Below are 110,873 nucleotides of genomic sequence, written 5' to 3'. Positions count from 1 at the left end.
AGGTCGGGGTAAGACTTGGGATTGGATCCTGGATCTGTTGTTAGAAACTGGCCTAAGTGGCTAATCTTGAGTCAAAAAAAAAAAAAGTTACTAAGTTTGTGATAAATCATAAATAAAAGACCCTTCCCCCAGTGACTGACTGAGCCTTTATTTGATAATGTTTTAATTCATTTTTTAATGTTTTAAGTTGATCTAATACGGCTATTTCATGAATGCTGTCTTAGCTGTGAATTGGTTATCGCTAGCAGGCCTGCTCATCCCCAGTTCTCTACGGGCCAGTTCCCAAGTATGGCTCCAGCATGTTCACAACTATGGCTGCACGGTAATTTGGTCTCCCATGGGTTCCCTGGGCCGACCCAGCTTAAGAATGAGGTCTCTGGAAATGGCCTTCTTGGGAGAGAGGACCAAATAATTAGTGATTTGGAAGCACTTAAGTATGTTTCAATGCTTAGAAAATGAGCAATCACTATTCTTGCTAGTCATGCACCAGCTGCCCTTTGCCCAAGTGACACTAGACTCACATTGAAGTAATTCTCATAGTTCTAGGAAAGTAAGTTTAGCCAACAGGCTGTTTGTGACAATGAGCTCCAGACAATGATTCATGGACACACTTTGGCAACATTACCTAGAGGGCTTAAAAGTATTCAAGGTTTTGTCTTGGTACGTTTTCAAGTCCAGTTGCAAAAGTTGAATATGTGTAATCTGTTCTGTTTTTCAAACTGGTTGGAGGCGGCTGAGGTCCCTGCCGCTTTGTTCATCTTGAAAGTACAATTTGGCTCTTGAGCTTCCTTGACTTCTTGGCTTTTCCTTTGTGAGACCGCTGCACTATTTGTCTAATATGCACAGAATCACATTGGGTAGGTGTTTCATTGATGTCCCTTAGACTAAGGAGTAAGGTAACACCCTTCACTCCTTTGAAATATTCTTAGTGCTGAAAATACCATAATGGATTAAGTATTGGAAAATCTAACCACTAATGTGAAACAGTGAATTTGAAATTCATGGTATACATTTTAAGTTTAATGCTCTGAAGTGCACTGTAGGAAATCCAGTGTTTTAGCTTCTTACATTCTTTAAGTCCAGCTGAAGGGCGCACTGAGAGCGTGGTGTGTACACCTTTGAATGAGGTAGAAATAAGTAATGTGGAAAAAAAATTGAGTTTAGCAAACTACTTATTTGATATGTAAGCACCACTTAAAAAAAAAGGTTGGGGCCAATGATACTAGCTAGGGTAGGTAATACTAATCTCTTTTCCCACAAATGTTTTTTCTAAAGAGTTTATCCAAGAAAGGTAACTTTCTGAAAGAAACTCTTTTATCTGCTAGCAATAACTTGATTAAAGACCAGTTACATTTTGTCTTTAAAAAAACCCTCACACTTGGCTTTTTTACTCTTCATACCTTTTGCTCTCTATGGACATGATTTCATGTTTTGAATAGAGAGATACTCCCTAGGTCAATTCACATGCAGCTGAAAATAAAAAGGGTATGCTAGACTATACTTTGCTTCCAGGTCAGCTCTGTTGAATAATTCAGTTCAACAATAGGTAATAATAGTATTTGCACCAGAAGCTCTCCTTTAGGAATACCTGCCCTGTACTAAGTGTTGGCCTGCTGTTTGACAAAAGATAAAGCTCTAGGAGTTTTTCAGAATCACTGTAGATTAGCGACCTCAATGTGAGTCATGACTTGATCGTACCTCTTTCAGCGCCTTTCCAGTGCCTACCCAGCATAACCTAAATACCTAACATACGTTGGGTAGAATTGATGCCCTTGAAGGTGTGAATTTCTAGGGGGTACTCTCTCTACTCCTAGGATGAAGCAAAAGGTAAGTCTCCCCACCCCCCACCAGCCGCCAATAAGCACGGGAAACTGAATCTGGCTGGGAGTGGTAGCTGACGACGAGACAGCTGCTCTGCCCATGGAGGAGCAACCTTTTGGTCCGTCTGTGAGAACTGCCGCACTCTATAGAGTTCTGCCGCCTTCTTCTGCGTTTAAGGTTATGATGGACTCTGTGTCTGTCTTTCCAGCGGTGCCTACCGCCCGTTAAACGTGAACCAAATGGATAATCACTGTACCTGCATGTGCCCCTGGATTTTCACCTCCCTGTTTATCCTTACGTGTCCCCTGTGCCGGATTACCCTTTCTCCATCTGTCGAAACTGTTCGTGGTCTTTGAGGTACTGCTTAGTGCTCAGACAGCCCTTAGGCCTTGAAGTGTCCAGGACATTTCTGACCGCTTCATGGCAGCCTCCTGTCTCTGACGTATCTCCTGCATTCCTCATCGGTCATTTTGGTATTTCTTCCCGAGGTCGTGTTTTATTTTATTGCCCTGCTGTTAAAACACACTGTCTTGTCACAATTATTTTAATAAATAGTAGGTGCGTGGCTGCCAGGCCAGTGTAGGGAGGTTAAAAACAAAGCTGACAGACTGGGAAGAGTATATATATTCTAGTCTTGGCTGTGATGCTAACTATTGAGACCACCTTTCTGAGCTTCTCCTGACTCGAACCCTGAGGGGCTGAGCTGCTTTCTGCGCTGAGACATTTTTGAAAAATCAGATAAAGGCAATTACGCAGCAGTTACCTGGAGACCCACTGGCCCTGATTTCAGGTTGCTCAACAGTCCCTTCACAGTGCCATTTATGGCACCAGCATCCAGAGCCGTGAGGGTGGGTCTGGCCCTCGGAGCAGCGGCTGAGACACACTGGCGTCACTGCTGTTGCTTGTGGTCCGGTCGTGCCCAAGGCCAAGCTGCTGGGTGCGGGCGAAGAGACACAGAAGAGGCCAAAGGGGAACTGCCGCCCGCAGAGGCCTGGTCGCAAGAACTGGTCTGGTTGGTTTGTGCACGTCAGGTTACCTAGGGGCTTGTTCTGTCAGGAATGACGGGCCTGGGAGACAAGCAGCAAGTTCTACTTTATGCTGCTTTTTTCTTTGGTGGAGGACCTTATGTCCATGCATTTCCCTGTAACTCCATTTTCCCACTTCACCTCCAGAGCTCAGGTGGGGGTCAAGAGTCATTCGAAGGCCCTCCTTTCCTGGAACTTGGGTTGTGCCGCCAATTGTAACAGCCCCATTTCAATGGTGTCTCCTGAAGAGGTGTCTTCTCTTTACCTGAACCAACCTGCTTGGGGGAAGTAGTTACTTGTATTTAATCCTTTGAAAGATGAACAAGACCACAATTACATAAACCCAGATAGTGAACTGCTGTGGAAAATCACCCTTTAAAGTCTGAGCTTAACTACCCCATCCTCCAGGAGACCTTGGGTTGTCCCTGTGAGACACAGCTTCTTGCCTATGAATTCTGTCTGTCGCCTCTGTTTCCATGTCTTCCCTGGAATTAGGGCATTTATAGCTGTAGGTTCCATAGTTAGGGACAGTGCTTATCTTTGGTTTCTGCGCCTTGCATCGTTTGTAGTGGGTTCTTCGTCTTAGTTGAGTGGATGTTTTCAAGGTATTTCAGACTTAGGAAAGACTTCCAGAAAAGGTCTAATCCTTACCCTTGATTCTGCCAAATCCAAGCCATCCCAGGCACACCTTAGGCAGGCCTATGAACAGCGGGTGTGTTCTGGGTCGCTCTCCTGCCCTGCCCTGCTGCTTCCTCCCTTCCCCCTTCCACAATTCTGCAGCTAGAACACCACCCCACATCAATGCCAAGTCCTTCAGGTACCAAAAACTGGATTAGTGGGCTCTCAACATTATAAGGTGGGCAGATAGATTTGTATTGTTTTGACCAAGTTCTGAAGACCAAGGACTGTTTTGTTTGGTTCTTGATCAAGAAGATGTGTTTGATTTCCAGTCTAGTAAGAGAAAGTATTTCTTGGCATTTAACAGGTTACATGAGTTAAATTTTTGTATACCAGAATGTATCTAGGCAAAAGGCTCCATATTTTTTATTAACAGTTATAGGATTCATTTATGTTAAAAGGACCAATATCTCATATATACTGCCTAATAACGATGACCTGCATCAATTACTTGTTTTTATATTCAACAATTTGGGAGATAAGCATTTCACAGGTGGGTGACTAAGGTCACAGGGTGAAATAATTTGTTGAAGGTCAAAATCAGGTAAGGGGAAGAGGTAAACACACCATTCCTCTTTCAGAATCTTAGCTTCCCACTGCTTATAGAATCATGTCCAAACTTTGGCCATGGCTTTGACTTGGGGTGGGAAAAGAAACTTTCAGAGCCTAAGTGTCCTCAACTGTAAAATGAGAAATAAGATCAGGGCCACTGTGGGCGTTAAATTGCTTAATTTTAAGAGACTGACATAGAGTAGGTGTTCAGTAGCAGTATTATGATATTCAAGATTTATTCACAATCCACTCCTGGTTCAATGTGAGTAACAACTATTTGCAGAGCTTAGTATGGTTCTATACAGCTGGCGCTCACATATCTGGGCAAAAGGGACGAAGGTGCTTGATCGATGTAATCAGGACTAGAATTCAGTTCAGTGCATGTGCAAGCTCGGAGGTGAGCGTGGAGTAATTCACCAGTGAGAGAATCCTTGAGCTCGTCACAAAATGTCTCTGTCAGCTGCTCTGGAGGGCAGGTGGACGTGCCCTTTTGGGAGCCTGCCTCAGTTCCGAAAGGAAGCTCTTTGGTGACCTCTTCTGGCAAACACGGAGAAGTGATAAGAATTTCAGAGACTGAGATCACGGGAAAGCTTCGGTTTACAGCCAGAGGGTGGAGTTAGCATTCATGATGTCATTTTTATCTAGATATTGGACTGGTGATGTGGATATAATTGTCCCCCAATACATAAGGAAACAGGGTCAGAGAGGTAATGGTCCCGCTCAGGATAACGTGCTATTCTTTGGTAGCTGCTCCTCCAAGCCAGTGCCCTCTGCGCTGTGCCAGGACCACCGCGGACGGACTGGACGGAAGCTGAGAGGAGGAGACGGAGAGTGCGCCACCGTGCGGCCTGTGGGAGGCTCTCCTGCCGCCTCCAATTAAAAGACGACAGAGAAGTGGCTTAAAAAAAAAAAAAAAAGATCTAGGAAAACCCTTCAAGCTCCACTAATTCAATACTCCTGTTTTACAGATAGAAAAATTGAGGCTCAGAGGAAACCAAGGGGAAAATGTGGAAGAATTTTGCAGTGACCATTAACCACCTAGAATATACAGTTACCATTTCACTCTATTTGCTTTATTGAACAATTGTCCATCCTAGTGGTCTTTTTTTTTTTTTTTTTTTTTTAATATCCCTGATTTTGGTCTTGTTCAGGGGCAAAGAAGGAGAGGCCAGTTATATGGTGATGGTAGAAAACGTTGGTTTACAACATGGTTTCCATATCATTATGAGAAATACAAAACCTTTTACAGTATTCATCCAAGTCTTGATTTTTAACGTTGGGAACAAGAGCAAAGCTTCAGTCTGCAATATTCTCATTAATTCCAGGGCCAGATGAAGGGAGAGTGAAGAACATTTGCCATGTCACCCTAGAAACATTTTGAAGAGACTCCATTGGTATAAAGCATAAATACACCCCTGTTGGGAAAGACAGGAGCAGTGTTTTCTGATTATAAAGGGAGTTTGTTGGAGCTACAGGACTGTGGAAGCAATTTCAGAAGCAGCATTGCCAGGGTGAGGTTTTGTTTGGGGGTTGGCGGGGGCGGCGGGGGGAAGCTGGCCCGAGTCCAGCCACACCTGCTCTAATATTTTGTCTTTTTATCAGAGTAGCCTAGTGAACGGGATGAATTTAGATGAACCTCCCCAATGCTCTGGAGCAGTTCTATGTTTTCTGCCTGTAACCACAAATAAATGAACAGAGACAAACAGGAAAAGATCCTTACATCTTGCTGGCAGTTAGTTTCTTGTTATATTTAAATTTTGTCGGGGGTGGGGTGGGGCGGTGGGCTCAGGCTGGGGTTGGGGGGGTTTGGGGGCAGCGCACTTCCTTCCCTGCAGGTTCTGCCTTGTCCCTGACGCATTTCTCTTTGATTCTTCCAGAGGCTCTGGCAGAGAATTCAGCTGCCCTGGAAAATGGGTTCCGGCCGTCACAGGACTTAGATGCTAAAACACCAGAGTGGACTGTTCTGGTGTTGGATGGGGTGCTCAGGTGAGCGGCTAGACTGAGAGGCCAGTCCGTCCGCGCTGGGAAATGCCTTGACCTTGGCAGCAGAAAAGTTTGGATTGTAATCTCCTTGCGGGCCAAGACTCCTCTTTCTTAACCTCTCCCCACCCGCCCACTGGCGGGCCTGGGTCGGGTTCTAAGCCTGACCCTGGAACAGGGAGGCTGAGAGGCATTTTACGGCGCATGCCCTTTCTTCCCCTTCAACCCATGCAACATCCTACCCGGAGTCTGGCTTTGCAAATTCTCCGTCAGCACCCTCTTTTTACAGGGGAGTAAGCAGGCCAAGAAAGGTAGGGTAGCATACCTATGCTGCCATGGTGAGCCTGAGCTAGCACCAGAACAAGGACCCGCTTCCCATAGGCCTCTCTGTCCACTTCCGAAGGCAGGTGTGTTTACATAGGACATGGGTTTCTGAGGTTGCATAAGGAAATGGTTGAATCTGGAGAAAGGAGGCCAGAAACAAGGCAATGCAAGTGACTGGGAAGCCGGGCCTGGTGGGAATGGGAGACACCTTCTGCCCGGAATCCGTGTGCAGCCAGCGAGTGTCTTTCATCCCCCGGTTAGTCAGCTGCTGCTGCTCCGTAGCCTTATGGATGATACAATTGTCATGGCTGGGCTCTCTGAGGGGTATATTTTTGGCTTGCCGTTCTCTATATTCTGACTCTTCGACCCCCAAGTTCCAGTAGAAGTTTTCCAGAGCCATGAAATTTCACAACGCACGGCAGGAGGGGGAATAGAATTCACAGCCTTGAGTGAGACAGGAGCTCCCAGGTCTGTTTTCCTTCCGCCTCATCTCCCACCCCTGCAGAAGTAAAGCAGCGTCTTCTGGCAGAGTTGAGTCTCAGAAATGAGACATACAAACTGATGAAACAGGAAACGTGGACCGAGGGAGGCCGTGGGAGGAGGGGGAGCGGAGGGGGGAGAAGTAATGGTCTGGGTGCCAGCTGAAGAAGCCTTAATGATCCTAAAAATTATTGGGCAATAATTCCTACTTTGGAATTCATTTTGCTGTTCCGAAGAATGATAAAGCACCTTAATTATTGCTTTAAATAACCACACAGCTCCATCAAAACAGCATGAAATAGCACCCACGTACAAGCAAACCCATCTCCTGCCACTGCTGTCTTTACCGCTTGAGAAATCCATAAGGAAACGACAGGATGGAGAACCAACAGAAGCGGCACCTAGCCCGGGCCCTCGAGATTTGAGGCCGCTGGGGCCGGGACGGGTGTTTGCAGGGCGCCCCTTGCTATCCTCAGATCAGTCGAGATAGGCAGAAGAAAGTCATTGCTTTCATTCTCTTAATCCTGGGCTGGGGTGGGGAGGGCGGCATTTCAGGATTTTTAGTTCTTTATATCTACAGGGATTTCAACCTGTCCAAGAGTGTTCTTTCTATCCATTGGCATTTCAGGGAACTGAGAGATCAAAGCCTTTCCAGCATCTGCTCTTCCTTAGACTGATTGATACCCGGCGTTAAACTCAAGCCAGTTCAATCAAAACAAGGCCTGTTGCCTGCAAGCCTCACTTTGGCCAGGATGAGCTCTGTCTCTGGCTTGTAGAGCTGCAGGAAAATGGAGGCGGGTGGCAGGGGGCGGGGGTGGGCTCCTGATTTTAAATTCCTGAAGTGGGTTTCTGAGAGAAGGGGTTTCATGGAGGGGGAAAAAAAGTGCTGAATTGTGTTTAAGAACATGTTTCCTGCTTGCCTGTTTAGGGAATTTTTGGCCTGGTTGGTGCAGGAATTACAGACGCTTTGTATCAGGGGTAGAGACGCGTTCACCCTTTCTGGGAAGCCCTGATCAGCACCCCCCCCTCCCCTCCCCTGCCTAGTGCAAGCTTTCTGCTTAACCTGAGACCATGGCTGCGGAGGAAACCCACCCTGCTCCTGCCTGCCTCCACCTCCTCAGCCCTGGGGCAGGGGCCGGGTGGACTCTGCGGCAGGCTGCCGCGCCCTGAGCAGACTGGGTGGTTCCCATTCATTGTGCCGGCTCTGGGCTCCCAGCCGGGCTGGGGCCCAGCTGCGAATCCTGGGTTCCGACCCCAGTCCAAAAGCCGGTACAGACGGGACGGCTGCCAAGCCCTCCGCTTGCCAGCGTTTTCTACGAAGGAGGCAGTTACTGCAGACACATGACAACTCAATTCCCTTCCATTTCAGCGTGTTGCAATTAGCTAAGGAATCTAATTTCCACAAAAGACTGACTTAGGGATGGTACCAGCTTAGCTGGGGCGCCAATCTACTCTGCAGTCTAACATCATAGAGCCTCACAAAACAGTCCCTTTTTAATTAACGATGCTCATAAAAGTGGGTGCTTGGAAGGAAAGGAACCATCTTCTGTCATTTATTTTCTCCTCAGCATGAAAAAAAAAAGCCTATGAAGAGTACTGGTGAGCTTCTTAGAGGGATGCATTTCTTATTTATTGACAGCTTAGAAGAAGAAATACTTTGGATCAAATGACCTTTTGTTTTTGTAGACTTGAACTAGAGTTCCTGTCGGGAGGCTGCTCAGGTGTGCGTGCGGGCTCAATTTCCTTTCTGTTCCCGGCCGTCCGGGGTCACTCCCTCTAGCCTTGGCTAAGAATGGACTTCAGAATGTTTGAAAGGACCAGAGGGTGGCAGAGCTGAGCCATTTATTTTGGCTGCTCTTGAAACAAATGAGATACATTAGAACCTAATAGGAGGGAAGTTACTGGTATTATCTGTCTGCTTAATTGCTGTCTCCTAAATTTGGCTCCTAGGAATAGCTGCAGTTTGGGAGGTGGGGAAATCGCCAACTCCTCTATGCCAGCGTAAATTTCCCCTTCCGCCATCAACACTGGTCTCTGCCTGCAAACAGGTTGAAAACCACTAAACCACTCATTACACCCAAACCATTGCCCCCACACATCCCCCCAGTAGCGCTGGGCACGCGTATTCCTAAGGCATGGTGTTCTCTGTGCTCACACTAAGCAGGAAATTAAGAAAGTATTGTCCTATTTGTTGGAGCCACCTCCCAATTATTCGGCCTAAATTATCTAGTTTGATTTTCTGTAATGATGAAGTCCATGTGATTTATTGCTAAGTCCTGGACATTATACATTAGTGATGGTGTCGGCTTGAGTGTGCTCCGTTCCTAATTCACGATGGTAGCTTTGACTTTATGATGATTGATGCTTTTCCCCACTGCTGTTCCTTATCGATAAAACAGAGCAAGAGGAAAAACGAATCTGCAAATTTTGCAAAGAAGAAAGGCAACAAGAATTGTGTGTGTCCATATATGTGCGCATATATATGTGCATGTCTGCCTGGGAGGTTGAGAAATCAAAGTGACATAGAATGTTTTGTTGTGTGACTCCCCACAGACCAGTTCACGCACATGGAACCGTTAGAGCCAGCAGGGGGTTAGAGGCCCCCGCTACCACTCTCCCTACTGTGCATCTAGAGAAGCTAAAGCTTAGTCGTTTACCCAAGTCCTCCCAGCATGTTAGAGGCAGGACTAAAATTCAGATTTGTTTCACTGCTGGAATGCATCCAATCACATTTTTTCCCCTTGAGGGACCCAGTTTGGAATCATCTGAGAGAAGATTTCTGGGACATTCCCTCTCCATGTCTTAAAGAGATGATTCTATTGTCTGTCAGCTGCACCTGGCAGCTCCCAGTGGGCCCACAGGTTGAATATGGTGACCGAAGCTCAGGGACCCAGCAGAGGGTGGGCAAGCGGCCCAGTGACTTCTCCAGATGCCTCATTCAAGGAGCCCAGTTTGGAATCTGCAGGTCTGGCTGTTTGAGTGGAGGCAGAGTGTCCCTGGTGGAGCCCTGGTGCCTTTGTCACCTGATTTTCCTTGACTTCGGGCTTCCTGAATGCAGACCAGCAATGGGTAAAGTCGCGAGAAGGGCTTCTTTAAATTTTTTCATTAAAAATGATTTTCCTTTAAAGTGAATAAAGTGCTAGCGAAAGGGGCTCATAACATCTCCAAGGATTCATGCACCACTTTAGAATTGTGGTGTTCCTCCTCCCTGCCATAAAGTGAATACAGTGCTAATAGCAGCTCAGAGACAGGTATTCTGGCCTTGAACTGGTAGTAGTTGAAGTCCCTCTCTGTAACTTTTCCTCCTTCAGACACGTGTTTGTGGTGGGGAAAAGGATGGTTTTAGATGAGAGACCCCTACCCGTGTGGCTCCCATCCGTAAATGCTTCTTAAGAAAAAAGGATTCCAGCTTCTATCCTACATCGTCCAAGGCCAGGATACCATTCAGCTTTCTGGTCTGCACAGGCCAAGAGAACAGAATGCAGTGACTCGTGGACCTTGCAAGCCGAATGCAAACAGCTCCATCCTCAAGCCCCAAAGCCAAATCCTTTTTTGCCGCATAGTGCGTTTTCTTAACCTAAGTCACTCTAGATCCTTGTCTTGGCCTGCTCTCTTGGCCCCTGGAGACATCAGCTATTGTGCATCAGGGAGTAGGAGAAAATTCCCCATGGGAAGGTGCTTTGAGGAGGAGCTAACCCCCCCATCTCTGTCCTGCCCCACGTTGGGGACACTCTAAAAGACGCAAACAAAACCGAGCCGCAGTGCAAATTGATTGTCAGCTCTCTCTCAGCCTCTACCTACTTTGATCCAAAGCCACAACACCGAAGTGCAAAGAAAGAAGTGTGATCCCAGTCCCTGACCAGAGCAGAGAGAGTGCCAAAGACAACGGTGCCAGTGTTTGGGGTGGAGTGGGGTTGGCAGCGAGCAGGCCCAGGCTGCTGGAGACAGCCCCCCTCGCAGCAGGGCTCCTCTGCCCCCCCCTGCTCCCGCCCCCCGCTGTCCTTCAGCACACGCCCCGCCCCTTACAATCCATTTCCTAGCCTCCTTCCTTTCCGGGCACCCTGGCTACCCTGCAATAGAGCCGGCACTCCCGGGTTAGAAGGATAGAGAAATAGTTGTCACATGTTAAAGCTAAACAAAGCACCAAAAAGGGGGAAAAAAAAAGACATATAAAAATATAATGGGCTCATTCCCCCCGCCCCCCCGACAGCTCCCCACATTATTTGCGGTATATGAAATGTCAAAATATAATGAACAGACTCTCTACACATTACCATTTCTTTCCACCCATATATATCTAAGCTGAGCAGCTTCAGCACTACCCTTTTACCTCTTAAGATTTCACTCTGCAGAACTGCTCTCTATAAATTCGTTTCATCCCACTGACCTCACCTTCCCAAATACACAGCCACTTGCAATTCCAAAGAGACTTTCCAAAAAAATAGACATTTGAAAAAAGTGCATCTGTTTACACTCAGTCTATGCATATTATTTCTTGAGATTATTACTTTTTTTTCTTTTTAACCGTAAAAAAGATTGCATATTGGCAATATAATGAGAAAACCAGGGTGGCCATTTCCGGGGGGAGGGTGAGAGGGTGGGTGTGGAAGCGCAGAAGCGAGAGAGGGGCAGACGCGCGATCCGCAGCCTCGAGGCAGGAGGACCAAGCGTGGCTTATCTTGATTCCCAGTCCAGGGCCTCTGAGATGTCCCGCAGAGGCCTCTGCGGTCGCTCCCTCCTCTCCTCTCCTCTCCACCTCTCCCCATTACACTCCCCGGGCTCTGGCCGCACAGCCCTCTTGGAGCAGAGGCAGAATGGGAATAGCTTTTTGGCAGGTGTCCCCCCGCCCCGGGGCCTGCTGGAAGACAGGCATGGCGTTTGGAGGGGTGTGACGTGGGACACACACCAGAGCAAGCTTATTTGTGACTGTTTCCACTTGGGGAAAAATTGTCCATCACTTCTGTGAGTTTAAAAATGTAAGCAGTTACTAGGCTGATAGGTTAAGAAGAATCTCTTGTTCTCGTGGTTTCGCGTTGATAGTAAGCATGAATAGATATCCTATGTTACATTGCCTGCCTTCTGCGCTGGGGCAGGCTGCACTCTCCTTCCCAATAGGAGGACCCGCAGCCTGGACTCTGATGTTGAGAGGCTGTTCTCCCCCAACCCGCTCCCACCCTTCCCTTCCTCCTGGCCCCTCAGTTCCTATGTTAGAAAAGCCCCTGCCCACCCCCACAACCGCCAGCTCACCCGTGCTTAGGTAGATAGTGCCACATTCTAAGACTCATGCATCACTGCCTTTCTCTGTTGCACAGGTTGCAGAGAGAGAGAGAGAGAGAGAGAGAGAGAGAGAGAGAGAGGCGGCCTGCACGCCTCTTCCCCCCTCCCCTTCTCTTTCTCCGGCTCTAGATCCCCATGCCTGTCCCGCTCTGCCCTCTCCCAGCCTCCCCCCAGTCCCAGACCCGTCACTGGTTGTGGACGTCCTCCCTGCGGACAATCTTGTAGATGATCCAGTAGAACATGTTGAAGATGAGGAAGGCCATGGGGAAGCCGATGCGGGATATTTTGTCGATCTTCTTGGCCCTCTGGATGAAGAGTTTCCGCATCTCCTCGGGGGACTTGGAGGGCGCAGGAGGGGGGTTGGTGGTGTTGTTGTTGTTGGCGCCCTTGACCGAGATGCCATCCTTGGCCTGCAGACAGGCCGGGCCCATCCCGTAGGCAGAGAAGTTGAAGCGGCCTTCTCCAGCCTCATCCTCCTGGAACAGGTTCAACATGGGGCTCTACTTAAAATAAGACAGAGGCTGGGCACCCTCCCTGCAAGGCACTCCCCTGGGGGCCACGCCAGGCCCCGCTGGCTCTCCCTGCTGCCCTGCACCTCCATTCCAGGCTCCCGAAGGCTGTTGGCTGGCTGGGGAGTCATGCCTTATAGAGGGCGCCGCTCGCTTGCCCAAACAGACGCAAACCAGGGGATGGGAAGGTGGTGCCGGTCTGGAGACCTGTGCTCCAGGGTCGGCTCTTGTTACCTTCTGGCTGTGCAGCCTTAGGCAAGTCTTCTGGGAGTCTCGGGTTTATTTTATTTCATTTTTAGCTGTAGGTGAGGGTAAGAGTCATCCCACTATCTCAGAAGGTTCCTTGCCCATCAGAGGTTATCAGTGAGCACATACTCTGACTGCTGCTCTGTTAGAAATCCAGGGTGTAGTTTGGAGAGATCCCCTGCTTTGCTTCTGTTGCCTCCTTGCCCTCCTCCCCCACCAACTGCCCCAGTTAATGCCTTCCTGTGTGTGGGTTCAGGGGAGGGGGCGGATGCTCAAGGAGGGAGCAAGAGTTGTGGGCTTCATGTCCATTTCTCAAGCCAGGGAGGCCACAGCTTCTTCCTCCCTCCATGTCATGTTCCCATGTCCCTGGTGGCTGTGACCGCAGACCTGCTTCTGGACTTGCATCAAGGCATCGTTCTAGGCCCTTCATTGTTTGGCTCCAACTTACCTGGACAGGCTTCTCTCCCGCCCACCTTACACTTTGCTCCCCTGCCAGTTAGGGGGCCCTTTCCGAGTCATCCCTCCACACCTGCTCCCTGCCTGGTGCTCCCTACTGAGGTGCCCATTGCCCTGCCCCCTTCCCCGCCCCCTCCCAGCCCGAGCCACCCTTGCCCGGAGCAGAATCCTGGAGGCCCTATTATTGTCTGCTTTCTTGTGCAGCTTTGTGTTCCTTCCCCGTGAGCTCTCAGGGGCCCTGAGGGCCTCTGCTGAGGTCTGAATTCTGTGGGTGTGGCTCTGGGGAAGTTTTATCAGCTCAAGTTGCCCTTCTAGACAGTGGGAGCTTTCAGAGGAGCAGGCCTGTCTCCTGCTTGTCCCCGTGCAGACTGGGCCAACTGAGACACTGGGGCCTCTCCAGTTAGACTCTTGCCACCCTACTTGGGCCTCCATCTGGGCTTGCAGTGACTTTCGGCCTCGCCCTCTTCCTGCTTCCAGGCTGCTCCGACCCCAGCCCTCCTGGGCTGTTATAACATTGATCTTATTGGGCACCTTTTGCCTAGAACTTTTAAATAAGCTAACACTGACTTTGGGATAATTAAAAGGCTTACATGGTAGACAAGGCCTTAGATAACCTGGACCCTGTGTGCCTCTCTGGTCTCATCTGGTGCCATTGTCCACCTGCCATTCTGTGCTCTGGTCCCCTGACACAGTTCCATGTATTCAAAAGTGCCATGTGCCCTCTCTTCGACTCTGGGCCCCTGTTCAAGCTGCTGTCTGCTGGGAGCATACTCTTAACTCCAGCTCTGCTTCTAGCTCCTTCCCTTTCACTGAACTAATTCTTACTCAGAAGCCTTCCCTGAGCCCAGTGGTGGGCTAGGTATCCCTGCTATGTACTCCATGAGGCCCCTGTACAGCCACCCCCAACCCCCACCAAAGCTCTTAACACGTTGTATTCCTTGACTAATGTCTGCCTCTCTGATTAGACCATAAGCCCCATGAATACAGAGGTAAAGTCTAGCATATTCATTGACCCCCCAACAGTAAGTGAACATATGACCAGGGCAAGATCACCATAAGCCCAGAAAGGGAGAAATGAGAAGGATAAGGTCAGCAAGCTGAGTCAGACTGCTGTTTGCCATTAATAGTCTGCCCTTGCTGTAGGGTGCGGTGTTTGACAATGGTTTTTTCGCTGGGCTCTAGTTAGATAGGAGGAAGCACCAAATTAATTTCCTGTATATTGGCTTGGCCAAAAAGTCTGTTATATTTTTTCCATAAAATAAAAGACACATTTTTCATTTTCACCAGCAACTTTGTTGATTTGGTTATTTTGAGTCTGTCGGCTCTCTCCCGCTACGGGCCTCTAGTGGGCGGAGGCCAGGGCTGCTGCTGAACACCCGCCAATGCACGAGACAGCCCCACAGCAGAGACTCATTTGGCCACAATGTCCATAGTGCCAAGAAGCTTCACAAACCATTTTTGAGATGTTCTATCAGTCACAGCACCTTCTCCATCCACTGCACTAATCTTTTTATTTTTTGCATTTTTACCTTTCTTGAAATAATATAGCATAATATGCTGAAAATGTTGCGTATATTCTTCCTTCTTCAGTATTAAAATGGCTGCACAAAAATTCACCAGTTTTGACAAATTTTTAAAGAAATGCACACAGATATGACAGCTGTCACAATACAATCTAACAAAGTTGTTTTGAATGAAGTGAAAGACAAATACGCACTACTAGAGCCATCGTATAGAAAAACATAACATTTCTTTGGCCAACCCAATAATTTTGGGCAAATTATTCTCTGCCCCATCTGCTGAACATGGGAGTGGAAGGAGTGGGTGGAGGTGTGTGAACTGGAGGCCCTGTCTGGTTAGAGGTTTATCCATTTTACTTTGTTGCCAGGAGAAGGAAGGGAGAGTCTCTAGTCACGACACAACAAAGTCTTACTATTCCTATGCCAACCAGCAGGTGGCAGGAAATGAGTGCCCAGCAGCTTCTGGAGCTGCTTGGGTAAGAGGCTGGGGAAATCCCACCATACTCTCTCAAACCCAGGGAGGCTAGGATTGTGCCTGCCCCGTCCAGCTCACAGAGGTTTCCTAATACTCTGACTAATGAGGCCCGCCAGGAATTCGAGAACCAGATGCTTTCCGCCCAACAAATGAGGTAGCTTGGGAGGATGATGGGAGTTGAGGAGCCTGGCTGGGATCTCAGGCTCTGAGAAGTTCAGGCACATAGTTGATTCCTCTCCACTCACCACCTGGGGCTTAAAATCCCCTCTACACACTTCCTGCTCCAGGGAGGTTTCTGCAGCGTGAGCTTGCGCACCGCCCATGTACAAGCCACACCAGGGGGGCTAACTCCAGTGGAAGCTCTTTACGGAGGGTCCAGTTCTGCACCCTTGTAGTTCCTAACTTTTGCACCAAGTTCAGAGCTCTTAGGCACAAGGTCAGACTAATTCGAACACCCACAAGGGACCAGGCAGGAGAAATGTGGGTGAAGCAGTGAGCTGGGCTGAAAAACCTCTCCAGTTAGAGGGGGCTGGGGTAAGCTGGAGGCCGCATCCCCCACCGAAGGCATTTCCAGTGCACCAGTACCACCTAGGGTGTGCGTCTGCTGGGACGGGAGTCTGCGGTTTTTGGAGTGACGTTAGAAGTATGATTTTTAAATGCTGGCACCTTATCCCAGACTTTTAAGACACTGCTGGTGAAATTAATGATATTTCTATGTTGAATTTGACCTTCAGGCTACTAGTTGTTTGACCTCCACCTTATTATAGTTCTTATTTAAGATCCAGTGAGTGCAGGAGTATTTTTATCTGCTTCGGTATGGAAACACTGATGGGCAGATAGCACCTGATGCCGCATGGCCCGTGTTGGGAGAAGAGCCGTGGGTCCTTGAGCACCCGTGCCCTGTCCCCCCGCCCCCCCACCCCTGCCTTTGCCTTCAGGGCCTCTGTGGTCCTCGTGGCTGGCTCCTCCTCCTGCCAGTCCTTTGCCCGGGAGGAGTGGCCGGGATGCTCTCCCAGGGCCCTTCCAGCACTCGCAAGCTGCGAGAGAGAGCGAGCAGGGAACTGCGCAGCGGATCTGATCAAAGCTGGCTAGTAGCCTTAGCCACACTTTACCTGGCCAGAGTGAGAAAGTCTGTTTTCCTTTAGTGTGTAACACTGGTAGGGATTTGGCAAGGGAGGAGGCAGCCTTTGGAAGTACCGCAGGTCCACCACCTCACACATCTGCAAGGGGCTCCATTCACATTTTAGCCTGTGCAAGTAGCGCCCCCTGGAGTTGTACAACACACAATCTAGTGGTCTGCTATTAATACTCTTTTAGCAGAAAGCCACTAGCCCATGGGAAAAAGGAAAAATAAAAGTAAGTCCCAGAGATAATTGCGTTTGGATTTACTTCCTTACTTGGATTTTTTTGGGAGTCAGAGGCTAGAGGTCCAATGGAGAATAATGGAAGGACTAAAACTAGGGGTCATTTAAGCAGCGCTTGCTGGCTTGCTACACTCAAGAGAGTGTCCTCTTCCAATGCAGGTTATATCTTAACTCCCTTGGGCATCTTCTGTCTTGGAATGTCAGCCTTCTGCCTGTGGTAAACTGTTAGAAGTTAATTAAATCAGATTGCTAATGTTTTAGAAACACCAATGGGGATATATGCCTATGTAGCCATTTTGCTCCCTGGCACTTGTGGCAGGAACAAAACTTAAAGCTACTTTGGCACCCGTTTTAACCCTCACCGCAGCCCCCCTTATGCCTGTGTTAGTCCATGTTATGGAAGGAAGAGGCTAGTTTGAAGTCCCATGCCACACAGAGCTAAAGAGGCAGGGTCCTTTGTCATAGCGCAGAGCCTTTTGGTGTAGCAGCACGAAATAGGTCAATTGGAAGCATGTGGGGCCTTGGTGTGTGGCAGGTGTGCGGTGTGGCCTGACAGGTCACAGCATAAGGGTTCTTGGTTGTTCTAATCTGTTGTTGGAAAAACTTTCGGGCAGGCTCTCGGCCTGAATCTCGGTTCCTTAATTTGTCTGTCCCTTTGTCTATGTGTTCTACAAATGCCTATTACATGTTCACTACGCATCAGGCATTGTGTTAGACATTAGGACTGTACCACTGAACAAGAGTAGACAGGGTCTCTGTCCTTATGGAAGTTATAACTCAGTGAAAGAGATGGACATTAAACAATCACATCACTGACCGTGTCGTTATAAATCAAGATACATGTTCAGAAGGAAAGCCACCGGTTTTAATGAGAACACGGCCTTTGCCAGCACACAGCGTCTTTGTGCACAGTAGAGAAAGGCGTGCCCGGCTGAGGCCTGTGCATCGGAAGCCTTTCCTCTGGCTGGCACAGTCCATGCCGGGGCATGGCTTAGAGAGGACCGCCTCGTTGACTGGGGGCCCTGGTGGTACACAACCTGCGCAGCCATACTCGATGGCCTCGAAAAGGGACCTCAGTACGGGCCCTGGGCCTTGCCTGAGGTGTCAGGGAGAGATGGCCCAGCCGAGGACTGGGAAATGAGCAGGCTGAGCCCTAGCAGAGCGCCCTGGAGGAGCAGTCCAGGAGCAGAGAGCAAGCTACCTAAACACCCGTGTGTGTATTTGGAGAACTGGGCAAAAAGCTAGTGTGGCTGGTGCTCAGAGAGCATGAGAGACAGTGAGGCTGGAGAGATGAGCAGGTTCTCTGATCCCCTGGGGAAGTGGTTACGGATTCGGGTGTGGAGTCAGTTCGCTCGCACAGGCTGCATGCTCCCCAGTGGCATTTGCTGGCTGGACCACTACCCCTGAGGTAGTTAAAAGAGGTTAGTGATTTTTCAGAGAAAATATTCCTCTAGCCGATCTCTCAGTGAGAGAATGCACTCTGGGTGGGGGGATATTACTTGATGCTCCTGTCTTGGTGGTAGGAAGCAAAGGCCTGGAAAGTGGACATTTTACTCTAACACCTCACCTTTGTGATGCAATTCCCCTCTGGAACCAAGCCTTCTGAAATAACGCAGCCTTCCAGAAAACACCAATAAACATCCCTCGGCCTGCCAGGCCTTGGGTTTTTACCTGGTTACTATCTCGGCCCCATCAGCATTTGCTCCACCAGCTCTGTCTTCTAGTGTAACCTGACGATTCCTGCAGTGTTAGCACGGCTGAAAGAGTGGCTGCCTGTAGACCCAGTCAGGGCATTATTTATGGGAGAGGAAGCTGGGACTTCTACGACCTTAATTCCTATTTCATGCCTGCCTTACCCACGGAGAAGGATGGTCCAGTGAAACAACTATTACAAGACAAGGCTGCCTGCTGAGAGCACTTCTGTTTACCACCAGCTGTCCCTCCTTGGGCAGGGACCCAAAGGCCTACCTTGTGGTGTCTTCGCTTCCTCCGGAACCGGAGCAGCTCTTTGTGCTGCCGAGACACAAAGTTGACAGCGGCGTACTCGAGCAAGGCGGAGAACACGAAGAGCAGGCACACCGCCATCCAAATGTCAATGGCTTTCACGTAGGACACCTGGGGTGGGGTGGGGGGAAGAGCACAGGGCAGTGAGGGCGGAAGAGAGAGAAACACTGGCTATGGTGGAACGGAACTCCCCTCCTCCCCCACAGCTGCCCCTCCTCAGCGGGGGTGTTGGGGGGAGGGTACGGAGAAAGTGGAAGAAAACTGCAGCAAGGAGACTGGAGAGAATATTGAGGGAAGGAGAGTGCGGTGCCTAGAAAAGCACTGAAGAGGGGAGGATGGGGTGTCCAGCATTATTATTTGGGGGAACAGAAGGGCGTGTTGAATCTGAGGAACAGGATGCCGCATCTAATTACAAAGTGGAGAATGTCAGTGAGAACTGGGGAGTAAGAACTTCAGAAGCCGTCTCCTCCATTACAGCGACAAGGGAACCAGCAGAAATGGTCAGGACAAACTTTTTTCAGAACGCTGGTAACTAGCCAAAAACCAACAACAATCCTGTGAGCATTTATCTAAGACAGACAGCCAACTCTCAGTAAGCACAGCAAGCTTTGTAGTATCTTAGAAAACAGCTTCATTGAGATATAACTCACATACTATATGATCCACATGTGTAAAGTGTACAATTGAGTGATTTTTGTACATTCACAGATCATGGACCACTGTCATCTAAGTCAATTTTAGAATTTTTATCACCTGAAAAAAAACTTAGTATCTTTTAGTTATTGTCTCCCTATTGCCCCAATTCCCCTACCCCTGGTCCTAAGTAACTAGTAATCTACTTTCTGTCTCTGTAAATTTACCTGTTAGGGACAATTCATATGAATGGGAGAATAAGCATGTGGTCATTTATGGCTGATTTCTTTCACTTAGCACAGTATTTTCAAGATTTATCCGCATTGTAGCTTGTATCTGTATTTCATTTTTTTAATGGCCAAACAATATGCCATTGTATGTATATACCATTTTTCATTCCATTCATCAGTTGATGGGCATTTGGATTATTTCTACCTTTTGGCTATTATGAATAATGCTGCTACAAATATTTGTGTCCAGGTTTTTGTGTAGACATATTTTCATTTCCCTTCGGGCTTTGTGGTGTTTTAAGTTGCCCTATTTCTCTCCTCCCTCCCCCAGTTCCATGCTAGCCTTGAAAACCAACAGCTTGCAAGCTCCATGAAAACCAGCATTGTGGCAGCCACTGACGGGACAGAAAAGAGTTGGAGCTTCTTCAAAGCATCATTCCCAGAGAGTTGTCATTATTTGACCTAACCTGTAGTTCACTGAAAGATTGCAGTCACAAACCAGGCTCTCTTGTCTTGACCTGATTTGTTGCTGGTCCAGTGCGAGCATCCTTTTCCTTAGAGACATTTGTTAAAAACAGTGACAATTATCAAACATCTGGTCAGTCTGAGGCAGTTGGTAAGAGCTGAGGCAAACCATAGGTTGATCAAAAGCTTAAAAGGAAGAGCTAGGAAATGAGAGATCCATGGGGGGCTTGAGAAAGCTCTGATATGTTTCTGGAAATCTGTGTGCTTGCTTAGGCCTTGTGCTTGCTTAGGAAGACCAGAGAAAGCCCTTAGTGCTCAACTCTGGCTAGCCTTGATGCACTGAGCAAGCTGGAAGTGGAGGCTAAGGGAAGTTATAAACTACCCAGCTGAAGTTGTGTCCTAATATACAGAGCTCCTAGGCAAAGTTTGGGGGGTGGTTTATAGGTTCAGGACATTCAAGGAAAACCTGTTTAATTTTTAGCTAACCACCAAACTTAGCTAAACTTAGCAGAGGTTTCAAGTGTCTCTGCTTCCACTGCTAAGAAAGAATATGGACATTCCAGAATTAGTTTATAAAAGTTACTAAACAAACAACAACAGTGACAACAAATCATGAGGGATTTCTAGAGGTGGCACATTAAATTCTGTAAAATGTGCAATTTTCAACAAAAAATTATATTCAAAGAAACAAGAAATGGCCTTGCAATGGGCTGAATGTTTGTGCCCTTCCCAACCCCCCAATTTATATATTGAAAACCTAATTCCAATGTGATGGTATTTGGAGGTGGGGGCTTTGAGGAGCGATTATGTCATGAAGAGTAGTCTCCTCATGAATGGAATTAGTGCCTTAGAAGAAGAGGCCAGAGAGCTAGCTAGCTCTCCTTCCACTATATGATGATACAATAGTAAGTTGGCAGTTTGCAACTGGCAGAGGGTCCTCATCAGAACCTGACTATGCCAGAACCCTGACATCAGACTTCCAGGCCCCAGAACTGTGAGAAATAAATTCCTGTTGTTTATGAGTTGTCCAGTCTTTGGTACTTTGTTAAAGCAGCCCAAATTGCCTATGACTGGCCCATTCATAGGAAAAAAAAAAGCAGCCAAAAGGCTTCCCTGAGGAAACCCAGATGTTGGACTTAATGGATAAAGACTTTAAATCAGTTATTTTAAATATGATCAAAGAACTAAAGGAAACCATGTCTAAACAACTAAAGAAAAGTATAAGAACAAAGTCTTGTCAAGTAGAGCATAAGAGAGAAATTATTAAAAAAAAGAACTAGGTAGAAATTCTGGAGCTGAAAAGTAAAATAAGTAAAAGTTCCACTGGAGAGGATCAACATATTTGGGCAGACAGAAGACAGAATCAGTGAACTTGGAAAAGAAATAGTGAAGTTCAGGTTATCCTGTCTGAGGAACAGAATAAAGAAAAATGAACAGAGCCTCAGAGACCTATGGGGAACCATCAGGTGCACTAAAATATATTTAAAGCAGGGGTCCCCAACCTGGCCACAGACAGGTCCTGGTCTAGGCCTGTTAGGAACTTGGCTGCACAGCAGGAGGTGAACTTGAATGTAATGCACTTGAATCATCCTGAAACCCCAGTCCGTGGAAAAATTGTCTTCCATGAAAACGGTCCCTGATGCCAAAAATGTTGGGGACTGCTGGTTTAAAGAATGGGGTGGAGGGGAGAGAGAGGAAAAAAATATTTAAAGAAATAATAGCCAAAATTTTCCCCAAATTTGATGAAAAACACCACACATCTAAGAAGCTTATTGAATTCCAAGCGAGGAAAGCTCAAAGAAATCCACACCTAGACAGATCATGATCAAACTGTCAGGAACCAAAGACACAGAGCTTTGAAAGAAGCAAGGGAGAAGCAACTCATCACATACAAGGGCTCATCAATAAAAAAAAACAACAGCTGATTTCTTGTAGAAACTATGAGGTCTAGAAGGCAGATGAAATGAAAGATGGCCTAAATAAATGGGACTACATCCCATGTTCATGGATTGGAAGACTTAATAATGTTAAGATGGCAATATTCACCAAATTCATCTAGAGACTCAATGCATTTTTATTCAAAATTCCTTTTTTGTTGTTGCAGGAGTTGATAAGCTTATCTTAAAATTCATATTCATGTTTATATGGAAATGCAAGAACCCAGAATTGCTAAAACAATCTTCAAAAAGAACAGAGTGAGAGGACCCACACTTCTTAATTTCAAAACTACTTCAAAGCTACGACAATCGACAGTGTGGTACTAGCATAAGGATAAACATATAGATCAATGGAATAGAACTGAGAGTTCAGAAATAAACCCATCTACAGTCAGTTATTTTTGATAAGGATGTAAATTCAGTGGAGGGAAAGAACAGACTTAACCAGTGGTGCTGGAACATGTGGATATTTACATGGGAAAGAGTTACATCCCTGCCTCATACAACCTATAAAAATAAAAATGCATCAAAATCTAGATTAAACCATAAAATGCAGGTATAAACATTTGTGACCTTAGGTTACACATTAGTTTCTTAAATATGATACCCAAAGCACAAACAGCTAAAAAAAAAAAAAAAAAAAAAAAAGAAGAATTTGACTTCACTGTAATTTAAAAACTTTTGTGTATAAAGGACACTGTGAATCAAGTGAAAAAAACAACCCACAGAATTAGGAGAAAATATTTGTAAATCTTATATCTGATAAGGGTTTAAAATTCATGATGCATAAATAACTATGACAACTCTGCAATACAAAGAGAAATACCCCAATTAAAAAGTGGGCAAAGGATTTGAATAGACATTTCTCCAGGGAAGACATAAAAATGGTCAATAAGCACATGAAAAGAATGTTCAACATTATTAGTCATTAGGAAAATGCAAATCAAAACCACAGTAAGATACCACCTTGTATCAACTAAAATGCCTATAATCAAAAAGGCATTAATAACAAGCATTGGAGAGGATGTGGAAAAATTGGAACTCTGGTTGGATTATAAAATGGTGTAGCCACTTTGGAAAATAGTTTGGCAGTTCCTCAAAAAGTTAAGCATATATTAACTATTCATCTCCAAGTTGTGTGTGTGTGTGTGTGTGTGTGTGTGTGTGTGTGTGTAACCAATAACATGTTCACACAGTATACACATACGTTCATATCATTATTTATAAGAGCCAAAAGTAGAAATAACCCAAATGTCTACCAACTGAGGAATAGATAAACAAAATGTGATATATTTATATAGTGGAATATTATTCAGCTGTAAAAAGGAGTGAACAACAGATACTTGCTACAACATGAATGAACCTTGAAAACATTACGCTAAATGAAACAAGTCGGTCAAAAAAAGTACATGTATTATATGATTCCATTTATTTGAGATGTCCAGAATAGGTAAATTCATGGAGATGAAAAGTACATTAGTGGTTGCCAGAAGCTGGGGAATGGGGAATAACTGGTGATAAGTAGGGGGTGATGAAAAATTGATGGTAGTGAGCATATACAACTTTGCAAATATATTAACTGCCACTGAATTATATGCTTTAAAAAAAAAAGTGAATGGGGAAGACTATGAGCTTGAGTGTTAATTGCAAATGGAGCCAAACAGTGAGTCTAGTGTTAACAATGAGTGGAGCAGACATTTTTTTGATAATTCAGAAATTTTAAATAAAGCTTTTATATTAGATGAAATTATGGCATTATTTCTAATTCAATCATAATTATTCAGTTAATGTTAATTTTTTAGATGTGATAATATCATTGTGATCCGTATTCTTTATTGTCATGATGTCTGTAGCTTTCAAATGCTTGAGCAACAATTGTTTCTGCCTACCTACTTACCCGCCTACCTATCTGTATATAGAGAAACAGAGATAAAGTAAATGAGGCAAAATGATAACAATTGGAATCCAGGTGAAGGGTATTATGGTATTGATTGTGTATTATTTCAGGTTTTCTGTAACACAGCAGGATATGAAGTGTGGCATTAATTGGACGTTGTGCGGCATGTTGCATGTGGCGTAAGGCTGGAGGATGCAGAGTCTGGAGTCTGGCATTAACAGCAGAGCCGAATGGTGCATCACGCATTGAGTGAATAAACAAGATGTGTCTGCAATGACAGTAGGTGAGGTAGGCAAAGGCAGCGCCTAGCATTAGAAGGAGCAGAGTGGAAGGAGGCACCCAGCATTCACAGTGTAGGGGGCAGAATGCTGGATCTCCAGTGTGGGTGAATGGAGGAGTATGACATGTTTGGCATTAATAGTAAATGAAGCCGAACATTATGTCTCATGTTAAAAGTGAATTAAGCAGAAGGCGAGGTCTAATGTTAACAGTGAAAGGAATGGGATGGTACATTTCTCTGAGGGTGACTGGAGGAGAATTAGCGTCTGCTGTCAGTAATGAATGAAGTGGGAGGCCATGTCTGGGGTTAGGGGAATGGAACAGAATGATGCGTGTCTAGCACGGAATGAATGAAACAGAATGTGTATCTGGCATTACTAGTAAGCGGAGTGAAATGTGGTGTCTAGGCTTAAGAGTGAATGGAGCAGCTTCTGGCTTACAAGTTGATGGTGAATGTAATGGCATGTGGTGTTTAACATTAGAAATACAAGAATCAGCTTGAGGTATGTGCAGCAAAGGGTTAACATGACAGGCATGAGGCTGCTATCTTATGAAGGACCTGCATGCAAGGCTGGTGCTTGGATGACACCTGGGAACTTGGATTGCGGGGGCGGTGTTCCCACTTTCCCTAAGTGATGAGCGTGCCTGGACTGCTGGTACACACAACATGGTTTATGCTGAACATCTGCGTTCCTTCTGGGAGTTTGGAGTTCTGGTATGTGCCAGGCACCCAGCACCCAGCACCCAGTAAAACCTTTGATACTGAACCTTAAATGAATCTCAAGACAATTTCTCTTTCCGTCTTTCTGGGCAGAAACATCTCCAACTTGTGCTGCCTTTTGTTGCTGGGGTTAGAGGGTGCTCTATGAGGTCCCTCATGGGAGGGAGAGAGGGAGGAAGGGAGCGAGCAGGCCTGCCCTTGCATTCCTCCAGCCCCTGCATGTGTCTAAACTTTCCCTTGTCATCTAGCTGTGTATCTTGAATATATCACTGCAAGAAGTCTTAGCCGTGAGCACAACTGTATGCTGAGACTGTGAGTTCTATCAAATCTCTGAATGTGGGGGTGGTCTTGGAGACTCCCAGCACAAAGTATCTCCCATTAATAGTGATGGGAGTGGAATGTTGTAAGTGGCACTAAAAATGAATGGAGGAGTTGATTGTTAATAGTAATTGAAGCAGAATGTGTGTTTACTGTTGGTAGAGAATGGGGCAAAACCTGTCTGGTGACTATTTCCTTCATTTTTTCTTTTTCTCATCTTTTATTTTTCTTTTTTCTTTCTTTCTTTCTTTCTTTTTTTTTTGTTTGTACTGAACATAATGTTAAACCTGGAGGAAAGATTTGTTGGGTTGGAGTGCTGGATCCTGCCAAGTGTGGCAGATGAAGAAATAGCAGCCAATTCCTCGTGCTCTCCTGTCTCAGGCACGGAAGGGAGATGGGCGTCCTCCGTACCTGTCCAGGTGTCCTGTGCTCTTGGGCAGCGGGACTCACCTTGGGCAGGGATGCTCGGGAGCCAGAGCTCTGGGTGGTCATGGTGAGCACGGTGGTGATGCCCAGGCCCACGCGGGCAGGCGCAGCGTCCATGTTGATCCAGAAGGAAATCCACGAGAGGATGACAATGAGCAGGCTGGGAATGTACATCTGGATCAGGTAGTAGCCCATCTGTCGCTCCAGGTGGAACCGGGCCTCAATGCAGGTGAATTTACCTGAAAGACATTATAGCAAGAAGGCAAAGTAGCCTAGTGGGTAGGAACAAGGGTTTAGAGCAAAAATCTCGGCTGGAGTCCTGGTTCAGTCCGACACTAGCTGTGTCCTTAGGCAAATGTTTGAATCTCTCTGTGCCTAACTTGTCTTGTCTATGGTAAATTGGGGAGAATGGTGATGACGATAAAAAAAAAAGTAATGACACCCACCTCATATGTTTACTCATTTGGTTACTATGGTTACTGTGATGAGAGAATGAGATGGTGCCTACAAAGAACTTTGCACGTCCTCAGACATCATTACTGCTCAGGAAAGCCAGTTGCCATCATCCTCATTGTCACTATTTTGTTGCAGAGTGGGCCTACGTGGGCCATTCTCTCCTCTTATGCCACTTTTCTTCCCCAAACATGACTTGATCCTGTTCCTTCGCTTTGTAAAACCTTTCTTTCCTTCCTTCTCTCCTTATACAAGACGGTCCCCTTTTCCTGCAGGGAAAGTTTAAACTCTTTATTCCGCCCTTTGCAATGGAGCGCTACCTGTTTTCCTTCCCATTTCCCTTCTTTTGTGGACCTAATTGCCACCACCTGCGCTCCATCCCTTGCCTGGAGCATGGTTCACACTTGACCCTGCCAAACCTCTGCCTGGAAGGCCCTCATTCCTCCCACAACCAAAGAAAACCCGCTCCTCCTCCACGGGGGTTTCAATATGAAGCCCCCCCAGCACAACGCCTTTTCCCGCGTGTGTTCCTTCACTCTGAGGCAGCGAGCTGAGCCAGAGAGTGGTGGTTCCCTGCTCCCCCGGGAGCTGACCGTCTAGTGGACCTTTTCCAAGGTTGCTGCTCACTGACCTTCAGTGGCACCTCCCAGCTTCCTCCTGCTGAGGTCTAACATGAGCACTCTGTGCGCCTGGGCCCTATCAGAAATGCCATTTCCTCTGTGATGGAGACAGCTAGATGTCCTCTCAATAGCAGCTCTTCCTTCTGCCCGAGGAATCGGGTCCATTTTGAGTTAGGTACACGGCTTCCTGGAACGAAGACTTACTGCCTCTCCCAGCTTCCTGTGTAATGAGCTGTGGCCGGAGCTTAAGTTACTTGCCCCAGGACTCACAGGAAGAAAGTGCCAGAGCCACTTTTTGGTTTCAAAAATATTTTCTTAACCACTAGTCCTCAATATGTAGCTGTGTCCAACGTGAGTCCCTCCTGGGACCTGTTGGAGCAATGACGGAGTGGGTGTCTGAAATGCTCTGTGGCCCCGGTTGCGGGGGCCGGAGAACGGTGGCCCCTCGCACCTACCTGTGTTGTAATGCTTGGTGCAGTATCTCAAGTCCTTCTCCTCCTTCAGGATGAACTGGGGCAGAGTTAGCCCATCTGCCACCTGCACGGCTCCCTGCTCCTGCCACTCGAAGATGAGGTCATTCATGGTGTATCCAACTGGGATGGGATCAGAAGAAGGAGCAGTCACCGCCCAGAAGCACTTACGTGAGACGTTTCAGGGTTGGTGAGGGTTAGAGACAGAGAGGCATCGGGCACTTGGTGGAACTCATGAGACCATGTTGCTTCCCCCTCTCGAAAAAATGAGGTTAAATCTGGTTTAATTGTTGACACTTCCCCCACTGCCCTCCCCTCTCTTCCCACCGCTCCCAGTGTCCTACCTTAGCTTGTCCCGTTGCCCCCTTCCCCTCACCTCCATGGTCAAGTTCAGTGGACGCCTATTTGTGCCTGCGCACCACCCTTGCAAGCTCCCTCTTCTGCTCACAGCAGCCTTCCCTCAGGGGAGTGACTCTGCGGAATGGTACTGCAGTGGGACTATCATTTGGGGGCCAAAGTGTGAGATGGTCACTCAGTGGGACCCATCAGGCTCTCTGCCCCAGGACTTTGACTCTTGAGTGGAGTCAGGGAAGGTTTCACAGTTGGCTGGTGCTGATCCCCGTCAGGGGTGGTGCTCCAAGGGGCCCACTGGTTAGCTGCCGCCGCCCAAATGCTCTGCCCTGGCCTCTGTGCTTTCGGTTTCCCCTGCAAATCCATGTGGAACCTCCGTGTCCTTCTATATCATTATATATATATACTTTTAAGATTTTATTATTTTTAGAGAGACAGGGAGGAGAAAGAGAGGGAGAGAAACATCAATGTGTGGTTGACTCTCATGCACCCCCAACTGGGGACCTGGCCCACAACCCAGGCATGTGCCCTGACTGGGAATTGAACCAGCGACCCTTTGGTTCACAGGCCAGCACTCAGTCCACTGAGCCACAGTAGCCAAGGCATAATTATGTTTTTAAAATTAGATTGCTCTCGGGGTTCACCGTCAAAGAATCCAGCTACCTGCCCTGTCTATTAACATCCGGGTTCACTGGTTGCCCACAGAGCCTTCTCCAATACTGTCTCTCCCAGTCAGAAGGAAGCCGCCTTCTGCCCTGACGCCACCATGTTTGGTGCTTGTAACAGCCCGCGTCCCGCTGGCCGCCCTCCTTTAGCCAGTCATCTATCTGCCCTGTGGGACCCAGCATTCCTGTGCGCTCAAGGACCCTGACTTATTCAAGCGATTTCTTCCTCATTCCTGGAGAGTGTGCTCACAGGGACGTGGACCAGCGCCTCTTGGGGAAAGCTGCCAGCTCCAGGGTGGGGCTCGCTCACTGTAAGTGGGGTTATGTTTCCGCTGCGTTGTCTGAGAGCCAGGCCCCTCCTCTGATATTTTGAGCTATTATAGGAATCTCCTGGGGTCCTAGCCGATAGGAGCGGCTGGGTGGGGATTTCTGCCAGCCCTGTGGGTACAGCGGGGTCTGGTTCTTTCTGGAGGCCTCAGGGAAGGGACTCACAGCTTTCCAGTTGCATGATACACGTCTGGACGTCCATGGGGAAATTCTTCAGGTCCATGGGGCAGGCCAGGGTCAGGGTGATTCTAGGAAGAGAAGGGAGTCAAATGAGGCAGGGCCCACAGACCAGGGAAGCTGGGCCTCCATTTTAGTTGCTACCAGAAACCAGTTCACTAGGGAAGGTCAAGGGGTCAAGGAGGTCAGGGAAGGTTGTTTTTTGAAACAATGTATGTATATTTCTACACTTCAGATATGTAAATAGAGGCTCAGAGAGATAAAGAAGGTTGCCAAAGGTCATGCAGAGTCAGGGGAACTTCTGTGAGTCTTTGGAGTCTGCCTGGCGTCTGGAGGCCTGCTTTAGCATGGCGCCCAAAGCTCTGGGGGCCGGGGGCTCCGCCCACCCCTGCTCTTCTGCGGAGACCTCAGGGATGAATTTTCGGTTGAGCAGCACTGGGCCTCAGGCATTCGCAGGGCTCTGGCAGCAGGTGCTGTGAGTGGTGCTTGGCCGCCTCCCCTTGTACCCTAGGCGCATCAGGAGTTACTTCCAAAGGTCTCCTGCCTTCTGGGTGTCCAAACACAGGTGGCTCACATCTGTGGGCTCCTGCCAGGGCCAGCTGGGAAGCCGTGGGCACCCCAGGGCTCGCTGTTGACTTTGGGTTGTTCCGCCCTTGCAGAGGGCCACAGCCTCAGGCCCAGAGGAAGTCCCCTTGGCAGAGTGCGGGGCCAGCGCTCCGGCTGGGATACAAGGCTCCGGCTGGGAAGGCTTTGCCAACACCTGGGCACCTGCTGCAGGGACCGGAGAAGAAAGGCTCTTGGAGCCTTAGATCGGTCACGCCAACTCCCTCACTTGACAGGTGAGAAAACTGAGGCGCAGGGCAGGATGGCAGGGACTCGTGGAAGGTCCCACGGCAAGCTGGTGGCTGAGGCTGGATTTAAAACCATGTGTCCCAGCCTTGGGAAAGGCTGGCCGGCTTTCCAGCACCGCTGCCCCGAAAGGCACCGGCTTGGTGGCAATCTAGTGGCATTTAGTGCTGGCACGCTGGCTGTAGGTGGTGAGGCGCCGGGCCCAGGTGAACCTCCTCCCTCCAACTCACCCCCACAGCTTGGGATGTGGGTCCCTTCGGGCACCAAGCACAAGCAAGAGAGGGAAAGTGGCAAGGAGAGGGAGGGGAAGACAGGGGAGAAGAAGGGAGGGGGAAAGTGGATGCAGTTGATTTCTGAGGAGAAAATCTCCAAAGTGGGACAGCTGTCACACTGGGTTAATTTCCTGAAGTTGAAGTACCTTGGGAATATTGCTTTCTGCTGATTTGTCCTTCTGCCAGGCTGCTTGGGGGGCTCAGCTTCCCAGACACGGCACTAGCCTGGTGGCTGCGAAATCCAGCCAGGATGGTGCCCACCTTCCCCCCCCCCACCCAGCCCAGCCAGCCAGATGTGGCCTTCCAGTCTGCACGTGCCCTGGGCGGGGGCGCTCCCAGCCGAGGAAGGCGACTCTGCCTCTGCTTCCTCCCAGCCTGCTCGCCTGTGGAGCCTCCTTTCCCCACAGCGATTTCTCAGTTCCCTCTCCCGCCCGCCTGCTCTTCAGTCACGTCTGAGGATCAGGACCTGGGCAGCCCCTCCTACAGGCCTCGATGTTTAAAGCTCGTCTCCTAAGGGAAATAAATACAAAGATTTATTCCCCCAGCGGAGCTGAAGTGGGATGGGGAGTCAGTTAGGAACAGTGCTCCCCTTTAAACTCTTTCAGATAAAAATATCTCCATTCATTCATCAACTATTTGTTTATTGAATGCCGAGCTCCTGCTCTTCGAGGTTCTGAGCGGGCATCAGGTCAGCTGTGGGAGCGTTGGTAGATTACCTGAACTTTCCCATCCTCACTTGTCTGATCTGCAGTGGGGCCATCATAAAATCTACTTCATGGGGCCGTTAGGGGGGTTAGACATCCTGTATGTAAAGTACCCAGCCTGGTGAGTACATTCTCAGCGATTCTTTTTAAGAATCATGTGGACATTGGGCCTTTTCTTCCTGCCCTGGGGGAGAAGATTGGTAGTCAGGTGGGGAGGGGCGGCAGGAGGCTCTGAGCAGTGTCTGCAGGGAGCTGGGGACGGGGCTGGCTCCCTAGACTCAGTGCAAGGTACAGGGCAGGGGGGGCACCTCTGGAAGGGGCTCGGCTGCCCCACTGATGAGCCCGCAGTGCTTTCACTGGGCAGGCCCGGTTATGGTGACGTTGCCGGACCTTTTCTCCAAAAAAGGTTTTGTGGCTTTGCTCCTCCTATTTTTTTTTTAAAAAGGTGGTAAGAACATTTAGCATGAGATCAGCCTTGGCAACAAACACTGACGTGCACATGCAGCACTGTTAGCGGCCGGCGCTGTGTGGTCCAGCAGATCTGCGGAGCTGGTTCACCTCGCGTAACCGCGCGCTCCTGCTATTGGTCGTTGCCTGCAAATCCCCTTTCCTGTCTTGTCTTACTGAACTCTGGGTGAGCCTAGGGGCCTAACTTGAACCCCACCCTCTCCCCATGCTTCCTTGATCTCCCTGCTTGGAATTAACCACTTGCTCCTAGGACTTCCCACGATTTTATTCTCACTTGCTGAACATAAGTTTCAGAGTCGGTTCTGCCTATCTGGCAAAAGTGTCAGGTTGCCAGGGCCCATTCGCCTCTGTTTGACCCCCCTCTTAGTGTCTGCTCCCAGAAGGCAGCGGGGCAAGGCACTTCCTGAGGCTGGAGGGGACAGACCTCTGTGGCGCTCACCTGATGCTGTAGAGGACATTGCCATTCCGGGAGATCCTCAGCAGTTTGTTGTCCGTGGTGATCTCGTGGAAGTGGGCCCCCTTCTCGTTGGCAAAGAACAGGTCGGGCTTCCAGATGGAATCCAGCATGGATGGGTCCAGGTCCAGAGAGTCGTCTGGGTATTCATTGTAGGCCAGCCGGGGGTCGTTCCACTGTTGCCGCAGGAAGATGTTGACTCTGTAGTCCTGCAGCCAGGAGGCAGGGAGGTGGGGTCAATGTTGGGCCCCGGATGTCAACCCTCTGAGGCCCAGGTACTTTCAGCCATTGTCCCCCGAAGCCCCTCTGGAGGCTCTAATGAAAGTACAGTTGCAGCTTATGTGGGAGTAAGATGTAAAAGTCTGTGCACCAGGCAAAACCCATGGGAGTCGTGGTCAATCATCCTGGAACGTTCTCTAACTGCCCCATGAAGTATATTCAGCTCTTTTATAAAAAAAAGTATACTTTATTGATTATGCTATTACAGTTGTCCCATTTTTTCTCCCCTTTATTCCCCTCCACCCTGCACCCCCCCCAGCATCCCCCCACCTTAGTTCTTGTTTGTGGGTCGTACGCGTAAGTTCTTTGGCTTCTCCATTTCCTAGACTATTCTTAACCTCCCCCTGTCTATTTTGTACCTACAGTACATTCAACTCTGAACTGAGATTATTTAAACATTATTTTTTCTTTTGAGAAGTTAAAAAAATAAAAAGTTCAGGCTGATGTCATAAACACCTGTTTCACCCTGTTAACATTTTCACTCCGTGACCGCTGTTTTTCAGATGAGAATCCATTACAGATAAAGTTGGAGCCCCCCTTTTATCGTGACCCCCATCAGTGCGGCAGTTCTCAGGGCACTCAGGTGGGAGAGCTGCCAGCCTGGACAGACTGGAGGGACAAGAGGACAGACTAGAAGCTGATGCCTGGGCATTCAGACTATTTTGCCTAAAGAAGACAATTTCCGAGCAGTGAAGGAAGAGTGAGTAAAAACTCTATAGAATTCATTCTGGTCCTGGGGTTCCCACCACTGCTTCAATACCAGTCTTCTGTGACCTTCTCTATTGTACATTGATTTGGGTGGGAAGAATTAATACAGTAGATGTCGCGGAGTCACAGCTCACTGGATCCTAAACTCAGTGCTAAGTGAAGTGCTTTTGTGGGATGGCAGGGTGGTTACTCCACTGATAAAAAGAAGTCACAGATCAAACCAGCTAAGGGAGATGTTTGACTGAACTGAATGCAACAGATCCCTTTACTCTAGGGTTTCTCAGAAGTCAATTTAATATGCTAATAAATTGTGTGTCTCTCCAAGAGGGGACTAGAGTACGCAAGGCTTCCCTGATTTATTTTGGCCACAGAACTTTTTATTTTGTGCATGACGTGTGTCTTCTATAGAAGATAGGTTAGAAATTGCTGTCTTAGTCGAAACTCACCTCCCACCCCCCTTTTTTTCCAGTTGGAGAAACTTAAGTTCAGAGAGAACTGTGAGTGGCCCAGGGTCACTCTGGAGCAGGGCTGATTCTGGCACCCAGAGTCCTGACTTCTAGTGACGGGTTGTTCTGCTGTCCCTAGAGGACATGAGAGTCCATTTAGTTTCCATTTACAACCCAAGCAGCAGCTAATGGGATGGGAAGGCCTCCAAGGCCGGAAACTGGGTGATGAAGTTAAGACATAGTTGCAAAGGCAAGTTTTAAATTTTGTGAGAGAGGCATTATAAACCTGGGTTCCATGAATGTCATGGTACCGCAAGTAGAATTTAGGGTATATGTTTTCCCAGGAACAAAAACATAGCTCTCTCTGCTGGAGTCCCAAAAGAGTTTCGAGTTCTCAAAGACGAATAACCTCAGCTCAAACCCAACGTGAAATGTTCTCCTCCAGGAAACAAGCTCGACTCCGGGGCCCCTGCTGCTCTGGTTTCCCTGGAGGCGCTGTAAGTGAGATCACGCTGTATTTTCTTTGGGGTGCTGCTTCTAAATGCTAATCACTCTTGATCTGTCACCCGCAGGAGTGAACTAAAACAAATTACTCCCCCACCCCGCACCCCGCTGAAGTTCCTCCCACAGCCCAGCCAGGTTCTGTCTGCCTCCAGAAAAAGCAATAGCTTCCTAACTGGGGCCAAAGTATCTCATAGAAGGGTTGTGTAGTTTCACGGAAGCCTCTCCCTCCAGCCCCGTAGAAAATGGGCATCATCTTCTGAGTCCTGTGGTGGCGGCAGAACGTCAGGCCAGACCTGGACGTTGACTCTTCGTTGTTTTTTTGTTGTTGCTGTTGACAGTCATAGACAGCTTCCAATTTGGCCCCATCTATTCTGGGGGGTTAGGAACAGCTTTCTCCCTTGGATTTTATGGGAAGCGTGTGTGCGTGTGTGCATGTGTGTGTGTGGGACGAAGCACTGGGCGAGTCCTGTCAGAGTAAACAGACTGCGAATGGTTGGGCAGAAAAGGCCTTCCATCCCCGAACCCCAGCTGCACTTTTGATGTTCTTGCCAGCGCCATGTCAAGCCTGTTTATGCAACTGGAGGGAAGAAAAGAAAGTGGCATTTCTTAAAATGGTCTGTTAGATAGCCGGCGCTGTTCTGGATACTGTCACATATATTTAATCGTCACCAAAGCCCTGAAAGTTAGACATTTGGATTCCCATGGTAAGGGTAAGGAAACTGAGGCTTCGAAGGCTGGAGAAACTTGCCCAAGGCCCAGAGCTAGTAAGTGGCAGAGCTGAGAGGTGAATCCGCATCAGCCTGACCCTCAGGGAGCGAGCGCTTGTTCCTGATGCCCGTGGCCATGTGCTTGGGGAGCAGGTGCCGTGCCGAGGACGCTCTCATCCTCACAGCCCAGGTAACTTCTGCCTGCTCAGCTAGAGCCCCATCTCCTGCAGGAGCCCTGATGCCCTCAGGCTTCCCCATCTCTCCCTTTTCTAATCTCCTAGCAAAACGGAATCACCAGGAACATGTAACTTAGCACTTCCTCACTGTGTGTGTCTTACCTCCTTAACTTGATTGACAGCAATTTGAGAGGATGAACTCGAGTTTATATTTCCTCTGCACCATCCCACCTACTCACCCTAGCAGCTACCCAGTGCACCTAGGTCAGTGCACCTCGGAGCTACCCAGGACCCAGGAGGAGGAGGAGGAGGGGAACACGTAGGGGAGGAGAGGAGCAAAGCCAGAAGAAATTGGAGCAGGAAGAGCTTTCCCCATTTTATAGCTGAAAAGACTGGGACTCAGAGAGGGAGGGCATTTTCTAAGGTCACATAGCAAATCAGTGAAGGACCCGGGATTAGAACCTGAGTTGCTTCTCTGGTAAAAGAAGGAGTTAGGCTAGCTGGTCTCTACGAACCCTTCCAAATCTAACAGTTCATCGTTATTAGTTTTGCTTTTTCAAGAAGATTTAACTGAGCATCTAGTAAGTGCCAGGTGCTGGAAGAGGTACTGGGAACAAGAAAGACACATCTGTGCAGTCCCAGAGCCTGCAGTGCCCTGTCTGCTGCTCACTGAGGCTCCGGCAGGCACAAAGCATGGGGTACTAGGGGGACAGAGAAGACAGCCTCGCCATCCAGAGGTGGGGCGGTGGTCAGGGAAGACTCCGGGAAGTCATGATATTTAAGGTGAGGCCAGATCTGGCTGGGCCAAAGAGGAAAAGCATTTTGGGCAGCTGGAACTGCATATGCGAAGGCCTAGAGGCAAAGCAAGAGTGCAGTGCTTTGGAAAGAGTAGCAGGCAAGTGAGGAGGGGGCGGGGAAGCAGGCAGGGCCTCTCAGGCTGTCCCGAGGAGTTCGGACTTCATCCTGGGAGCACTGTGGGGCTTTGAGGAGTTTTCACGAGTGAGGGGCATTATTTACATTTGCATTTTATTACTGATATTTTATTTTTAACAGGAAAAGGACTGCATTTATTGATTGTGTACATCTATTAATCTGCTATATAGTGGATCATTTTAACATACTATATGTCATTTAATACAACATCATTAAAAACTAGCTTATTATTCCCATTTTGCAGTTCTTACTCCCACCTTAAAGTGGAAGGCATTCAGGCTCAGGATAGTTAAGTAATTTTCGTAAATTTGCAAAGAAAATGAGCGCCTGGATTCTAGTCCGGGTGCTTGACGCGCCACAGTGCCACTTCATAAATGCGCCATGAAGAGTAAATGCATGTGCAAAACACACGACGTTCTTTCATGGACAGACATAGTCTCTATTTTGTTATTACTGATATTTTTAAAATGTTTAATTTTCTCTTATTATAGAAATAATGCATGCTGACTGGAAAAATACAAACATACATCACCTAAAAGAAGAAAAAACCCCGTAGGGTCTCTTAACGAAATGACTAATGGCAGGTGGGGGCAGGTGAGGGCAGGTCCTCGGGAGGGCGCCTGGGTCCTCAGGCCACCTGACGCCTTCGCCCTGCAGCCCCGCTTGTCCCCTCAGCAGCTGCTGCCTGAACGAGCTGTGCCATCGACTTCTCCCTCCTAGTCGGCCAACAGCAGCGGGAATTGCAGTTCTGAGGAGATCAATGTAATTGGTGTAATAGCCTGAAAGCTAAGTGCTGTTTTGCTTACTTAACCGTGTACTCATAGCAAAGGTGTTTGACATGGTGGGGTCCATGTTTAGGTTCACAGGCCCGGGGAGCAACATTCGAATCCTCTGCCTGAGACTCTCAGGTTCCACCTCTGCTAAATTGCTTTCTAGATCTCAAACTCTCAAAGGTGGACCATCTAAGTCTGAGGTGGGGCAGGGGGAGAGGGGATTTCCGGAGTTCCAGTTCAACTGTTTTTAACATCAGCTCATCAATCTTGCCTCTGAGATTCCCTCATGGCTTGATTTCTGGAAGCTGGACAATGGCCGTGCTTGACAGACTGAAGTGGAGAATTAACTCATTCATTCTGTCACTCGACACATTTATTGAGGGCTTCCTGCGTGCCCCTCCTCCAACAGTGTGTCTAATTTCAGATTCTAACCCCTCCCAGTAAACTTCTCTAAACTCAGTATTGTCAGGAAATAGCATGAGGTGTTTCAGTATGAGAGAGCTAAGAGCCTGCTGAGTGCTGGTGAGAAGGGCGTGGGGAAGGCAAGGTGTGTGCCCACTGTGTGTGGTACAAAGGTGTGAGGACAAAGAACAAGCGGTTTATTCCTTCCTAAGCTTCAGCACACCTGCTCTCAAAGGGATGCCTCTCCTCTCCTCTCCACTCAACTCAACTCTATAAGTGTTAGGCCCGGAGGGAGCACAGAGAGGGTGGGGGCACACAGCCTTGATTTCTGCCCCCACGGGGCTCGAAGCACCTCACGGGCAAGACGAGCGATGGATGAAACCATCTGCCCTACAACACTGAAAGCGATGAGGGTCGTAAGAGGTACCCACAGACAGCCATTAGGTACTGCCCCCAAGTCATCAAGATACTTCCCGCCAGGTTGGGGGACTCTGGAACAGCTCTTGGAGAGCATGCGGCATTTGAAATGGCCCCGTCAGTCTATTCCAGCCCCCTGCAGGTAGCTTCTGGAAATCTGATGTTGTTCCGGGGTGTGAACATCAGCTGGTTTCAGCGGGAAAGGAGGCCACTGATGTGTGAGGAGGAAGGACCGGGGTGAGGGGCACAAGCTTAGAGCAGGGCAGGGCGTGAGGACCAGGGGCGCAGCCTCCGTGCTCTCAGAGTCCGGACCTGCAGAGCGGGAGGTCAGCGGGCTCTTGTGTAGGAGGAGTAGCACAGGCCAAGGTATGTGGGAAGGGGCACTCAGTTTAGCTCAACTGTTACCAGCAAAAGTAATAAAAGGTCCCCCTTACTGAGGACCTACTGGGTACCAGGCCTCACGATGTCATGTGTGCTAAGTGAGCTGCACAGTTCAGCTCGTTTCACCTTTAAAACAATCCTATGGCATCGGCATTTTCAACTTAATTCCGTTCATAAAGAAGGCTCAAGAGGTTAAGTCATATGTTCACATTTACAGTTAGTGAACAGTGGGGTTGGAACTTGAGTCTGGTTTGTCCGGTTATATAATGCTTATCCTCTCAGCCCCTCTGCGGCGGTAAGGCTGTGAATGGACGTGAGGCTGTGGCTACCCCTAACTGCCCGTCCGAGGGGGTGGGCTTTATTCTGTGGCCGGCGGGGCACCACCGAAGTCTTGAGCACTGGAGCTTACCCCAGTTTGACTTCTGGAAGATCAGCACGGTAGGAATGGCCCTGAGATGCTGGAAGTGAGAGAAAGCAGGCAGGGAGACCTGTTTTGAGGCTGTTGTGATGTCCAGTTGAAAGATCAGGAGGAGCTAAGCTAAGACAGTAGGAATGGAGAGTGGGGTGGATGAGCGAATCATAGTTCTTTGTCATCATCATCATCTTCATCATCATAGCTAGAGAGAACCTTGGAGACTTCTATCTTAACTCCTTCATTTTACCCGTGGCCCTGAGAAGGAAAGAGGTTTTCTCTGGCCACAGAGCAGTTCAATGACTAAGGTGGGGCTTGCATACGGAAATCTGGACTGCTATCCCGCCTCTTTTTCTATCCAATCACATGCCTTTGAGGGCAGAGGGGGAGAGCCAGTTGACTCAGCCCTCAGGCAATCTCTGCTGTCCTTGGAGGAGCTCTAACTTAGACTCTGACAGGGTTTGGGATTAGGATGCGTGAGAGCTGGACCAGTCCGTTGGAAGCCCAGGCCCAGGGGCATTCGGAGTGGAGGGGGCCCAGGCTTGGTTGAGGAGCTGCTGCTTCCTCTCCCACCTGCTGCCCTCTTCTCAAACACTGTCCCAAGCCTCTGAGAGCCAGAGATGTTGCCTTCAAATGTGGGAAGAGTCAGCCCCAGCCTCCGCACAGTGCTGCGAGAGGGTAGACCTAGCTCACTGGCGTGTGCCAGGTACTGTGCTAATTGCTTTAATGACCCCTCTCTCCAAATTCTTACAGCAACGCCATTTTACAGATATACCGAGGCCTTGGGATATTTAGTGCTTTGTCTAAAGTTAGTGAAAGAACCGAGGCTTGAATCCATGACTGGCTGATTCCCAAGTCCTGTGCTTTTAAGTAGCACACTGTGTTGATTGGCTCCTTTTATTAATAATGTCTTATACTTATGTGCTGCATTTCACTTTTCAAATCACCTTTACATTAATTTTTTCTCTGAAGTTTGGCATGGAAGAGAAGATTCTTAGCGCCTTTGGACAAATGCTGAAACTATGTCCCTAAAAGCTCAAGTTCCCTGACTTTATCACGTGCAAGGAATGATTCCAAGAGCTTTATGGGTTATTTTATCTTTACATAATCCTGTGATCTAGGTCCTGTTATCATTCAAGGTACACAGAGGTTAAAGAACTGTTTCTGACATCACACAGCTATAAGTGGCAAAGCTGGGATTTGAACCCAAGATGTTAATGCCAGAGCCCAAATACTTAATCACTAGACTACACTACCCAGAGTCTCCCAGAATTGTGCAGAGGGATGGTTCTATGACACCTCAGTGCCATGGATATTGCCTCTGGCTGTTGCTATTAGGTACATGTGAGTTGGTAGAGACACACAATGAGCACTAAGTATTAAACAAAGCAAAAGGAAAAGCCTCTGCCCCAGGTCCAACGGTCGACTGATGCCCCTACCCTATTCCCACTTTGCTTCGACCCTCAGATTTGACCCCCTGTCTGCTCTCCACACAGGTCCAGTGCTGGCGACTCCCCAGATCCTGGCTCGCCGCCTCCTTGGCTCCAAGGTTGCTCCGTGCCTTGATCATCCTCTCAGTCAGCACCCTGCCTGGGGCATTCTCATTTGGATCTCACGCAATCAGAACTGCATTTGTTGTAAAGAACGGTAGATGGTTTGGACCAGTGGAGCTGAGCATCTTTGTCTCCTGGGGATCACTAAAGCCCAGTGTGAGTTTAATAATTACATGAACATGCTAATAACAGTTACTTTTATTGGATGTCTAACATTTGCTTGAACTTTATATGCATTGTATCTTTAAACCTTTCATCAACCCAGCACACTGGGTATTATTACACTCATTTTAGCAGGAAACGGAAATTCAGAGAGGTTAGACAGAGGTAAAGTGTGTTGCTCAAAGTTCCATAGCTGGTAGGTGTTAGAGCAGGGACATGAATCCAGGACTGGCTGGTGCCCAATTTCACATTCTTGTGACAATTGCATGCTACCTCTTTATGCCCACCCCTTTCCTTTTCAAAAACCAAGTTGTAGACAAGTTGGTTAAAGAAAGGTCATAGACACAGTGTATTGGCCCCCACTGAACCCATGTGACAGGCTGGCTCATGCATATCCTGATAGACAGTACCAGGTGGAGACCTTTGGAATGGCAAATTAAACAGTGAAGTGGACTCGTAAGCGTTTGCCTAAGGTCGCAGATTGAAGGGCGGATGTTAACCTGGAAAGAGGAAGGAGGACAGTGTTGGTTGTCCCGGACCCAGCGGTGAGACACAAGAAACCTGGAACTAGGGACAATACGGTTGCCCTCCCAGAGTTAAATGGGCAGCAGAGATGAGTGTGCGTCAGGGGAGCTGGGCGAGGCCCAGCGTCGATAGCAGCGACCCACATGCATCCCGAGTGACTTAGGACAGGCGTGTGCTTGTAATTGAGTAAGTGGAGCCTTCATTTATTTCATTGTGTCTTGTCGAGAGAACTACTTTATAAACACATTGGAGACATTCATTTAGTAGTATAAGAAAGGGCAGCTTGCGGAGTAGGAATTTGTCGACTAGTAATTCGATGTCACCTGGGGGAACACCAGCTTTTCTGCCACTGGAAAGGGGGTTCCTGTGGGGTAAGGCAGGGGCGGTTTCTTAGATGTCTTTTTTAAAAGGTTTGGATGAAATTTCCTTCAAGACTGTCAGATTCTCCTGTTCCAGGTATGTCAAAAGCAACTTTTGATTGGCTTCCCTGATATTCAGAGAGTGGCACGGGAGCGCTTTCATGGAGGATAAGAGCACTGCTCCTATTAGAATGGAAAGATCCATCATAAATTAAAATAGCTTGGCAGTCTTTTTTACCCCATTCAGGCTTCTGTGGGTTTGATTGTCATGCGTCAGCCTTCCTGGATGTGACCTGATGGAGAGCCAGTTCTGGGCTGTCATAAATTCATGACGGTGGCGCCTCCCTTGGTGGTGTGTTGGGAGAGAGCCATCCAGCAGACGTCACCAAGACCTCCTGTCATTTTGTCTTCTGCCTGTAGCCGACTCCAGTGGCGTTTCTGAGAGCCCTCTCCTTGGCCTCCTTGCATTCCTCAGTTTACCAAGTCTTTGTGGAGTGTCCAGCCATGTCTAACTGGGTGACATTTAATAGGCTTTCTCTTGGATCCCCCAACCCACGAGTGTAAGAAGTGCCCTCGCGTTAGCTGTGTAGACAGACTGAAAGTATAACAGAAGATGCAACAGCAAAAAAGGACCTCGCTCATAACAGCAACTAACCCGACACAATGTCTAGAAATGAGCCTAGCAAGGAATGTGTGAGTGATTTTTTAAAACTAAAATTTTACTGAAAACCGTAAGGGAATACCTAGATAAATGGAGAGACAGACACATACCATGTTCATAAAATATAGTAAAGATGTCACATCTTCCCAAATTAATCTATAAACGTGATTTATAAAATCTGAGGCAATTTTTTGTAAGCTTCCATAAACTGATGCTGAAATTCATGTGGGAGAGAAAATGGGCTGAAAAGGTTAAGAAAACCTTGTGAAGAAAGAACAGAGGGATGTCTCTACCAAACTTAGAAAGACAATGTTAGGCCTCAGTAATTAAAATAGTGTGGTATTGTTGCAGAAACAAACAAACAGAGCAATGAATGGGTCAATAAACTGAGACTAGGAACAGACTAGACATACATGGGGATTTAGTTTATGAAAAAGATAGCATTTCAAATCGGTGCAGATCTAATGGCTACTTAAGAATGATTTTGGATATATTACTATGCAATCAGAGAAATGTAAACCACCACCAAGTATTTTACAGAAAGCTCAACTAAGCCAAATGGATTAAGGAAGTGCACGGAAAAGCAAAGAATCTGTAATCTTGTTCAAACTGCCCAATAAACATTTGCAAAGATGCTCAAATTCACTAGAAATCTGGAGTGAAAATTAAAAATGACAATGAAGTACCATTTAAAAAAATCTCCTCTGGTAAAATAAAAAGTAAATGACAGTACCTTGGGTGGGAAGGAGAAGGAGAAGTGAATGTTGTTCTAAGAACAGTAAATCACTGAAGCTTCTTTGGCAGCACGTTGGGCAATAATACTCATCAAAATAATAAAATGAAGTGCATTTTTTAAATAAAGTAATTCCACTTCTGGAATATATCTTAAGAAAACGGGCAAAGAGTTCCACACAAGGATACTCATATATAACAGTGAAAAGCTGCCTAACCCCGAGGGCCCCTCAGAAGGGTGGTCGAGCACCACTAGGGGGCGTCCAGGCCGCAGAATTTTACAGGTGGGCCATATGTCTGGGGACACCTATCAAATGTACAGTAATAATAATGACCTGTTATGTTTCCAAATTTGGTGGCGTGCGGAGGTTAGGAATGAGGTAGACCTCTATGGAGTGATGTGGCCCGAGTCCAAGGCGGTGTCCTATTTCTGCAAAGATGCGCATGTCCACAGATGAAGGTACAATTAAGGAGAGGGCCGAGGAGGATGTACATGAGGTTGTTTATCTGCTTTCCTACTTCTCTTGTTTTTGTTTTTTATTAGACTTATTACAAAGCTTGTTTTCATCTATTACTCATATATGGTAAAAAATGTGCAGACTTTTGCTCTCTGTAAGTACCCCTTGGAGAGGCTGTCCCTGGCCCCAGGGCTCCTGGCCACAGTGTGCCTGTCGCTGTGCCAGCCGGGCCTGGTCCCTGGTAGGAGAGGCTGGCGCTCGTGACCTGATAAGGGAGATACTGGGATTCCTGCCCGAAGGGTGCCCGTGCACACAGACACGCACGCACTCAGGCGCACGCACTCTCTCGTGTGCTTACACGTGGTGCCACATGAATTGCAGCGACACACATGCCCCCTGCATACAGCTCACATTACTGACTCACATGCACATACTCTTTCATGTATTCACATACATTCACACAGAACACATATGAATATGCTGTCTCATGCTGAGGCATACTTAATCATGTGCTTGTATAGTCACAGGTATCCACACACAATTACATAAGTGAAAATAGTACCCTTCAGGTGCACTCACTCTTAAATACATATTTTTACATATATACATACACAGATATGTGCACATTCATACTTACGCATGTTCATTTGTACATTTATGACCAGAAATGCACATATTGTGCATGGTCATACACATTTCCCTTTGAGGTTACATGTTCAAATATATTCAAACTAGCATATACATGCCTATGTGCACATTTGCATAAAGAATTCCCACCATGCACATGTGCATACATACTACTGGGACACATAGATGCTGCAGTACACCCTTATGCACACTGATAAGCACACATGTCCAGACAAGCTGGGAGGTTCCCTGTAGCTTCTGGCTTCAGCCCATTCTCTTGTAGACTGGCAGAGAGGCTGCCCAAGGTCAGGAGCCCCTTCCCGCCTTTTCCTCATGCATCCCGGCTCCAGCTTCTCCATTTGTCTGGCTGCCTAGACTCAGAGAAAGTCCCTGGAAAGTTCAGATGAAGGACAAGCGGCCCCCGCCCTCCCCGGGCCTGGAACGGACGAGCGCCCCGCTGCTCTGCTGGCTGCCTGTCTCTGCTCCCGGGTCTGGCAAACGCAGCCAGGCCCTGGGAAGCAGACAGCCCAGCGAAGGGCCTCCAGCTGCTTACGGAGCTGCCAGGCACTCCTGCTGCTCCTGAAGAGCAAGCACAGGCCTGGGAAGCTTCTGACACTGGGACAATGTCCATATGACAGGGGACCCCGGGCACATGGCAGCTCTTTGTGTGGCTGGAGAGGCGGAGAGCCCTGGCCTGGAAGTCAGGGACATGTCGGTTCAGCGACGTTCCCTTTCAGCGCTAACTCCCTGTAACCAAACCTTTCTGATCCTGGTTCCTTGTCAGTAAAATGGGGACGCATTCCCGCCTCAGTTGCTGCGAGGTCTCGGTGAGATGGGGTGTGTGGGGGCCCTGTGCACTGCCTGGCACACGAGCGTGTGATGTGCCCTGATTGCCGCTGTGTTTGGAGTGGTCGGGAAGAGGCCTGAATGGGGAGTGGCCCAAGCAGTTCGGTGGGTGGGATCTAGGGTGGGGGGAGCCGAAGGGAGGGGAGCCCTTGGCCGCTGTACACCGCGCCCATTCCTCGCTCTGTGCCCTTGCTCCCGCGGTGTCACCACTCTAGTCATCAGATTCCCTTCCTGTAGAACAAAGAACTGGCTTAGGCCATTTCTTAAGTCTCTTGCCAGCTGTGAGATTTTGAGTTTTTTTCTCCCCCTAAATCATCTACAAAGCAAATTAAACACATGTAGATAATTAAGAACCCAGTGGGGGAAAAATCACAGTAGTGTGGATGCACAAGCTGGAAAAGGGCAACTCCTCCTTTTGGGATTGAGATTAATAAGTAAGGAGAAACCTGTGTCAGCCATGGACCCCTCCGAAGGCAGTACCTCACTGCTGACCCTTCCTTTCCTGCCTAAAGATCATTGCTCTCCCCCAGGGACGCTCTTCCCTGGGCTCCGCTTGTTGGTTATCTGTTATCACTCTACACCATTTCCCCCTGAGGTGTGCTGAGCCTGGCATGATAGAGACTGGATTTCCGCTTTGGATAGCACTTAGGTTATTGTGTCAGTGTGTTTCCTGGGTCGGGGCAGGCGGGGGCGGGGGGCCCGCCCAGTTTCCTGAGTCTGTGCTCTTTGGCGTTAGGGCACCAGGATGCAGAACACTTGTCTCTGGGCCAGTCCCTGCTCTGTCACTCACTGCTCTGTGATGTGATGTCTCCAAATCTCATGTTCCTCAGCCGTATAATGGAGAACAGAGGGTCTGCCATATTTACTTTATAGACTACAACCAAGTGTTTGGTGAAGTGATCAAGTGAGAGAGTGAGGGTGAAATGTGTTGAAAATTCTAAGTGGCGCTTCCTAAAGATAGCTGGCATTCACCGTGTGTGTGCACTTTGCATCGGGCACTGCACCCAGCACTTTCTATGCTTGATCTCTTAATCCTCTCAGCAGGTCATGTGGTGGATGCTATAGGTACCCCATTTTACAGGCGAGGAAGCTGGCTTAGGCCACCACCTTGCCCAGGTCACAGAGCTGAGCCTCGATTTTGTCTGGGCATGGAACACTGTCGTAGTGCTACCCTCGGCAGGGAGCCCGATGCAGCAGGAGTGGAGTCTGGGTAGGTAGACAGAGGCCTGGGGAAGGGGGAGACTAAGAGGAGTCTTGGCCAAGGTCTCCCAGTGGATCAGTGAGAACTTTGAGGCTTCAGTGTCCAGAGTTTCTATCCTTATCCTCCTCCTCCTCCTCATAACACTCACAGCATTTCCAAAGCATTTACTGTGACAGACACTGCCCTGCACATGCTAACTTGATGAGACCAATATGTTGATTCCTGCTGAGAATTTACAGATGAGGAAACTGAGGCATAAAGTCATGAAGCAAATCAGCTCCTCACATTCAGTGAGTCCAGGTCTATGTGACCCCAGAGCCTGGGCTTTTAATCACCACACAAAATAAGGACAAACTGCTGTTCTTTCTAGAATCGTGTCAAGGAAATAGATGTGTGTGGCTATTTCAGGGAACCAAGTGGGAGAGGTAGGGGAGTGTAGATATGCCCACCTGTCCTCAGGTAGCTGAGTTCTTTACCTGGTGGTCCCTGATGGGGTTTGATAACTATTCACTGTTTTGGAAGAATGGAGGTGTCAACCCTCATTGCTCAAACACTATGAGGGATGCAAATGTCAGTGCACCTCTGATTTGGGAGGGAGAAAAAAAGCAGAGGGCTCATTAGGGGCTTTTACAATCTACCCATTCAAAGTGTGGAAAAACTTGGCTATTTGAGCTGGATACCCAGTGAAAAGCAGCCATGTTTATTCATCGTTGACAGGCAGGATCATCTTCATTTGGAGATAAGGGGCCGCATTTTTTGGGAGTTTGATCAATTGCCCTTTGGAGGTGGGTAGGGTCTACTTGGCTATATCAAGACACTGACAACAGTGTGGTGATGCCCAGAGGGGAAGGGGGCTGGGGGGGCAGAAGAGGGTAAAGGGGGGATAAATGGTGGTGGAAGGAGATTTGATTTGGGTTGTGAACACACAATATGATATACAGATGATATATTATAGAGCTGTACACCTGAAACCTATATCATTTGATTAACCAATGTCACCACAATAACTTCAACAAAAGAGCAAAAGAAAAAAAAAGGTCTCTTTGAAAAAGGATAGATTTTGGACCATTTGCCCCATGACCTACAGAGCTCAGTGATTTTTGCCAGTCTCGGACTGAAAGGTTTGATGTAATCTAATGCTTAAGACCAAATGATGGTTTGAATTGACAGGCAATATATCTGATTTGGTTTATTTATTTTAAAAAGTTATCAAGTACCTGTCATTAAGTCACTGTGCTAGCTGCCTGAGGTTACCACAGGGAGTGAGACATGGTCCTGGACCGCAAAGCTCTTGCATTGCAGGGAGAGAAGGGACAAACGAGCAGATGGCGGTGGTCGCAAGTACTGTTATGGAACTGTCAAGTGTGTCGTGGGAACGGGAAGAAGGAACCCATGCTAGTCTTGGGTCAAGCCCACAGGTGAACTCATACATACGTGTGCACACGTGTTAGAGTGGGAAGGTTTCCTGTGCAGGGCGTCCTCAGGGAGACTTAGAGGAGAAGAGGACAGGGACGGGAAAGGAGGCTGGAGTGGGCGCTCCAGGCATCGACAGAGGCTGCGAACCGGAGGGCATGCCGCCCGGGCTGGGACCCTGAGGCCATCCCCTGTCCTGGAGAGGCAGTGAGAGAGGAGAGAGGAAGCCAGGCAGGATCGGGAAGGGCCTCCTCGGCTTTGCAAAGGAGTTTGGGCTTAATGCCCGAGGCAAGGGGTAGTCCTGGGGGAGGTGTTAGTGCAAGGGGGTGGCTGGTCAGTTTGTCCTTTTGTAGGTTGTGTGAGAAAGAATGGATTGGAGGTGGGGGCCGTGTGAAAGTTGAGAGCCCTTTGCAGTAATGTGAAGAAGCCACGTTGGGATCTGAATCTAGACTAGAGGCGGGGGCGTCCCGAAATGGGTGGTTTAGAGAACGTCAAGGAAGTGACAGCTATTGATTTCTACAGGACTTGGTGACTGGTTTCTTCTTACTCTGCTCATAAAGAGACGGCTTTAAGAGGCCTTAATTATTTTCTCATGGGCCGCTCCCTTCCAAACAAGCACAACTGATTATTTTTGTTTTCAAGGACAGAGAAAAATATTTTAAAGTATCATTGTATTTATTTATAATTACTAATGTAATATTTGCTCCCTGTGGAAATTTGAAAGATACAGGAATGCTGAAAGAAAGAAAATAAAATTATCCATCAGCTGATGATACAGGGATAATTGCTATTAACATTTTAGTATTTTTCCTTTCAGCTTTTTTTGTAGTGTTATTGACTTATTTTAAACTTTTTACTATGAGGCTTTTTAAATACACGCAGAAGTAGAGAGTACAGTAGAATAAACCCAGTATACCCTTTTTAGCCTCTCTGTCCAGTCTTCTGTTATTCTGCAGTTGAATTCGAGCCTTAAAATACAAGCAGGTCTTTATGTTTTATTTTCATCTAAATTCTACCCCACTGATATGATTTTGTTTTTGGAACCCTGGGTGTTTGGCATGTGCAGGCCCTGCTGGCTCTTTGGCTATTTTCAGACGTATGTTCTCACCTAAAACATTGACTAGGACAGTAAAAATGTCTAATCGCTATACCACTGGAGACCTGAAAACCCACTGGATTGCCCACCTCCTTGGGGAAGACCAAAGCAGAGGGTAAATATTTCAGGGAGACAGACATCCCAGCAGGAAATAGCAGCTTGTGTTTTGACTCACTCACCATAGTTGTCTCAGCAATGGAACCAAAGCTGTTGATAAAAATGTTGCAGCTCACATTCACCGGGGGACCTGCCAATCAAGAGAGATCCCTGCTTAGTTCTGCAGTCATGAAGAAGCCTACAGGATAGGAGTCGTTCTTGGAACACTGACTTCAGGGATGGAGACCCCTTGGCGAGGAGGCCCCTGCTTGCCCTCCACCCCACCTCCGAGCATCTGGGACTCCCAGCCACATTGCTGTGCCAGATTTCCTGGTCCCCAGGTGAGCGCCAGGGACAGAGCCCCAAAGTCTGAACAGATATGTACTTGCATTAACACAGGATGATTCATCATCCGCCATATGGTTGAAATCCCTTCCCCAAACCCCATCAGCTGCCTCCTGATTTTTAGCTGAAAAGTATTTACGGCTACAACATTTGGGGGCCATCTTGGGAATCACAAGGAACAGCAAGTTCCTTCCCTTGAACTTGTGAACGAAGAACGATTGCCTGAAAGGGCGTTGATGGGAATTACCAGCTGGGGAGTCCAGAGGAGACCTCAAGGGAAGCCCACAGTGTTTGCTAAACACTTTCTAGGCAGGCTATTTAAATCCTACTGCAAAGGATAAGAAAGAATATTTGCCCATTGGAATCATATTGCTAGAGGGACCCCTGTCCAATTGAAGCTAAATATCTCCATTTTATACTATTAATTATAGCACTTAGCATTTATTGAGCATTACAGTGTTTGCTGCTGGGCTGAGAGTTTTACTAACGTGATCTCATTTCATGCTCTCTCAATGTGGTTATCGCAGTTGAGGAAACAGGCTCAGAGAGGTTATTTGTTCTCAGCCACACAGCCAGTGTGGGGAAAAGCCAGAGTTTGAATTAGGATTTATCTAATTTCAAAGCTGCTGGTCTTAATGGCTGTACTTGTAGACAAGAGGTTCAGGGGAAGGACGTGGCACGCTCTAGGTCGCACAGTGGTAGAATTGAGGATTTTAAGCCCTGGACTTCCCCACGAGCTGACCACAGAGCCAGCCTAAAATAATCAGAGCAGACTGTGAGACCCTGGGGAAGAGTGATACAAGAAGTAGGGGTCCAGGTACAAGAGAAGTCCCAGAAAATAAGGTATTAGGGAAGACCTTGTGAAGGTTATGACCTTGCGCTGACCTCAAAGGTGGATGAGACTTGGAGAAGAGGTCATAATCCTGTACATGAAGATTGCAATGTGCAATTTATGGATGTTTCAGGTCCACCCTCTTGTTGATCCCCATTGAGATTGAGGTAGGCGAGGCAACATGGTTCAGGCAGGGCACCGAGAGTCTTAGCAACTCCTCTGGGCTTATTCAGCCAGCAAGTGGTAGAGCCAGGACTGGAACCCAAGTTTTCTGATTTTGGAAAGAAGGAAGCAGGTGTCCTTGTGTTCTCTTACCAGACCCTCTGTGTCCCTCTTGAAAAAGAAAGGTAGTCCAAGCATTTCACCCAAACTCAGCCAAGATTTCCTTCTTTTCAGAAATCTTGGTGTATCAGGTGGGACTCAGTCTCGTGGTGAGAACACAGGATCCCTGGGTTTTAGACACAGCTCCAGTGTTCATTGGCCAGTTCCCCTCAGGCACGCCCCTTCCTGGTTCTGGGCTGCAGTTTCCCCATCAGCCTGGGAGAGTAGCTCAGTCACCCTGAGCTCCAGTGGTTTGGAATTCCTTTAGGAAGCTAGCCATTCAAATCACAAGGTTATAGGATTTCAGGGCTGGCAGGTTTCTTAAAGGTCACCTGAACTGATGCACAGACAGGGTTGTCTGCAGTGGAGTCAGGGGAACGAGTTAAACTGCAGATTCCTTGGCCGGCCCCAGAGGTAGAGGACCCAAGCCTCGGGAGGTTAGCCCAGGATCTCTATTTTAATGAGCTCCCTGGTGATTCTTGTGCACAACCAGGTTTAGGAACCGCTGCTACAGACCAGCCGCCTGTTCAGAGCTCAGTGCCTGAACAGCTCCAGTAGTGGGGAATGTTTCATATTTTGCTGTGTATAATGAGCACCCACATTCTTGGCCCAAACTTTCAGGGGAAAAAAAAAGTCCTTCATTTTACTTTTTAATTCAATTATTTATTTATTTATTTATTTATAATTAGAAACAAAACCGGTTATATTTAAAACCAGGGGATTACTTTGCATAGGGATATTGTTATTGCTTTCTAGAGTTACACTTTTAATGCATAAGCATAAATAAAAGGATTAAACACATATAGACATGGAATTAATACTACCCATGTATAAAGTGCATCCTTATTTTTTCCTCAAAAATTTCGGCAAAATAGTATGCATTATACATGGCAAAATACAGGTGTTTCATCTCGGGCTGTCCTCTCCATAGTTGATAGCTTTGTCTGATAAAAATTTTTTCTAATGCTTTGTGGAGACCCGCCTCCTTGTCACTTCCACCTAAACAAAGGCCCATTAAGTTCTTTTCTCTCATTAAAATTCACACCCGGGTTTTTCCTTTCATTTAGCCTCATACTATTAAGATGCCCCAAAGAGTTACTGCCTGTGCCTTGAATGATGTGCACAGGGTCCCCACCCAGCCCCTGCGCGTGTCTGGTGCTGTGACTCCCCTATAAATTAGGCCCTGATTTATGTGTGCGAGAGGGCGCCAGCCGAAAGGACCCCTGGGGAGGTGAGATTCATTGACATAAATCTGAAATTAAATTATCCTCAAGAAAATTACAATCTGGCTGCCTTTGGCAGCAGGATAATGTATATATTTCATTAAATATTAAAGTTTAATTTTGCTTTTGTGTGTATGTGTTTGCATTGGGCTGTGCCCCTGATCCTAGGAACCATTATCCTGCACAGAGTCTCAGAGAAGATACAGAAAATCAGAACTGGAAGGGCCTCGTCCTCCTGGATCATTTAACGGATGCAAGAACAGAGGCCCAGCTACGTCAAGAGTTTACTCTGGGTCACATGTATCGGGTAAGTAGCAGAGTTTTAGAATCAAATTTTAGTGCTCTTTTTCTTCCCAGTTACAATGCGCACTGCCACTGCGTTCCCCAGACAGAGCCTGCTGCTCCCAGCCACCCTTACCTTCAGGAGAGCCGGGAGCCGGGAAATCTCTGGTGCTTGAAGAAAACCACGGAGTGGTTAATCACTCTGGAGTTTTCAAAGAATGTAGGCCTCTTCCTGTTGCATTGAGGTCACAGGGGCCTTATCAGGAGCCCTGTGGTTTGTGTGGGGCTCTGGGGAATCTTATCCCTGTCTGAGCAGAAGTGCGATGCGACTAGGGGCTCAGGGGGAAGAAGTCCCCTCCGCTAATGTTTCAGCGGAGAAACCTTGCTTCCCAGCAGCAGGGCGGGGCTCCAGGAGGCTGCAGGCACTCAGAGCCTGACTCGGAGGGGACTGAAGGGGCTCGGGACAGTGTGGGGTTGAGAGGGGAGTAGGTTTGCTGGTTCTGTAGGTTTTGGGCCCAAGTGTTCAGAGTAAGGTTGTCAGAGTGGGGAGAGGAAGGGTCCTGATTCAACGGTTTCATAGCCTGGGTGAAATTTTCTTTAAGTTGTTCCCTGCCAAGTAAGTCAGTCGATACATACATAAATGTACAAACTAAACAAATAAATACATACTAGCCTTAGATGAAGAACTGAGTCAGAGAACTTAGCTGGGTTAAAGTCCCCGCAGCCTTGGCGGCATGATGGGGGCGTCATCCAACTGCTCCAAGCCTTCGCGCAATTGTTGATTCATTTGCTCACTCTTTCCTTTATAAAAGGTTGATTGAGGGCCTTTTATGTGCCATCTGCAAGTGCGTGCACAAAGGATAGGTAACACGTGAACCCTGGAGGTGTGCGCGTTCTCCTTTGTCACGAGAGCAAGACCAGGGTACTCGGGGGGAGTTCTGAGAGAGCCCACCAGGGGGCGTGGTGGGCTGGAATGCCTGAAACTGGACGCAGCCTGGTTTGGGGACCGGCCGGGCTGCAACCTGGTGGGCTGTTCTTGAACGTACTTGATTTAGCCAATGGTGTTGGTAGAGGATGAGATTTAACTGCCAACTTAGAAGATTTCACAAAACCCCAGGCTTGTCTACTCTTGTGTTTCTACTGGGCAGCTACCACTGGAGCTGAGAAGTAGCTGCCTTTAGACTAGCCCTGTGTTTTCTCATCTTCCTCCTGCTTCATTCATGTGCCATAGCTGCCTGGTCCCTCCAGGTGTTTGATATTGTGACCCCAGCGAAGGGCTTGGGCCCAGTGGGCTCTGACAGCAGCCTTGGTCCTGGCTTACCTGTCCTTGAGGGGACCAAGGTTTATGCTAATGATGCCGGAAGGTGTGGCCTCAGGAGCCAGGTGCTGGGGGAGTGAAGGAGCCTCGAGTTAAACAGGTGGGAGGCGGGCCCAAACACACCTCAGAGCGTCTCCCAGACTGTTTTCTCTGTGCAGAGCACTCCGAGAAGGGGCGTACAGCGAACAAATGTTAGGAAGCCATCACCAGCTGTCACGTCCCTTGTTTGGCTTTGGACCTGAGCCAAAAGGAGCAGTGAGGCAGGGCATCTGGACTCAGGACTGACTAGGGGCTGGCAGTGGGTCCTGGAGATGAGATTTTTGCCGGGGTGCTGGGAGGAAGGCCGGAGTGCACAGGCTCCCAGGGAGGCCGGGGGTTGCACCTGCGGAGTCCGCTCAGCAGCCTGAGATGGTGACAGCCTCCCCAGGCCCCGGTGCACAGTGGGAAATGGTCCCTCTTATTGTAGATGTTGAGAACTCATAGCACCATCAGGACTCAAAGAAACTCCTTAGACCACTTCGGTGAGAGCTTGCAAACTGGCTCCCCGCAAGGCACATTTGGCTTACAAATATGTACTGTTTCAATATACATATCTTAGGAATCAGGAAATTTTGCATTAATGTTCATTTCTGGCTCCCCTTGGAATACTGTGGAATACTGGATGACCTGGCAACATGGGGCTTACATTGCTTTTGGGTACCTATGGGCTGGGGCGAAGGAGGGCCTGTGCCCTTTAGAGGGCCTGCACCTCTGTTTCTCCACAGTCTCCACCCCTTCCTATTGCCTTACTCCTGGCTCCCCTCGCTCATTTAGGTTGCCTGCCTAATTCCTGTAGGCATTTGAAACTGTGACTCTTACTTAGACTAGAAAGTTTCAAAATTATTTGTTAATCCCTGAGAACCTTTCAGGAGATGAATTTTAGTTGAAAGCCTTTTACCTAAAACAAATAAAAGTAGAGTTGCTTTGGAGAGAAGCAGGTGAGCTTGCTGATTGTGTTCTCTGCCTCTCCCTTTTGGGACACATGAAGGGAGCCCTAGAGCATCCATGAAGTTTAAAGACCATAGATATAGACAACTTCATCACTGCAGAGATGAGGAAACTGAGGCCCAGAGAAGGGAAGAGGGTTATCAGAGTTCAGAGGATAAGTGTGTGCCCAAACCAAAACTTGAACCCATTCCTTTACATTCCATGTTGTCTGTCAGTCATACAAGAGGTAGAAAATAGGCTCTAATTCATATACTGACTCCTGGCAACCAGAGGTATTGTTTGGTTGGACTTGGTGGGGGAGCAGACTGAGTTGATTAACAATGTCTGCCTAGGGCAGAGGAAAGAGTCATGAAATTCCTACCACGTATTTACCATCTGCACCCAATACATGCTGTTTGCTTCTTAATCTAGGAAAGCAGGTGCCTGGGGATCTGGAAGGAATGTTTTCTCTACCTTTAAAATTGGGCCTGATCCTGGCATCATATCCAGAGGTTCTCCCCATGAGCTTATCCAGGAAGTCCGAGGGAGACATAGGCTTGGGTGCGGAGCGGGCAGCTTCAGCCTCCTTAGAAGCAGCAAGGCTGAGAAGGGAGAGAGGAAAGCAGAGGGTTAATGATGGCCCTTTCACATGCTGTGGTCAGATCCCAGACTTGCCCAGCCCTTGTAGAATGCTAGAGTGTTCTCAGCCTGAGAAACGGGGTAATACTGGTCCTTGATGAGGTAAGGCCTAGGCTGCAGCCCAAATATCAGCCAACGTGGGACCCTGGCAGGTAGCCGAGTGTCTGATTGCTGCTGAGAAGCTGCTGATCTTTTAAGGTTGCATCTCTGGGGATTAGACGCTTGGCTGCTGGTCTCCCTGGGAGAGGAGATTGAAGGGTTAAACTCCCGCTAGGCCCAGCCCTGTGTTTTGGGTGACTGTGCCCTCCTAGGTCTGGGAACAGCACCGCAGGAAAGAATCTTAGCAATCAAGTAGCCGAGGTTTTCCCCAAAGTTTCTCTTCAGAATCAGTCACTAGTTAAAAGAAAGAAGAGTTGCATTTGGGAACACAAATTCAATTAAGCACCTTTACCTGAGGACTTCTCAGAACCTTTAACCAGCTTTGATGCTGTGCTTAGGGATTACTATCTCATGAAACACGAGAAAATACTTGTTCGGAGAAGAGGGGCACAGCTGGCGGAAGGGACCGATCCCCATTCCCACTCACCAAAGTGGCTTCAGGCTCTTATTCACACCGTAGTGTGAATTACTGATGTCTAAGAACACGAAGATTTCTAGAAGAGTCAAAATGGGCAGATGAAGGGTTGAAGAACAATCATTTGGGTTGCTTTGTGCAAGTGAGCGTTGCTCGTCCTGAGATGACACCCAGGAGAGAGCTGGGAGCTGGTGCAGCCTGCCGTGTATGCGGAGGGGCTGGTGCGTCAGAGGAAGAGCGTAGATAGGAACATGTGCCTGTGTGTTGTCAAGTAGGACATCGTGTTCCCGTTCTTGAGGGCTGGAGCTGCCAAGCCACCTTGTGTCCTCACTCCCTGTCCTCTCACACCCTCACTCAGCAGGTCCTGGCCGTGCTACCTCGTACTATAGTCCCTTGTGTTGTGTTTTAAGGCCAGGAGTCATGGTGGTGTTTTTATTTGTTGTTTGTCCTTTTAATCTCCTACTGTGCCTACCGTGGTGTTTCAAATGTAAGTGGTGCCCAGTAGTTGCACAGTGAATGAATGAATGAATGATATGTTCCTTAATTAATCAAATATCCTGGTGAGTAGGGTATTTTTAAATATGCATGTATGGAGCAACAGTTTAAAAATAATTAGACTATTATGCCCACTAATGAAAAAATACTGAAAACAACTTGGTATTCCTTTGAAGATTCCAAAGGTATTCCAGGATTATTTAGATACTCATGCTTAATAACCTGAAGGTCCCTTATTCATAAACTGGAGAGCTAGTTTTGATTGACAGGATGAGGGACAAACGCATTTTAGTGTTTTTATTCGTGTGACTGTGGATGTTTGAGTTTGCGTGAGGTGGGTAGGTTTCCAGGTATGGTATGTATGCCTGTTCTGTGTACACGTGGGTGGATGTGTATGGATGTGTGGGGACTGGGGTGTGCATGGGGGTGTTTGTGGATGAATAGTGGATCATGTTCCATAGATTTGCATGTGCAAAAAAGTGAATACCTGGGTTCATGGGAAAGTAACTGTGACATCAGTGTGGGCATTTTTGTGTGTATATGTGGGTTGTGTGTCTACATGGGGTGTAGGGTGTGACTCTGTAAGATGACTGTGAGTGTATGTATGTGGTGTGTATATCGCGTGTGTGTTCCTGAAATGTGTTGTGAGATGTAAAAGAGAACCGATGATTTGGAACCAATGCTGTCTCATACTAGCAGTGTGACCTTGGGGAAGTTACTTAACCCCTCTGAACGTCAGTTGGCTCATATGTCAAATTAGTTTTACACAAGGAGTAACTGAGATAGCACAGGTGGGAAAAAACCCACCTAGGACAGTTCTTGGAACAGAGCAGACAGTCAATATATTGTCTTGCTCTCGCCTTGCTCTGAGTGTGTGTATGAAGTAGTTCAGAACCAGTCCAGGGACTTCTTCTGGTCCCACTGTGCTTTCAGCTGCACCAGGGACCCCTCACGGCTGGGAAGTCCTGCCAGGAGCCCCGCATGGCCCACAGGTAGCAGGCGCCACATCCCCAGCCTTTTCTCCATTCAGCACCAGACTTGTGGTGGCTCTGCAGCCCTGGTGTGAGCCAAGGGGACCACAGGCACGCAACTGGTGATTCACGACTTCTCTGCTGCTGTAATTCACTTCTAGAACCTCTCCAGGAGTGGCAGTGATGAAGCTTTCATAAGCTCCTGTCCTCCGTCCAGTCCCTCCTCTCAGATAATGAGATTTGGGAACGCTGTACTCCCTCCCAGCAGTTACTAGAGCAGGAGCCATCTCTTGGCCCTAAGGCCTCTTTCATAAGCCTGAATCCTATTAGCTCGTGCAGTGAGAGTATGAATTTGCCCCAAATTATCCCTTACCATTTGCTATTAGCAAAAAGTGCCATTTAATGCCTGAATCCTCCCCCAAGCTGAAGAGTCCTCTGGTTATCCGAACTCGTGTGTCTGCAGCCAGGCATTGCGTCTGGTCAGCTGGCCATTGACTCACTGCAAACCCTGGCAGGGTGAGCCGGACTGGAGGGTGGAGACTGGGAGGTTAGGAAATTGGCCTCATGTCACAGAGCACTTCAGTGTCAGAAGGAATTAGAACATGTATTTTCAGGTGTTGACTTACTCCGTGCTCCCGAGTGTGGGAAAGCCTTTTCTAAATGGCCAAAAGTGTAAATCATGATAGCTGCTATTATTGCTAATTGTTTTTGAAGCTTGTTATGTTCTGTTACATCCAAGAACATCAAAACATGAATCTCATTTCTAGCAATCCTGATATACACAGCTCTGAACTTGTCATCTCAAAATGGAGAAGAAATAGTTATGAATTACTAAATGACCCTCTGTTTTGCCGCGTGATCGGCAGTAGAATTCTCTGAAACTCTGAGATTCTCTCAGCCAGACTCTCCTGTGTGTCATGTATGAATGGCTTCTGAATTGCCTTGTTTCTTTGCAACTAACCCTTCTACAAAAGGGAGTCTGTTCTGTGACTCACAAATGACAAACCAGTGTGACTTGCTATAACAGAGATAATCATGATAGTGAATACAATGAAAAAAAAAAAAAACCCAAACAAACCACAACGAGAAGAGGAGTTTGAAATTCTGTGTAAATGCTGTTGATCGCCAGCAGGACCACCATAAGTTCCAGAGGTAGACCGCCGGTGCTGGGAGGTGTGAGAGACGTATTAACCCCGGAGACTTTCTCCTTGCACTAATGAGAAGAACTGACTCAACAAGCCATTGTTACTGGGTATGAACCACCTAAAATCGTTCCCATCTCTTACTGCCCTAGTCCAAAATTTCCCTATTTTTCTTTTTTTGTGAAATACAAAGACTCCATTTTAATGCCAAAATAGCCATGCCCCCACCCCCCCCCATTTGACAATCATGGTACATTTCTGCCTATATTTAGATATTTTGCGCAGAGCTCGTTCAAGGCCCCCCGTAGTAAATCTGCACGCTGGTGCAGAGCAAACGGGCATTGACAGCTCCTCGCCACGCAGCTAGAACCACTGCCTCTGCCGAACGCAAACATCTGCTGATAGACGCGGAGCTGCTGGACGGAGAAGCTAGGAATGGCGCCGAGACGCGACACATTTGGTGGTTAGGATCTGCTGACCCTGGACAAGTGTTTGGACGTGGTGCAAATTGTTTCAGGGATTATTGCAATGCCATGGAGTGAATCAGACTTGGTTTAGATGGATTTGATGAAAAGTGATTTCCAGGAAGACAGTGGGGTCTCCTGGGACCAAGTGTCCTGCTTATGACGATAGCTGACTGGGTGGAGTGTTGAATCACCTTCACCTTTTCGTGAGGGGATCTGTCACACTAGGAGGCTTCGGCACTTAAAGGACCTCAGCTTTGACCCCTCATGACGGAGACCCGGGAGGGGCCCGGGCGGGGGTTCCGCGGTGGGGGTGGAGGCAGGGTCGCATAGTGCAGTGGGTGCTGCGTGGCCTTCTTTGAGCTACTCCCCGTTTTGCTTTCAGTTTCCCAACTTATCAAACGAAGGGTTTAGAAGAATCTCTAAGAGTCCTTTTGCCCCTTAATCATTTTATTAGCCTGTAATATGCTTTCTTTTTAAGTCATCTGATTTTGGCATCTGAATTTGTCTGGACTCCTTTGAGGGAATGTGAGTGTGTTCATGTCTTGGTTCTTCCCCATCCAGTCTCAAGATTTCTCCCCAGTGGAGCAACTCGCTCTCCAGGGATTTTTGAAAGAAAGGCCAGATCGATGCTCAGATTCTCGTTCTCCAGGTGCAACATCAGTTGGAAATAGGGAATCAGTATGGAGCTGTCAATCCGAATTTCAAATGAGCTGGGGGTGGCAGTGGTCCTGGGGAGAAACGGTTTCAATCACACCCTGCATGGCAGCCCCCAAGAACCATTCTGGGTCAGCAGAGGGGGTCCATTCGCTCAGATTCCATCTCAGTTCACCATGGGCCGAGAAGTCAGGTGTAGGAAAAGGGGGGAAAGTCAGGTGAGGGGAGAAGACAGAGAGGATGAGGAGAACCATGGGAGGGACATGCAGGGCTGGGGAGGAAGCTGGAGGTGCTGACTGAGAAGGGAAGGGCGATGCGGGTGGGGTGGGGAGAGGGAGAGGCGAGTGTGGAAGTGGAGGGGCTTGAGGTACGGCCAGAGTTACACTTGAGGAATTCAGTGACGACAGAGGATGGGAGCCCAACTGCACTTGGTGGAGGGGCGCGGGTTTCCAAGAGGCTCATGGAGGAAGTGGCTTTTTGCAGTAAAACTTGAAGGTTGGGTGTGGAGTTGCCCTGGAAGAAATAGGGCAGAAGAGTGTTTTGGGTAGAAGAAACAGCATGTGTAAAGTCTAGAGGTGAGAGGAGATGTGGAGAGCTGAAGGTTGAGTGTGCATATGAGGAAGGGAAGGAGGGAGAGAAGGAAAGCATGAGAGAGAGAGAGAACAAGGATACGTGGTGAGCATGGGACACTGGGTCAGGGGGGTACAAGTAGTAAGTGCTGGACCCCGGGTCTTTGTCCTCTCAGTGCGTCTGAGAATTAATGAAAAACTATCCCTCGCCAATCCCTTTGCAGTAAAAAGTATCCCTCTGGATTTCTCAGTTGCCTCTGGTTAAGCTGAATTGTGGCCTGGCCACGCCTGGGATATGGGCCCCTCAAAGACCCCTCCAAATGGTGGGTACCCACCATGGTTTCCAGGCAACTTGTCCTCTGACTTGGGCTGGAATATCTGTTCCCTTTGCTTCGGCAGAGAGGTAGTCCAGTGAGCTGGTGGTTATTCTGTGCAGAAAGTATCTGGTCAACTGGTCAAGGTCATTTGAAGGTCAGCTCTGTGTTTCCATGGGCACCTACTTAATGCACAATTACGAAGGTCACTGTGGAATACAGGGAGAAACATGAGGGTGGGGGCTGAGAAGCCTGGGGGCAGTCTTGGTTCTAACTTCCTGTGTGGTCTTGGGCTAAGTCTTTTCCCTGGATGGTCCTCAGTTGTGTCTTCTGTGAAATGGCAGCTTTGGGTTACAGTTTCGCCTTGAGCGCCCACTCCAGCCTGGCAGTGGCTGCTCTGAGAAGGGTTCTGGGGTCCAGGCCAGCAGGGAAGGGTAGCAGGATGGATCGCCAGCCTCTGCTGAGGGACTGAAGTGTAGCGTGGTGGCTTGTCTCCTTTTTATGGGCCCTGTAGCTCTGAAAGCCTCTGATCCTTCTGATTTCTCAAGCTTCTGCTATATGCATCAGGCACCGTGGGGGAGACACAGATAAATATGTCGCTGCCTCCATGTGGGCAGAGTTTGAGCCTGTCTTGTTCAGTGCCTGGCATGGAGCAGCAATTGATCATCATTTGTTGATGAATAGCCTCTGCCCTCTAATTGTTTATAGTTCAGCAGAGAGACTAGATTAGGTGCAGAAGCAGCTCCAAGAGGCTGCCATCCAATCTAGGTGGCGTAATTGGATTGCTGTGGTGGCTCAGAGAAGGAAGGCGGTATTTGCGGGGAGGTGGGGACATAAGTCAGGTAATTTTTCTGAGTTTTATTAATTAGGCCTTTGCACGTGTTTAGAAAGACCCAACATTTGCTACTGTTCATGTTGCGTATTTGTCTGAGTGAGGCGGGCGCTCTCTGGCCTTATGAACTGAACTGGCTTCCTGCCCAGGCTCTGACTCCCAGGGGTCTGCAGCATGGGCCCTGCCGGTCACCTTCCGCCCTGCCCGTGCGGGTGGAAGTAGTGGCATCCTTCGTTCGACATCTGGCTTGCCCTAGCCAGCTGTGCAATTTGGATTTTATCTGATTGCAGTTAGGGGCTTAGGCTGACCCCAGAGTGCCTGACATTTTATTACTCTTGCTCCATGACCTGCTAAGCACTCCTGGGAGCACAGTGTCACAGTTGTCATCCTCTGAGCCCAGTTCTCCCAGAGAACAAGCCATCCCCCGACCCTTCCTGTCCCACCTCCCTCAGCTATATCTGCTTCCTATCAGCAACTCTTATCTGGGTGAAAAGCACCTGTATTTGAATATGATTCTCTACTACAGTAAGATATAATCTTGGATCTTTGCATCTGGTTCTTCCCCTGCCCCTGGGGAAGTCTTGACTCCAGGGATCTCTTACTCCTTATTAGTACTTCCTGTGTGTTTCTCTGGCTAGCTTTCCATCCACTAACCCTCCTGCTTTAATTTATGTATGCCCACAAAGCAGGGCCAGCGGGAGGGCGGCAAGGAGAATGAGGTGTGTAGTAAAATTTAAGGAGGCACTCATTCTCAGGCTTGTTTAAGTGGCAATTCTGCCCTTGCTTGGTCCCAAAAATGAGTGCCTCCTTAAATCGCATGCCCTGGTTCACTTGGTTCACTTGCTGCACCCTAGTCCTGGCCCTGCTGCAGCATCGTAGATCCTCAAACCCATTCTCTCTAGGGTAGCATCTCCTATAGGTAATCAGATGTATTCACCTGGAGAGGGAGTCTCCGCTTCTCACAGCCTCTCATGTTATTTCCAAAAAGCTTCATTTTTTATTTTCTTGTTTGGTGGCAAACAAACAAACAAACAAACAAACTCCCCAAACAAACCACCATTACATATCTTATCATTTTGTCCTGCGAACAGCCTGGAAGGTAGGGATGTCTGTCCCCATTTTATAAATAAAATTAAGATGCGCATGTCTTGATCTAAGCCTGGCATACCTCACTGTATTTGGTTAAATTATGTTTCTGTTTTCTCACTTCTCCTTACCCTTGCGTATGTTTCAAGGCTGGAGTCATGGCAACCCTTGGTGTTCTCTGGTACAAGCCCAATCTTCAGCTCCCTACCTTCCTGCCTCTCAGAATTGGGGCAACTAGGTATCTTGTCGACAAGGCCCTGAAGAATGATTTTTGCAAGCTTTGTTCCAGGCTCTTAATAAATATGGTTTCCCTGAGACACAGGGTCTGGCCCATGCTCAGGGATCAATAGATACTTGTTAAACGGGTGATAGACACCTTGCATTCCAGAGGAAGTTCAATTTAGCTGTGCAGGTACTTTGTGTCGGAGATGTGATCTAGGTTCTACCCCTGATGCCTTAGGCAGTCCCTGGGGAAAACACCTGCTGTCCTTTGGGAAAATCCAAGGCAGGAAAACAGGAGAAGAAGTCATCCTGTTTCTTTGAGAAGCAACCAGAACCCTCTGTGGAATGACCCAGACTAGCGGGCTAGGTCAAACCTTTGTGCACAGACCTTATGTGTCTTCCCACGTAGGGCACTAATTATAATTCCACAATGACCTCCTCTCTTTGCCATGATCATCCCTATATGTCTCACTTGGGGACATCCTTCTGTGCCTCTGGCTTAAGCCTGGGGACATCAAGAAGGCCCCCAGATGAGTTGCAGTGTGAGGAACCCAGGAGGATTCTTCAGAAGCTTGAGTGCTGGAGAACAGCCTTACGGGGTTTCCTCTGCCCAAGTGGAAGCTCCCAGTAGGCGCTGTGTAATCAGCACGCACCCTGCGCGTCGGACAGGAGGGCCAATGGCTCTCATTATCTTCAATGCGGCTTACTTTTTAATCAGATAAATTCATTGGGAAAGTAGGCCTTTACAGAGAATGGAGCTCAGAGCTTCTGGAATATAAGTTTAGGGGAAAAAAAAGATTGCATTAATCAGCAGAGATTGGTCATTTGAGGTTGCAAAGAGGTGGGAGTATAAATATAGAGGAGAAATAATAATAGGATGAAAACAGATAAAGACATGATATTAGCTAATGATAGTAATAGCTACCATTCATTTAATACTTCCTGCGTGCTGGGTGCTTTAGATATGTTACTGAGTTTGAGCTTCCCCACAGTCCTGTGAAGATGATCTCATTACCTCGGCTTTGCAGGTGAGGAAGGCGACACTTGTGTTTTCAGAGATTAGCTGAGGTCGTACAGCTTGCAATAGGCAGAGCTCTCCAGCTAGCGGGTCCCTAAAGCCTACACTATTAGCCACTGATTCTGTTGACTCTTCCAAGTGATCGGTGATTTGCAAAGTCCCTCTGAGGAACTGCTGCGGCTCCTGACATGAATGTTTGCATGACTCTTCGGAGCTACAGGGAGAATTCATGGAGCTCTGGAAACTGGGGAGTATGGGCTGAAACCAGGTTATGACCTCTGTCACAGCAACAATGCTTCAGTTCACATGGCACATCCAAGTCCCTCACTGCATTGGGTCCTCAGACCGTCCCCATGGCTGCACCTCCACATGCAGGCAACAGCACTGAGGCTCGTCTGAAGGCTAAGAGAGCTGCCCAGGGTCTGGGTGGGAGAGCCACAACGTGACCAGGGTCTCCAGATCCAGAGAGTCAAACATCTTCCACCTGACTACCTTCAGTTCATCCCCAAAGAGCAAGAAAGGGGATGGGTGAACACTTCTTTTTATTTTATTAAATGTATTGGGGTGATATTGGTTAAGAAAACTACATAGGTTTCAGGTGCACAATTCTACAATACGTCGTGTGTATACTGTATTGTGTGTTTGCCAAACCCTTCTTGACTATTTATTAAATCACCTCTCAGAATTTCTCTGTAGTCAGTTTGCCTTTCATTTTCTTTTTCTCCATCTCAGTTCACTCATCTTGAAAATATGACCCGCCTTTACCAATTGCAGGTGCTGTTTGAATGGCAAAAGCTCACGGTGCTTTCACAGATGCTGCGCAAATGAATGCTTTTCCTTCTCAGGTCTGTCACCCTTTTCCATCCGCCAGGCGCTTTGAGGCAATCATCATTTCATTGGAGATAGCATTAATTTATTACTTCATTTATTTACTTATTTATCCAAAATAATCCTGGGTGCCTGCAATATGTCAGAGATAGTGCTAGGCGATTGAACAGCACATAAATAATAAAATAATAACATCTAGCCCTTGTTGAGTGGTTAGACGGTGACAGACATTTCACTATGAGCTTTATCTGCAATATTTAATCCTGAATATAATCCTGTGGGTTGGGTATCATTACTCTTATTTTACTGATGAAGAAACTGAGGTTCAAAAAGTAGATATCATAGTTTCCAGTTAAACCTTACTTTCATCATTATGTGTAAAATGATATTTTTATAGCTTTAATGGATAGGAATCCATGAATTCTTTTAAATAAGTATTAAAGTATTTTTTTTCAGGGAAAAAAAAGAAGAAACTGAGGTTCATAGACGTTAAATAACTTGTCCAGGTATCCCTGACCCCACAGACTTCTTTCTTAACTGCATCAGTAATGAGTATGCCATAACCCTTTTTCCCAAGAGCTCCCAAACCAATAGAGGGAAACCTATGTGAGGACAAGAAAGTGCTGGAATATCTGGGCCCTGTTAGAAAAAAAAGTACCACCTTCCCCTCCCAAGTCTATACTAGTTCAAACCTATAGTGAAAGACAAGCCAGGTTGCAACGAACCCGTAGGAAATGCATCAGCAAAATGGGCTATTCGTCCCAGAGAAAACATGTTTTCCTAAGAGAGGAAGACCACGTGTGTGGTTTCAAGCATCCAAAAGACTGATTCAAAGGAGAATGTTGAGAAAATAAACCATCCTCACTGGGCGCTGAGGAAAAAATGACTTTAAATTGTAGAAAGAGCAACTTGGATTAAAATCTGAAGCTGCCTTTAATAAACTGAACGACGAGTCTTCAGATGGAGGACACTTCACTGTGAGTTGAGAGGGTTTAGCTGAAGTGGGTATTTGTATGTAAATAGAGAGTTTATGGAAGCTTGGGACTCTAATCATGCTCTAAGTAGCCTAGCCCTCTGTCGATTCCCTGAATCCTCCAGACAGAGAACTGCAGCTGTGCTCAGTGAGGTGGAACTCCTTTGTTTCACTCAGCAGGTTCCAAAGTCTTGGGGAAGATGTAGGTAAAAGAGTCTTAGAATTATGGGACCTGGTCATCTTGTGCATTAAAAAAATAGAAAAAGACATTTATTGAGCACCCGCTATAAATTAAGGACTGTATTATGACTCTGCAATGTCAGGAGAGAAGATCATCTTCATTTTATAGATAAGGAAACAGACTTAGAAATTGACAAACAGCAGTAGCAATTGCTACCAACCATTGTATACTTTCTAGGTGCCATGCACAGAGACTTTCCACACATGCTTACTAATCCACCCAATGACTCTATGAAGAAGGTGCCATTTTTTCTTTTTTTAAAAGAAGTTTTATTTACTTATTTTTAGAAAGAGGGGAAGGGAGGGAGAGAGGGAGAGAAACATTGATGTGGGAGAGAAACAATTGGTTGCCTCTCGCACGCCCCTAACTGGGGACCAGGCATGTGCCCTAACCAGGAATCGAACCAGTGACCTTTCAGTTTGCAAGCGGGCAGTCAATCCACCAAGCCACACCAGCCAGGACCCGTTTTCTTTTCTACTTTTCAGATGAGGACACTGAGGCCTGGAGAGGTTAAATGACTTAATCAAGGTTTGGATGGCAGAGTTGATACCTGAATGTAAATGAGGTAGAATTTGGCATAAGTTTTGAAGCAGCTGTTCAAATGTGCTAAAACAGCTCACTCAACTTGAATATGCATTGTTTTAAGTCCCTGCTGCTCTGTGGGTTAGTATAAGCTTCTATCGGGAGTATTTACAGAGGCGGATGGAGGAGGAGGGGCGCGAGTGAAACCTATGGGACTTGATGAGATGAAAGGAAGACAGACAGATGGACGATAAGGAAGATAGACAAATGCTGTGGCCACTGTCCCTTCGTGGTTTTAGGATGAGGGAGGGCTAATGCCCAAGAGGTGGCAGGGGTTACTGCTGAGTCTTTTCCTTCTGTTTTTTTCCCTTTTCCTACCCTGCACCTCAGAATCCTACAGCTGGTTCACCTCTTTGTAGCTCATGGGGGGACCAAGCAGGGGCCCCAAATTCCTCTGCCTGCTGCTTCTTGTCATATGCCACCGAGGCAGAGAGAAGCAGCCATGGGATGGGACAAGCTGTGGATGTGGAGTCAGGAATCCTGGGTTTGGCTTGGCCTGTTCTGATACTTTCTTGTGTGACCTTGAGCATGTCCTTTACTATATTTAAGCATCAGTTTCTTCATCCATTGAGTGTAGATACCTCCTGCCCTAATTTATAAATTACTATTTGAAATCATGTTGAAGACAGTGTAAGACACTGCACAAAGAAAGACCTATTTCTGGACTGAACCAGGAGCATGCTGTGGGGGAAGCGCACAGACTCCCGTCCGACCAGGCTCTACCGTTTGCCAGGTGTGTGGACTGGGACAAGTCACTCATCCTGCCTGTCTTGGTGTCTGCATCTGTTAAGTGGGGGCAGTGGTAGCCGCTGCGCACGGCGTCGCTGCAAAGCAGAATCATTCTTTCCCAGTTGTTTACTTCGGCACCTGGCAAATGATAAATGTTCAATATGATTGTTATTGATTGAGAGAGAATTGGTTGTCTAGGCTCTATGATGGGGGATGAATATGTGAACTTCTAGAGGCTTCTCTGTGCATTGTGCTTGAATCTTCAAGGACCACCCCCTCTCACACCTAGAGGGGAACCCCAGTGCTCTCAGATAATCATTCTGCTGTGCTCTTCGTAGGTAGTAAATTAATGGCATTGCGCTGGCATTTCAATCAATAGGATTAAGGTGATCCGACGGTAACAGAGCAGTAATTGCTGCCGCGCGGAGGAGGCTGTCCAGTGGCAAAAACGCTCCTCGTGCGCAGGCTGGCTGGCTGGCTGCCTGCCTCAGCCTAGGTTCTCTCAGCCCTTAAAAAAGTAACACTTTCCTCTGATGATTAAAGCAATAAATGCACATTGGAAAAATACAACGAGGACCCAAGAAAAATAGAAAACCCACCTGGAAATTTCATTATCTACATACCTATTGTTAATATATTAGTAAATCTTTCCTAGTTTTCTTTTCCTCTCAAGAGTATAATCAATCCCCCACCCCCGCTTTTTTACAGAAGACTCTAAATGAGCATTTTCTCTTGTTATTAAACCTTTAGAACCATGACTATAAATGACTGCCTATGCCAGTGCGTGGCTGTGTTAGCATTCATTTAGCTCTCCCTCCCTTGATGGGCACTTATATCATTTTCAATTTTTAGCTACTATAAATTATGCTGTGAAAAGCCCCTTGGTCACAAACCTCTGCTCATGTCCTAGAAGCAAAATTTTGCTGAGTCAAAGGGTGTGAATATTTCTAAGGCAGAAAAGCTATATTTGTGTGAAGGAGGCCTCCACCCCAGGACCAGCAACTCGGCTCCTCATCACGTTAATTTTTCATCAGGCGGGGTCAACCTTATGAAGAATTGTTTGTATTGTACATGGTCTTGCATGGTGCTATATGATTTTTTTTTTAAATTAAATTCCCCCGCCTGTGACTTCTGTTTGTGTCATAATCAGCTTTTTATTTCTGAAAGTCCTTACCAGTTATAAACATCCCATGTATGAGAGGTAGGGTAGCATAGTAGACTCTGGTCTGATTCTGCCACACAGCTGTGTGGTCTTGAGCAAGTCACTTAACCTCCTCGAGTCTGTTTATCGGTAATGCGAGGGGGATCCCGGTGCTCCTAGGACTGGTGGGGTGGACGGAGCAAAATACGCATCAAGTGCCGCTGCATTGCCAGGCACGTAGAAAACACTCAGTATGTTAGGCATTATTACCAATAAAAATTAAAGTTTCATTCATAAGCGTCATTCTTCATTACATTTTTATGCCAGCCTAGGTTACACCCAGCAATGCTGAAGAACTTTAGAAAAGTCTGAACACTGAAAGAGTCAGGTATGGCAGGAAATACTGGCTATGGGGCTGTGCTTTGAATCTTGGCTAATTATTTATATTCCATCACGGGTCCTGCATTTTAAGAGGGACATTAGCCGGTTGGAGCAGGTCCAGAAAAGAACAACTGGGCTGGTAAACAAACTTGAAATTGACCAGTAAGGAATAATTAAGGATTCTGTGGCTGTTTGGCTCAGAGAAGACTTTTTTTAGACAGAGAAATCATTTTTTTTTTTTTTTTTTACAAATCCCTGTTGGGCTGTCATGGGGAAGAGGGTTTCAACTTAATAAAATAATGTTCTTGAGTATTTACTATTTGTCAGACACTGAGCTAAGCCCTTTGTAAATACTACTTCATTTTTTTCTCCAAAACACTTTATGAGGTATATATTTGTGTTTGTATTGCACAGATAAGGTGAGCGGGGCCCCGATAGAAGAAGCAACTTGGCTGAAAATAGATGGCTAGTAGGTGGTAGGGTAGGAATGGAACCATTGCATTCTGATCTCATCATGTGTGTACCTTCAGTCGCCCGCTGACTTGCTCTAGGTGACCAGGGAAGGCAGCTAGGACTTGCACATAGGGAGGCGGCTGCCTAAAGAATGTGAGGAGAGACGTTTTGACCATTAGATCTACAGTGATGGAAGAGGCTGCCTTACAGAGACATCGAGTTTCTTGTTGCTAGAAGTGGGCATGTGCAGGCTGAGCTCTTTGTATGGATGAACACGCTGAGGAGGGGGCTCGAATTGTGACCTTGCTACTGACTGGTATGACCTTGAAATTTACTTAACCTCTCTTAGCCTCAGTTTCTTCACCTGGAAACTAGGAGAACTTCATTCTAATTTTAAGATTGTTGGGAAGTGTAAAAAATTCAGATAAATTCCTGAGCCAAGAACCTGGCACTAAGAAGCTGCTCATTGCATGTTATATGGACAGTTACCTATGGCCTTGTATTTGCGCCTGTGGTTTTCATTTCTATAGTGACATTCCCTATTCACTCCTTCACTGGGGTCAGTTACAGATTTGGTGGCGCCACCTGTGGAGTTGGAACTCCACTTCACTCTGCAGAAGCCGGCGTCTGCCAGGTCCTGGCCCCTCAGGCAAGTGACAGGTTGGACTTTGAAACAGGAGCAGTGAAGCATAAACAAAAGGATGTTTAGACTGAAATATTAAGCAACAGAATAGGCATTATTGGGAGAGAGATGAAACTATTTCATCCTATTAACCAATTATCAGATGGGTTTGAAGAGCCCACTGTGTGCTCAGCCACGTTGTTATCAAGGACCCCAAGGCCTGGGGTGGCTCAGACATCTACAAAAAGAGAATGGGACTGAGTGTCATCCCCTGCTAAACCCTTGGGAACAGGGCAGGCAGGGAAGGAATGCCAAGAGGAAGGGGCTACAGAGATGACCTTGGGAGATTCCTGCCACCCTGGGATTTTCTGTGTTGGATGGTTCCCAGGATTGAGTCCTCCCAGGCACAAGGCGGTGCTGCTGCACTGCTAGCTCCCTTGCATACCTTTCTCTAGTCCTTCCCTGGGGGAAAGTGCTAATCATTGTTGCTCCTTGTCAGGCCTGGAGGAAAAGAGGCTGCCCCCCCTCATAGACCTGGAGACTAGGGCTGCACCCTCCCTCCTTCCCCTTTCTCCTCCCGGGCTCCTGTCCTTTAGACATCAGCCATGGCTCCCACCAACATCAGCCAGGGCTCCGGCCAGCAGGCATGTAGAGTTGGCTGACTGAGGACAGAGCATTTACTGTTGTTAACTCCTGCTGTGAGAGTTCTTCCTTCTTTACTTTCAATAAGCAGCAGCCTCCAGCTGCTTTGGGGGATGCCCTCCTTTCTTCCTCCTCCTCTCATCATTTCCTCCTTAGCATTTGCTTCTCCCTACCTACATTTCTCTTCTTTTCTAGTCCTCTACCTCCTTCCTTTTTCTTTCATTTGTTTTGGAATCCTAGAATGATGGAGGTAAAAGAGACCTTAAGAGTCATCTAGTACGTCCACCCACCCATGTTTCAGATGAGGCTACCGTGCTCCGGAGAGGGAAAGAGATGCACCCCGTGAATTCTCACAGAAGAACTGAGTTGAGTACTCTTCCCTCTTTATTTTTCTGTGTGTCTTCCCCTTTCTCTCCCTCTTTTTGTTTCCCCACCTTGCTCTTCCTTATTCTCTTTTGAAAATATATCCCATTCTTCACTTGTTCTAAAAACCCAGGCCTAATATCCCTCTGGCCTTCCAGTTCCCAAGGACTGCTTCCTTCCCGAGTGCTGACTGCAGGCGGGGAACAACTTCCATTGGCTTACAAAGTTCTTCCAGACACACCAGTCTCAGTTTCCGGCCTGGTTTTCACTTGTTTTAATCAACCAGGCACCGCTTCAGATCCCTGCAAGTGTCTTTTTTTTCTCTACCCGGAGCAGGCTGTCCTTTATTAAGGTGGGCTCCAAGTTTGATTGGGTACCCACGCTCTCCTTGGCATCCTTGAAAAAAATCTACCTTTCAGCTTTCAAAAGTAATATATATCTCATTGTAAAACATTCAAGCATTACTGAAATATTTAATGCAGGAAGTAAAAGTCCCCCATAGTCTCATTCTCAATAGATAATAACAACTATAAACAGTTTTGGGTCCATTTCTCTGGACTTTTTTCCCCACAAGAGAACAATAAAACAGTTAAAAAGATAAAAATGGGATCCTACTATACATTCTGTTTTGCTGCTTGCCTCCCCCGACTGACCCCCCCTTAGTCTTTTGTTTTGGATACCTTTGATGCTTCTGCATGGGGTGAGGCTGCCTGCCTTTGGTGCTTATTGGCTATAAGACTTTGGATGAATCACTGCTCCTCTCAGGGCTTCTGCTTCCTCATCAATAAAAAGGGACAGTTCTCTTCCACCTTCCCTCTCCTAGGATTAAGGCTCAAGTGAGAGCCTAGGTGCCCCGGGGCAGGCTCTACTGGACCATTCTCTGTCCCGTTATCCTGTTTCGCTAGGTTTATAGCACTGACCATGGCCTGAATTCTATAGTTTCCCAAGTTGTTCCTTTGTTTGTCCTCCCTCTGGAAGTTACGTTGGGTGAGAGGAGGGACCATGTCTATTCTGCTCATCACTGTTCTATCTCCAGAACTTAGAACAGTTGCTGGCATACAGTAAGAATTCAATACATATTTTTTGGGTAATGAACATATTGTCCACTCTCAGCTGGGCTTCCAGTGGATGAAAGGCCCACTGGAAGGGAACAGAGCAGAGCAGGGCTGGGCTGAGCGTGGGAAATGGTGGACAGCTGGCCGATCCAGTGCCCTTGAGCTCCACCTCACCCGGCTTGGCTGCTCTGTGAGCCCTTGCCCTGCGCCTGCATCCTTCTCTCTTGGCACCCTTTGCCACCTGGTGAATTAGTCATTCCTTATGGCTAATTGCCTTAAGTGTCCTGATGCCTATGAAACTGTCTTCACCTTTGTACTGTCTCCCCACCTCCAGGCGGGGTTAGTCAGACTCTTCTTTATGCTCCCACAGTGCTTTGCAGCTATCCCTCTTGAACAACAGTAACCATGGCCTTCCTGCTTTGCACGATTGCCGTGTGCCACGTGCACTGCTAGCGCTCTACAGGCCTGCTTCCATTTCATCCTTTGGGTGATCTGTCAGGGAGGGACAATTGTCATTGCCATTTTACAGATGAGGAAAACGAGGTTTAGGAACCTGAAAAGCAATCTTGCTCCAAGGCATTCAGCTAGCAAGTTGTGTAACCAGGACTCTATATCTTATCTGGCTGATTCCCAAGCTAGAGTTTCTAACTGCTGGGCCTTTTGTGAGCCAATTTAATTTAAAGATTATGCAACGAAGTCTGGAAAGACCCATTGTCTTTACATAGTCTGATCTTATTTCAGGGATGGAAAAACTGAGATTCAGTTGCAAAGTCAGAGCAGGGCCTGCAGGGGGCAGGAAGTCTTGCTCTAATTTCTTAGCTGTCCAGTTTGAGGCAGCACGGGGATTAGGTCTTTTATTGGACCTTGTCACTCTCTTTTTCAGGAAGTGTAGCCTTTTATATTGGAAGGCAGAGTCAATGAATTCCTCCAGGCCCCTTCTGTCTGGGCATGACACCATCTTTCCTTGGCTCCTGTGAAGAGTTTTTCTATTCTCCCAGATGGTTTAGGTCCCATCAAGAAAACTATCTCCAATGAAGTCCATACTTTCTGCCCAACTAAAAACCACTGTAGAACATTTGCCTTGTCCCATGGAAGGGGCCCCTCTGGAGAGCCAGGTAACGGCGGCAAGCAGCCTTGCCTGCGATGGCTCAGATGTTTTGAGAGGCCCAGAATGTGGACGCACTCAGCCACACAGCAAGGATAAGCTGACCAACTCACTGCAACAGTGACTGAGTCAAGGCCGGGCTGCCATGTCTAGCTCACTGGCATTGTGACTCATTCCTTGGAGCAGAACAGGTCACAGTGAGACACAGCAGTGATTTGGGGTTGGCCAGGTGGAAGGCTTCTGATCCTGGGCTTCTGCAGAGCCAGTAAGAGGAGGATAGGAGGAGGCATGTGGGGACGAAGCAATTCAATTGCACAAGCACTGAATCTCTAAATACGTGAGCCATGGGGATGATACTACCTGTGAGGGGGAAGTGGAACAAGTTAAAAACCCAGGGTAGCACCGGAGTTTGTGTCCCCTGTGTTCTCGTTGGCCTTTCCCATGCACCAAGAGCTTCATTAAGTTCCTAGATATTGAAGAGCTTACAATCCTGCGGGAAAGTTAAGGCACCTAAGTGTGCCCGGGACACCTTGGAGCAAACCATGTGCCAGAAGGAGAGCCTACACTCCCAATGGGATTCAGGAAGGAGAGTCCAGCCCAGCCTGGGTAGGGATGGTGACAATCCAGAGGGCCCTCATGGAGAAAGTGATGCGGGGGTGGGCCTTGAGGCTAGGATGCCAGGGAAGCGGAGGGGGAGCTGCCCTGTGTTAAGGGCTTGTGCTCTGCTAGGGAAGAGCGCTCCAAAGTGACTCTTTATCTAGTTGAGCAAACTGCCAAGATAACAGCGCATGGAAGTGACAGAAGCAAGATTCAAAATGAAATGGCCTTTGATCCAGAGCTTGCGGGGTGGGGCGGGGTGGGGGTTCCTTTCAGGGCAGAAATGAGGAAAGGGGCTTTTCCAGATGTACAGAGGGAGAGGCAGCGGTGGGAGAAAGGCACAGGGATGGGAGTGAGGGCGTGACAGAGGCCGGGGGAGAGTCTGCGGGGGGACTGGGATTCGGAGGGGAGCTGGAAATGGCGGTGGAGGCTGGGCTGGGGCGAGCCGAGAGCTGGGTGGCACTGGAACCTGGAGTTCGCAGCGAGAGGAGCCCAAGTGCAAAAATGAATGAGCTAGACCTGTACGTACACCAACAAGGTATTGACGAGGTTAAAGGCTCCCTGAAGCCAGACTGCGCGGGTTTCAGTCTGGCACCGGCACCGTTGTCTCCAAGCTGGGCAACCCTAGGAAAAGCATTTCAGCTTTCTGCTTCCCTGTCTGCAACCTCATCCATATGATGGGACGAATAATAGTGTACGCTTTATAGGATTGTCCTGAGAGTTACGTGGGTTAATACATAGTCAGCTTTAGAAAGATACCAGGCACATGGTCAGCACTCATGTTTTTGTCATTATCATGCCATTAAAATCATTGGCAAAGATGAATATCAAACTATTTAAGTGATTTACCCCAAAGAGTAAGATGTCCCTGGATTTTAGTTCCAAACCTATCCCCCTATGCGGTTTAAATATTTGATAGCAAACATGCACGTTTATTATGTAAACAAACAAACCAGCAAGTTTATTTTGGGAGCTGATATTAGGAGATACGTATGTCTGTTGGTTGTATTTTTTCTCCTACTAGTAACAGGCCCGCGAGGGGCACACTCAGAGACGTCTCCGTCTCCAGTGTCCCTCAGAGAACTCTTGGGAACAGGTGCCTGAGGCGGCATCACCTGGGCCTCCCACAGGCCGTGACTGAGTGAAGACGCGGTCACGAGGGAGAGCTAGCCGAGCCCCCGCTGCCTCTCTCTGTTTTGCTCTGCCCCTCGGCCCCCGGGCCTGGAAGTGTTCTGAGAAGCCCTCTGGGGCTGCTTTAGGAGTGGCAGGCCTGGAGCTTGCGGTGAGGCCTCCGATGCTGGGGGCTGGGCGGCCTCTCCATCCTCCTACACTGAACGGAAAGGGAAACTCGGCACACACAGTCCTGTGTGTTTGCAGGTTAGAGCAAGAGGCTTGGAAAGGTCTTTGGTCTAAGTACTAGGGAGCAGCAATTACAAAAAAAAAATTTTAAACAGACCAGAGGTTGTGCTGTCTTTCTTCCCGACCTCTCAACTCAGTCAGAAGTTCTTTCCCATAATCCTTGACAGCTTTTCCAGTGCAGTGATTCTGGTCCCAAGGCAGGGAGGACAGAGGAGAGGATGGGCTGCACTCGCCTGTCCCCACCCTCGGAGCTCCAACTGTGGACCTCTGGGATGGGCTGGAAGTCAGTGCCGTTTCTGTCCTCTGTGAGGGATGGAGGCTGAAAACGCGTATCTATTTACAGGCGTATGTTAACTTCCTTAGTGTCTAGAAGCACTTGCAAGCAATTAGCTGTCGTTGACCTGGGGAGGGGAATTCTGCCTCCCTCCCCCTCAGCCAGTTCAGCTTCCGCCCTCCTCCCTGGTTTCTTCTTGGAGTAACAATGACAGTGTGGTGGTTAAGTGGTGGTTAAGAGAATGTTTCCTGGAGTCAGACCTGATTTTGAATCCTGGCTCTGCCTCTTATTAGTTGCCTTGCCTTGGGAAAATTACACAACCTATTTATGCCTCTTTTTTGCCACCTGTAAAATGGGAATAAAATAGTGCTTACATCGAAGGACTTTGGGGGCTTATGGGATGAGGCCTATGGTTGTTAGTGCAGTGCCCAGCACTGAGTGAACACCCAGTAGCAGTGGTTATCACCAGTGCGCTGTTGCAGTCAAGGCTGAGGTGGAGCATTACAAGGGACGCGGGAGGAAGGGGAGGTTCGGGAAGAAAGGAACGTCTACCTGCGGTGTCTATTAACATCAAAGATGCCCATGCTCCGTGCCCCAGCAGTTCCCTCTCTTGTTCTTGTTGCCTGTCTGGACGACTGTCACATGTATTCACAAAGATGTAGGTACCCTGTGATTACAGCAGCACCGAACGCAGTAGAAAAATTAGAAAAAATGTAAATGCCCATCCACAGGGCGATGGCTGGAAACAATGGGACACCTGCGACAGGGGGGCCTGCGGTGGTTAGAGGGGGTGGGGCCATAAGCCTCAACAGGCCAGCTTCCCGAGACGTGCTGATACGCGCACAAAGCTAACTGCAGAATTATGTGGGCAATACGATTCCACGAAGTGGTAGTGTTCGTATTGCAGTAGATAGTATGCGTAGTTCAATAAATTTCAGTATATTTCAACATATGGGCCTATAAGTACGGGAATAAATACATCATCATTTCCTGCATGTATAAAAGCAAAACAAAAGTGATCATGTAGGACACTCCTTAAAGAAATAAAAGCTGGATGGACCCGGAGAACATCATCCAGGGGATTTTAGGCTCACATCTAGTTTTATAACTTAAAAACAAAAGAATGTGTGCCTATATGGTACAATTAGAAAGGATCATGAACAGAGAAAGAAACGCATCTGGCTAAGAATTGGAAGAAAATGACGCTGTCAAAGCAAAGCCCGGATGGGAAGTTCCCAGCTCTTCCTTCACAGGTTTCTTTCCACCCCTGTGGCCCACTGGCCGCTAGTGAGACTGTTAGCCTCTTATCTGTACCTGCTCACAGGGCTGCAGCTTTAAGAGAAACAGAGAGGCATAGACGTAACGCCTGTAGGGCCAGGGATATACATGTATTCCGGCTTTATGGGGAAAGAGGCAGCGTGGTCGGCTAGGAGGAAGGAGAGCTGTGTTGGAATCCTGCCTTTACTCAGAGATGAACAGCATGGCCGTAGGCAAGTCATCTTTCTTCTCCAAGCCTCAGTTTTCTCAGCTCTGAAATGGGGATAGTAACCACTGTTTTGTATCTCTTTCTAAAGGTGATTGGGAGACTCACACAGGGTCGTGGATGTGGAGCACTCTAAACTGCGAAGCGCTCTTGTTCCAGCAACTGCGCGTGGGCCTGGCAGTGAGGGTTGCCGCGGCCTGGCCTTGCTGCGTTCCCGTGGAGCTGCGGAGCGCGGCAGGACTGAGCAGGCAGCAGTGAGCATGCAGCTCTCGAAGGTCCGGAGGTCATGGCAGTTACTCTGTTTGATGTGCAGGATCCTAACGTGCTTTGGCGGAAAGGATGATAGGTCAAAGAGGTAGAGAGGAAGGAAGGATGGGGTCGGAGCAGACAGATGGTAGAACGGCTGCAGTCTCTGGACACCTGGCAGGGCTAGGTAAGCCTCTGGTTATGCAGGGGCGATAGTGCACCGTGCATGGGAAGACCGCTCAGTGAGATCGTCCTTGGAGAAAGAGTCCACGGGTTCCCTCCTGAGCACCTCGACCTGCCTCTTCCGTCAGCCCCGGCAGACTCTTCTGGCAGTGTCCCAGGGGTCACGGCCCGTTCTCCAGGCGCCCTGTCTCTCATGCGGTGTCCCCCCGTGGGGGTTCCCAGCTGTGGGAGCGAGCACTTTCGGGGCACTAGGACTTCAGGGGATGTGGATCGCTCCGCGAGGAGCCCGTCTCCCCAGGCATGCTTGTGTTTCCGGGGAGGACAGTGTGTGAGAAGGCTGAAGGGAGGAAAGTGCAGTGGCAGCGCCCAGGCCACACGGATGTTACAGATGACATATGGGGAATGAGTTTGGGGGGCGTGCACAATTGGATAGGGCTTTGGGAGCTCCACCATTCCCTCTGTAACCTCGGGAAGTCGCTTAGCCTCTCTTCTGCAAAATGAAAGGGCCCCTCAGGGGCCCCGGTCAGAATGACGTGGGGCCTTGGAACTCATACCTTTGGTCCCTGGAGCAGCGCATCACCTGGGGGCTGTTAGAAATGCAGACTCTCAGACCCCACCCCGGACCTCCTGAGTCTGACTCAGCATCTTCATGAGGTTCAACAAGCACTGACTTAGAGACTCTTGCGAACATTATAGGTTAGCGGGTCCCGCCCTGAGAGATGCTGTGTCAGCAGTCCAGTGTGGTGGTGGGAAACTGTCCTACAACTCCTCACCGCTAGATTTGGGAGGCTGTTGAATTAGGGACCTGCCCTACGTCTCCATGATTCGGCTGGTCCCTAAGACACCAAAGGAAAGTATGATTCTATGGGGTTAATGAGTGGGAGATGGCGGCTGGCCTGGCGAGGACGGGAGCAGGGGCTCGTTCTCCGGGTGCCTGTGGGTTGCCCAGTATATGAGGCAGGAGAGAACGCTGCCCATTTCACGGCTGGGATTAATGACTGTCAGCGGCTCCCTGTGAAGATGGCAAACTCATTTAGCAACGGACACTGAGAAACAGCTGAATTCAAAGGCAGAGAGTGGTAATCTAATTGCACTGAATTAGCCCTGGGAGACTCGGACAATATCAACTTCAGAAAACCACAAAGGGATCCTTTATAAAGAGTTGCAAAAGTGTTGGGGCCTCCGCTCCCCTCAGAAGGGCTTGCATTACAAAGCGCAGGCGGGGTGGGGATAAGCCCCTCTCCCCGCCTGTCTGGGCATTGTTCCCGCCCGTGCGCTTTCTGAATGGGCTTGCTGGCGGCGGCTGGTGTTATCAGTTGTGCATTAGGCTGAACAGGGAGTTGGCCGCAGGAGTTTAGGGCCGAGAGGCCTTCAGCCCTCCCAGCCATCAGTCCTGTGGCCGCCACCCGCGCCTGCGTGACCGTGGACCAATGCGCTTCCCGGTGGTCCCTCTGGCTCTGACACTCTGTTCTGAGGGAATTCTCATTGTGTAAAACCAGGCTCTTACATAACGAAGATGATTTCCTTTTAATAATCCTTTGTTGTACCGTCTGTGCGTGTGGTCATTGCCCCATTCATTATACAGCCCATTTGAAAGAAGAAAAACGTACGGGTGAGCATGTGTGGACAGCGCCAGAGAGCTTGCAGAGGTCAGATGGCAATGTGGAAAGTCGGAAAGGAGGGGACTTAAGTATCATGAAGATTTGCCTCTGATCTGCATTTCACTTACTTTGTTGTAGCAAATTACAAATCTCAATCCACAGGAGCAGTTCAAGTATCTTCTCCCTGCCTCCCGGAAGGTGGATACCCCCTCTCTGCTTGCACACCTCCACTGACAGGGACCCTCACTACCGCTGAGGCAGCCCTTCTCGGCACGTGACTGATCGACCAGAAAGTTTGAAATCGCATTGGACCAGAATTTGCATATATACATTAAAAGATTAATCTATCCATTTACTCCAATTCTTCTCTTGGAGCGATATAGAATAAATCAAATCTAATGTTCTCTAAATGGGGTCCCTGGGTACCTAGGGTGTTCATGAAATAGTAATGAGGACTTGAAATCCATCTTACACATTTCAAAGAGTCTAACAAACTGCATATTTAATACTTCCAACAAGACTTTATGAAAAACATCATGTGTCTTTACTTTCGTTTTTTCTTAGGTCAACCCAGTGTGGTGATATTGCTTATCTTGTGATATTTGTAGTTCTGGCAGTTTTGTATGCCTTTTCTTAATAAAGGGAAAGAATGTAAGTTATTATGAATGGGGTTTGGTAAACCAAAATGTAAAACATAGTTTCTATGTGGGAGAAAAAAACCAAAGAGAATCCCTGCTAAGGCACAGGAAATGTCGGTCTCTTTCTCAGGCCATTCTTGAGGTCTGTGAGGATGGCGATCAGGTATCATGTTCTCTCATCATGTGCAGCATTTTCTGGGGGAAACTGACGTATTTATGGGACCTGTCAATCATTGTTTCTGGGTTGGCATATCTCCCCAGAGAGTGACGTTGTTTGTGAGGTCCTCAATCCTTTCAGACCTTGGAGCCTGAATATAATTCAATGTTGTTCTTTCTCGTAATAATTAAATTACGCTGGTAGCTCTACCCAAAACTGTTCTATTATGGAGGAGATTGGGCGAATATCATCCTTAGTTGGCACAGCTAAAAATTATTTTAGATCACATGATTTGTCCATGTCCTTCTCTTTTTTTTTGGCTAGGGAAACTGAGGCCAGAAAGGTCATGGAACCCTCTCAGGGTCATGCCACTAGCTAAATACTGGACCCCAGGTCTTCTGCCTTTGGACCAAGGCCGCTTTGCCTAAAGCAGCAGAAAACCTGCAGAACAGCATCAGGATGGCCAGGCGGGAGACAGTGCCATCCATCTTAGAAATCATTCTGGCTTCTGTCCGCTGATGAAGGAAATAAAGTCAATGACGCCCACATAAATGTGGTGCTGTTGCAGGGCGCACACAGGCTGTCTGGAGCTCTGTGGGCCCTCTGAGGGAGGAGAAAGGCTTTGATGTAGCTTTAAAGGGAGCAGCGTCTCCCCTCTCTGCAAGGACAGGGACTGTGGCATCTGTTACGTCTGCCTCCCCTGTGGAGTGCCTAGTTCTGGACTGGACACATGGACACGCGATAAGTAAATGCCTGGTCAAGGAATGAAGGCAGCATCAGCAGTTGAAGCAGGTTCACCCTGAGCCTTGGTGGGTATGGGCCTCTGTCTCCCTTAAAGACCGTACACTAGAGGCTGGAGGGAACTCAGACATGTCAGAACCACTCGTTTGGGTTCATTGGTAAGAAAACTGAGTCCCCCCAGGGGAAAGAGACTTGTCAAAGCCACGCTGCAGGGTGGGAGCAGAGCTGACCCTTGAAGGGGTCTCTCAAATAGCAGCCTGTCTGCTCTTTCCACGGCACCACCTGGTTGCAACCTCTTTCACAAGGTGGTCTCAAAACCAAATTCCCTAAATACTCCCTGAAAGGTCATTATCAGTTTTGCAAATAGGCAGAAGGCATGTGCCGATCCGTAACTCCATTTACCCCACTAGGGTCCTTGACCAAGCTGTCCCATGGGAACAGAAGGCAGCATGGTTTCTCTTTCTCAAGGTTCCTAAGCCCCCAAAGGTAGGTAGGGTGACCTTTTGATTAGCCCTACTGCAGACCTGCCCAAGGGGCTTCTTTCCTTAGGAAAAAGTCCTTGACCCACTTCAGTAGCTCCCGGACACTTTCCGCAGTGCCCAAAATGCAGCGGGCGAGGTTTCAGCAGCGCACCGCTGCTCCTGAAATTTTGAGAGGAAAGACCCAGGCGGTCATCTGGCCCTCTTGGCGAGCTTGGAGCCCAGGAAGTCAGAGGGGCTGCTTTGGGGGCAAGCACATTTACCTCTCCACTGGGTGGTTTTTCAGGCCTGAGGTATGAAAAAAAAAAATCTCTTTGCCATGTTCCTTTTGACCCTAGTGTGCACTGAAACATTTTCCCTTCAAGGTTTTGGTGACCTTTCTTAGCAAGTGAGCACCATATTCAGTCCGAAACCCTGTGCAAAGGAACATTTCCTAGGATGGCAGGTGGAATTGTCATCTTTGGGGAAAGCCACCCATGGCTTAGACCTGCTTCCCTCCCCTGCCTTTATTCCCTTCTCAAGCATTAGCTGGGCCTCTTGTTGCTTCCCTGGGATGCTTTCTGTGTTTCATGAGGGGCATTTTCTCAAAGAAACTAGACTTTTCTCCTTACTGCCATTAGTACATCAGAGCAGTAGATTAAATAGTTGTCACCCTATACCAGTGGTTCTCAACTGCAGGCGATTTTGTCCCCCAACCCTGGGTTTTTGGCAGTGTCTGAAGAGATGTTTTTGACTGTTACAACTGGGGAGGGGGTGCTACGGTGCCAAGGATGCTGCTGAACACCTTACAATGCACAGGAAAGCCCTCCTAACAAAGGATTATCCAGTTCAAAACTCCAGTAGTGCCAAGATTGAGAAACATGGCTATTTACCATGGGTCTATTTGAGTTACTGAGGTGAGAAGATCTGGGGGTCACCCTGGTCCCTTCCCACTCATAAGCCACTGTCAGGGCTTTGGGAATCAAAGCAAGTTCCCTTTGTCTTGAAAGGAATGCATTTCTACTATTAAAAAACACATCTTTGCCTATTATTTTTGACCAGCCTGGATATAAACCCCGATCCCCATTGATAAAAATAAAGAGACAAAATTTAGGTTATTTTAAAATGTCACTCCTACAATTTTAGACCCACAGGCTTTTCAAATATCAGAGCAGGAACTTTAGCCAAATCACCTCTTTTTACTTATGGGGACTCAGTGGATGAGCACGGCAATGCTGTTTGTCTCCCAGGACCCCAGTCTCTGTCCCCTCAGCTCTTTCTAAGGCCTTGATTGTTGGCACCAGATGAGATTTCTGCCTCACGAACTCTGATTGTTGTTTTATTTGTTTCCCTGTCGTTATTACCATCTCGCTGGTTGCGTGCTGATGCAGCAGTGCTTCTGCTATCGAGTTTTCCTTTTCTAGACCCCAGATTTCCCCATCAAGGTGAGCAGCTGGCATCATTTAATCTAAGGAGTATCTGGGTGCCTGAGATGATTGCATCGGCTCATCCCAACACGGCGCCTGTCCCTTGCGGGAGAAGGGGTTATTCACGTGGAACCTTCTAGGGAGCTGTCAGTCCCCATTGACCCCCACATGCATTCTATGGAGCCCCCCGATTTTAATGCTTCCTTACTTTTCACCTAAAATTTAGAAAATGAGAGAGTTAGAATGACCATGCCAATGAGACAACAAGAATACTTTTCCTCCTTGTAACCCCTTTTTTCACCTCTCTGAAAAATTGCTGAGGGTATTTCCCTAGTTCAGTTCTCATTTTTATTATTTTGTGTTTCAGGATATTTCTGAAACAGTGTTGATTCCTCAAATGCTGTAGCCGTTCCTGTATTTTGGAAGTGCAGTGGTACCAGTCCCTTTCAAGCTCTCCATGGTCATGACTCTCCTTTCCTAATAGACACCTGGGATCTTATCCCATCTCCGCTGTAGCTCATGTATGTCCTGGCCCATGTAGGGGAAAGAGATGTAGAGTGATGCTTCCTGATAGGCCACCACCAGTTTACTTAAAGTATTAACAGGGTGCATTCATAACCTTATCAAAATGATTACCATGCAAACCTTTTAGACCATGTTTCCCTTTTGAAAGACAGTGTCTGGAAGAATAAAATCAAGCATTACCTACTATTCATCAAGAAAAAAGGAGGTGGGTAGGGGATGATGTGCTTAGTCTTATTAATTTGCTCTTTAATCTCTCTGGTTCAGTTCTGTCTCCATATGCCAAACAGAGACTCAATTTGCATACAAATGTTACCAAGTACTCCACCTCCAGAGCATTTTACATTTCTACTGTGTACGTAGGGGAGAAATGATTTGGTATTGTTAAATTAAGAGGATACTTTTTGCCCTTTCCCCCATCAAGTGGCTACCTTTCACGAGGCCCTGGATTGTTGCACTTTTTTCATTCTATCTGACTCCCTGACTATTTGCATTCTGAGCTGTGGGCAGGACTGTGGCCTATCAAAGGATTATTTGAACTGGAGATTAGAAGCTTTAAGCATTGGGCAGCTCAGAGAAGGAGAGGGGTCTTTTCTTCATCTCAAGCGAAAGATATGAAGAAAAGCTTACATAGAGACCCTTACAATCTAGGGGGAGGTATCATTCATGTAATAGACCAACCGACAGTTAGTCAAACCAACAATTCATATGCAGAGTTCTCTACAATGTAAAAAAACCCCCAAACCCCCAAAATCCAAGAATTATTTGCTGGCTAATGATAGGGGAGAATAATATTTGATGGTTACTTATTTTAAAAAGCAACCTAACGTAGGTTTTTCCAGTTACTGTTAGTCCTTTGCCATGGTGAAACATGAGAGGCAGGCATCTAAAATGAGGAAGATTAATGATCCCTGCAGGTCATGGAAGAAGGATAATTTTTTTCAATTCATGTAAATGGAATTTATCATAACCATCTCTGAAGATGGCATCATTCACCCACTTTCAAAAGGACTATCTATTTCAATGCTTCCTGAAGAGGTGATTTTTCACTTTTTGCTCGTACTAACATTAGAATGCTAAGCCTGTGGGCAGAGAATTTTAACCTGGGAGACAATGGGTGGGGGAACTCAGCGACTGAGTCAGGGATAGACATACATGAAGAAACAAAACACAAGCAGGAATTGCCCATTAGTTCAGGACCTTCAGCTAACAAAGTAGAGTTTGGAAAGGTGAGCGGGGCAGAGGAGAGAGTCAAAGTTTCAAAAGCAAAATGTTTCCCAGAATCTTTTTCCAAATAGATCCGCTGTGCACCCACGTTCGGGCTTTACAACCTGAGGTCATAACGCTATCATTTCCAAGCACTAAGCCTCAGCAACACACTCCCACAACCCACAGAAAAGGAAAACAACAACAACAACAAAAAAGGAGAGAGAATGAAATGTTTTGTGTCCAGCAAGTTCCAGTGCAACCTCCCCCGTCACCGCTAGTTGTCACTTGGCTCCCCCAGACGGGAGAGCTGAGGTTTTCGGCACTGCGGTTAGAGAGAATGCAGTCCTAATTAAACAGAGTAACTCCTAAAGCTTCCCCTTAAAGTCCCCAGCTGAGTGAGAGCCAATATGCAGGGGGGCTGGGGGCCATCGATGGCGCCGGGCTGTAGCAGGCAGAAGGGCAAACAAATCACAAGAAACAGGCAAACAGCTGCCGGAGCAACGACTGTCTCAGACCTCCACGCACAAGCCAGACACCCTGCGGGCGGGGCTGGGGAGGGGGGAGCGGGGGATGGAAGGACCCGATTGCAGCGGTACACGGCCCTCCCCCCACCCCCCAAATGAGGGGATCGCAGACAGAGTCGGCCTCCGTGCTCCTTCCCCCATTTTCATCAGAGCGATGTGGTCAGTAGAAAATTGCATACCTGAAGAATACAATGGTCTCCCAAAGGTAGAGTCGAAGAGTATTGAAGCTGTACATTTTCAGGTCCTTGTGCTTTGTAGTCCACGAGTTATGGGGCCAAAAAATGTTTCAGATTGGCACTTACAAAACCAGCGAGCGCTATTGAAAAATAATCCAGATGCTAAGGAGAGGTGGGGAACGGTGCGGAGGGAAAGCCCCAGGGGACACTAGAGCCAGGGGGCTGTGGGTACCGCGGACAGCAGCCACCGCGAAGCGTTTCAGCACCACGGAGAGCGTCCAGCCCTGGTTTTCGAGAGCGCGAAGAGTATTGCTGTTTGTTAAACTCCAGTGTGTCTGTTGGCTCCCTGCGGCGCTGGGGAGGCACGTTTGGGGGTGGGTATATTTTCTTTTTCACCCGTTTTTCTGTTTAAACGGCCAGCTTCATGCAAGAAAAAAAAAAGAATCTTCTGTGGAGATCAGAGCGCTGGCCGCGGACTGTTAGACTGGGCGAGCATCTTGGGTAGAGGGAGTAGGGCTTAATGCCCCTGGGCTGGCCAGAGCGGGGGTAGGGGCGAGGGGAAGCGGTTGACGGCGCTGTCTTCAGTTAAATCCCGGAGAATGTGCCAGGCTGGCGCATCGTGACCGAGTCCCGGAATCTCCTTCCCCTGCCTGTGTGTCTGTCTGCTGTCGCCTTGCGATTCCTGTTCTCTGGTCCCTGCCGAATAAGTTATGATCGCTGCAGGAAAGATGTCCCATTGCTCGGGGCTGCAGACGTGAGCGAGCTCAGGGCAAGTTTCAGGGGCTGCTAGGGTCCATGGCGACTCCGCGGGGCTCAGGAGCCCAAGGCTTCAGACGCATCTTGGTTTTCCAAGCTCGCTCATCTTCCTTTGGCCAGGACTCCTTCAGATCTTCAGACTTTCTTACTGCATTAATTTAACAAACTGGCGGCGTTGGGGATTGAAGGAGGGGGGCGGCAGGCGATGGCTGATGGGAGGGGGTGGAGAGAAAAAAGGGGGGAAAACTCCTTAGTATCTTCAAACCCTCCCACTCGAGGTGCTCATTGGCCAAAGGCTGCGAAAACCAGATCTTTTCCCAGTGTTTGGCCAATTGGGTGTTAGACTCTGGGTTGAGTTTAACGCTTCAAGTGCTGGATGAGATCGCACCTCCCTCTCCTATGCGTGGGAGTGGTGGGGTAGAGGAGGTTATGGCGTTAATCTCTCCGGGTCTCTCAAAACAATGCCTTGTTTTTTAAAAGAATGTAGTTGCATGTGAATAAGAAAACCCCACAGGCCCCAGTCTTGATGTGCTTCTGGGCTCAGTTTATCATCTTAAATGGGAAGAATCAGATCCAGGAGTTCCTTCAGAGCTCTGAAGTTATACTATTTGGCCCCAGGAAGAAGGAGAGGTTTCAAAGAGAAGCCTAGTTGATAAAGGAAGACATTCTGCTTCCCTCCTTCCCCCAGGGCCACTGCAGCAGGAAAATAAAGGGGGAATCCCTTGAGCAGTTTCCAGGCTCAAGAGTGAGCGTCCTAGTCTCGCTGCTGGCACCCTTTTGGGAGATAAGGAAGACATGCCATCTTCCAGCCGCACAGGAGACCATTGTGTTTACATCTCATAAGCTGGGGAGACAGAGCCACGCAGAGCTGTGGCTTGCTCCAAAATAATGGTAGAGCCAAGCTGTGCATACAGGTATTCAGTACTTACCACCCCTGTTCTCTGCATTTTCTTTCCCCTGCTTCTCTGTTTTCCCACCTTATTTGGGTCTCAGAAACCAGCTGTACAGTTCACTCCAGAGCTCAGCTGGGGCGGTGCAGTTAATCAGATTTCCTTCAAGCTACCGGACTTCAGTGGAGCAGTGGCCTCTGCAGGGTTTTCCGGCTGCTTTGCGCTGGCTGGGACTCTGGGGTCTCTCCCTGCCAGCCTACCGAGCCTCCCACTTCCCCATCACTTTAGGAACTCCTTCTTTCGAGGCTTTGGAGACTGGTTCTCTCTATAATAATTCTTAACTGTTCAGCTCCCTCTAAGCCCAGGCCTTTCCCCAGAAAAAGAAATCTGGAATGCTTTGTTCACCAGCCTCTTCCCTCCCCTAGGACTAAGCACGACCCGCCTTGCTCCCTCCTTTATTGGCTCCCACACAGGAACAGTAATGGGCTACTTAGAATTTCCATGAGGTTCTGAGCAGTGACTGAAAGAAAATTTTGTTTGAAGGTGTGTATTCACATAAGTCTGATGCAAATTTATGTTATGTATCTATTGATCACAAACCTTTATTAGCATGTCTTCTACGTACCAGGTATTATTGTGCATGTCACATAATCTCACATGGCCTTGAGGTAAACATTATCTTTGTGAATGTGTTTGCGTACCTGTGTGTATACATTTGTAAGTATGCTTGGGTGAGACAAGCATGAATATTTCTGTGTATGCAAATTGAGTTGTAATTTGTATTCTGCCTAATTATAATGAATGTTAGGTGCACATGGCTATTTGTACATTTGTGTTTGTAAATGCGTTTCTGTCCACATAGGCATACAGAGTAGGGCAAAAGTAGGTTTACAGTTGTGAAACACAGTTTATTCTGGTATTATTATTTATTAATTATATTATTTTCCATAGAGCAACTATAAATCTCCCTTTGCCCCACCCTGTATATGCATTTATCTATGTGTGTCATTATTGTGCCCCGGAGGTATCAAAACAAACTGTGAGCTGGCACCTGTGTCCTTGCCCCTTACCTGGCTAGGAAGCACCCTGTGCAGGCAGGTGTGGATACAGTGGGCAGAAGTCACTTTCTTTTCCTTCTCCTTCAAGGGACACTCTGTGTGCGCGCGCATGCGTGTGTGTGCGCGCGTGTGTGGCAGGTTCGCTCTTCATGCATGCCTCCAAGGCTCTGGCCTGTGCAGGAGATGAGAGTGATTATCAGCCGAGATTCATTATTATCTGGTGGGCTTCTGTTTAATATGAGGCCACTCCTTTTATTTAATCAGCACACATGAATCGAGCATGTGCCAAGTGTCAGGGATGTGATGATATGTAAAATCAATAGGACTTTGAACCCCTGGAACATGCAGTCACTTCAGAGGTTCAGTGGAAAGAGTTCCTCATGGTTGTGAATCTACGTTTTTTACCCAATACCTCAACATGTTTCTCATACCCATAAATAGTGCACCCAGATCTTCCAGTTTTGTGTAGGTCACTATTGAAAACAAACAACTGTAGCCCTGGCTGGGCAGCTCAGTTGGTTGGAGTGTTGTCCCCTATGGTAAAAAGCTGTGGGTTCGAAACCCCATCAGGGTGCGTATCTGGGTTGTTTGTTCAGTTCCCAGTTGAGGCGCGTACAGGAGGCAACCCATCGATGTTTCTCTCTTTCTCTCCCTTTCCCTCTTTATAAAATCAATTACAAAACATATCCTCAGATGAGGATTTAAGAAAAAAGGAACAAATAAACAACTATAGCCTTGGAGGTCAGGGACTTATGCTCTTATTGTATATTTTCCTCAAAAGGCTGGATGATGTGGGATAAATGACCAGACTTTCTGGGCTTAAGTCAATGAGGTACGTAATGCCTACTCTCCTTACCACATGAAGCTGCTTAAAAGAAATGGCAGTCAGATCTGATCTTACTGTGACTACCATGCTATGAAGCAGAAGTCTGAGTGGGAGGGAATGGACTGGCTTCTGCTGATGGTCCATTTTTATTGGTAAGTATTCTGTGTAGCTTAATTCCAATACTTGACCAGCCCCTTGAAGGTCCTAATAGCCAGATTTGAATCCTCCTAAGTATGAAGAAATGTTGACACACACCGAGACTTATTTTATTATTACAGGAGATTCGTTCTTTCATTAGTTTGGCAGACATTTATTGAGTACTTACTATATGTCAGGCACTATTCTAGACACTAGGGATATAGCAGGAAACAAAGTTGGTGAAAATCCCTATTCTAATGGCATGCATTTTCTAGTGGAGGGAGACAGGAGATAAACAAGTACGTTATGATGTATTAGTCACTCATAAGGATTGAAAAGAAAGAATCACAGTAAAGGGCCAAAGAGTGAAGGGTGGTCAGATCTGGAAATGCCTTCTGAGAACGAGACATTTGAACACAGGACTGAAGAAAGTCAGGGAATGAGGCATGCGAACTTCCGGGAGGGGAGGGAGAACTTTCCAGGCAGTGGCGAAGCCCATGCAAAGGCCCTGAGGGGGAAGTGCGCTTAGTGTGCAAGAGACACCAAGGGACGAGTGTGCCCGGACGGACGAGTGAGCGAAGGAAGGGGCTGGGTCAGGTACTACCTCCAGGGCATAGTGAGGGCTTTGGGTTTTATTTTGGTGGAGCCCCACTGGGGGGATGTGAGCAGAGGAGTAGCAAGATCTGACCTAACATTTTAACAAGATTAGCCTGACTGCTGTATTTAAAATAAAATAAGTGGGGAGGGAAGGGGCAAAATGAAAGCAAGGAGATTGGTTCAGGACTACCAGAAAAAACCTATGTGAGACTTTTTTTTTATTTTTTAAGATTTTATTTATTTATTTTTAGAGAGAGGGGAAGAGAGGGAGAAAGAGATGGAGAGAAACATCAATGTGTAAGAGATGTATTGATGAGTTGCCTCTCACATGCTCCCAAGTGGGGACCTGGCCCTCAACCCAGGCATATGCCCTGACTGGGAATTGAACTGGTAACATTTAGGTTCACAGGCTGGAACTCAATCCAAGAGGTTCTTATATGCTGATCTTGTTCAACACTTTCATTTACAGAAGAAGAAAATTATATCCAGACAGATTAAGTGACTTACCCTTTAGACGTGTAGCAAAGTTGGAACGAGTATACAGGTACCCTAATTGGGGCTAAAGGGTCTTTTCACTGTTTTTTGCTACATCTAAGATGAAGGACATGATAGAGAAGGCCAAGGAAATCTCCAAGGGAAGGGGCTCTACCTCGGTTGTTACTGATATCCCTCTATCTAGCACCTGGCACAGGGCCTGGCACAGAGGATGTGCTCAGTAAATATTTCTTGCAAGGGTGAATGAGCGAATGGGTGAAAGAAGAAAAAAAAAGATTCATGGAGAGGGCCTGAAGAGAGGAAAAGAAGAGTAAGGAAGAGTGTTAGTCAGGTAAGATTGTGCTGCTCTGAGCCTGCTAATGTAATTAACACAATGCCAAGCCTCTGACCATAATGACATTCACAGAGGAGAGTGCTGGATGCTCCAACACTACTTTGACAGGCTTTGATGACACTTTGTAAAGAGTGATGGATATTTGGAGCAACTGAGTAACTGGCCTAATTTGTGCTGAAGTATTATGGTGAATATGGGTCTGAAGGAGGGACTATGCAAGAGCCTTTTGTCCAAGGAGCTGGAGGCTTACTGCCTGCCTTTCCTAACCCAACTTAGAGATGCTCTTCCTCCCTCCCTCCCTCCTTCCTTCCCTTCCTCCCTCCCTTCCTTCCTCCCTTCCTTCCTTCCTACCTTCCTTCCATTTCTGTATTGCCAAGGAATAGTCTGTTCTTTGTGCTTTGAAAAAGGGACCTCAGAACCAATTGGGAAATCTCAGTGGCACCAGGAGAATTTTCAGTCATAAGAAGTACATGCATAACATACTGGTAGACCTTCCCTTGCATTTTACTGGTTAGTCACCCAGGGGCCAGAGAGCGGCTTGACGGGCTTAAGGTATCACCACAAAGCTGAATCTAGAACTCAGGACTCCTGTCTCTCAAGCCATGGCTCCCAACCCTTTTGCTCAGAGACCTGAAATACAAGAAGAGGAAGTGGGATCAGTGAGGAAGAAAAGCTTCCTATCAAGCTGATTGGTCCTTGGCTTTCTGCCCACAGGCTCTGGGTTTTCTGCAGCCAAGTCTATATCTGTCCTCTGGGGTCTAGAAGCTTGACATCCCTCTGAGACTTTTCATGATCTCTTTGTGCTTTATCCCTGTCTTTCCCTCACACCTTCTCTGCCTCCTTCCCCTACTTCCCTCTCAGTCTGTCCTTAACTCTTATGTCATGTTTATTCAGTCAGTTCCTCTCGTTGGCTCTCTTGTCTCCTTCCTCCACAAGGACTTTTGACCTGAAGAGAGTTTGGCAGGGGGCTTACCTTTTTTTTCTTCTGAGTTTTCCTTCAGAGGCTCATTCCTTTGCTCGAAAAGGTACCTATACATTAAATTCTGGATGCATGTCTGACCCTGGGCTGAGGTTATACATGTCTAACAAAAGATTTGTTTGTTCAGTTTTTAACAAATATTTATTAATAATTACATTCTGTGTGTTTCACACATGAAACACAAGAAGAAGGTAATCAGTTTTGTTAGAAGGGGGAAGTGGTGGAAAGAAGTTCCTGTACTGCATCTTTAAAATAGAAATACACACACACAAAGTGCCTACACTTTGATCAATGATTTCTAAAACGGATGTATCCATATCATGATATGGAACATTCCTAGCACTGTAGAAGCCTGCCTCATATTGCCTCCCAGTCCTTATCTGCCAAAGGTATCTACTATTTAATGCCTATTATGTTTATTTTACTTGGTTTTGACTAAATGAAATTATTTTTGTTCATGAGTTGGCTTGACCAATAACTTTATTTTTTTAAGAATCTCAGGTTTTGATATAAAGATTGTAGTAGCTTCATCGACAAGCTGTGAATATTTTTCCTTTCTATTCTTTAGAAATGTCTACATTAGATTGTAGTTATTTCTTTTTTAAATGTTTGGAAGTGTTCATTGGTGAAGCCATCTGGGCCTAGAGGTTTCTTAGTAGAAGATTTTTATTTATAAATTAAATTTATTTAAAAGATATGGGACTATTATGATCAGATATTCTTCTTGTGTTGGTTTAGTAAGTTGCATTTTTCTAGGTATTTGTGCATTTAATATAAATTTTCACATTTATTTGCATAAAATTGCTATAATCCTCTTATCTTGTTAGTCTATAGAGTCTGTAGTGACATCTTTTTTATTGTCATATTGGTGATTTGTGCTATCTTTTTTCTTGATTATTTTCCCTAAGGGATTAGCCATTTTATTGGTCACTTCAAAGAACTGTTTAAATTTTTTTCTATATTATACATTTGTTTTCAATTTCTTTTTTCTCTCAACTATTGTATTTCTTTGCGGGGCAGGGGGAGTGATTGATTTGCTTGTCTTTTTTTCTGGCTTTTTGGATTGGATGGTCAGATAATTGATTTTTAACCTTGATTATTTTCATATATATATATCTTTGTATCTGAGGTTTACTGTAGATATATCCCATAAGATGTTATATTTTCAATATTATTCAGGTCAAAATATTTTTTAATTAAAATATGAGATCTTTAGAGGTATTTTGAAGTACTGTTTAATAGTGTCATTCCAAGGTCTCTGGTCAAGATGGAGGCGTAGGTAAATGCAGTACTTGCCTACAACCACATCAAAATTATAACTTAACTACAGAACAACCATTCATGCAGAACCCCCTGAAATCAAGCTGATTGGAAGTCCTATCACCAAGGATATGAAGAAGAAACCACATTGAGACTGCTAGCAGGGGCAGAGATGCAGAACAAGCTGGTCCCACACCTGCATCTGGCAGATAAAAATTGAGAGGGATATGTCAGCTATGGAGGTCCCCACTGACAAGCAAGGGGTTCCAACCACACACATAGCCCCCAGCCCAGGATTCCAGTGTCAGGAAGTGAAGTCCCCATAACTTCTGGCTGTAAAATCCAGCATAGATTATAGCTGAGTGAACTGAAGGGCTTCTGGAGTCCCAGGCATGGACTTACTTGGGCTCGTTTCCTCTGAGCTCCAGCACTGGTGGAAGGAGTTGAATTATCTGGCATCAGGGTAAGAGCTGGAGGGGCAGCTTTCTCTCAGAGAGAAGTGCTGGCAGAGGCTGTTGTTCCTTTTCTGAGCCCCTCCTCCACAGATCCAGCAGGCAGGCAACATATTTGAGTCTCCACTAACTGGTGATCACTGTTTGTTAGACCTTGGTGGTTCCCTGAGACACCCCTACCCAACTTGCAGGCCTCCACAAGCTCTTTCTAGTGACTTTTACATACAAATGACCTGTCTCAGCTCATGCTTCAGACTTTTCTAAAATCTCTCAAACAAGCAGCATCAGCCTCAGCATGTTCCATACCTCTCACTAAGTGGCCTTAGTCCTGGCATTTGAGGCAGCCAGCCCTGGTTTGCAGGTTGGCCTCTTCTGGGCACCTCCTTGCCCAGTGCAAGTAGCAGCCATCTGAAGGTTGCTTTGTAGTTCATGCCAGGAAGCCCTGGGCAGAACACAGGTGGAAACTAACCTTGGCCTATACATCCCTGGAGGCCCCAGAGCCAGTGCACCCAGTGGACAGCTTCAGACCACACTGAAGCACCCTCCAATCACCTCCATAAGTGACACACTCAAGGGACAGAAGAGCCCTGCTGAAATAAGTCCTGCTAGGGTAGGGGGATGTTCTGCACAGCTGATCTTTTGCAGTTGTCCTAGCGAGTTCTTGCAGCTGATTGACTTGAGGGTAAATCCCTCCCATCGACATGCCAACAGCAATCAAGGCTCAACTACAACAGGAGGGTGTACACAGTCCATTCGAGGGATGCACCTAGAATTCCCAGCTCAGGTGAATGGGGAGACTGTGCCACTGGACTCTACAGGACAACTACTACATTAGGCCACTTTACCAAGCCTGGGAGATATAGCAGTTCTACCTAATACATAGAAACAAACACAAGGAAGCAGCCAAAATGAGGAGACAAAGAAACACGTTCCAAGTGAAAGAACAAGAAAAAAACCCTAAATGAAATGGAAGCAAGCAAACTAACAGATACAGAGTTCAAAAAAAAATGGTTGCAAGCAATGCTCAATGAACTTAGTGAGAACTCCAAGAGCATAAAAAGGACATGGAAACCATAAAAAAAGTCAAAATTGAAGGATACACTAACTGAAGAATAATTTATAGGGAATCAACAGTAGAGAAGATAAAGCCAAGAAGCAATGCAGTGATTTGGAATATAAGGAAGCAAAGAACACCCAACCAGAACAGCAAAAAGAAAAAACACTCCTCTCCCCAAATAAACATAGTATAAAGAGCCTCTGGGACAGCTTCAAACATACTAACATTTGCATCATGGGGATGCCAGAAGGAGAGGAGAGAGAGCAAGACATTGAAAACCTATTGGAAAAAAATGAGAGAAAACTTCCCTAACCTGTGCAAGAAATAGACATACAAGTCCAGGAAATGCAGAGAGTCCCAAACAAGATGAAACCAGAGGCCCACACCAAGACACATCATAATTAAAATACCAAAGGTTAAAGGCAAAGAGAGAATCTTAAAAGCAGCAAGAGAAAAACAGTTATCTACAAGGGAGCTCCCACAAGACTGTTGGCTGATTTCTCAAAAGAAACTTTGCAGGCCAGAAGAGACTGACAAGAAATATTCAAAGTGATGAAAAGCAAGGCCCTACAACCAAGATTTCTCTACCCAGTGAAGCTATCATTTAGAATTAAAGGGCATATAAAGAGCTTCTCAGATAAGTAAAAGCTAAAGGAGTTCATCACCACCAAACCATTATTACATGGAATAGTAAAGTCTTTTTTAAGAAGAAGAAAACCCCCCCATAAAATTATGAACAATAAAATGGCAATAAGTACATATCTATGAGAAACTGAATTGAAAAATCAAAATAAGCAAACGAGCAGAACAGAAACGGACTCATAGATACAGAGAACATTTGGATGGTTGCCAGATAGGAGGGGGTTTGGGAGAATGAGTGAAAAAGGTGAAGGGATTATGAAGTACAAATTGGTGGTTACAAAATAGCCATGGGGATGTAAAATACAGCATAGAGAATATAGTTAATAATATTCTAATAACTATGTATGGTGTCAGATGGATGTGAGAGTTATCAGGATAATCACTAAATTTTAAAATGATCACGGGGTATATACATAAAATTAATATAATATTGTATGTCAACTGTAATTGAAAAATAAAAAATGATTTAAAAAACATCTTGTAAGTTTATAAAGTTAGGACCTCTTGGCTGGTGTGGCTCAGTGGATTGAGTGCTGGCCTGCAAACCAAAAGGCTGATGGTTCGATTCCCCGTCAGGGCACAGGCCTGGGTTGCGGGCCAGGTTCCCAGTGGGGGGTGAGCGAGAGGCAACCACACACTGATGTTTCTCTCTCTCTCTCTCTCTCTCTCTCTAAAAAATAAATAAATAAATAAATAAAATATTAAAAAAATAAAGTTAGGGCCTTTATCATTAGATTATGGAACTATGGGAGGAATAGGCAAGTAAATTAAAATATATACTATATTAAACATGAATATATTTTTAAGAAACAATGGATTTGAAATTCATCTAGTTTTTTATTTTATGCCTTGTTTCCTGCTGTATTTTCACCAGAAAATATAAGAATATATGCTGTATTGTGACATACTGCAATGATATGAAGGATTATTATATTTTGTTTATATAAGGACATCATAACCCACATTGAGATAAATAAATATCTATTGTTACTCATGTTTCAGGTTCTTCAACTAATAGCAGCTAACACAGAACTGTCTCAATTAACCTAATCTTTCATGCCAATCTATGGTGCTTTATATTTTTGAAATAGATTCTTTCAAGCCAGAAAATAATCCCGATTATAAAGTTAAGCCCCTTTCAAAGCTGCATGGATTTTTTGAGACCAAGATAGTTCTATTTGAGAAAGAGCACTTTGGATTGTGTGACTAAGAATGTAACCTTCATTTTTATGAGATAGATACAATATATTTTCTTATGTATTCATCAACCCTTAGTGTTGTTTATTGATTCTTAAAATCTTTTTTTTTTTTTTTTTTGCAATTAAAAGGTTCAGTGCATATAGATTTATACACAATAAAAAGTTTGGTGCTAAAAAAAAGAGTGCCATCCCATTCATTTCTGCCTTGTTATGTCTTTGAAAAGCCAGCTACAAGTCTTATTTTTGATTCTTTAAAGGCAATGCATCTTTTTTTCCTGGTGATTTTTAATTTACTGTCTTTGTTTTTCATCAGTTTTATATGATGTGCCCAGGTTTGGTTTTCCTTTTCTTTTTTGTAAAGAATCAAATGCAATTTATTTTAGAACTACATAGGACAGATTAAATAGCAGAAAATTTTATCCTAAAGTTTCTCAATAGACATTTTCTCACCAGGCCGCCTGTCATTGATCCTGTCGGTCCCATCGGTGGCCTTCATCACATCGTCACAAAAGATTTACAAATTATGTCATTTGGTTCAAGAGTCAAGTTTTAAAATAATAATCTTTCTATTTTTTGTGCTTTATAACAATTCTCAAAACACATTCATTATGTTCCTTGTCCAAAATTGTTCAATTAAATTCTTCTTGTAAAAATAACTTAGAATAAGAGCATCATTTACTTCACACATATTAAAAAACAGAATCCATCCATTTTCCTCTGTATTCCATGGAGGGAAAAAGTGGTCCAACCAAACACCTGTAGCAAAAAGTTATATTTTCTATTTTGGCTTCCCTGTTTGAATGACTGGAGAAAATCCTTTGCTGTTTTCATCTCGACTTCTACCCCATGGTATCATCATCCTTTTCTTCCTCTGCTCCTTGATCTGGCATCTAACATTGATCTTTTACATTTAAAAAATGAATACTTCCAAGCTTTCAATTTCCCTTCATATGCTGCGGAGGGGCTTTTCCTTTCTGGAGCACACAGTCCTACCACAGCAGACCCGCGCCTGGGTCCTCCGTCAGGCCTCGGCCCTGCGCGGCCTTGACCTGCTTCGTTCAGCCTGCAATGCTGCGCAGGCTTGCTTTTCTTTATGCGTATTCTGTGTGGGGCTCATAGGGCTTTTTGAATTTGTGTCTTGATGTGTTTAATCAATAGTATTTCTTTCATTATTGCCCTTCAACTCTTCATCTAGGATCCCAATTTCACATGTGTTAGACTTTCCATTGTGTTCCCCTTGTCACTTACACTTGTTTCTGTGTTTTCTATTCTTTCTCCCACTCCCTCTCTGCATCAAGTTGGATCTTTTCTTCTCTTTTGACTAATCTTCTCTTCTGCTGTATTTAATCTGGTTTTACACTTACCTATTGAATTTATTTCAATTAATTCAATTTTCAGGCTAGCATTTCCACTGACTTCTTTTTTTTTCTTTTTTAAAAATAGATTCTCTGAAGAAATTCTCCATCTTTTCATCTATTTTCTGGAACATATTAATTGTAATTATTTTATATTTCCTGCCTGATAATTCTAGAGCCTGGGCTATCTATCGGAATGTTTCCATTGCCTGATATTCTATTTTATTAGATTTAGGTCATTGTGTCTGTACTGGCATGCCTGCTACCTTAAATTGAATATAAAAAATTATAGTGGCTCTGAATCATGTTATCTGCTAGAAAGGATTAAATTTCCACATGACCGGCAGAATATGGACAGATCACCTTGATCCGACCATGGACTGAAATGATTTGAGACTTTGTGTACGGCTTCTGTTTTTGATTTGTCTTACTCCTTGGGCTTAGCCCGTCAGGGTCTCAACTGAAAGCCAGTACCTTCTCTTTGGTCGGCTCTGAGCCTCAACTTTCATTTCTTCGACTCCATGGGACTGTTAAAATCTTTGCCTAGCTTTTTTATCCCTTAGCTCTGTCAAAAATAATTTTTTTATTTTATTTTTTAAATAAAGTTTTCCCAGATCACCCTCCTTGAAGTACTCCCATTACTCTGGTTTATTATTATTTTTTTAGATATCCAGAAAATTTTGCATATACCCTTCACACAGTTTTCCCTAATGTTAACATCTTACATAACATGGTATGTTCGTTAAAACTAAGGAAACAATGTTACCTTTAACTAAACTATAGCCTTTATTTTGATTTCTCTAGCTTTTTCCTTATTGTTCTCTTACAGTTCCAGGAACCATTCGAGGATATAACATGACCTTTAGGCATCAGTCTTTTTAGTCTCTAAATCTTTAAAGATTCTCAGTCTTCCCTTGTTTTTCATGACCTGAACAGTTTTGAAGAGACCCGGTCAGGTAGTTTGTAGGATATCACTCAATCTGAGTTGTATGAGTTCTTCCCCATGATTAAATGGAGGTTATGAACTTTGGGAATATCACAACAGAGAAGTGCCCTTCTTGTCACATGATGCCCCCGGGTATGTGATAGCTCCATGATTTATAACTGTGCATGTTGACCTTGATCACTTGGTTATGGTCGTAGCTGGCAGGTTTCTTCACAGCAGAATCATTAAGTCCAGCTGTCAGTCAAGGAGAGGAAAGTTAGTCCCACCTCCGAGAGGAAGAGATCAATGTTGGCCCGGCTTCCCAGACACTCGCCACAAACACGTGCACCTGAGAATGTGGCAAGGGCCGTGTGGAGAGATCGCATGGAGACTGTTGGGCTCACTTCTCTGTGATTCCTTTTTCTCCAGGATACCGGCTCCTCATAACTTTTCTGGCTGCCCGTAACTTTTTAATTTTATTTTTTTAATTTGTCCTTCTAGCCCAGTGAAACTGCTGTAAGCCCTAGGCCACTGCTTTCTGTTTTGAATTTTTGTTCTGCAACAATGATCAGAAAATGCCCCGAGTAGAGAAAGCACCGATTTAGGACCCAATTTAATATGTTTTCCTTTCCTGTGGCCCTTCAAGTCATGGTTGCCTTATTGCTCCCCATTGCCATCAAAGACCTGATTTTATTTTTGATCCAGTTTTTATACTTATTCTCAGCAGGAGGGTTTGTCAGATACAAATTACTTCTTCGCAGCCAGGAGGCACAGGGGACCCGCTGAGGGGTTCCCTCAACCTGCTCTGGTGGTCCCTGCTCTGGACCACGCTCACGGCTCTCTGCCGCCGCCGCACCTTAGGCCCGTCTTTCTCTCCCTCTCACCTTTTGCTTCCCTTAGGGACTGGCTGGTAGTTTTCCTCTTCATTTCTTTCACCAAGCATTTCTTCTTCTCTAGCCCTTACTTCTACTTTTATACCCTACCCATAGTCCATGCTTTCCACAGTTGCCAGAGTAATCTTTAAAATATCAAGTCTTTACATGTAGAATAAAACATGGTTCCTCACTCCAGACTTACATGCTCAACCCTGACCTCCCTCTCTGACCATACCTCATGCTGCTCTCCCCTTATGTCATCAAACTGCAGGGCTTTTCACTTGTCTTTGAGCTCAGATCTTCATACAACTGGTGCTTGTCCTTCCTATCTCAGTTAAAGTGTCACCTCCTCAAGGACGCCTTCCCTGACTGCCTCTCCGAAGTTCCTTTGCCCCATCACTGCCGTTCATTCTGTTTTATTTTTCTTCATAGCAATTATCCTTATCTAAAATTATTTTGCTCATTTACATATTCCTTTTTTTCATTTTAGGGTATATGCCATGTAATCATAGGAACTTTCTTATTCTCCGCTGAATTGCCAGTGTCTATAGCAGTTCTTGGCACATAGTAAGCCTGAAATGAATGAGCGAAATCCTACTGGATTTATTTATTATGTGACATGCCCTGCGTTTCATTCTTTTGATACACTCTCTCATTGAATTATCACAATAACCCCGTGGAGGCGAGTCTATCACTGTCTCCATGTGACAGAGGACTAATGTGTGAGGCGTAGAGAGGTCAAGCATCTTGTGCAGCTCTAACAGGTAACTGGTGGTCCTGGGGTTTAGCCCCACACCTGCACTTTTAACCCCTAACATCATTTATCTAGACTTATGCTGTGTAGCGAACACTCTCGGTTATTTCTTACAATCAATTTGGTTTTCTATTAATTTTACATGTGGCAACTTCCTCTCAACTAAAGAATAGTTTCCTTGGTGACAAAAATATGGCCTTACTGTAGATTTCCCTTTTGGATTTCTACCAGAAGTGTTTTGAGAGTAAGACATATGTTGTTTTTGCTCAACTCACATCCATTCGTCGTTCTCCTGGTAACAGCACTTGGATTTTCCTCGAGGGACACCCCTCGCCTCACCCACTGTCAGTTTAGGTGGCCTGGGTGGGCTTAGCCCAATGTCCCTAAATGGGAGGGCCCGACAGAGGGCTGCTTAATCCATACACCCCAGCCCCTGAACAGGGACCTTCTCAGGAATAAGCATACAACCCGGATCCATCCAACCACAGTTCATTAGGCTTCATGCTTTGAGGATGGAAATAGAAGAACCCACTGTCTCCCTCTCCCCACCGAAACAAAACAGGAAGGATGGAGCCAACAGCGAGAAGGATGGAGCCAACAGCGAGGCCATCACAACGAGAGCCGGGGAGAGCTGAGAGCCGGCTTCTCAATGATGCTGTCTGAGCACCTGCATCCAGCCCGCCTCAGACCACGATCTCCGCCAGGCTTTTTAGTTAAATGGACCAATTAACTTATTTTGTGCTTAAGCCAGTTGGACCTCTTTCCTTTACACCTGCGAGAGCCCTAATTCACACAGTGTCCCCTGAATGCTTCTTGACGGTTGATGGACTACGTGGATGTGGGACTTGTACCTCACCCAAGAGTGTGTCTGCGTAGGTTGATTAGAGGCAAAAGGGTGTCTCGTGGGACCTTGCAGCAACTCTCCAAGCGCACCTCCCCCAGCGCACCTCCCGCAGCTCTCTGCGCTGGGCTCGTGACAGCGCGAGGGCGGCCTCTAGTCTCTCAGGTGTTGGTAATAGCCAGCCAGATGGAGTGGTTGCTGAGGCTGTGGTATCAATTAGTGAAGCTCTAACTGCAGGAAAACCTCTCAGTCTGTCCTAAGTGTCTTAATCTCTCAGTAGTCCTTCTCCTCCAAAGGCTTAGGTGGCTGATAACGTGTGTGAGCTGTTGATCCTTTCTTTGATCAAGTCTTATAGGATTATTCCATAATAAGATGGTGCTGAGGAACAGGGGCTGTTCCTTGGTCCCCTTGCCTCACACTTAGTCCACGTGGCTTCGCGCCGGCATTTCAGTTTTCTTTCTTTTCCCCCTGCGCTGGGGGCTCTCACCAAAGCGTGTGTCTTCCGATTCCTCCAGCTCCCATGAAACTGTGCAAGTGTTGGAGTAGTCTTCAGGTAGGAAAATGGGGTTTAAGAACTCCTTGCACACCCAGGGCATTTCCCTCTCATTATATTGTTTCAAAACCCCTGCGCGTGATCTGTATGGAAACGGGGGGATGGTAAGGACAGGTGTTACCAGTTCTATTGAAGTTTACAGACAAGGAAGGTCAGGTGCAGGGAAAGATAGCCACCGTTGCGGATCCAGTCCAAGCCCAGCACTCTCATTATTACGCCACCTGTACCCCTCTTACCACCCAGTTCTTTGCGACAGCAGGTGGTCAGTGGCACTTCTTCAAGACCAGGCTCCAGCGCCTCTCCTCTTGTCATCTTCATGTACGACCCAGCTGGAGAAGGCCTTTCCTCTGAACCTGTACGGCACTCTTCCAGGTATTTTTTCTAGTTTCACAGTTTTGTATCTGGTAATAGAATCGTTTGTGTGTATTTTGTCTTCTCTCCTAGAACTTAAGCTCCCTAGTCCCCTCAGCACATAGATTGCAAAGCGTTTGATCTGTGGTAGGTATTCAGGCAGTGTTTGTTGACAGTGTGAAGAAGTAAATAAATGCCTTAATTTTGTGTGTGTGAGATAAGGGTGGGGTATGGGAGGTAAGGGAGGTATATCTGAAAGGACCATAATTGTTGCTTCCAAAGTTCCAAAGAGGGCTCTTAGGTGTAAGAAATGGTGAATTTGCTCTGTTCCATCCCAAAGGACAGAAATAAGCAGCTGGTAGATGTTTTAGGGAGACATATTTTAGTTCCGTATAGAATTTCCAGTAACCAAAGCTCTTAAAAGGTGAAGGCGTTGTCTTATAAGATGGTTGAGGTCTGTGGTCAAAGGTATGAAAGCAGGTACTATTATTGGGGGTTCACTTGACAAGGGTAGCGCACAGGAGAGTCAAGCCTCTCAGGAGGACTTGGGCTTCCGGGCGTCCTTTCTGTGCACACAGTGGTATTCAAGAGCTCTTTGGTGTCATTGGCTTTGGGAGCAAACCTTATACTCAAGAGGTGACTCCTCACTCATTGGTCATATACACAGGCAGTTGGTCACTGACTGAGAATGTGAGCATTGGGGTTCAAATTCTGGCTCCCTTACTTCCTAATGTGTGACCTTGGCAAAGTTACTAAACATCTTGGAACCTCAACTTCCTTATCTGTGAAATGGTAACGATAACAATACCTGTGTTGCTGGCATGTTGTGGAGTCACACGCAAAGAGCACTTAACACATAGCCTGGCACAGAGAAAGTGCCCAGTTGTTGTTATTACCACCACTTCCCATCTCTCACCATGATCCCTAGTCTGTGCCTGTGACCTGCGCGTCTTGGGGGCTGTCTCAGTCCTTCACTCCTGGTAGCATCTCAGGCCGCGGGCAAGAGGAGAGGGCAGGTCCCTCAGAGGCTCCAGGGCTTGTACCTCTGAACAGTCAGTTGACAGCTGACAGTGAGACTGGAGATCTGAGCCTGTGAGGCTCCCGGCCACTTTCCAAAGCCAACAAAGCAAGATAAAAACACGGTGTCACTTCTCTAGTCTCTTCTGGGATCCTGGCTGCTGGCCCTCATGAAAGGCAGTTTTCTCCTGAATTTCAGAAGCAAGGGGTCCGTATTTGTTTTAAAAGCTTTTCCAGTCTAACATCAGGTTCCCAAAAGGCTGCCAGCAGTTTCTTTAGTTTCCCCCCAAATCCCTGATCTGAATTTCGAGTGCCTGGGTTATTAGTGCATCAACAAAACATGCGGCCGGGGAATAGAAAACCCATTGCCGTCTTCTGTTTAGAGAACAGCGGGAGGAGATCTCAGGTCCCCAGCGCGCCCCTTGGTTGCTGCACAGTTGCTCCCAGAGTTATTCTCTGTCCTGCAAAGTTTGATATTTAGTAAGGATGGAACAAAATGGACTGCAAGACTCTCTTACATAAACCCTTTCATAAAAGTGCCTTGATCAATTACTACACATGGTAGGTAACTAGTAAATGCATTTTATCTACTTAATACGAGTATCATCTCCACCTTAAAGAAGAGAGATGAGAAAGTGTTATCACGTCTGCTTTGAAGATAAACAGAGAGGCACAGTAGCTCACCTTCCTCAGATGGTAGAGGATAGAGTTGAGACCCTAAGGCAGATTTGTCTGCCCCCAAATCTTGGGCATCTATGGTGACTCTTGCAGTCTGTCTTCTGTTAGGAGGGTGACCGGAGAGGATTTATTGTTTATATGTAATATATTTAACACATTAACACAACACAGCTGTGGAAACCTCAGACATGAAAACACACCTGTATGGGGAGCTGATGTACACATCCTCACATTTAGCACTTGGGCCGCCCCGAGAGCCGAGCGTTCACATCCCTGACTTAGAGAGGGAGGCAGAGCAGACCCAGGAGGTGCAGGAGTTTGCCCAAGGAAGAGAAGCAAGGGTTCACACCCTGCTTTTTGAACAATCGGCTGGTGCGCTTTCTGCCACATGAGGAGTTGTAGCTCTACAAGAAATAAATTTTTAAAATCATCCTTGAAATATACCTTCTTTAATTTCTTCAAATGTCTTCCTGGAGTCTCTCAGTGGTGCAAGAAGCTTGGCCAGTGTGTTCAGCACCCTGTTTTCATAACGACTGGCCTGAAGCGAGGAGGTTTGTCTGACATCAAACAAGGAGACGAGGGAGCAAGATGGTTTTGGGCCAGCTGTTCTCTTGGGAGGCTCAGCCTTGGTCCTCCTCTAGTTCATTTTTTGTCCTCCCCACCTTTCCAGTCCCTTGAGTTGTTAGGTTTCTTTTGACCACTCAGGTCTCTAACCTGGGGCTTCCTTCCTAGTCATTCATTCAGTCTGCACCTTGCACCAGGCCAGGTAGTTGCCTGGGGAAGAGTTTACCTGAGAGCCGGTTGTCCTGCTTCACCCTTCACGGCCCCTCTCCTGAGCTCTCTTCCCAGCCCCGCTTACTGGTACCCACCCTTCCCCCAGGGACCTCTGAGCTCATACACAAATTGTGTGTTATAGGTGTTTAGGATAACCTAAAGTGTAACCCTTGTGTAACAGGCCAGCGTGAGGGTGGGAAAAGGTCAATGGCAAGTTCTTCAAGACAAGAAGAGAGCTGGGTATTGAGGCTAAGAGACCAGTCTTTTGAGTCAGATAAGCACATTCAAGTGTCTGGCCCATTGTTAGCTGTGTAACCTTAGGCAAATTAAGTAACTCTTTTGGGCCTTGGTTTCTAATCTTCCAAATGGGCCTAGTTTATAGGGTGATTGTGAAGATCACAGGAGATGATTAATATAAACTGTGTAGCAAAAGCCGTGTGCTCTTTTATTATTATAGGAAGTGCTGAATAAATGGTAGCCCCATTAATAGGTTCGATGGGACATAAATAAAATAATTAAAATACAAAGCAGGGACTGTATTTTAATGGCTGCAGTATCCCCCGTGCCTAGCCGGGTGCCTGGCATGAAGATGAGGTTCTGTGCAGCTCTGGGACCATCTGTTGATGGCTTTTCTTGCCCCAGGCCTGTGCGGAGAGTTTAGCAAGCGCGATGGCATTTAATCCTCCCGGCCAGGCCCGGCCAGGGTAGTCTGGCTCTCTGACAGGTGTTACAGAGGATGAAGGTGGGGCTTGGAAAGTTTGAGTCACTCATGGTCACTCGGGCCATTCTAAATGCTACAAACTCGTGTATGGTCAGTGTTTGAAGCCAGTTATAGATCTGACTCCCACGCCCATGGTCAGGTGCTTATTTAATCAGTGATTTAGTCATTCAGGTGACATTCTTTGAGACTCTCCACTGGCGGAAGTACCAGATTTAGTGCCAGGAATGTGGTGGGGAAGATGGTACACTACCTGCCCAGAAGGAATTCATCGCTTGGGGTACCGGGGACCTACAATATGGGGGTAGGAGGAGCCATGGAGAGGGAAGCGGGGGGACCTGGGAACACCCAGAGACCTTGCGTTCTGTGGGGATGGACTTCAGCCTTTGGACATGGGTCCACGGTGGAGCACGGAGAAGGCCAAGGGCATAGAGATGAGCAACGAGGGGCAGAGCGGGAGAGAGAAGTGGAGGCCACAGGGGGAAGTGCTGCGGAGCCGGTAAGGAGGGCGGGGGTTGGGGAGAGGCTGAGCCGAGTTAGAAGTGAGCCGAGATTTGGGTGCGTGGGTGCTCGCATACCCAGAGTGTTCGCTAGAACATGGTAACATCATGCTGACTTTGTCACATTTTTGTCTTTCTGTGAGACAATCATCCATTCCAAAGGGGGAAGCCCTGAATTTCAGCAGGTGGGCAGGGTCAAGAGAGGCCGTTGGAGGCAGTGGGAGTTTTGGGTCATCTCACATCAGACACTGGGTCTCAGCTGTCTCATCCCACTTCTCTCCCAGGAGATCATGAGCGTGGAATGAGACAAGGGGAGCTCCCTGCAACCTCGAAGCCCTCTGTTCCCGAAGGGGTGGTGGTGGTGACTGTCACTAAGGCGGTGCAAGGATGGGCCTTGTTTCTCTGACGATTCTGCCAGGGGCTGCCCTGCTGGTCCGCGGAGCTCCTTGGAGGGGCCCCGCTGGGCATTTTCTGCAGCTGCTTTGCAGCCACGTCGCCTTATACTGTTATCCACCAGCCCACTGTGAAGTTATTGAGTTATCGAACACTCTGGGAGCCCTGCAGGTGGGAGGCAGCTCCTGCAAACTTCATTTGCTTCTCTGTGATTCCATTGCAGTCTATGAAGGAAGAACAGTTTCCATATTTATGTATGGGTTTCCAAATAAAGGTGAAAGCGAGCAATGGAGCATATGATGCTCTATTCTTTCTCTTCAAAAATTACCTTCAAGGCTATACTATTGCCATTCCCCTTCCCTTCCCAGGTCTGTGCGGTGTAACACAGCTGGTGGCCCTGGATTCATACCGTGTGTGGGCGGTCAGAGCGGGGCAGTGGGGCCTGGTGTTGAGAGCACTTGACTTGGCACCAGAGTCCTCACTACAGTCACCTGAATGAGACCACCCTCATTTTCTCCTCGGATTAGAGCAACTCATTGTGGTCAGTAGCAGTCTGTTATGGTGGCTGGAGAGAATGCATGTCATGGGTTAAGAAACAGAAGGACAATCATCAAGGCTTAAATCTGCGGTTTTGTATTTGAAATATTTTAAAGCCAGGAAGGCCAATTGGTCCTCAGTGGTAGAAAAGTCAAGAGCCACCAGTCCTAATTATTCCGCCTGTCCCATGGACCTTCTCTAGAGACGCTTGTCCACATCTCCTTGTCTCCCTCACATGGAAAAGCCTAGAAATCTAACCTTGAGCATCCACCGTCTTGGGGAACACTTGAGAAAACAGAAAGGATGAATCTAAAACCTGTTCATGGTATTCCAGCCCCTCACAACTTAGAAGCCACATCTCTTTTTAGTCTCATTTCCATTCACTCTTTTATTCAGGCAGCCTGGAATGCTCTTCCTGAATTTTATGTCTAACGAAACCCTAGACATTATCCAAAGTCCTGCTGAAAGGCCACATCCGCTGTTATGTTTTGTCCCACACTCAGCCCAGATGTTTGTCTCCTGTTCGTGCGGTTCCCAGAATGTGGGCTTCCTGAGCCGGGTGGCTGGAAAGGTGGTTTCACACTGACAAAGATGTGGGACTGAAGCACGTGCTGAGACAGTTGTTCCCTCTTCAGTGTTTCCGACAACATCAAGAAGCAGGTCTCATGTTGGTGCTGCTGTGACACGAACACCTTTTGGCCACTTGCCAGTTTCTTTCTTTTTTCCCCCCTAAATAAAAGCAGAGGGCAGAGCAGACCTTAGGCCCAGAGTCTTAGGCAGGTGGTTGCAAGTAGCTAGAATTTAATAGCAATCACTTAATTATATTTTTATTTATGTTCATCTTCTATTTTTGAAAAGTAATGTGGGTGTGTCATTTGTAAAAGGTATTAGAACATTAAAAAAGAGATTTATTTAAGTAAAAAAGTGAGTCAGTAGGGGAAAAAGGAGCGAAATAATAGAAATTTCCTGCAGTTACGGCAAGAGCGTGGGAGTTGTAACGCAGTGATTGAACTTGAACTGGAACGAATTCTCTAGGAGTGGAATTGGTTATGCCTCCTTCCCCCTCGGGTCTGTGGGGGCAGGGGGATTCTCCTCATTCACGTCTGAGATGTCCCCCTACAGGGGCTGCCAAACTTCCATCTGTCAGCCAAATCTGGCCCGCTGTCTGTCTTTGAATGGCTTGCCAGTCAGGAATAGCTCTTACGTGTTAAGAAAGGTTGTAAAAAATCAAAAGAAAATATTTTATGACACATGAAAATTACGTGAAATTCAAAATTCAGTTCTATCTTAAACAGGGCCACCCCGTTCTGTTTCCGTGTCTTTGACGGCTGCTTTTGTGCCCCAACGGCGGGGACAAGCAGTTGTGATAAGAGACGGCACAGCCCACAGGCCTGAAGTGTTTACTGTCTGGCCTTTGCAGAAAAGTTTGCTGACCCCTTCCTGTTCTAGAGGGTTCCCAGGCTTAGGGCTGGGAGGCCTGGGTGTGACCCCCGGCATCCCACTGAGTCACTGGGCGACCTGGGGCAAATCCACCCCTACCCCAGGCTTCAGCGTTGCCATTTATGAAGTGGAGCTAATAGTAGTACCTGCCTCCCAGGGCCGTTGTGAGACTGGGTGCATGTGACCCCACTTCATAGGTGTGAACGCTTCATAAAGAATGCAGTGTTTTTATTCCCTCAGTGGTCGTAACTTCTGCGAGTGCGGTGTACTCTCATAGACACCAGCTCTAGTGCCTCATATTTTCAGCGGGATCTGGAGGTCTGCTTTTAAGCCAAGGAGAGTTTATGTGCTCCATTTTCCTGCTTCTAATATTCATTGCCTTGCTTCAGTCCACTGTTTGATTTTTTTCCTCACTGGCAATTAAGAAATATTCCCTCCCGCCTTGAACTTATTTGTCTTGGACCTTGTACTTGACTGTCCCCCAACCCAGGATTCCTCCTCCGACTGAATTTTACTTAAGGAAATATTAGCAGATCAGAAGCAAGAAAGCATTTCCCTGCAGTCCTGCCCTAGATCCGCTGTGTGCTGGAAGAGCACACCTAACTTCTCTTTGCCCTTCCAAATAGAGTTTGCCCAGGCAGGGATATCTGCATGGAACTGTGTGTGTGTGTGCCTGTGTATGATAGTACTTGGATGAAAGGAGCTGACAGAAATTATTTGGCATTTGTTGAGCATTTACTATGTGCTGGGCACTGTGCTAAAGCATTTTATGCTCATTGTCTTGTTTAATCCTCTCAGTAATATGAAGAAGGAGACAAAGTTATTATGCCTACTCGGTAGACTGAGGGCTGACATCACCCACCCAGGGCCAGACAGTAAACACTTCAGGCCTGTGGGCTGTGCCGTCTCTTATCACAACTGCTTGTCCCCGCCGTTGGGGCACGAAAGCAGCCGTCGAAGATACGGAAACAGAACGGGGTGGCCCTGTTTAAGATAGAACTGAAGGGCTGGTGCCGGGTCATCTCCATTCTGGCTGCCCTGGAGCTGGGGGGCTCAGCGGGCATCTTGCTGCCTGTGCCCGGCAGGCTCTCCCTGGCTCCCCATCTGTGCTCCCAGGGTCATGCTGTCCCCCAGCCCAGACCTTGCAGCGCTGCGTTGTGGTTGCCTGGGTAGCTCTCTGTCTCCCTGACTTGCCTGTAAGCCAGAGGAAGGCAGCGCCTGGTCTTTCCTGGTCATCGCTGTGTCGTGGCGCCTGGCTGAGCGTGGGTGCAGGGTGGTTGCCTGCAAATATTTACTGAATGGATGAATGAAGAAATGCGGACAATGAGCATTTATGTAGCTCAAAGCACTCACCTAGAACCTAAGGGAAAGAAAAATGATACAGTCGTCCTTCTTGTCAGCCGCAAGTTTCTCTACTGCTAAGGGAGTCTTGGGTAAAGAAAGGAAAAAGGAAGCAGAAGAGCCCCAGTTTTCATTTCAGCTGGGAAAAAAGGCAACAAGATATATTATTTAATATGAGGAAGTAAGAAAAATGTTTCACGCCATGAATTTATTTCTAGTTAATCCAGTGTTTTCCCAATTTTAGTCTTCTGTATTCTGTCTTTATGATTGTTGCCACATCTGTGAACCAGCTAGAATATTATTAATTTTTTTAAAAAACCATCCCATTTAAAAAAACATAGATATATTTATTTTAAAGGAATTGTAATAACACTCCAATAAATGGGAAGCCATTACCACTTGCTTTAACAAGTAGGGGATGTGAAAATAAATATAACAGAAATAAAAAGTAATTACATTCCAGCAGATTCTGCCGCCTGCTAAAAGGAAGGAGCCAGGGCATGTTTTCTTTGTTGCTGTTGTTGAGAACGATGATTAAGAAGTGGTAGGACAGTGTTAAAGACATACTAGTACCAAACTCGGGCTTTCTTTTTTTTATAACAAGAAGAATTTAAAAAGACAAAGAGGAAATAACTTCCTCTCTAAGTGACTCAGTGCGATTTAATGTTTTGTCCACGTCCCACCTAAACTCACCTCCTGTACCACAGAAAGTGAGCGTTCCACTGATTGGAAAATGCTGAGTCGGTAAAAGTAGGCCTTCTCTCTCCTCTTGTGATGGCTTAGACACCTCTGCTAAAAGCTATCGTCCTCTTGAAAAGAGACAGGATGGTTTGTTTCTTCTGTCTCCATTGACAACTGTCCTCCCGAGGAAGGCAGGCGGACAGGGGACAAGTGAGCTGCCTGTGGCAGGGGGCAGGACCCCTCCACCCAGGGCCACCTCTGCACTGAGGCATCAGAGGCTCACCCAGCCCACCCTGAGAGCCCGGGATGAGCTGGGAAATCCAGGGCGTCTGGGAACCTCTGCAAACAAGGCAGATCTACTTCAAGTCACCTCTTCTGCCCAGAACATTTCAGTCTAGTGAAATCTCTCTCCTGCTCCAGTTCACTCACTGCGAAAACCAACATAATTTATCTTCTGGAGGGAAGGGTGCAGACTTCAGCCTGGTTTTTTTTTTTTTTCTTTTTTTTCCTCAAGCAACAGCTCAACCTGTCACTGGAAGAAAAAGGAGGAAAACACCTAGAGAATGTTGGCAAGTTGCAAGTTTGAAAATAAAAAATAAAAACCAACACAGATATTATCTCAAAGGTTGGGGAGCAAGGAGGTGGCTTGCCTTAGTGTTCCTGAGAGGCAGCAGAGGAGGTGCCTGCATCCCTGCTTGGTTTGCCCTATTTCTATCAGAATCAGAGACTTTAAAAACTGTACCAGTCCCAGGATCAGGGGACCCTGGAACCCTGCACGCTCCCTTAGGAGGCAGGTGGGAACTCGTGTTCACTGAGCACCTAAGAGCCTGCAGGGAGTGGGGCTCACCCCCATTGCTACCTCAACCCCAGTGCAACCCAAAGGGCAGAGGAAGAGTCAGTTCCTTTGACACACCAGCAACACTTTATACGGGATTGTACAGCCTCTAAAGAGCAGAGCCAGGACTGAACTGTATTTTGATTCTAAACACCTCCTCTGGGCCTGGCGGGGTGGTTCAGCTGGTTGCGGGTTCTCTCATCAGGGCGTGTACGAGAGGCAACAGGTATCTCCCTCCACCCCCGACAAAATCAATAATTAAAAAAATAAATCCTTGGGTACGGATTAAAAACAACAACAAACCCTCTGCTGCCCTCCAAAGATCATGGGACTAGAACTCAAGCTTTGGAAGGGTCTCCGAGGCCTCTGTTTAATATTCTACCCATATAAGATCTGCTACTGGGACCCCAACGGCTTCAGCGTCCACTGGACTCTCTGTCCTAAGGCGACAACCTGTTCTAGTAACTAAGAACATTAACTGTTGGATTTTCAATGAAGTGGGAATCCCCCTTCTCTGCTTTCCCTAAAGAACTCCTTCTTCTCCATTGACATCTCATCAAAGGCCCATGACATGGGCTCACCATCCCTGGCTTCCATAGCGGTCTCCCCGGGAAGATAGTGTTATATGAAGGCAGACCAAGATAGGACTATTTTCTTTTTAAATCAGTAAACACTCCAGGATTTATTCCATTCTTTTCCTGCTGCCAGGATTTTTCAATGTATTTCCCTGCCCAAGGAAGCTATTTATTACAGAGCAGATGAGAGGAGTCCAAGGTGATTTATTTGGGCCGTCCAGGGGCTAAAGGCCTATGTTAGGTTAGGCCAAAGGTGATCACATGCTGGGACCGGCAAACAGCTTGGCCACGACACCAAGAAGTCACAGGCCTCTCATTAAGGGTCTGTGCAGATGGTGGCACCCAACCTTCGTGCACGTGGCGGGTTTGTCTGTAGAGCTGGGGACTTGCTGGGACGGGGGCCAGATGGCTGGGGTTTCCCAGGCTGCCTGTCCGGTGAGTGATGGTTCCCTGTCCGGCCCGCTGGGCGCTTCAGGAGATGAGTCTGGCGAAGAAAGGTTGGAGGGAGGAGCCCTGGGTTTGGTCCTTTGTGCTAATTGACTCCATTGTCTTAGTTTCATTTTCTCTGTGAAGGCAAAGGCAGTGCTGGCTCTCCCAGATCATGCAGTCCCCGAAAAAGAGAAACACATGCACACTAAGCCTCCATCCTTTATTGGGTACTCAGGATGTGCCGCCCTGGGCGACGCACAGCAGCCCCATGCCTTCCTCTGGAGTGAACAGAGTTGTCACATTTGTTCTCCAGGACCTCCTCTTCTGCCACAGGGCTGTTGTAAGGATTACATTTTCCGTCTATTAGGCACTGAGAACAGAGCCTGACATTGACTTCGAAGTCAATAAAAGCTGTTACTGCTGTGACTGTATTCATATTTTTATTACCGTTAGTGTGAGCTGCGAATTGTGTAGAGAGGGAATTTCAAGTTGGGGTGGAGGGGGATGAATCAGCAAGACTTCTTGGAGGAGGGAGGCTTTCATGGGTCCTTGGAGCCTGGGAGAGTCTAGGCAAAGGGGAGGATGAAGGCAAAAGGCCCACCGTGGAAATGTTGTGGCGAGTAAGGTGCCCGAAGGGAAATTCAGCTCTAAATGCTCAATTGCCAAATGTGTCTTTTCTTCTGGAGTCCAGGTGGGGTGGGTGGGGGTGCCTGTTTGTTTTGCCCTGTCAGGGACAGGCTCTCAACTGACCCTCTTTGGCAGATGGGGTGGGGGTGGGGGTGGGGTGGAGCAGAAAGAGAGCAAGGGCTTCCCATCCAGGCAGACCAGGCCTGCGTTTGAATCTGGACTCCGCTCCCCCCTGCAGAGGGACTTGGAGCGCATTACTTAACCTCCTTGAGTCTCAGCTTTCTCACTTGTAGGGCTATTGAGAAAGGGTTTACATGCAGAGACCTCTTTTTCTTTCCACCCTCCTCGCCCCTCCCCCCATCCTCACCCTGTCACTCTTTGGGAGGGGGCAGCCTCTTGGGCCGCCCCAGCGTGAGCACCTCTGGCAGGGAGCCCAGGAGGTGGTGCCAGGGGAGGGAACTGTCGGTACCACTGAAAGAGGAGAAGGGGGGGTCCACAGATTTGGAAAGATCTTAAGTGGCTCTTTAGCATGGGTCCCAAACAGGTAGAACGGGGAAGCAGTTTTGCTACATCGTTTGTGTTACCCTCCCGGAATTCCAGTCAGGGGACAGTATAAGCAGCTTAGCACTATTGCCATCTACCTATCCTTTTGTGTATGTAAATTTGTATGTGTGGAAACTGCCTCCCCCATCATTCAACTTCGTGCACCCTGATCTGGTCAAGAGGGCAGAAGTGACTCGTCCAAGGTCGCAGTGGCTGGGCTAGACCACCTGGGCCTCCAGTGTGGGGTATGGCTGGGGCAGGAGGAGACACTTTGCAGGAAAAAGGGAATTTGTCTTAAAGGTGAGGTTGGTTTCTTTCCTAGGTTGTTTGGACTGTTCAGTTCACAATGAGTGCTCCTCTTTGCATCATGCTCACAGCATCCTGCGGATTGGATGCTTGTGTTCGCCCCATCCTTTTAGGCTTGGTGAATAAGAAAAAAAAAATGCTCACAAGCCCTGAATATCCCCGAGAACCTGCGGCTTCTGCTCCCCTGCCTCCGCTCTGGGCCCCTCCTGCGGGCATGTTTTTGAACATGATGAATTGCCGCGGTCAGCGCGCCGTGCCCAGGGGAGCCCAGCCCTCGGCTCCCTGGCCAGCCCTCATCCCTCCAGCAGGCCAGCCTGCTGCATGCGTCCCAGCTCAGACATGGTCGCTGCGGCTGCATTTCCTCTGTCCCAGTGGAGGCATCACAAATCACCGTGAGGGACGTGTCCACTCCCGGGCTCGGCAGAGCGGAGAGAAGAGGTGGGTGTTGCAAAGTCGGGAGAAATTGCTTCTGGTGACCCAGGGCTTCAGTTACCCCTGCACTGGATTCCTTAGGTTTTGCAGTGTTTCTTGTAGGAATAAATTCAACTGGAGGCTGTGCTACAGATGTGCCTGGTGCCCTAGTCCCGGTCCCCTAGGCACAGCCAGTGCTTTGCTATCCATGTAGGTATTTCAGCAAGCTTTTCTTGAGCCTCTGCTCTCATGCTGCATGAAATAGGGGATTCAGGATTGGAAGGCAGGTTCTGACCTTCTGTTCTTACCTTCTATTTGAGGAGCATGCACCTAAGTGATAGTGTTTTAAACCCGTGGGAGAGACATCACCCGGTAGCATATTAACCAACAGAGTAAGTGTTTACTGAGTGCATACTCTGTGTAGTTTATTGGATTATTACTGTTGAAGTTCACTGGT

At 47.2% G+C, this 110,873-nt stretch overlaps 1 protein-coding gene across 2 annotated transcripts; it reads right to left on the bottom strand.

The window, feature by feature from the left end:
* Positions 1 to 12,322: 12,322 nt before the first annotated feature.
* GLRA1 (glycine receptor alpha 1) lies at positions 12,323 to 82,333 on the bottom strand. 2 transcript variants are annotated; one of them, XM_054567909.1, is made up of 9 exons: positions 82,278 to 82,333; positions 53,056 to 53,183; positions 47,378 to 47,445; positions 31,413 to 31,636; positions 28,669 to 28,751; positions 27,146 to 27,283; positions 25,642 to 25,856; positions 18,676 to 18,822; positions 12,323 to 12,637 (listed from the first exon to the last, which is right to left on the bottom strand). In XM_054567909.1, exons 1-9 carry the CDS (start codon positions 82,331 to 82,333, stop codon positions 12,323 to 12,325), a joined length of 1,374 nt encoding a protein of 457 aa, XP_054423884.1. The 2 variants fall into 2 exon arrangements, with proteins under 2 accessions (XP_054423884.1, XP_054423886.1); XM_054567911.1 differs by having other exon boundaries at positions 12,323 to 12,613.
* Positions 82,334 to 110,873: the final 28,540 nt, after the last annotated feature.

The sequence above is a fragment of the Pteronotus mesoamericanus genome, unplaced genomic scaffold (genome assembly GCF_021234165.1).
Source record: "Pteronotus mesoamericanus isolate MK-2021 breed Mesoamerican mustached bat unplaced genomic scaffold, CSHL_Meso_final contig_2, whole genome shotgun sequence".
Taxonomy (NCBI): Eukaryota; Metazoa; Chordata; class Mammalia; order Chiroptera; family Mormoopidae; genus Pteronotus; species Pteronotus mesoamericanus.
This window is presented reverse-complemented; position numbering and strand designations above follow the sequence as displayed.

Excerpts from the sequence above, each read along its gene's own strand:
- GLRA1 (XM_054567909.1), bottom strand. The coding sequence starts at position 82,333 with ATGTACAGCTTCAATACTCTTCGACTCTACCTTTGGGAGACCATTGTA. Across the intron at positions 27,284-28,668 it reads TATCATGCAACTGGAAAGCT|TTGGATACACCATGAATGAC; the intron begins GTGAGTCCCTTC and ends ATCCCATCCCAG. Across the intron at positions 25,857-27,145 it reads CACCAAGCATTACAACACAG|GTAAATTCACCTGCATTGAG; the intron begins GTAGGTGCGAGG and ends AATGTCTTTCAG.